Source organism: Sceloporus occidentalis, unplaced genomic scaffold (genome assembly GCF_023333645.1).
Source record: "Sceloporus occidentalis isolate IW3139 unplaced genomic scaffold, rSceOcc1.0.p SCAF_3, whole genome shotgun sequence".
Lineage (NCBI taxonomy): Eukaryota > Metazoa > Chordata > Lepidosauria > Squamata > Phrynosomatidae > Sceloporus > Sceloporus occidentalis.
Window position 1 is genome coordinate 13,175,682 of NW_028316983.1, and position 144,179 is coordinate 13,319,860.

Here is a 144,179-nt window from a genome sequence, read left to right on the forward strand (position 1 = left end):
GTAGGATGGAACCAGGAGAATTAAAGTGGTATCTCAAACTGATATTACTGTGGAGTGTGCATACATCAATAATATGTAATTGCCAGAAAATTGTGATGTAGAATTCCATGGCTGCTCCAGAACAGTTTGGCACCTCATTTTTGTTCAGTCAGCTCTACAGGAGCATAAGAATCTAGAATTTCAGAAGAAAAGCATGTGTTATCATTTTGATATTGCCAATAAGAAGTGAATGTGTTCCTTGATTAGTGAAATAATTCCAGTGTCTTGTGTTATCATCTCAGACAGAAACATTAGGCCAACTTTGAACTGGATCTGTTATAGGTGGACTAAGATATTTACATGCTATTGGTAAAGACATTCAAACAGCAGTGCACCCATGATATAAAAGTAAGTGAATCTTATGAATCTCCCTCATCTGAAATGCTTGGGACCAAAAATGTTTTGGATTTTGGATGTTTTTGCATCCAAACTGAAAGGAAGCCCAGCAACCAATTAGTTCCTTCTAATTTAGCACTGAATGTCGGGTTCAGTCTGAAGTTTCCCTACATGGACTTTTTCCAAGTGTATGTTTCAATGTGAGTCCTTTTAGATTTTTAATCTATTTTTTTAGAGAAAATATTTATACTGTAGACATTTTTGGAACGGGAGGTGGGATAGAACTGTTTAAATATATACTTCTAAACAGATATCCCTAAACTTTTCTATCTTGGGCTTTTATTTTGTGTGTGTGTGTGTGTGTGTGTGTATGGAATACCCATATTTGCATATAAGCACTTAATGAAATATCTTGGAGATGGTACTAAAGTTTAAACACAAAATTCATTTGAGTTTTACATACACCATATACACATAGACTGCAGGTACACTGAACCACCAGAAACGAAACAAAACAAAACAAAACAAACAAACAGCTTCATTTATATACCGCTTCATACTGAATTAAGAGTGTCTAAGCCAGTGGTTCCCAACCTTCCTAATGCTGCGACCCTTTAATACAGTTTGTCATGTTGTGGTGACCCAAACCCATGAAATTATTCTCATTGCTACTTCATAACTGTAATTAAATAGGTGTTTTCCAATGGCCTTAGGCGACCCCCATGACCCCCAAAGGAGTCTCAACCCACAGGTTGGGAACCACTGGTCTAAGCAGTTTACAACTGTAAGCTAATTGCCCCCAACAAGCTGGGTACTCACTATCTCAGCCATCCATTAAAAAGTTTTGATTTTTGCAGTATTTCGGATTTCAGGATTCTGGATAACAGAAACTCAGCCTGTAATGTCTTTGAATTATACTCCTAGATTTTCTACCTTAAATGGGCTGCCTATGCCTACCTATTGATATGGTCTGAACAAATTCTGCCCCCCTCCTATCTGTGATGGCTACCATTAATATCCATTAAGGAACTGGATACTATAGCTCTACGTTTGTACATATTTCAAGTTTCTTACATCTCTCTCTCTCTCTCTCTCTCTCTGGCTTTTCTTTGCAAACGAAGATTCAGGAAGGACTCATCCCATGCTTTCTACAAGCGTGTTGATGACTAAAAAGGTTGATCCAAGATAAACAAGTCCGGTTTCAGAAAGCACAGCAGAGAGTCTCCTTGGGTGATGTTTCCGAGTTGTGGTTCTTTCTGCATTGTCGTTTCTCTTCGAGACTCGTTCGGTGTGTGTTTTCGAAAAAGGTTGCAACATCGTAGATAGTGCGTCTCCATGCCTCACAATGCGAGGCCATGGCGGACCATTGTTGGTGATCGATTTGGCCAAGCCTGAGATGTTGTTTCAGGGGGTCCTTGTATCTCTTCTTTGGGGCACCCCTCTTACACTGACCCGTGGCGAGTTCACCACTTACATCTACTGTGTAGGTATATATGCAGTTTTTCTTCATGCAACTTCCTGGGTTGGCTCAGGTGATGGAGGTGATGTGTGTGTTGCTGTGGAGACTCAGGCCTGTGTCAGTGGATGTCATCATTGTTGTGGATGTTTCCACTCATGTCCCAGTGGATATGTTACTGTGTATGGGCTCCATTTACATGTTTTGTTGTGGGTACTTATGTTGGTGGTGATGTGGGACCTAATCTAATTCAGCCTGGGGAGTCTGCTACTTTCCTGCAAATTATCCAAGAAAAACTAAGAGGAGATGTGACTCTTAATAACTACGTGGGCTAATCACCTGGCTCCACCTGCACTGCAGAAATAATCTAGAAATAATTAACGCAATGCTATGGAGTTCTGGCAATTGTAGTTTGCTGTTGCACCAAAGCTCACTGTCAGAGAAAGTCAAAAGTCTCACAAAACTAAAGTTCCCAGAATTCCATCTCATGGAGCCATGGCAGGTAAAGCGGTGTCAAACTGCATTCTTTCTGCAGAGAGGATGCAGCCTTAGGTGCTTCTCCTGTTTGTGATCCTTCTCTTTTTGTTCCTGCACTGAGAAGCATATAATGGAAAGGAAAACTCTATACACCATGCGAATTGTTTGTACACTCGTCCCTCCACATTTGTGGCTTTGACATTTGCGACTCTGATTATTCGCTGATTTTATTGATATGTTGTCTCTAGGAATATCTACGTCCTCCAGTGCAACTCTATGGTCAACTTTAACCAAAAGTCACACTGAGGGACCTAGAGAGTTCTAGAGAGAACACTTCACTAGGCATTTGTAGCTACTCCAGGGTAATTCTATGGCCAATATCTGGCAGATGTTGACCACAGAGTTGCACTGGAGGACCTAGAGATTCCTAGAGAGGTGTTTTCTCAGGTAAAAATATAGTGTTTTTGTTATTTGTGGTTTTTCCACATTCATGGGGGTCCTGCATCCTTAACCCCAGTGAATGTGGAGGGACAAATGTATTTCACTATGGATAATTTTTAAAAAATGAAATACTGTAATATTCTTGCCCTATGTACATTTTTAAAGCAATTAATATTTGGGCCTGTTTTAAAAAACACTTTGTATTAAGTTTTTCAATCACTTTGTGATTTAACTTGTTTCATAATTAGAATAGTTTCTCTAAAGTGGCAACTGATCTTCCCACACATTTATTTAACTTTTGAAGCTTATTATAGTATAACTATTATAATCATAATATAATGGCAAACTCTAGCACTAGATGTTTCACACGGCACAACATATTGATCTGGAAAAATTGCTCACTGTTTCAATAGCAAAATTTTAAACAAAAAACAATTAATTATAATGTTTGATCAGCTGACCGTAATAAATCTATGAGGAATTAATTATTTTTAGAGAATGCCTAGCTAAAAGAATGGCTATTGAAACTATATATGGTTGATTTAAACAAATTAATAACAGTAATGAAATTAGACATTAGACAGACATGATGAGCACTGGAAAGAACTAATAAGTTTTGGGAGACATAGATGAGGCTGATTGTAAATACTATGCTGTGATCATATAAACACATGGCAGATTGAAAATGCTTAAGCTAGCATGGCATAGTGGTTTGAGTGTTAGACTATGACTCTGGAGACCAGGGTTGATTCCCAGCTTGGCCATGAAACCTACTTACATCGATCTGTCCACCAATTCTTCTCTTAAATTTAATGAGAAGAATTAAAATTCATTAAAATACAATTCCTGCCTCAAGAAAAAGAACCCTCCCTCTGTACCTACTGTCATCATCAGACCTGGGAGGAACGGAAAAAGATAGGCCCATTTCCATCAGGTCTAGTTGTAAATTCTGTGACTTACGTCACTGTCTTTCATTTTATTTTATTCTCTGTATTTTCATTGCTGTAATCCGCCCGGATTCCTTGTGATTGGGTGGGCTATAAATAATAATAATAATAATAATAATAATAATAATAATAATTATTATTATTATTATTAGGTGACGTTGGGCATGTCATACTTTTTCATCTCCATGGGAAGCAATAGCAAACTGCATCTGAACAAATCTCACTAAGAAAACCACATAATAGGTTCGCCCTAGGATCACCATTAGTTGGAAACAACTTGAAGGCACAAACAACATCACCATAAGTTGGAAACAACTTGAAAGCACACAAAAACAACAACAAACAGCAATTAGTTTTTTTAGTCTCCTAGTAATAATAATAATAATAAAAAATTTATTTCTATACCACCCTTCTATATAATCAGGGCGGTGTACAGCATTATAAAACATTCATACAAATGACATGGGTATACAATTAAAATTAAAATACAACAATACAACAAGAATTAAAACAATCTAACCAGCTTGCCACTGCTGGCATAGGGAGGGGAAGAGCTAATTGGGGCATGTGTCAGGGAATGCTGACCTAAACAGGAAGGTTTTAAGCCCCTTTTTAAACTGGGCCAGGGAGGTGGCCGAGTGAAGCTCAATGGGCAGAGAATTCCAGAGGGTTGGGGCCGAGATGGTGAAGGCTCTCCTAGATGTAGAGGCTAGCCTGGCCCCTGGGACCCTCAATAACTGCTGCCCAGATGTTCTGAGAGAGCGGGGCAGATTGTATGGGGAGAGGTGGTCCTCAAGGTATCCTGGGCCCAAGCCATTTAGGGCTTTATAGGTAATAACCAGCACCTTGTATTGCGCCCGGAAACGAATAGGCAGCCAGTGCAGGTCTTTGAGCACTGGTGTTATGTGGCTGGCTCTGGATATGCCAGTAACCAGCCTGGCTGCCATATTTTGCACTAATTGTAACTTCCGGGTATGGTACAAGGGCTGCCCCATGTAGAGCGCATTGCAGAAGTCCAAACGAGAGGTTACCAGAGCGTGTACTACCGTTTCAAGGTGCCTCCGGTCCAGGAAGGGACGCAGCTGGCGAATCAGCCGAAACTGATGACAGGTGATCCTGACCGTCGCGTCCACCTGAGCTGTAAGGTGGAGAGACGAGTCAAGGAGCACCTCCAGGTTGCGTACCGAGTCCTTCACGGGAAGCGTGATCCCGTTCAGGACAGGTGGAACCACCGCCATCCCTGGGCCGGGGGAACCTATCACGAGTACCTCCGTTTTCTCTGGATTCGGACTGAGTCGGTTTTCCCTCATCCAGCCCATTACCGACTCCAGACAGGCCACAAGAGGAGAGATGCCATCCTCAGTCACTGCAGCAGTCGGAGACATAGAGAAGACTATTTGGGTGTCATCAGCGTACTGATAACCCCGCGCCCCATGTCTCCGGATGATCTCTCCCAGCGGTTTCATGTAAATGTTAAAAAGCATGGGAGACAGAATGGCTCCTTGAGGGACCTCAGATGTAAGGGCCCTCTTATCGGAGCACACGTCTCCCAGCTGCCTAGTATAGTAAGATCTACTTCATTCTAGGTTTAACTGTCATCTTTCAGCCTGTGAGGGAGAGAATAGGCTGGCCCAGCTCCATCAGGGCTAGCCTGAAGAAGAAGAGACCTCCCTCCGGTCCATCTGCCTTGGTCCAGGCCTCAGAGGGAGAGAAGAATACTGGATCTGATCCCCCCTCCCTCACCATTCCCTTCTCCTTTTGTGTCGTGTCTTTTAGATTGTAAGCCTGAGGGCAGGGAACCGTCTATTATCCCCTCTGCTGTAAGCCGCCCAGTTTCCCAGTGACTGGGCGGAATATAAATAAATCCTATTATTATTATTATTATTATTATTATTATTTACTTCTTTTGATAATTTTTGATTGGACTGAAGTATTATTTTAAATTTATTTATTTAACTTCTGTTTTGCTCCTCCTTGCTCCCATTGGATTGGCCAGTTTGTTAATGTTTTTTAATAAATCCATTTTATTCTTGGTAACCTATTGCATTTGTTGTCATTTTGCCCCACAGGTTGTACAGTGGATCAAAGCTGATCACTTGTACAATTGTGCTGTCAATTTGTAGGAGGGCAACAAAAATAATGGTCAACAATGGCACTAGAGACTCATCCGTTGTAGGGTGCCTGCTCCTGACCAATCCGATTGGCTGCCTGGTCCATCACCCTGTCTCCACACCAGTGCACAATTTGCACACATGTGTGATTATTCACTCTTTCCAGCTTGGGCCACAGCCAAGCTGAGCTTTATTTTGCTACTATGTTAAGCCCCAGAACACAGGTTGAGTCCATTTTCCTCCCATTCTGAGCACGTGCATTGTCTGAACAGTTGAGTTCTGAAATCAGGCAGGGCTGTTTCTTTCAGCCTGCATGGACAATCAGTCTTGCAATCCTGTTTGGTAGACCTGGACTTCTGAAAAATAAAACAAGACAGTAAGATCAAGAATTAAAATATACGGGGAGCATACTGCTAGACATATGGAGTGCTGCATACTAGCTGTAATGAGGAAAGTACCTTAACATTCCTATTTAAGCACCGGACTTGGCTCTGTGTTATAGGCAATATATGTCCAAGTTGCCAACTTGGATGCTGAAATTCAAGTGATGGTGCTTTTCATTGTAGTCTGCTATGGGAGATGACATTAGTTCTCCATTCACCCGAATGATGGCTACAAATAGGAAGGATCTAGCTTTAGCCATAAAATATCTGGGTGACCCAGTTCATGTCTTGCACTGCAAAACCAGGTTTGATATATCTTCTGGAAATTGTATTTGACAATAACTGCGTGCCATCCTTATCAGTGGCTGGAATAAGTAGTGCTGGAAGCCATGGAGAATTACATGAGAAGTGTGGGGAGAAAATGATGAGGTCCATCTGCTCTGCAACCAAAAATTTGGCCTTGGGTAAGAGGAGACCAACTTTCATGTTGTTTGTTTCTTCCTGCCCTGAGAAGGGAAGTTGGAAGACCCAAATGCCTGGTGGATAGCTGGTGGAGAGGTTGTGATGCTTGGAATTAAGCTCAGAGTCTAGGATACCTAGGTCCAATTTTTTTTCTGTCTGTCAGTACTGGCAAGGGGATACTGTGTGTATGGTTTATTATATTCTTTTTCCCCCCTGTAGGTATCATGAGAGCCAGCATGGCATAGTGGTTTGAGTGTTGGACTATGACTCTGGAGACCAGGGTTTGAATCCTCCACTTAGCCATAGAAACCTGCTGGGCGACCTTCAGCAAAGTCACATTCTCAGTCAGCCTCAGACGAAAACAAAGTCAAACCCTCTCAAAACAAATCTTGCCAGGAAAACCTGCATGATATTTTTTATGGTCTTCATAAGTCAGAAATATCTTGAAGGCCACAACAGTAACAAGAGCAGCAGGGCACTACAGATCTCTGGAAGATAATTCTAAATACCACACACACACAAAGTATCAGCATTGCATAGAATGGATCAATGGCAGTTAAAGTGGTGTTAGAGTGCTATAATTCTGTAGTATGAAAATGAACCACACTGGGGTTGTGTGCATTGTGATTTTGCTTGTTTCCTTGAGGAAGTTACTGCTTTTGTCAGTTGTTTGCCACTTTCTATTTACAGAATTAGTAAGATTTTTTTAAAAAAACCTACAATCTAAAAAAATTATTTTACCTCCCACTGATCTGTTTTTTAAAGTTTTTTTTAAACTGAGTTTTAATCATAATTGTCATAAACCATCTTGGACAACTGTTTTGTAGAAAGTTTAAATATCAGTCCTTTATTCATTATATGGAAGTCAGTTGAAATAGTTTCCAGGAAGGGAATTTTGGTGAGCAAATAGATTAATGAGGATCAACCTGGAGCAGAAGGTGGGAGAAACTGGGGTCCAAAACACATTGCAGGAATAATCCAGTTTAAGATAGCTTTAACTGCCCTTGCTCAGTGCTAGTTTGCTGTAGCACCAGAACTCTCTGACAGAGAAGGCTGGATGTCTCGTAGAACACACCAGACTGAATTTGGTGTGATGCTGCGTTGTTTGGCACAAGTACCAGTTAGACGAACACCAAATCTGCCCTACTGACCCATCCCTGAGTTTGGAGCTGCCACTACTTCTTCATAGGCAGGATCTCATGTAAAGCCTGCATGCTCTTGCTTCTGCTGAGATCAGAAATAGGCATCTGGACATCTGGACACATCACATAGGTTTGATATGAAACCCCTTTCAGCCTAGCGATTACTTGGGGTAAACACTTGTGGCCAACTGTGAGCTGACACACTGGTTGTGTTCCTAAACTGGGGGAGGTTTGGACCTAACATAACTCAGTTCTACTCTGCCCTTTCAGCATCCATTTCCTACTCTTCTGTTGGTGGATCTCAGCCAGCAGGACAGTTCTGCCAGCAGGTTGTGCTTTAGTCAGAACTTATATTTCACCTGGCAGAAGGGATTGTACCACAAAAGAAAGAAAAAAACCTGTGAAGCCTCTGATTAGCTGTAGCACACAAGATGTTACAGATTTATAGACCCTATACCATCCAGCAATTAGGCAGCATACATAAATACACATAAATACATGTGGCAGACCAGCAACATCAGGGACTGCCTGAAGGAAGAGGCCCCTCCCTCCTCAACTGTCATCTCGGCCTCAGAGGGAGCCATCAGGCAGACCCAGCAACATCAGGGACTGTCTGAAGGAAGAGGCCCCTCCCTCCTCAACTGTCATCTCGGCCTCAGAGGGAGCCATCAGGCAGACCAGCAACATCTTGGACTGCCTGAAGGAAGAGGCCCCTCCCTCCTCAACTGTCATCTCGGCCTCAGAGGGAGTCATCAGGCAGACCCAGTAACATCAGGGACTGCCTGAAGGAAGAGGCCCCTCCCTCCTCAACTGTCATCTCGGCCTCAGAGGGAGTTATCAGGCAGACCCAGCAACATCAGGGACTGCCTGAAGGACGAGACTTCTCCCTCCTTTGTCACCTTGTATTTGTATTGCATTAAGATTTTTACTGTACACCGCTATGATCATTGCGGAATAGCGGTCTATAAATAAAACATATTATTATTATTATTATTATTATTATTATTATTATTATCTTATCAATTGACACTGTTCAGTATCAACAATTTCATACAACAAAGACTTGTGCCTAAGCTGCCATTGCTATTGTTATATAATAATATCAATCCTGCCATTGCTATTATCATATAGTAAAATTTCTACAGTACTAATAATACTTAGCATTTTAGAGGTGTTTTTGAGCATACATCTTGTGTTAGCTCATTTATTCTTACAGCAATCCCGAACCAATTTGGTATGCTTGTTCCCATTTTGCAGATAGGCATCAGACTAAGCATAGGTGTAGTTAGGTTCTGCCAGGTCAATATCACGCTATACTGTTATAGTACTGATATTACACTTTAACTGATATGGCTGCCTCCGGTGGAATTCTAGGATTTATAGTTTAGTGAGGCCTAAGAGCTCTCTAGCTGAGAATTTTAAGTGTTCCACAACAGTTAAAGTGGATTAATAGCACTATAATAACCTACTGTGCTTAGAAACTTTGTATTTAATAGGGGAAGGGGCAGCTGCATAGTTGTCAATATGCATTATTTTGCTTTCTTGAAATTATTTTTGCATTAATAGCTTGTCCATGGTTACCTACAACTGAATGACTACCAGTTTAGCTTAGTGCAATAGTATGTGAGCCTGTCTTTGAAGACTGCAGTTAATACAAAGCACAGCTGTTTTCCAGTACTGACAGTGAATGGTTATTGGAACCATTTCACCTATGTTAAAAGAACTTCACCTACTTTAAAATGATTGTGTCATCTCTGAAATTCTACAAACCTAATGGAGCATCTTCTTCCAGACCAATCTGCCTGTGTACTGCATTCTTCTTTGAAGGATTTTCTTAGGATATTAAACATCTGTGGAGATGAAAATGATATTTGACTAAGCAGAGGCTTAGAAGGTGGTCTTCCTCTAAAAAGATTCACATGTCACTTTCTTTGATATGTTTCTGACAAAAAATATTTTAGAAGGGAGGCAATAAATGGCCAAAGCAGATCATCCTTGAGGAGAAAGCAAGTGTGATTGAGAACTGAAAAAACATTTGTACCAGGACAACAAGGGGCCAAAGGGTGAAATGGATACAAAAGAAAAGCTGTTTCTATAACACTATTACAAATAGATTGTTCTTTTTCCTACTACAAAATCTGGAAATCGTATAGATTGTATTTTTAAATAGAAAGATTAATGTGGCAGTTGAGATTGAAAACAAAAGAGCGAGTGTGCATGATGCATGGGTGGAAATGGGCTGGAGCGCATGTGTATATGTGGGGCATTAACTGTTTTTTTTTAAAGATATTGAATGACAGTGATGTGTAATTATAATTACAGTTTCAGAAGGGCAGTGGATAATGACAGGCATTTTAGACATGATAATTATTGTGTTAGGCTTACCAGTGAGACAGCGTGTTTGAAGAGCAGCTTCGGAGGCGAGGCACCTGTATCATGGTTTAATCTACAAACACTGAACATGCACACCATGTGCTAATACTCCAGAATTGTGGGTTCTCATATAGTAATTGCACACAATTGTCCACTAGTGTAAGACTGTGCGCATATTATAAAATGTGGGTGTATGAGAGCAGAGATCTTAAATGGGACATTCTTGTTAATTCCAAATATTGTCTCCGTACAATCACAACTTCAGATCATGGGGATAATCTCCCACAAGTTAACAGGCAAAGCAGGTCCTGAATCTTTACAAAAAGACTGGTATGCAATTACCAGATGCTGTTCTAAGTTGTAGCTTAGGGAGGGAGTTCTTTGCTTTCTGATGAAGGATACATGATTGCTGTTCTAGCCTTCTGCATGGTGTTTTCTTGAGAAACTGATGCTGGAAAAAACAACAACCTCAGACCAAAATCTCAAAAACAAAACAATCTGAGAAGACATCGTCTGCCACAGAAAGAACTGGGGAGGATCAATTGTTTTTAAAAGGTAAAACAACAGAAGAATCTTCTCCATTTCTTCACCAATTATACCACTATTGCACCCAGAAGAGGCACTCCATTCAAACCCTACGAGGGTAGAAGAAAAGTTCTTGGATACCTGCTTGGTTGGCACTTTCTGAGTAAAATTGCTCAGATGTGTGCTTGTTGGGAGATTTTTGCATTCTCTTTCTCCCTCCTTAGATAGATAGGGATTTGCTGAACTTGCTATTGATAAGAGTTTGGATGGCGATGTTCAGAGCAGTTTTATGGGATCAGTTTCAGCTGAGGTGATCATAACTCTTGAAAGGCTTCAACTAACAACCTCTGCTTGACCTCATCTTGGCTAGATTACCTCAAAAAGTCCAAGATGGCACTGCTTCTTTGAAAGAGGTGATGATGCCACCAGCCTTGAAAGAGGCCATTATATGGCCTCTTATTTAAAAGCCTGCTTTGGACATGGTAGATTGTGGTGACATTTCCAACCCTTATTCCATCACTTTCCTCCCTCACCTCAGCCACCATGTGTGAAGACTTCTACAAATCTCACAGCTATCACCAAGAGCAAGGGCTTTTCCTTATACTAACCTCTGCCACCAATGTAGGAACCTCCTCCTGTTCCATTGTTGTGGCCACCAACTTTAGAGACCTATTAGACACTCTCAAGGTTCCTGTGTGGGATATTATGCAACTTCTAATCCCTCTCCTCAATGCTGCCTCCACAGACACAATGGCCTGCTACAGACAGCCAAAATAAAGCTGCTTCGAATCACAGTGGAGGTATGGTGTTTCAATGATGCATGCGTCCTAAGAGTCCAGAAGTCGCACCAAAGCCATGCTTCAGCCCTAAGGACTGGAGCGTGGCTTTGGTGTGGCTTCTGGACTCTTAGGACGCATGCATCATTGAAACACCATACCTCCAGTGTGACTCGAAGCAGCTTTATTTTGGCTGTCTGTAACAGGCCTATATGTGAAACCAGTCTCTCTCTTTTTCCCTCTCTTCACACAGACACACAGAGCTCAAGGTAGACCAAGCAATGATGCACAGCTATGAAGTCTCAGAGCAAACACACTCTTTTGGGAAGCTTGGCAGTAGATATTCTTATTGCCTATTAAATAACAAAATGTAAAAACCTAAATCTGATCACTTCCAAAATAAAAGGAAGTAACTGGGCCCCTGTTGGGTGGGTCCAAACAATTTTATCCACAAGAGACATCAAAACAATTTAGTTTTATTATCTTGCATCTTAAATGGCAAGGAGATTCCTCAGTAGTTAAAAGTATCTACCAATAAGGAGTGATGATTTGGTTATAACTGGACCTGAGGTTTGCAGGTTAGTTTGTAAACACTTTGAAAAAATCTCAGTATTGGAAATTTCTCTAGTAGCTAGTACAAATTTTGGAAAACCACAAATGGGAAGATGCTGTGTGTAAAATCTGCATATTTATTAGGTCTGGTGACACAGGGAGCAACACAGACAAAGAGTTCTATAGAAGAGATGGAAGGAATCCTGGATTGACAAGAGTCTTTGACATTCAAGACTAATTCTGCACAAAATTCACACATGGTTGTTTTGTGCAGGAAATAGCATTTTCTGTGCAGTAAACAGAAGTTGTGGCATTCTATTTAGTTCTGTATATATTCCTATTTGTTGTACATTTTGACTGTAAACATTATTCTTATTATATTATTTAATATTCTTATGTTTTTATTACAGTCATCTGTGGTTTATGCATCTGTGGATGAGACCCTGACCTTCTTGTATTTGGTTCAGGGTAAAGAAAAAGCCAGTTTTGCACAAAACAAGTTCTGAATTATAGTCTTCAAACAACACTCAGTTTTCAGAAACTTTCTTACAGAAGGAGGAAAATTGGTACACTTGTTTCCTTCAAGAAGAAATTTTGTAAAGAATTACCTTCCTATATTATAGATCCTCAGAAAGATCAGGTCTAATATGTATTTGAAAATCTGGTATAAAACATTTTTCTAACAAAGCCCTTTCTGTTTTGTTTAGGAATTATTTAACAGGATTCAGGAGTTAAAATATTAAATATCACTATATCACAATAATGACAAATATATGATTAAATATATATGAGAACCTAAATATACCATCTCCCCCATATCAAAAGCAGTAAGCATATCCACAGAAAATTCCAAATGAATATATTTTATGCAGAACAGTTTCCTCCCTCTATGTACCACTGAAGGAAGGCATTGCCTGAGTTTCAGAGCTTCTTGTTTAGTCTTCAGGGAAAAGGAGAGGAATCTTAGGACAAGAGCAGTGTCTTGAAAAGTATGCATTTGTGGGGATGTTTCCTCATTTATTAGTCTTGGGTTTTTCATATGAATGGAATACACTTTACAATTGTGGTTGATGCTTAATGTGTAACGCTTAAAGGGATGACAGTCTTCCCCTTGTGACATCACCCTCCTATCACCAGAGCCACACTCCTATAACACGAAAAGGGATAATCTCTGGGAAAGTCCTGACTTTGGCAACCCTGTCTGAGGAGACCAAGTTCACCAGATGTACAGATTTTCTAAAATGAATGTATAGCTAGTAGTTAAAATTGTACTCCATACAGCTGCTTGCCTTAAGATTCAAGGCAGCACATTTGGTGTGTGCAAACATTTTCCCCGCTTACAGTCTATCCTTATATGCACTGAAGAGCCTCATCAGTTGTTCCTATCCCAACAATCCCAAGCAGCAGGGAAGCAATAGTTCTGGCCCTATAAGCCTTAAAGTTCACTGGAACAAATTTTCCAACTTTGGTGTAGAAAAAGAAACCATAGCTTTAAGAACTGTAAAAGCAGAAAGCAACAGAGGAAAATTTGCTCTCCCGGTCCATTGGCAACTTTTATATCTTTTTCAAGTCTCAAACTGCAATGATAATTTTTAAAAAAGGTATCACACAATACAAATGAACTCTTTCATGCCACTGGGTAGTTGTTAAGGTTTGGCTATGATGGTTTCCCAAAGCCATCTGCCTCATGGCACAGGCCTAACTTGCTACATCCTTCTACCAGTGAGAGTGGAAAGGCAAAGAGATGTGATAGGATCCTGCAAGGGTCCCTGATTCTGCACACCAACTGGGTCTTGCTGGCGGAAAGGGACTAGACGTGTCATCCTTCAGCATCCCATTTGCTAGCAATGCAGAGCTCCTTTACTCAGTACATAGCTGCCTGGCTTTAAAGGTGCATTTTAGAGGATCAGATAGAGAGAGAGAGAGAGCAGTGACTACATCAAAGCTATAAGTCTCATGCAGGAATTTTGGCCATTAGCTTGAGATACATGACTCGCCATGACCAGTTTATTTGATATGGATTTTCCTAATTAAATAGAAATGAGAAACAATGTATAACTATCAGAGAGGCCTCATACATAGTCCCCCAACAAGTGGCCATCCAACAGTGATGTAAAAACAGGCTAACATGGCTATCACCTTGAAAAATGATGTGAAAAGAAAGCTCCAAGATAGGTTCACTTTATGGTCATCATAAGTTGGAAGCAATTTGAAGGCACACAACAACAACCAATTTACTACGAATAGTCCCCAGCCCTGTTAGTTTGCTATGTTGTGTCATAAAAAGTGACTTTCAATCTATAAAGGACACTAACACTGCATCTAAAAATCCTCCCCCAATTTTTCCCCTCATAGCTTCAATATTTTTGAAAATGTTATCAGTATTTTCAGACTGTTGAAGTAATTTAATTTTGCAAGAGCCAGCATGGTGTAGTGGTTTGCGTGTTGGACCATGACTGTGGAGACCAGAGTTTGAATCCCTGTTCAGCCATGGAAACACACTGGGTGACCTTGGGGAGTCACAGTCTTTCAGCCTTAGAGGAAGGCAATGACCAACCTCCTCTGAAGAAACTCACCTGGCCATGAATCCCATGGGAGACCTTGGGCAAGTACACTCTTTCAGCCTCAGAAGAAAGCAATGGCAAACCTCCTCTGAAGAAATATTGCCAAGAAAACCCCATGATAGATTCTCCTTAAGGTTGCCCATAAGTTAGAAATGACTTGGAGGAACACAACAACATTACACCTCACAAACCTACAGTTCCCAGAATCTCATGGTATAGCAAGATGTAGGCCTTCCGCCCAGAAGGGGCAGAGCTTCCAGCCAAAAGGGGTGGGACTTCCACCAGAAGACCCGTGTATGGCCCCTCCTTGTTTCGGATCAGTTGTCCATGGGAGAACTGGCCCACAGCAAGGAGCTGTGCCGGCTGCACACGGCTCCCCACCCCGGCCAAGACAAACCAAGCCGTGAAAAGGAACCAAGCCAAGCATGTGTGCCCTGTCCCTATTTGCTGTGATCACCATGTGCCCTCAAAGATGGTTTTGCATGCCAGAGAGCACACACATGCCACAGATTCGCCAACACGGGTTTAAGACATGGTGGTAACAGTGAGCTTATGTTGAAAAGTATGCTAGGTAAAATTGATCAAGGTATGGTGTTTGAATGCGTTCTGATAAAAATTACACAGTCAAGACTGAGGTTGTATTCACCAGGTCCAAGGAGGCATGCAATACTGACAATGGACAAAATTTGTTTCTAAAATAAAAATAGGAATTAAAATCCTAAGAATAAGACATATAAGAAATATAAGTACATAATGAAATTGTGCCTAAAACGAAGCATAACTATTATTTAATCCAGCCTTCTGCTGTCTAAGTAGTTGTGGCCTGCCTCTTGAGAACTTGGATGAAGAAGTCAGTGACTGGAGCCAGGGCCTTGTGATGAAAAGCAGGTCCTCTTGGCTATAAACTGTAGCCCTCCCATAAAGTGAGACTACTTCCATTTTGAAATTATTTTTTCTAAGGGAAACACTGAGAGAGCTTGCGGGTCTTCAACCAAAATTTACAAAAATTTAGATAACATGTAAAAACTAGAACCACTGACTAAAAAAAGCCCACACAAATACAAACATTTAGCCCTGCAATCTTGGAATGCCCTCCCTGAAGAACTCCGCTCAGCCCCCTCCCTGGAGTCGTTCAAGAAGAACCTGAAGACTCAGTTATTCCGTCAAGCTTTCTCCCACATGTCCTGACTGTTCCCCCTATGTGTACTGTTGTGTAGTATTGCTGTTCTGTATTGTTTGGATTTTTAACTCTTTAGTAATTTTGATTGATTCTATGTGGATTTTAATAGTTATGCTGGTTTTAATCGGGGTGTTTTATTGGGATGATTGTTTTTTTAATCTGTATTATATTATATTTGTACTGTCTGTAAACCGCCGTGATCGCAGGAATGGCGGTATAGAAATAATTTTTCAATCAATCAAATCAAAATATTGTCCTTGTCCAATAAAAACAATCAAAATGTAAAGCAGAGGACGTTGGACTGTGGCCAGCATACAAACTGGTCTTTTGTAGTTCTCAAATTTTGAAGACTAGTAAAAACAGATTGGAAACCATTAGAAAAGAATCATTTGTTCCCCCGATTTTACTAATAAGCAGTTTAAAAAATCATTATTTTTCTCCCTGGAAAATTCTGCTGTATGAGTTTGAATAACTCTAAATTTGAGACTCTGTTATTTTCAGCTTTTTTTTTAAAAAAAAAGGCCTGCCCCTAAGAGATGATCTTCAGAAAAAGGTGATAGGACTTTGAAATGTTATTATCTCAGTTGGGGAAATGCATTTTGTAAACAATTCCCCACTATAAAATCTCCCTTGAAAGTAGTAAATTGTACAACTGAGAAGATTAGCTTACTGTGTCCTTCATTTAGGGCCTTGTTGTGTAAGAAACCACTAATAAAATGTCTGCCATATGCACTCACAAATGGTACAGTATAAAAATCTACACGCTCTGACTGCATGAAGACATACAACTGCAACATTTCACAGATGAAAAACTGGGACACGTGGCCAAGCAACATTAGAATGTACTGTCGCCCTCCTAACCTGCGGATCTGAGATCCACGACCTCAACTATCCTTGGAGGGGCGACCTCTGCTATTTCTAATGGCGCGTGTGCCTGGGCCATGCGCACAGGGGTGCGCCCCATTCAAGCCTATGAGACTTGAATGCACGCAAGCCTTCGTTTTCGCGGGGGGGGGGGGACGACAGATCCCCTACACAAACGTGGGGCCAACTGTATTCTAAAGAGCAAGATTTATTAATGAACACATAAACTAGGAGAGGATGAAGGAGATTGCTTTTTACTGAGAAGAGCAAGCTTTCCCCCCTTCTCTTCTCCCTGCTGAGTTAACTGACTGCAAAGCAACTGTTTACTTTGAGCTCATTTGCAGCAAATCAAGTAAGATGAGGTCAAAGGGGGAAGCTGGAAGGAAAACAAACTGGAACATTTTAAAGCCATTGAAAAAGTGGAAAGATAGAAGACTGTGACTTTTGCTGATAAATCATGACAACTGGAGGGCATGTGACAAAACATACTCTGAGGCCTCAGTATGCTGTGAATATGGGACCTGCTAATACAGAACAGCTGTTTCCTGTGAAGCTGGACTAAGTCCTGAACTAGCTGGTTCCAGCATCACTGATCCAATAATTTGGAGCAAGAGTGAGAAAAACAACAGCTGGATTAATCCATATATTCAAGAATGTACAAATGCTACCTTGATCCATGGAAATATGCAAGATGTAGCATCTCCATGTTGTTAAAGTAACAAAAAGGGATGAGGTTTTAGGAACGATGTTGTCTATCACTGACCAAACAGTCAGAACTTGGAAATATTCCTGTTTGAGAGTCAAACACTTCAAGTCTGTAGCATTGGGTATGGAAAGTGCCATTGGAGCAATAAGAAAAAGCAACCATGTGCATTTGCAACATATTTACTTTTACAGCTCTAGATGGCTAATATGGAAAAAGAGCACAAAAGCAATGAACCTAGGCATATAATTTGTGGCCAACAAAAAGTTACTCCCCTGTACTCCCCTATGAATTAACCACTTGAAAGTGGTTTGTACTATTGTTATTAAAAATAATATTTAACAATGCTGCAGCAAATCTAGGTATCTAAATGGTGTGTACGTGCCTTCAGGATACCTGGTGACCCCATGAATTTCATAGGGGTCTTTAAGCAAAGAATACTCGGAAGTGGTTATGCCATTTCCTTTCTCTGAAATATAGCATAAAACACCAGGTATTGGTTGGCAGTCTCTCATCCAAGTATTAATCAGTGATGACCCTGCTTAGCTTCCAAGTTCAGGCAGGATTTGAGTATGTACAGCAGGTCCTGTCTAAATGAAACATGCTTGCAAACATGTTTACTGTATTCATTTTTAGGTAAAATGCCAGCTGAGCATCTCCTTGTGTGAAGCAACCCTTAAAACTGTGAGTTGAATATGACTTAAACAGCCTGCTCACACATTAAATAGCAAGTAGCAAGTGCTAAAGCAATTGCCTTGGAAGAAACCAGGGATGGGCTGACTTTGGCCATGCACTGATGCACTCTGTCTTTAAGGAACTAGAATACGCATGGTTCACCCATGTTTTTTTAATTTTACAAAGCAAGTGTACACACCCAGGAAGTGCCTTGCTTGATCAGGCCAAGGTCCATTTAATTGAGCAAAAACCGGAGCAACTAGCAAGCACTAAATAGTCTACCATAAATGGACTAGTGGACTATCTACCAATCATACTATACCTTGTACTCACCTTTGAATTAAGTCACCTTAAAAGTAGTTTGTACTATTGTGCAACAATTATAAACATACATACCAGCAAATACATGCTGTTGAAACCAGTGGAACTTCTTTGTAAATATGGCTGGGATTGGCTTGTTTGTGAAGTAGTCTACGTCATGTAAACGCTACATTTTTCTTGCCTTGAGGAAGTGTTTGAGATTTCAGGGCTATTTTACTTGTTCTCCAGATTATAGAAATAGCATGGCTTTTGCTCGGAGGTAATTACGCTCACTAGTCATTTTGCTGCAAGAGGAAGAAAGGACAAAGGTAAAAAGAAAAATTAGTAAGGAAGCTGAAGAACAACGACATAATAGGTTGAATGACTAATAATCTGTAACTATTGTTTCTTGTCAACCTGGACTTTGGTAAGTAGTATACAATCTCTTATCACAGATATTATGTTTCTGCCATAACTAAACTTTGTTCCTTTTATTTTATTCAATAGTACTGAACTGAGGTCTGCACTTCATGTTGTGAGGGCAACAGTTACTAATCAAAATGTCTAGTTATCCAAATTGCAAGGGGGATAGGGCAAGGTCGGATAAAGTGCAAAGTGGTCAGATTAAAAGGAACAACAGGTTAACAAAGGACATGAAATATATTAATATTATGAGATCTGAGCCAGAAAAAAAAGCTGGATGTTCAAAACATATTGTTTTTTGTTTTGGTATCTGAGTAAGGATACATATTGTAGCAACACCATTTCTTGTAGTGGCGCTCAAAATCAAAGACTCAGTAGAGGACTAATTATAAAGCAGGTTTTTAAAGACCTCTTTGCTTTTCCCTGAACAAAGTGCTAGAGCTTTTGATGGGACATGGAGAGTTAACATTTGCTTTGTTATGACAGTTCAAGGCATCCTCTTTTTACCTTTTGCTGCTGAATTTTGAAGAGCAGGACAGATTGAATAGTCATTTTCTACAATCTTTCTGTCTCCAAACTCTTTAGTATATAACACATGGACATGGCTTGATTATAGAATGGAACTGTTAGTGCAGGGATTTCTTTTCTATATCTAAATATAAAAATACCTGCAAAGAAGACAAGGCATAGTGCCTCAGTTAGTAGCTTCCTTATATGCCTTCATTTTGCTGTTTTCCTCAGGCAGTCCTTAATTGGGAACTAAACCAAGTTACCTGCTGCAAGAAGCACAGACTCCCCTCCAGCTGCTCAGAGAGCACTTGCAATCCCTACTGTGCATTGACACTGAAGCCAACAGGAAAGCTTAGTCTTAAAACTGCTTCTTAAAATTAGAAAACAGCATAATCTCTCCCTCTCCCTCTCTTAGAACTGGGATTCATCTCAGTTATTGAAGAGCCTGATACATCATAAGTTAAAAAGAAGCTCTTTATACTAGCTTTTTAATACTGAATTTGTTTTAAAAGGGGACACTTTCTTTCCTTCTAATTTTAACCACTTTTAAAGTCTCATCAGAAGTATAAATTATAGAATAAAGTAGCGCCACCCATCCTGAGCCCTCAGGATGAGGTGGGCTAAGCATAGGAATAATTAATAAAGGGCAACCGCAACATAAGGTAGCTCTGCAAGGGAGACAGTGACTACTACAGCCTGAAAGTGGACATTTTTCCAATTCATTATAAAAAGAGCAAGGAGATAGAGCTAACCACAATGAGAACAGCCCCTAATAAATATTAGGGTGTATAAATTGTTCAAATATTACAATATTTTATCTCATCCCATGACCTATGATCTCTAATATGTGGAGCCCCCTAAAGGGTAGGTTAATGCAAAAGCATCACTGATGAGCACCCTATTAAACAAGGATATACAACTTTCAACACTAACCATCTTTTAAGATTAACACCATTGTTGTCATTATTATTTATTATATTGTAATTATTTTGATTAGCCTTAATCCCTGTGTTACTCTCTCATTGGAAATGTAAAGATTTCATTGGATTTCACTGGAATTGTAAAGATTGGAAATGTAAAGATATATATGTTCATGTATGCATGTTTCAGTTAAAAAGCGGGGGGGGGGGGGGCAGGAAAAGTGTCAGGTAAGAATTAATCACTTGCCGGCAAAATAGATTAATTATGAACAAAAGTCTGAAAAACAGTACATGACTGGTGTGAAGTCCATATAGTTAACAATGACATCTGAGACACTGCCTCTTATGGAGGAAAGTGTGTTTTTGACAGTGGAACGCACTTCTTTGGAGTGCTGGAGTCTCCTTCTTTAGAGGTTTTTAAACAGAGGCTGGATGGCCATCTGTTGGAGATGCTTTGATTGTGAATTCCTGCATGGCAGAATGGGATTGGACTGGATGGCCCTTGGGGTCCCTTCCAACTTAATTACTCTATGATTTCTGTGGTTGGACAATTTCTGTGGTGCAAACATAAAAGGTCTTCAGAAACTGTGTGAAAACTAATTCTGTACACAAGTGACTTCAGGGGAGGTTGACAGAAGAAAGATGTAAACATAAATGACAGCATCTAAAATAGTAAAAAATTAAAATTTTAGGGAAAAAGGGTGTCTTATGTAGACATGAAGGTGCTTGGTGGGAAAGCCATATATTCCCTTCTCAGTGCTTTTAAATATGTTGTGTGTCTCCAAATCATTTCTGAATTATGGCAACCCTGTCATAGGGTTTTCTTGGCAAATTTCTTCAGGAGTTTGCCATTGCCATCTACTGACCTTTTCTTTTTGAAAAAGGAGTCCTTTTATCTTTACACAAAGGAGATGTATATTTTTAAAGGCCAACGTGAACTAGAAGATAGGACTACATGGCTCCAATAGGAATATTCAAGCTAATGGCAGGTGTTATGGAAAGTGTGTGTTGTACGTGTGTATATTGTTGCTTGCTCTTGTGTGCCTTCAAGTCTTTTCCAACTTATGGTGACCCTAAGGCAAACCTGTCCTGGGGTTTTCTTGCCAAGATTTGTTCAGGTTTTCTTGGCAAGATTTGCTATTTCCATCCTCTGAGGCTGAGAGTGTATGAATTGCCCAAGTCACCCAGTGGGTTTACATGGCAGAGCTGGGATTTGAAACCTGGTCTCCAGAGTCCTAGTCCAGTGCCCAAACCGCTACACCACACTGGCTCAGTATATGTGTGTATCTGTTTATCTATCTATATCTATGTTTTGCAGTGTTCAAAACAAGAGACCTCATAGCACACACTTTTCTATTTTTAGCGCTTGCCAGATTTCCTTCCAAGTCATTGATGATCTCTTATGTGTCAAAGTACCCTGTATACAGAGTGACCAGTTGTACTCCTTTTCCAGGACAGGTCTTACATTCTAGTCTTCTTTCCAGGAGGAATGTCAAATGTCCTCCATTTTGAGCAGGACTAAGAAGGATCAATTTATGTTTCTACGAATGTTTTCAGCTTTTATTTACATTTTTCTTGAATGTCCTGTATTTTACGATGCCTTGTCCTCCTTTGTGGTTATGACAATTGGTCACCTTGTGTGTGTGTAAGTACAGCATCATTCAAAATCCACAGGACAGTGATATCTTTATTTGACCAACCAAAATGTACATTATTCATATTGCAAGCTTTCAAAGCTGCACTGGCTTCTTCATCAGACAAAGGTGTTAAAAATGATACAGTTGGGGAGAAAATGTCAATGTTAGTCATAGCCCTGCATTTGGTCAAGATGTAATTATAGCCTTCAGCAAATAGAACTATGGTCCAAAACACACTGCAGAAATAATCCAGTTTGAGACTGCTTTAACTGCCCTGGCTCAGTGCTAGGGAATCCTGGGGATTGTAATGTATTGTGGCACCAGAGGTCTCTGCCAGAGAAGGTGAAATGTCTCACAAAACTAGTTTCCAGGATTCCCTAGCATTGAGCCAGGGCAGTTAAAGCCGTCTCAAACTGGATTATTTCTACAGAGTGTTTTGGACCATGGCCAATTCCCCCCCCCCCCCCCACATCATTTTTGACATCTTTACCCGAGGAAGAAGCTGATGGAGCTTCGAAATCTTGCAACATGTATGTGCCTTTTGATTATCCCAATAAAGGCATCACTATCTTGTGGATCTTGCATGGATATGTTACCTTTATAGTGAGTTCTAATCCTAGCTTCCTTGGAGAGAAATTTGGCAACTACAAGAGTGACATTCAGGCATGTTTCTTCCAGCAGGAATTTTACATAACAAAGGTCAGATCTTCCATTCATCTTACTTAATAAAGGGCAGATGTATAAGAGGACAGTTAAGAGTTAGATTTAGCAACTTCTGTGACCCTTGTATTATTGTGGGCAATTTTATTTTGAGGAACTCAGTGATATGTATATTTTGATTGTCTACATTTTGGGTCTATGGACTGTTATAAATTATGGCTGACTGAGTGATATGTTCTCTTTATATATATACATCTGTAGTATACATGAAGAAACTCCTCATACAGGGTGCTTCGACGCATGAGATTGTTGGCGACCTGGAACGAAAGCAGACGGCTGCTAGATAGAGAAAAGCATGTGCTGTCAGGACTTTTGTTTTCAACGCTCCAAAACCAGGTTTTATCTGGGAGCGTCTTCTTAATTTTTATTTTTGCTGAAGAGTGTATGTTTATGTGTACAGTGTTCCCTTTGTATACGTGGATATAAGGATGCTCAAGTCCCATTCAGTACAATGGGACAGAAAATATATAAAATGGCAACATGTTTTTAAAGTATTCTCAAACTGTGGATGCTTGAATCCATCGATAAGGAGGGATGACTATATGTATGAGTGTGTATATATACACACTTGTCTCTCCATATTTGCTAGGGTTAGGGGCACAAGACCCTCATGGATATGGAAAAACTGCAAATAACAAAAACATCATGGAGTTTATCAGAGAAGGGAAATTGGAAGTATAACTCAATGGCAACCTGAATGCAATCATGGGGTTTAACGTTATTGCGTGATAGACTACCACACGCAAATTAGGGCAATGGCAAGCTATTTTCAGGCAATGGGGAGCCAGTTCGAACGCAATTCGCATTCATGTGGATTAGCTGAATTAGTGAATTCACGTAAAAGCGTTCTGGCCCCTTTCTTTTCATTCGAAATTAAGAGAAATTCCTCACGTGTGATAAAGTCCCATGTTTTTACTTGAGAGGACACCTGTCTAGGAATCTCTAGGTCCTCCAGCGCATCTCTGAGGTCATCGTCCGACAGACACTGGCCATAGAACTGCACTGGAGGAGCTACAAAGGCCTAGTAGAGTGTTCTCTCTAGGAATCTCTAGGTCCTCCAGGGGAACTTTTAGTTCAGGTTGACCAGAGTTGCACTGGAGGACCTAGATATCCCTAGAGAGAACATATGAATCAAATCTGTGGATAATCAAATCTGCAAATATGGAGGGAGATATATATATATATATATAATGTATAATTTTTAGCTTAGAGGTAAAGCAAAAAAAAATATTATTCCTGCATGACCCCTGTGGTCTCTTCCAATTCTATTATTCTCTTTCTATATATATATATAAATATATAAGCAAAGTAAGCAAAAAATAAATAAATTAAAATTAAAAAGGTACTCCCAGAAATGAGGTCCTCATATTTATCTGAGTGCCTTTTTTAATATATTTATTAATATATGTAGTATTAATATATACATACACTATGTATATATATATATATATATACACACACACACACTCACACTCTCTCTCTCTCTACATACACATACCCCAAAGCAAATAAGTCCTGGACAAAACTTGGGTTTTTGGAGTGTTCAAGAGCCCTCACATCCATCTGTGTATGTATGTATGTGTGTGTGTGTGTGTATGTGTATATATATACACATACATACATACACACACACACACACACAGAGACATGTGTTTGTGTGTCAGGGGAGGGCAGTCAGGAGAAGGAAGACAGCCCTGAGGGGCAGCGTGGAAAAGGGGTTTTCTGAGGGAACCAGAAGCCCTTTCCTTCTTCTTCTTAAAGAGAGGGAGCTCCTCCTGACTCCCGAGGCGTCCCTTTTCGTCAAGGGCAAGGCGAGCAGCGCGGCGGGTGACCTTTTTTTCCCCTCTCGCCTCTGAGGGCTTTGACTCTTTATTCTGTCTCAAGGCTATGGAATTCTGGGAGTTCCAACTCCCAGAATCCCATAGCCTTGAGACAGAATAAAGAGTCAAAGCGGGTTATTTCTGCACCCAGAACATGCAGCCATTTTGGGCTCCCTCAGACAAAGAATTGCGGCTGCTGCTAAGCCTCTGAGGCGGAGGCCACTATCATCCGTCGCCCTGACTCCATAGCCTCAGCCCCGAAACCCCTTCAATCGTTAGTCCTCAATGCCGCCTCCCTGAGGGGGAAGAGAAGACTAGGCCGCAGCCTGCCCACCCGCCGCCCGTTCCCTGACTGAAGCCTCGCAGCCATTTGCCTCGGCTTTTATAGCTCCCCGGCAGCCAATCAGAAGGCGGCCTCTGTGTCTCTCCCGTGCGCATGCTCCTTGGGCCGGTGGCTCGGCGCATGCTCAGTCGGGGGCGCAAGAGGCCGAGGCGGGAGGGGAGAGCGTCGCCTATGTGTAAAATGAGTGAGTGAGGGAAAAAGGGGGCGGAGCCAAGGGACGCGAGGGAGAGGGAGGGGGAGGAGGAGGAGGGCGGGCGCCGCCGCCGCCGCCGCTCACAGGAACCCTCCAAAAAAAAGATGGCGGCGGGCTCGGATCTGCTGGATGAGGTTTTCCTGAACGCTGAGGTGGACGAGAAGGTGGTGAGCGACCTGGTCGGCTCCCTGGAGTCTCAGCTGGCGGCCTCGGGGCACCACCAACACCAGCACCACCCGCACCACCCGCTCCGGGGACAGGAGCCCCTCCGGGCCGCGGGCCCGACGCTGGGGAACCATGTTGTGAGCAGCGGCGGCGGCGGAGGCGGCAGCGGCAGCGGCAGCAACACCAGCAGCAGCAGCAGCCCCAGCCCCGGAGGAGGAGGAGGAGGAGGAGGAGGGATAGTAGTAGTGGGAGGCAATGCGAATAATGTCCAAACGGAGGGAGGAGGAGGAGGAGGAGGCAGCAACGCAACCTCCACAACCACAACCAACACCGGAGGAGGAGGAGGCAGCACGACTACCACCGCCTCCACCGCCAAGATGGGACTCAGTGGCCCAGAGGCCACCAAGCCAGGTAACCTGGCGAGGAACAAGGGAGGAGAGTGGGAAGGAAGGGAGGAAGGAAGGAAGGAAGGTGCACTGATGCTGCTTCCACTTCTTCCTCTTCCTCCTCTTCCTCAGGAACAGGGGCCTCCCCTTCCCCTCTCTTTGCCTCCCCCTTTCCCTCAACCATGACTCCTTGCCTCCCTCCTCCTCAGCCTCTCTTTTTAGGGCCTCCTTTACCCCCCTTTCTTCTCCCCCCTTCTAATATTCCTTTCCTCCCCCAATTGTCCTTGCTGTCTTGGTAAGGATTGGGCTCTGCCAGGGGATGATGGGATGGAGGTAAGGGAGGGAAGATAGGGAGCAAAGAGGCCTCCCTAAAATGCCAGACCTCTTTCTCACCCCCCCCCCAACACCCCAGGACACTCTTTTTGGCTGGGGCTATCTCCCTGCATGTAGAGTGCAAAGGGAAATAGGGGTTTTGTGTGTGTGTGTGTGTGTGTAGTTATTGTTGTGATCTGGGGGAGGCAGGTCAGTCCTGCTCCTTGGCTTAGCTCTGCTCCTGCTCACCTGAATATTTTGCTCCTGATTATGTCATTTTTGGAGCCTCCTGGTGTTACCTGGAGTGTTTGAGGCTAGGAAGGGAAGATCCTTATGATTTGACTTGTCTGCCTTCTTCCTCCCTCCTTCCCTCTCTCTCTCTCTCCGCCTCCTTCCCTTCCTTCTGGAGTGATGAGGAATTGTGTTGTTTACAGGAGAGATCTCTTCAGCCTTCCCCGGCATAATGCTTTTTCTGTAGCTGTCTGGGTTCTTCTTTCCCTTTCCCATTCGCTCTTGCAGAAGTGTGTGTCTGTGAGGGGATGTTATTAATGGTGACACTAGCTCTCTCCCCCCCCCCCCCCCCAAGAAGAGGAAGCGATGGGGGGACTTCGGGGTCAGGAGCCTGCTTTAAAAATATCTCTATGGAAATGCCGGTCCCTTTGGCTGCTTTTGTAGGCGTCATACCCAGTCTTTTGCTTTTCTTCTTCTGGCAAAGTAAACCAGGGCTTGCTATGTACAGAATTGGAGCATAACCCCCCCCCCCCTTTGTATGGGAGTGATGACAGCCCATCAGTGAACAGTCCCCCTCCTTATAACAAAAGAGACCTTTTTTTAGGAAACATTTTAAATTTGAGGGAGAACAACACAGTGTTTCTCTGCCCTTCCAATATGTGGCTTGTATACCCCCCCCCCCTTCACTTTCATGTTGCTGAAATAATACAAGGATGCTACTGCCTGTCATGACACAAGGTTAGCAAAGTGAGATCTTAAAGGAAGAAGCCTTTGCTGTCCCTGTTTTGTGTGACGCTGCCTTTCTGATTACAGCTTGCTATTTGTGTTTACTAAAAGCTGGGCCTGGAGATCCAGAGGAGGTGTAAGTCTTGGCTAGAAACAGCAGGTTTTCTGGGTGAGAAAGAAGCACCTTTGTTAGTATTTGTTTTCCTTTGTAGGAGCAGCAATAAGAGCAGCAGGGTTTAATGTGTGTGTGTTTAGGAGGGAGGATGAACTCCTCTAACACTGGCTTGCAACCTCATTCCTGGTATCATCAGTCTGACAGCACTGTTCCTCCCCACTTTTTCTTGTTCGTTTGGTCAGGAAACACAGAGCCACTAGATTTTGGTACAGCAGATAAGGGGATCAAGTGGAGGGGTTGGAGGCCTCCGGCTTTCTGATATTGACTTTGTTCAACCTGTTCCCCCCTCCCACCCCCATGCTATGAAGCTGCAAGACCAGGATCATAATGGGATGTTATCAAACACAGTGCTATAGCACTCAGAGAGAGGGAGAAAAAAACCTCTAAGAATTTATTTCTTGCTATATATTTGTGCCCCTTAAAAAACTGAGGAGATTTTTTTTTTGTGGGAAACTTTGGTAATTGAGTAGTTTATAGCTGTCAGTTGTCAGCAGGAAACAGCAGGATGAACCTCTAAATTTCTTTGTAGAGCTTAATGTTTTTTTTTTTACTTAATGTGTTGTTTCAACACAGAAACTGAGATAATTTGGAGCAAGAGAGAGGTAGTTTCTCCTTGTCTTGTTTAGCCACAAGACTTCTTTGTCTTACCTATAATTTGATAATGTTTTCGTTGTTTGACCCCATCTGTTTCATTTGCAGGAGCTGGTGGAGTGCAAGGGAGTGTTATCAATCATAATGCAAGGTCCCAGGGTTCCACTTTGGATGGAGCCACTACGACCAGCACCAGCACCACTACAAATGTCCAAGGTGGATCCGAAGCTTCTGTCACCCCAGGGACCCTCAACCAGGGCAAATCAGTAGTCATCAGCACCATGGCGACAGCTTTATCAACCAGGAATGGTAAAATTGGGTCCACGGCGGTGCAGACTTTGAATGGGAGCAATGTGGTGATGAATTCTCATACTTCTTTCTCGGCTACTCCTGTAACGGCGAACCCTGCCATTGTCCCGGCTGTCACCCCTCTTGTTAACAATGGACCTGGAAATGTGGGGAAAGTCAGTACTGTTAATGCCTTGTTGCCCTCTGCTTCAAATACTGTCATCCAGACTTCTTTCCTTGGCACTGGGGTGTCTTCAGTGTCTTCACCCTCACCTACAGTGATATCCTCACAACAACCCCCGGGCATTGGAACTGGAGGGCCGACAGTAACACTGGTGAGGCCACCCATTCATGCGGCAGGACCCTCGGTGGCTGCAGCCACCCAGAATGGGAGCAATACTGTGATCAATTCGACCATCAGTGTGGGGAGTTTTCCTGCTGCAGCTGTTGCTGCAGCCTCTGTGGGTTCTGGTGTTTCCCTCCAGACCTCTCTTGTGAACAGCCAGCCTGGTTCTGGTGTACCGACTGCACCCACCACACAAGTTATAAAGTCGGAGTCTCCTAAAACTATTGTGCAGACGGTAACCCAACAGCAGACCCTGGCTTCTGGTGGCCAACCCAGTACTACAGGGGGTAATATGATTATTGGGCAAACTATGCAAGCTGGCCTGCCCAATGTGGCCCCTAATCCTGGTGGAGTACCTCCTGCTCCAGGTACCCCCACAGGCCTGGCTAAGGGTGCTGCCAATACAGTTGCACAGAGTCTACCGAGGACTCCAGCAGCGACTACAAGTGGAATCAGAGCGACTTTGACTCCCACTGTTTTAGCTCCTCGTCAGCCTCCTCAGAATCCGACAAATATTCAGAACTTTCAGTTGCCACCAGGTAAGCAAAGACTAGAAGGAGTTCCTTTTTCTCTTAGCAGTATTGGTATCTGTTGCTTAAAGAGAGCCAAATCTGATGTAATCTTAAGATGGATAGCTTGTACTATGACAGCTTCTTTGACAATTGTGTAGGAGTTCTGCTTTCCCTATTTCAGTTGCTTGTAATTGATGTTAGGTAGATAAACATGTTTGGGGTACATCTGAAATTTATTTTAATAGTATTCTTCATCTGATTTTCAGTCCTCAGAGGTGAAAGATAAAAGTTGGATATCAAAAATGTTAGAGAAAGCTGGGCTGTGATGGATTGCTCCTTTCTTTTTCCCATTAAACCATTAATAATTTTCTTTTCACAGTTATCTTTGTGAACATGAGGGCTAGAAACACAGTTCAGTTAATGTGTTGCAAGCTAAGATTCTTGGGATTCCAGCAGAGGGCTTATGGACCACACAGCTGTAACTCGTATTTACCCTTTTCCCAGAGTGACATGCAGTAGCTCTGGTGTGTTTGGTGTTCATTGGAACCAAAGCATCTGTTGAAGACCCTTCTAAAAGAATGCGCTCCTAGATTGTTTTATTTTTGAATGTTAATTGAGCAGAACTGTAGAACAATAAAGTGCCATAATTGATAAATGAAGATTACTTTTCTAAAGGTGTTTCCTAGCATCTTCTGACTTCTCTGTTTCTTTCTGAAACTTGTTTTAGAAGTAGTATAAAGCAAATACCATTTGGGAGTAAATTTGCTTTTTCAAATACCTTTGATTAAACTGATACAGAGATACTATGCTATAGGCTTGATGTTTGACAATCAGCATGTGTGGAATAGTATTCTGATCTCATTCTGTCCTTACCTCACCATTTTATGTGTAGTGCTGCTGCACATGTATTCACTAATATAATGTTTTGGTATGGAATGTAACGTGGGTAGGAGCTTCTGTAGACCAAGACCTAATAGGGCTGGATTAACTTCATTCTGTTATTATTATTATTATTAACCTTTATTTATGAAGCACTGTAAATTTACACAGCGCTGTACATACAATCTTTTTAGTTAGACGGTTCCCTGCCCTCAGGCTTACGAGGAAGAAGGTTCCAGGAGTGAGGGGCAGCAAGTGAAAAGGGGCGAATTCGGGATGGGGTGCTATCTGTTCCTCTGTCATGCAAGTTATCTTAGGTGTCAGTATTTTCACTTTTTTAACCTTTAACTGAAGTGTTTTAATTGATAGTAACCATAGTGTGTCTAGCTTCTTGGTCTTACTAAGCATTGTATGGGCAACCCTGTTCCATTTAGACTTGTCATTCCTTTACGAGTGAAACACTACTAGCTTTCTGGTTATGTGTGTAGTTTGGAAAACATATGGCACTAATATGAATGACCTGTCTTGGGCCTTTATCATTGCTGATTCTACCAGGATCTCCCATACCTATAAGGATTTGTACCAGTAACTGACACTTAGTTGGATGTTACTATTCTCCCGAACCATTATAGCAAGGTGGCATTATCACTATACAGACCACATCCAATTAAATTTTATTATTACTACTAATGAAGTCAATGGGGTGCGTATGTTCTGTGTGCCTTATTTCAGTGGATCTTTTGAGTAGCAAAACTAATATCTCATTTGAAACATACTTGGCAGAATGCTTAGATTGATGTGTTCATTTTATAAGCAAGTCGGCAAGCCCTATTATATTGCTTTATAGTACTTTTCTAATACTCTAGGATTTTGTATACAGTAGCTCATGCATGATCTTGCTCAGTTCACTGAAGGCTGTCTTTCAGGTCATCTTTAAAGGTTGGCTAGGTATTCCATAAACTGGGAATTTTGATTGGACTGAAAATACTCAAGCTTAATTATGCTTGTGGTTCAAAGCAGTCTTGAACTACATCAGAAAGCTTTCTACACCATGTAATTGCTGCTCATTGTATTTTAAAATTAAAGACATGGGGAAAGGAGTGTTCATCCTGCTTCTCTAAAAGTACTCCCATAATCTTCTTTTGCAATATAAATGGTGTTTATGGAATATCGTGGCTAGTTGCTAATAAAGAATGCATATATTGGGTTGGGGTGGTGGTGAAATGAGAGGGAAGAAGAATAATTTCGACAACCCCATTATTTTAGACCATGTGTAATTATTTGTTAGGAGCTACCTTGTTTCTAGACTAACTCCATCTAAGACAAATAGTATCAGGCTTGGGTAGTTAAGGGATGGATAGTTAATGTATTGATTTTATTACTGCAAGATGGCTTTGAAAAAGAAAAAAAAAACTAATTACAGTAATGCAAGACACAGTAATGCAGGTGTGAGCATTGATAGCTAGGTGGCACCTATGTCTTCAGAAGAGGTATGCCTCTGAATATCCAGTTCTAGGGACAGGAAGACAGAGGATGACTTCATGACCTGTTTCTGGGCTCTTGAAAAGAGAAGATTGAACAAAATAGTCTCATGCACACCAAAGGTAAAAATTCTCTTACCTAGAAAGAGAATAAACTATATTGTCATCATTTTTGTAGTAAGGAGGAACACACATGTTGTGGCTGATGCTTTTAACACATAATCTTCTTTCTTCTGCCATTTAATACTGAGGGTAACTGGATGTTAAAAGTGTGGCTGAGAACTTTGCTGCTACTTATGTGTAAATCTTCCTTTACCTTATTACATATCCAAGTATGAAATAATGCCCCTCAGGTATTTCTCCTGAAAGAAAGAAAAAAGAATCTTTTATTAAAAACAAAAGCAAAAACCTACTGTTATACATCACCGTCAACATATTTTCTTAACATGAGTTTTGTGATTTTAAAGAGTGGTCAGCTGGCAAAAATATGTGCTTTACTCTTTAGAATAGTGCTTCTTAAACTATCTGATGTAGGAGACTGGCATGTTTTCCCAAGTGTGCCAGAGACTGGTGCCCAGTTGTTTGTTTCTTTCCTTCCTGGAAGCTCACCAGGGACTGGAAGAAATTGGTTTGTAGGCCAGCACTGGTTCACAGACTATCACTTTTGAATAGTCCTGCTCTAGAATAGTTGGAGATATGCATACAGCAAAATCTAAGAATTTTTTCTTGCTCTCATGTGATGAAAATTAAAGCTGCAGTCCTATTTGCTCTTATTTGAGAGTAAGTCCAGTTGTGCTTGGTTTGATTTATTCCTTCGTAAGTGTGAACAGAATCAGGCTTTACACTTCTCCTGTGTACAGGTTTCCCCGTATTTTGATGGCTTGCTTTCTGACAATTCACTCTTTCAACACTTGCAAATTACAGACAGGTTCCGTTAAGTTGACAAGGGATCCACTGTTTCTTCCTGTCTTAAGAGGCTCATTTGGGAGCGCTAGCATATGTGTGTGGCCCAAGGGTTTACCTATGGAAAGAGCATACCCCACCTTAAATTGATGGTACTTATCATGCAAGTGTGTGGAAATAGCAGAACATTATGAGTTCTTTTTCCTATGGAAACTCACTTTGGACTTTTTGCAAAGTGAGCCGAGAGGGCGAAAAGTTAAGAAGCCAGCTATGGAGGCTTGTTTGCGACTGAGGTCCAAAACATACTACAGAAATAATCCAGTTCAAGACTGCTCTAACTGCCCTGGCTCAGTGCTAGGGAATCCTGGGGATTTAGTTTATTGTGGCACCAGAGCTCTCTGACAGAGAAGCCTAAATATCTCACAAAACTACAATTCCCAGAATTCCCTAGTATTGAGCCAGGGCTGTTAAAGTGGTGTCAATCCAGATTTTTTCTGCTGTGTGGATGTAGCCTGAGTGAATGTTGCTTGGCACCTTTCCTCCATCCCCTGTCTCTGTGACTGTGCATCATCTTTGCTCCTTCAATCTCCTTTTAGTCTGTGGTGGTTCTGTGATTTAGGCCAGTGTGTCTCTTACACTATTACTATAGATTATTTATATATATAAATACATATATAAATAAACAATAACAGAGAGAGAGTGTGTGTGTTATATATACAATGTGATTATATAGTCGGCCCTCTCCTTACGCAGGGAATCCGTTCCAGATCCTGCCGCGTAAGGCGAATTCCGCCTATGCTCAAGCGCCATTGGAAACAATGGGGCTCATGCACGGTGGTGCGGCGGCGTGGTGCCCCTTCCGCCCCGTGCGCTCCCCGCGGCTTGAGCGCGTATGCTCAAGACTGCGTATAGCATGGGCGCGCTGTATATACAGAGCAGAGCAGGATATTAAAAGTGAGCTTTTGTTACTTTTACTTTATTTTTGTGTGTTTATATAGTGTGTTATTTAGCTTTTGCACATATTGTAAAATGTTATAATGTATAGTGTGTTTTTAAAGCTTTCCATGACCATTTCCAAGCTTAAGGAAAACCTGGATTCCACCAGTTCCACTTTCCGACAGTCCTCTGGTCCCCATCATGTCAAATAGATGAGGCCTTCCTGTGCTGTGTTCATAGTGGTATGGTGTGCTGGTCTATGACCATAAAAATAATTCCATTCTCTATCCTAAAGTCATATGATTTTATAATGGTGTGGGAAATCACTGCTTTACAAATTGTACAAGTACGCAATTTTATTTTACTACTTTATTATTTATAATATTTTATAATTACTCTTTTATAAATATATTGAAGGTGACCTACAGCCGAAGAGTATACTGTCATTTTAAGATTTTTTATTAAATCACATTTCAGATAATATAAATAAAACAGGAAAAATTGCGTAAACATTACCTTGGCCAGATGCTAGATCTAATTCATACCTTTTTTTATAGCGTCCAGGATAATTACCCCCCCCCCCCCAAGCTCTGCTCTGTTGAACAAGATGATCTCACAGTTTGGTGGAGGACCCATACTATATAGTGTTAGAGAATCTAGTTTTCATGCACAGGATCCCATGTTCTGTCCTTAGTAGCAACAGTTACAAGGTGGAAGGTTTGGGAATTGAGATAATGATGTCAGAATTGGGAATTTGGGGTTTTTGTGGAATACAAAGGGACATCCTGTTGTGCTTTAATGGCTAAAAAGAAATGCTTATTGAGAGAGGGAGAGAAAGTTTGAAGGAAGTTATAGTAGCAAGAAGCTGTTGCAAGTTTACCACCCCACCTCACCCATGCCCACATGTTGGAAGCTATTTCTTCTGGAAGCTTACTGTGCCTAAAAATCTTAAATGGAACTTCACTCTCAAGCATATTGCTATGCAAAGAGATGTAGTTTAATGAAAGCATGAGTTATTACCAGGTTCCATAATTTGGTGCACACACTCCATGGGAAGACACTGAAAGTCTTGCAGAGGGCAAAGACAAGCATGGAATTCAGATTGAAGTATTTTATGGCTGTTTTGCTTTAGTGGAACAGCAAACATGTTGGTTGATAGGGACATGGATGAATGTGGGTGATAATGGGTTCTATGGCTGATTCAAGCAGGATAGACTTGATTAAATTGCAAGGTAGTCTGGCAGGCGGCCTCCACCCCCCAATGGTGCAAGTATTTAAAAATGCAGACTAGATTATTGGCAGGGAAAGAATAAGAATTCTGGTAACATCAGTTTTGCAGAAAAGTAACATTTTGTATTGATTCATGGGTCCTGGAAATAAATGGAAGTTTAGAAAAGTAAAAGGACAGAGATTGGGTATGTAGTTGCAAAGAAGTATTAATAAATCTGAAATGCACATCAAAAGCTATTTCTATTGAGTAGAAGTTTTACAATCCTGCTGTGATCCCCTTGGAGTAGTGATATGCAAAAAGAACGTCATTATTTTCAAAATAAGAATTTGATTTTAAAGAATTTAATATGGTATTAACCATTGGCTTAGGAAGACCCTGTAAGCTTGTCATTGTGGCAGAAATACCCTCTTGGGGAGGGCTGGGAGTGAATTTTGCTTCCCATTGTACCTTAATTATCAGTGGAATAGAATTGCCAGAATTGATTGTGGGTGGGTGTGTATGTGTTTTGTATCTTTTCCTATACTATGGAGCTTTGTTGAATTTCTTGTACTGTATGTGTTTTGATTTCTTATAGTCTAGCATGAAGGTTTCATCCTTTCTCAGTGACATACTCTAAAATCTGAATGATTTAAATTAATGGCTATATATTCCATGTCAATAATCTGGAGTACTGTGGAAATCCATCTTGTTGGGACTGAACTGCCACGAGGATCTCATTACCTGAATGCATCCACTTGCAGTAGGAACACCTAAACAAATCATGAACCTTTGGTCTGTGGTTTGTATAGTGTAAAGTCTGAGCCCAGTGCCAAATGTTTTTAAGGGTTTTGTTTGTTTGTTCTAGAGTTCTTTCCCTTTCTTGATGATAGAAGGACAAGCCAGGGATCTCGTTGGTGATGGGGTTTAAACATCATGCTAAACGAGCCCTGAACCTAAAGTCTATCATTTGTGTAGCCCCTCCTGCTCCAAGGGGGAATGAGCATGCTTGTGGTCTGTGCTAAAGCATGATAAGCCAAGGTTATCATGATGTCTGAATGTGTCCAATGTGTTAGAAGGTTATTTTTTCCACAGATGAGCGAACATTTTACCTCTAGTAGAGGATTAGACAATGCTTCTTTGCATTTTTGTAAGTTAAAAAACCGTGCATTACACTTGAGAGAGATAAATGAAACCACAAATGTCAGGAATTAGCCCAGAATGCCTCAGACATGTAGCATATCGCATACATGATTACAAAGCTCCACTAAGGTTCTGTTATTAAAAGAGCTGTCATTCATTACTAGGGTCATGATTGTGTGCTTTTTCACATCTCCATTGTCTTTATAGAAGTCAGTAATTTTAGGGACTTATTATTATTAATTCCACAACTGACATTTGGATACGTTCCAAAACAGAAGACTCTCCAAAAAGTTAAAAAAAACCAACTTGAACTATTAGAATTAATGTAGGATAATGAAGTTAACAAAATGTTGTTAGCACTGAATGGAAATTCGTTTGTTTAGTGGTTCCTTCTTATCAGAGCTTCTACCTCTTAGAATAGTTACCCTGCACAACTGCTAGTAGGCCCTCAAGTGCTTCATCTTCTGTTATTTCTCACCGTACCCTTGCCTCTTCAATGTTGCCACTCACGGACCTAATTCAAGGATATTGCTATACATATAAGAAAGCCTTAACCATGAAATTGTCCTTGTGTGTAGTATTCACACGTAGTTATGATTCTTGCCTGGGTCATGGATTCTGCTTGTGCTAACAGTGCTTATAGGTAAGACGGCCCAACTCAAGTGATGTAATAGCTGCCCTACACTTTATAAAAGTTGTCTTAGTATCCTTGTTAAATCTGGGCTCAGTTGCTTCAAAGTCTCTTGCATTTTAAGCAGAACCATCCTTTCTCCCTAACTGCCTCCTTATGCTTAAATTCCTTTTGGAATGTCTTCAGGATGTCACCCTTTCCATCTCATTTCTGTCACCACATGACACCTATGTGAAGCTTTTGGCAACCCCTTAGTTTATAGACATTCCCACTGAAATAAAACCTAAATTAATGCAACAAATGTTGCATGTGTTTATTTCCTATTAACTTGTACTTTCCCTTCCCTCTTTTATTTCTCGGTGTCACTTCTTCAGTTGTAAGCTGTATAAAGATATCTTTTTTGTTATATTATTCTGTAAAACATCACACAAACATGGCACTGTGATGATGAGGATGACAAGCAGAAACTTATTTTTCCATATATGTTAGCTGTTTCCTCCAGAAGTGTGCTACTATTTTTTAAAATGATTTTTTTTCTGTGAAAGACAGATCTACAAAGAGAGAGGTGCCTGGCCTCTTGAGTTCCAAGCAGTTTTGTGGTGGGGCTTAGCAGTTTAAATGTTACCATCAACAACGAAAGATTGGCTTCTAAAAAAACAAGTAAAAATAGTAGCTTCTACTGCAGCTGTCTTTTAGTCCTGAATAAAGAATGACTGTGAATCTGATGTCTCTGGAGAATAAAACATTAAAAGAATTGTCATTTACACAAGGAACAAACTCATCTTTTTACCTTAAAGTTTAAATGCACACAAATATCTCATAAAATAGGGGTTACACTGGCAACACTCCTCTGAGAAAACCCTGAGAAATTCATGGGGTCACTATAAATTGGCAGGTGACAGGTGCATGCTTAAAACACACACATGAACATGCAAAACAAAAAGTTCAGTCATTCTGTGTCCCTGCGTACAGTGTGAATCGGATCCCTTTCCGCTTCACCAGGGTCACCACCTGTATCACCTGCCCCATCCCTCCTGAATACCAAATCAATTGCAAAACAAATATCTTTAGATTAAAAAAAAAGAATTTTCATCTGCATAGCATAGCAGGATAATACTAGAATATCCTGGATAGGCACCCTATATTTTGTTCCAACAAGAAAAACTAGAGCTACATCTCATTTGGGTATTACTAGTGCTTGTCTCATGTGGCACCTAAATTTGACTAAATTTCAAAAGAGAAGGACAGCTGCTATTATATAACCCTTTTCAGTGGGTTCTCTAATCTTGAAGACCCATTGCTTTATCCTCCCCCCCCCTCCGACCTATGGAATTTCTCTGAAAAATTAGGTGAATTATCTTAGCTGTCTGTGGCCGTTTAACACCTCTCTTAAGCAAGGAAAGTGTGACGTATGTTACGAAAGTGCCTAGCACTTCTAGAGAGTACCAATAATGACTCAAAGGTAATTTTGTACTTTTATATCTAAATTTGGAGAGTGTTCCAACATTAAATTCAATCCTTTAAACTGTTGTATTTCTCATGTTCCTCTACCTTCATGTTGCACCTGTCTCTGTCATTTCCATCTCATTCCCTGGTTACACTGACTGCATCTCCACTACAGGAATAAGTCTGGTTTGACACCACTTTAACTGCCATAGCTCAGTGCTATGGAATTCTGGGAACTGAAGAAAACAACATTGAGAAAAGAGTCAGATTTTACAAAAGCAGCTCTCCCATGAAATGACAGAAGAAATAGCCATGAAATTGAAATTTATGAAACAGAGATACTTCGAATTCTTGAATACTTTGAAATAAACCAGGAAAATGGCTGGCTTATAGACTGAGAAAAGAGAAGGAGAAGAAAATAATTCTAGAAATGCAAGAAACAAGGAAGTATGGGAACTGTAGTTTGTTGTGTTCTTGTGCCAAAGATCCAGCGTTGTCCGAGGCTGCTCTGGTGGTCATATGGCCAGCATGACTGCACTGAATGCTGTAACTTCCCACTGAGAAGTGGTACCTATCTATCTACACTTGTCCATCCATATTCGCTAGGGTTAGGGGCACAAAACCCCAGTAAGTATGGAAAAACCGCAAATAACAAAAACACCACATTTTTATCTGAGAGGACACCTCTCTAGGAATCTCTGGGTCCTCCATTGCAACTCTGAGGTCTACGTCCGACAGACACTGACCGTAGAACTGTGCTGGAGGAGCTACAATGGCTAATAGAGTATTCTCTGTAGGAATCTCTTGGTCCTCTACTGCAACTTTCAGGTTAAAGTTGACCACAGAGTTGCACTGGAGGACCTAGATATTCCTAGAGAGAACATATGAATCAAATACGTGAATCAAATCTGCATATATCAAAGCCGCAAATATGGAGGGATGAGTGTACTTGCATTTGTGTACTTTTGAACTGCTAGGTTGGCAGAAGCAGGGACTAGTGATAGGAGCTCAACCCATCATGCAGCACTCGGGCCTCAAACTGCCAACCTTCTGATCTCCTGATCATCAGAATTGGGTTCTTAACCACTAAGCCACCACATCCCTTACATCGAGTTAAAAACTGCATGGGTTTTGTGTTGTTGTTGAGTGTGTTTTCAAGTAATTTTCAATTTATGATGACCCTTAGGGATTCTGTATTGGTTTTTTTTTACTGAAATGTGAATAAGAGCAGCCATAGTGGAGGCAGCAGCCATGGTAATGCAAGAATGCTGAAGTGTTACAGAGATTCCTTGCCCACTTGTTTATTGAATACAGGAGATCTAACTCATATCAATGGTTGAGACAAATGAGAATTTACCAGCCCATAGCAGCCAGCGTCTAACTCACTGAGGGATAAGTAAAAATGCTCTGAGGCCAAATTAATGTATTCTGCTATGTTAAATAGTTTAAGCTATTGATGTAGATGGGTCTCTAGTAGAATTCCTTATATTCTGTCATATTGCTATGCCAGGTTTCTGAATGGTTTGATTCAAACATAAGTGTTTAGAGAGAAGTCTCCCTCTAGATGCTATATTGGATTATTTTATTTTGCAGCATTATAGATTGATTTCTATGATGATGAGGCATAATAATTTGTAAAGTGTACCTTATTGGGTTTCAAAATCATTCCTATGATGAATATTATTGAATCAGTTGTCTTGGATGGTAAGGGTGGTAAGCTTTCCAGTTGCATAGAACACTTTTACTGTATTCAGATGGGTAGGAGCGCTTGTTGCTCAACTTAGAAAAGTTTATTTCTCAATCAAATGACATTAAAGATGTTGGAACATTCTTCAGTTACATTTAAGGTGGTTAGTCTAGGATGGAGTAGGCATGAGTTCCTATACAGGGAGAAAGGTGGGATATAAATCAATCAGTCATCATCATCATGATCATTTTGCCATTACGCCAGGTAGCACACCCTGTGTGACTGTACTTCTTGATCTAACCGTATTTGATATGGTAAAGTAGGCAAAATATGAATGTTGCCTTGGGATCTTTAGAGAGAATATAGGATATCAATCATGTTAAGAAACAAACTTAAAAGTACTTTAAAAGGAATTTCAAAATTACTGTCCACCATAGAAATGTAAAATATAGGCTGCTGGCATGATGATCAGTTTAAATCCTGCCCGTGTATAAATAATAATAATAATAATAATCCTGCCTTTCTCCCAAAATTGGAACCCAAAGTGGCCTGCAAATTGAAAAAGAATAGTACAGCTAAAACAGGGGTAGGCAACCTGCGGCCTGCGGGCCGGATGCAGCCCGGCAAGGCCTTGGGACCAGCCCCCACCCGGTCCTGCTGCTGGTTGCCGCCGGAGCCTTTGGCCTCTCGCATGAGGGCATGGGGCCTTTGGCCTATCAGGAGGAGGCAGGCAAGGGGGGCGAGCGGTGGGCAAGGGGGGAAGCGGCGGGCAAGGGGGGCAATTGTCTATAGAAGCCTCCGGAACATGCATTTATATTAACATTTTTTAAAAAAAGCAGCAACTTTTTTTGCGTGTCCTCCAGTTTTTTTGAAAAGTGTCCTCCATTTGAAAATTTTGTCCTACATTTGTCCTGGTTTATTTATTTAATTAATTTTTTTTAAAAAAAATATTTAATCATTTAATTATTGGCTTCGGCCCCCCAGTTGTCTGAGGGACAGCAACCCAGCCCCTGGCTCAAAAAGCTTGCCTACCCCTGAGCTAAAACATATAAAAAGTGAAAATTAAAATAAAATTGAACTAATCACAGCATTATAACAATTCTGATCTTTGATTAAAACAATAAAATTGAAAAGATGAAAAGCTATTAAAAACGATTCAGTTAAAACAATACAGCACTCTTTTAAAAGCCTGTCAGAATAAAAAGTTTTTTACCTGCCAGTGCAAGGACAAGAAGGAGGGGGCTATTCTGGTCTTCTTTGGAAAGAAGGTCTGGAGTCTAGGGGAGCCACTGAGAAGACCCTATCTTGCATCCCTACCAATTGTACTTATGGTGGTGGAACTGAGAGAAGGTCCTGTCCTGAGGATCTCAAGGCCCAAGTAGGCTCATACAGGGAGATATGATCTGAGAGATCACCTGGACCTGAGCCATTGTGCTGGGAAACAGACTGGTGACCAGTTGTGAGCTGTTGTAACTTGTGTGATGATAGTGGTTTAAAATATACAGCTGTCCCTCCACATTTGTGGTTTTGAGCTTTGTGAATTTGATTATTTGAGGTTTTGATTAATATGTTCTCTCTAGGAATCTCTTAAGTCCTCTACCGCAATTCTGCTGGTAGTTGATCATAGATTTGTGGTGGAGGACCTAGAGGGCCCTAGAGAAAACATTTCTCTGGGCATTTGGAAGCCCTCCAGCATGGTTCTGTGATCAACTTCTGGCAGATGTTGACCATAGAGTTGCACTGGAGGACCTGGAGATTCATAGAGAGGTGTTCTCTTAGGTAAAAAGAATAGTGTTTTTTATTTGTAGTTTTTTCACATTTACGGGGGTCCTTCACCCTGACCCCAGCGAATGTGGAGGGACCTCTGTAGTTCCTGTAAACTGTCCAGGTTAACAGTGGCTGCAATGTGAATATGCACTCATTTGTTACGCAAAATGCATTTTTAAGACATGTCGTGTTAGGTCTCATTTTTGTAAATTTGCATAATATCCTTGAAAGTTCAGAAAATCTGTTTCCTATCATGTTTTTATAATGCTAGTGATTCTCTTAAATATCTGTGATACACACAACACTTTCCACAACGAATAGAGTTTAGTTGTAAGAGATTACTGTGTTATAGAGCCAGTCTTAGATAGCAGTTTCGCCGTGGGGATTGGCATTCTTGTGGCATGTTTCCCACCTGCTGTCTATGCCCAAAAGCAAAACTCTTAGCATTTGTTTCCCCACCTGTGATCTGTTCTGATAGTGATTACCAGGAGGAGCAGAAAAAAAAAATCTGAAATGTGAATTCTACTTTGTGATTCATCCTGTGGCAAGTTTCCCATCTCTGGGCTGTAACATGCTAACTGTCTGGCTTTTATACACTATCTTATACCAGAGGCAGGCAACTTTTTCAAGCATGTAGACTTGTCAGAGTTGTACCTTAAAATGAAAGGGCTGCAATTTGAATATTTGCCAGATGTAATTATAATGTAGAGCCAGTGTGGTGTCATGGTTTAAGCATTGGACTATGAGTCTGGAGATCATGGTTCAGTTCCCTGCTTGGCCATGGAAGCCACTGGGTGACCTTGGGTGAGTCACATACTCTCAGCCCCAGAAAACCCTGTGAAAGGTTTACCTTAGGGTCTCCATAAGTCAGAAGGAGATTCCACCTCAACCTTAGGAAGAACTTCCTGACAGTAAAAGCTGTTTGAAAATAAAACCCATCCGTTGGGGGTGCTTTGATTCTGTGTTCCTGCATGGCATATGGGGTTGGTCTGGATGGCTCTTGGGGTCTCTCCCAAGTCTATGATTCTGAAATGACTTCAAGGCACACAGCAACAACAAGGACAACAAAAACCCAGCAATTATATAATTTTAACATCCAGCTTACATATAAATTCTCATAATAGATGTTTCATGGCAGTGTATAGAATCATAGCTGGAAGAGACCCCAAAGGTCATCCAGTCCAACCTTGGCATGCAGGAACATAGAATTAAAGCATCCCTGACTGGATGGTTTGGTGCCATCCAGCATCTGTTTAAAGATCTCCAAAGAAGGAGACTCCACCACTCTCTGAGGGAGTGTGTTCCACTGTTGAACAGCTCTTACTATCAGGAAGTTCCTCCTAATGTTGAGGTGGAATCTCTTTTCCTGTAGCTTGAATCTATTGCTCTGTGTCCTAGTCTCTGAAGCAGCAGAAATCAAGCTTACTCCATCCTCAACATGACATCCCTTCAAATATTTAAAGAGGGCTGTCATATCACCTCTTAACCTTCTCTTCTCCAGGCTATACATACCTAGTTCCCTCAGTCACTCCTCATAGGGCATGGTTTCCAGACCTTTCACCACTTTGGTCTAGATGTTTAATATGGGTCCTGAATGAGACAGAGAGCGCTCTCTCTCTCTCTCTCTGGCCGGTTACAGACCGGCACTTTAGTGCGTGACGAGCACGCAGTAGGGTTACAAAAGGGCGGTGCTTCCGCACCGCCCTAACCCTAGTGCATGCTCGTCACACACTAAACAGCGGCGGCCCTTCCATACGGCCGCCGCCGTGAGGACGTCACGGCCGCGCCGCCTCTAGACGGGGCGGCGCGGACGTGATGTCCTTGCTCTGCCCCAGGGCGCTTAGTGCGCCCTGAACACGGAGCAGGAAGGAGCTCCATTTTGGAGCTCCTTCCTGGTTTAGTCCGCTGGGCGCAGCCTTCAGATGGCTGCGCCCAGCGGACTAAAAGAGAAAGGGGCCAAGCGGCCCCTTTCTCTTCTCTCTGCCGCCACGGGGTGTCCTTGGGGCTTGAAGCCCCAGGGACACCTCTTTTCAGGCTGCGGGGAAGCGGCGTTTTGCTGCTTCCCCGCAGCCTGAAAAGCGGCGGATCGGGGCCTCAGTGGCTGCCGTTCTAGCCACTGAGGCCCCGATACTCCGGGGAAAGGGGCGGGTCCAGACCGCCCCAAATGGGCGGTCTATAACCCGCCAATCTCTGTGTGTGTGTGTGTGGGGGGGGAATGGGAGACAGTGTGTCTCCCATCTACAACAAACGTCCTGTGTATTTGCGTAGAATGTCCTTTCACCTTACTTCAACCTAAACTGAATGCCGAATGCATATGGAAAGATTGGTACAGTGGGCCCTTGGTATCTGCTGTGGTTTGGTTCCAGGACCCCCTGTGGATACAAAAATGTTCAAGTTCCATTAAACACAATGGCATAGTAAAATGGTATAGCTTACACAAAATGGCAATCAAAGTTTACTTTTTGGAATTCATATTAAAAAAATAATAATTTTCAAGCCGTGGATGGTTGACTCCGCGGATAACGAATCAGTGGATATGGAGGGCCGACTGTAATGGCTTTGTTGTGGCAGGTGTAAATTGTACATTCTTCAGTGTAAATGCTGTTGTGTGCCTTCAGGTCATTGCTGACTTATAGTGACCCTAAGGTGAACTTATCACAGGGTTTTCTTGGCAAATTTATCCAGAGGGAATTTGCCTTTGACTTTTTCTGAAGCTGAATGAGTGTGACTTGCCCAAAACCACCTGGGGGATTTTCATGGCTGAGCAGGGATTAGGACCCTGTTTTGCAGAGGCATAGTCCAATACTCAAAGCACTATACTACACTGGCTCTTGCTGTAAGTATAAGCCTTGTAATTAAAAATTAAGAGAAATGTGGCCTATTTGCCTTCTCTATTTGATAATTTGTACATAGCCCAAAGAGGGATAGCATGATGTAGTGATTTAAGTGTGGACTGCAACTCCGGAGACCAGGGTTTAAATCCCCACTTGAAATCCACTGGTTGACCTTAGGCAAGTCACACTTTCTCAGCCTCAGAGGTAGACAAAGATAAATCCCCTTGAATACATCTTGCCAAAAAATCCTGTGAAAGGTTCACCTTAGGGTTTCCATAAGTTGGAAAAAAAAACCTTGGGGATGTTTGTATATGCATATGCACCCCCCTCCCCTTTAACATGAAGTAGTTATTGGCAAAAGGATTTGCAGGGTTTCATTGCGAAACTCCTGATTTTGCCTCATGGGGCAGAGGATTCTGCAATATCTACATAAGCATTGCTTACAAGTAGTCTGTGGCAAAGACATGCTAGAAGTACATAAATAAAGTGAAGGTTTGAACAGAAAAAAACATGGAGAGCCAGTGTGGTATAGTGGTTTGAGACTGGACTACAATCAGGAGACCAGGATTTGAATTCTGGCTAGGCCATGGAAACTGACTGAGTGATCCTGGGTAAGTCACACTTTTTCAGCCTCAGAGAATGGCAAGGGCAAATACGCTCTGAAGAAACTTGCTAAGAAAACCCCATAATAGGTTTCCCTTAGAGTGGCCAGAAGTTGAAAAATAACTTCAAGGCTCACAACAATAAATTAACAGAAAATACTCAGCAATTACTCCTGATAGATGCTGCAGAGTTGCCCAGGTTACTTCTGAAGGGGGAAGAAGACCATCAGCATTCTTTAAAGGTATTATCGAAAGGACCACAAAGGGGGAAAAGTTAGTTGCTAAATGTTAACAGGACAGTGCAACCCTGATAAGACTATTTAATTTCTGGCAGTTTATCTCAGTCATTGTGGTGTGTTACAGTAATACTGGTAACTGTTCTATAGTGTATTGGTTTTGCAGAGTATGCGAACTAGCCCAGAAGGTGAGATGTGGTATTAGTTGAAAGTAGTCAAGGGTTCCTGTCTCAGCCCAGGATTTCCTCTGCCCCATCCCGGATTCGCCCCTTTTCACTTGCTGCCCCTCACTCCTGGAACCTTCTTCCCCCACAAGCAAGAGTCATCACTTCTTTAATCAGCTTCAAAACAGAGTTGAAAACCATCCTGTTCAGAGAAGCCTTCCCAGACATCGCATAATTGTCGCTTACTATCTGATGTTCTGTTGTTGACTGTTTATTGATCCATTTCCTGTATTGCTATGTACTGTATATGTATTATCCTACTTGTGAGTATGTATTTTCCCTGGATAATGATTAACCTTCCATTTTGAAGCCAAGCCCTCCCTCCTGTCCATCTGCCTTGGTCCAGGCCTCGGAGGTTGAGAGGAACTGCTGGACCTCTTACCCTTTCCCGTCACCACTCCCTTCTCCTTCTGTGTCATGTCTTTTTAGATTGTAAGCCTGAGGGCAGGGAACCGTCTAACTAAAAAGATTGCATGTACAGCGCTGTGTAAATTTACAGCGCTTCATAAATAAAGGTTAATAATAATAAGAAGAATAAAAGAATGACTGTATAGCATTGTTAAGGGAGGTCAGCTGTTTTGAGGCAGGAAATGAAATTCAGTTTTACCTCATCATGGAGTCCTATCAAAAACTAGGCATCTTTTCTTGCTGAACTGTCCTGCATCTTCCTTTTGGATCATCTGCTACAAATTACTTTTTGAGAAAGAGAGGCAGACTAAGACCATCGCAGTGCAACTTCCAGCTAGATTGTCCTCTCCATCCACAGGGCTGTCTATTACCAACCATTTTAATTTTTTGCTTCAGTTCCAGTTCCTTTTTTGCTGCAACTGCTATTGTTCTTCTTGGTTCTAGTTCAGGTTTTGAAATATAGAGTAAATAGTTTGGTGCATTCAACCACATGGCCCAGTGTCTCTTATACTGACTTTTAAATTTCACACTCATGTGTCCATTCCTACCATGTTGTAACTTACATGTTAACCAAACCCGTCTCCCAAAAGGGGTGCAGGCCTTCATTCTAGTTCCTGGCTCCTTTCCTCAGAATACTTGTAGTTGAGTCCTCATAGACTCAAGTTCTCTTACATGGCTTTTTATTTTATGTATTAATTTTGGTTTCAGTGGATTTTTGTGGTTTGCTTGTTTGGTTGATCCATTCTGAAGTAGCAGCTTCACTCTCCTTCAGTTCAGATGTGGTATAACAGATTTTCTGATAGTGGAAATAAATAGTGGAACAGATTCAGTTCCAATTCAGGAAAAAATAAAGGGTTGTTCAGGGGTTTTGTTTGTGTGTGTCTTTGGTTCAGTATTCATGTGGTTCCCTGCTCTTTCAGAAAGAACCTGAAGGCTTATATTTTGATACTTTTATTCAAATTGTTATTTATTTTTAGTAGCATCCTTCAGTAGCATGTGTGAGTGCCTTGGAAGGATTTCTGTCCTGAAATGCAGATATAAATAATTGTAATAAATAATTGTCTGAATACAGAAAACTTTGGCTGTTCTTATTTGTGTTCACCGGAAACAAATGAAATCATAGTTTGTTGATCTGACTTCTTCTCACCAGCTATAGCTAACATTAACCATAGTGTAGTGCTTGGAGGACTTGCTAAACTCTAATCAGTTTAAAATCAAAGAAATAACTTTCAAATTGCTTCTGGCCATATAAAGTGGGGATGAGGCTAGGCTTGTTTTCTTAATTCTAAACTATCATTCGATACACTGTGAGAACACAACTAGTGAATAATAATAATAATAATAATAATAATATAGTTTATTTATACCTCCCGCCTCTCCCACAGATCGAGGCGGGATTGCAACCTTAAAAGACACTTAGTACAATTTACAATCAATACAACAATAAAATACTAACACATGGAGAAAGAAGATGATTTACTTCTTAAAGCCAGGTTAACACTTCATGTTTCTTTGTAAATATAATAAATACCGGAGTAGAAATAAGTTTTTTTATATATCTGCAACCAGTAAAGGATGGATTAAATCTGGACACTTTTGCTCTCAGAGCTTCAATAGCCAGCTCATGTGGAATTTCCAAGCATCCAGTTTAGATACAAAATCACCTTTGCAAATGTTGATGTTGAGCACATGGATGCTGGCGAAGATGCCAGCCACAGATGCTTGCGAAATGTCAGAAACAAACTCTTCTAGAACATGGCCACATAGCCCAAAAAACCTACAAAAAACTATGGATGCCGGCCATGAAAGGCTGACTTCAGATTGTGTAATGCATGCTGTGGTAGGGGCTGGGGCAATGCAGCATGGCTGTGTGCTTATATATTGAGGTACAGTAGTATTTTGAACATCCAGATAAAGCTACATGTCTTCATTATCGGTTATATCTTCATAGTTACTGGAAACTAAAAGGTGTGTGTGTTTCAGGTATATCTACCATTTTCTGGCTTTTCACTTTATTTATCCTTGGTAAAACTGTGCTCAAGTGCTTGAGTTCCATACCTCTAGGTTAAGTAAGACTTCTTTATATCAGTTTCAGGTCTGGCAGGATTTGCTTACAACATAGAAATTTTCCACTCTCTTGTTAAGCAAAAGCTTTAACATTTAGACAGATTTATGCCTGTCATCTCTGTTGCACATCTGAGGGTTTTCATAAAGGAAAAGGAAAAAATTTCCTCCAAGCTTAGATCACTGAGACTTCTGTTTAAAAGCAATTCTGAGTATCTGCTTTAACACATTCAGAATTAAGAGTAAAATGCCTAGTTGATACTCTTAAACATGAATCTGTTTTGTGTATTAAAAGCATCATATATCATATATCACATCATATCATATAGCTATTGCACAGCATAGGATACAAAATGGAACCCTGTGGCACCCCACAGCTTAGTGTCCATGGGGCTGAACAGAAATCCTCAGCGTGATTCTTTGTTACTGACCACACAGTGCCTCTTACTGCCATCTGACAGAGCCAGTCCAATAGGATACCACGATCAGTAGTATCAAAAACTACTGAGAGATCCAGGAAGATCAACAGGGTAGCACTCCTCTTGTTTTTTTTTAGAATTGGTAATCAGACACAGTGACTAAGGCCATTTCAGTGCCGTTTCCTGGCCTCAAACCAGGCTGAAATGGGTCCAAATAATTTTTTCCCTCCAAGAATGCCTAAAGTTCTTGTATTTGTATTCTTCCTTCCTTCCTGTATGTGTATTTTAGATTGCACAACTTTGGTAGGGCTGATTGTTTTTGTTTCACTTTGTAAATACCATCTATAGATTTGTTGTTGTTATCCACCCTCGAGTTTATCTCAACGCATGACTACTCTATAGATGAGACATCTCCAAGACTCCCTGTGCTCCACTGCTCTGCTCAGGTCCTGCAAATTCATACTCACGATCTTCTTAATGGTGTCTATCCATCTAGCATGTGGCCTTCCTCTCTTTCTGCTTCCCTTCACCTTTTCTAGCATTATTGTTTTTTTCCAGTGAGTTGTGCCATGATGTGGCCAAAGTATGACAGTCTCAGTCTAGTCATCTTGGCTTCCAGAGAGATTTCTGGTTTGATCTGCTCTAGGACCCATTTGTTTGACTTCTTGGCTGTCCATGGTAACTTCAGCACTCTTCGCCAGCACCACATCTCAAAAGATTTAATTCTCTTCCCATCTGCTTTCCTAACTGTCCAGCACATTCATACATGGTAATAGAGAATACAGTGGCTTGTATGATTCTAACTTTGGTTCTCAGTTGTATGTCTTTACATTTTAGGATCTTTTCTAGTTCTCTCATAGCTTCCCTCCCCATTCTTATTCTTTTTCCCCACTCTGATCAATATTTGAACCCAGGTATGAAAATTCTTTTACTGTTTCTATTTCCTCATTGTTTAGGTTGAATCTGTGTAAATTTTCTGTGGTCATTATTTTTGTTTTCTTTATGTTCAACAATAAGCCTGCCTTTACGCTTTCCTCCTTTATCTTGTTTAGTAATTGTTCCAAGTCTGTGATGTTTTCAGCTACTACTATATATAAGTAAATTATAATAATAAATAATAGATTGCTTTGCCATCACATGCTCAAGCAACTTGCTCCTAAAGGAGAAATGAACAATTGAGTAGGTCTTACGGGGAGGTCCTCTTTAGGAATAAGTGCACCACCACCTCCTGCAAAGCAGCAGGCATTTGCCTCATTATCAATTCACCATGCTAGATTTGATCAGCCAGGATAGTCAAGAACCAAGCTTACATGCGGTGTGTTGAAATTTGTTGTTATTGTTGTTGTGTACCGTCAAGTCATATCTGACTTATTGGGCTCTAAGGTGACTTTATTGTGGGGTTTTCTGGGCAGGTTTCTTGCCTTCCCATTCATTTCCAATTTAACTCTCTCAACGCAAGTACTGCCTCCCACGTGGGAGAAAGCAAAACCAATATATTTACTTGTCCAGGTAAAGGGCTGTGCCATAGCTTTCCTCTCAGGCAGAGGGAAAGTGTGCGAGAGAGTGTGACTTGCCCAGTGCCACTCAGCCACCTCGCTGATCAAGGCCTCATACTCTGGCCTCCCAGAGTCCTTACCCAACACTCAAACCGCTACACAATACTGTTTTTCTTTGATTTAAGGTATCCATTTTTTTGTAGTTAAGGACGATTACTTTTGCTCCATTGTTGTTATTGTTGTTGTTGTTATTGTGGTTGTGTGCTTTGAAGTCATTTCTGGTTTTGATGACCCGAAGGTGAAGCAATCATGTTTTTTTACAAGTTTCTTCAGAGGGGGTTTACCATGACCATCCTCTGAGGCTGAGTGAGTGTGACTTGCCTAAGGTCACCCAGTGGGTTTCAACAGCTGAGCCAGGATTCGACCTCTAGTCTGCAGCAATTTAGCCCCATGGTGAGACAGGTCTCTGCAAAGATTCTCAAATTTTGGATAGCCTCATAGGGGGAAGTGAACTTTCATATATTCTAGCACTGAGTCTTTTAGGGCTTTCTAGGTCAAAACCACCCCTTGAATTGAGCTCAGAAGAAATTGGAAGCCAGTGCCCTTCTTGTAAGACTGGTGTTATGTGGTTTCTAAAACATACACCTTGCAATTAGCTGTAGCTTTTGAACAAACCCTACATATAAGTGCATCACAATATTCTAACTGGGAGGTAATTAAGGCATGAACCACTGTGACAGATATGCCCTCCCTAGGAAAATATGCAGCTGGCACACCAACCCAAGCTGGGGGGAGTCATTCATGGGCACAACAGCTACCTGGCTTTATAGGTGCAGTGCTGGGTCCAAAAGCATTTCTCATTTGTGAAACTAATCTTTTTCGAGAGTGCAACCTCATTCTAGCCCCAGGTTAGCCTTCCTACTGACCAGCAAAGCTTGGTCTTCTCTGGATTGAGCCTCATTTTGTTCTCCCACATCCAGTCTTTCACCACATTCAGGACATCCACAGTGTGTGCTGGTATCGTCAGAGTTTATGTATTTCCAAATATTTTTGTTCTCTTTATGATTTTGAAAATCCTAAAGCAGTTGTCAATAAAAAGTTGCACTGAAATATAGCTGAAAAGGTTAACATGATAAAATAAGGAAAGAAGTAAAATCCATGAAATCATAATTAGTATGGAAATGTGGATGACATTGTTCAGTAAGTAATCTAGTTAATGTCACACAGAATATTTCTGAGTGAAGATGTACCTGTGGAAGTACTGATACTGTGGATATTGGTCTTACCTTGATAGGTGAAAATGAAATGAACAGACTGATGCAAGCCTTCTGTGTTGTCAGTGAATGTACAAATCTGTCCTAAAGATTCTTTAATGAAAGAGTAACAGGTATGATGGAGCGAGTATATTGACTGTGAAGAAGATTCACGTTGGACTTAGCTCTAAGGAATCATCTGCACAGGCCAGATGGCCCAGCATGCCATCATCTAGTTTAGATGACATAGGCCAAACCCTGTGGCAGGATTGGGCTTGATCCTGCCTGTGTAGATATGTATCTGGAGGATTCATCTGACCCCACAGTAAAGAACCTTTACCCCAGGGCAAAATATCCCTGTGTTTCTGCACAGGTTCTAGAAACTCTGTGGCCAAACTGGGCTGATCAGACAGCCCCCCGCCCCCCCCCCCCCCCCGCTTTACCTTTCTGGTGGGTGATCCATCTGAGAAGCCCCCCAGTCACCAATCTGATGTGGAAATGGGCACCTGGCTGCATCCTTTTCTTTGTCAAACAGGATGACTGGGGGGGGGGGGGGGCTCTCAGATGGATCACAAGCCAGAAAGGTAAGGAGCAGTCCTGGGCCAGTGTGGGATGGGTGTGTGAACACTTGCCAGTCCTTGTACCAACCCAGGGACTAACCTGGGTGAGCACTGTGGGCAGGAAAGCATGGGCTCAGCCTGTGTTATTCTGCCCCTTCTGCTTAGGTCCTAGGTCTTCCTTTCCTGAATGCTTTTGTGTTCAGAAGCTTTGCACTGTGCATCAGAGGAGCCTACAGGTCTTTTGTCATGATGTACTTTCACATTTTCATATGATTTTAATAGAAGCACAGGTGATGTGATTGCTCTTTCAAAGTTTTTAATTCCAGACACCTAACAGGAGTGACAGAACTCTTGATACTAGTGTTGAAAATGTGCTTTTGTTTACTATTGCACACTTCTTTTAAGCTCCTTTCCAGTTCACAAAGAGTGTGAAGGTCCTATTCATCCAAAGATCCAAGGGAGGATGAAGAAAGTACTTGTTGCTTCTCCGCTACTGAATGAGCTTTCTTTTCACAAACCTTACAGTTATATAGCTACTACTTATGTAAATAACACATAATCTATTTTTGATGATTTGCTTGCTCCATGTTTTGTTAATGACATTCTGGAAGATTGCCTAGTTATGTCTGAGATACAAGTAGAGTATTACATGTTTCTGAGGTATAAAAACATTGTTTCTGAGCTCAGCTTGCAAGCATGGCATGTAACAGAGACCCAACTTGTATATTCTGTGATGGAAGCAAGTCTGTACAACCCTTATGTAACCACAAAAGGTTACACCAACAGTTTTGAGAACTTGTAGGTAGTCTCTGAAACAGGTCTAATATTTATTAGAATCATAGAGTTGGAAGAAACTCCAAGGGCCATCCAGTCCAATCCTCTACCATGCAGGAACTCACAGTCAAAGCATCCCTGACAGATTACTATCCAACTTCTGTCTAAAAACCTCCAAAGAAGGAGACTCTACCACACTCTGAGGGAGTGTGTTCCACTGTCAAACAGTTCTTACTGTCAGGAATTTCTTCCTAAGGTTGAGATGAAATCTCATTTCCTGTACTTTGAATCCATTGTTCCGGTCCTAATCTCAGGAGCAACAGAAAACAAACTTGCTCCATCCTCAATATGACACCCCTTCAAATATTTAAACAGAGCTATCATATCACCTCTTAACCTTCTCTTCTCCAGGCTAAACATACCCAGTTCCCTAAGTCTCTCCTCATAGGGCATGGTTTTCAGACCTTTCACCATTTTGGTTGCCCTCCTTTGGACATACTCCAATTTGTCAACATCCTTTTTGAATTGTGGTGCCCAGAACTGGACACAATATTCCAGATGGGGCCTGAGCAAAGCAGAATAGAATGACACTATTACTTCCCTTGATCTAGACACTATGCTTCTATTGATGCAGCCTACAATTACAGTGGCCTTTTTAGCTGTCGCATCAGACTGTTAACTCATGTCCAACTTGTGGTCTAATAGAACTCCTAGATCCCTTTCACATGTAATCTTGTTAAGCCAGGCGTCCCCCATCCTATATTATGCATTTCATTTTTTCAGCCTAAGTGCAGTACCTTACATTTCTCCGTGCTGAAATTCATTTTGTTAGCTTTGGCCAGCTTTCTAATCTAATCAGGTCATTTTGAATTTTGATCCTCTTCTCTGGAGTATTAGCTGCTCCTCCTAATTTGGTGTCATTGGCAAATTAGATAAGCATGTTCCCTATTCTTTCATCTATGTAATTGATAAAGATGTTGAATAGCCCTGTGCCCAGGACAGAATAGCCCTGTGGCACCCCACTGATAACTTCTCTCCAGGATGAAGAGGAGCCATTGCTGAGCAACCTTTGGGTTCAGTTTGTCAACCAATTACAAATCTACCTACCAGTTGCATTGTTAGGGGAACTTCAGTGCCAGTAGACATGAAGCATACTGTTAGTACTCTGCTAATTGGTAGTTCATCAGAAATTCAGACAGAAAAGAAGGTGAAATGGAATATCCTGGAAGAAGGCAGGCTTGGCTGGAACACCAAACAGTGGCATTGTACACTGCTACGTTTTGGTGCTGCTCCCATTTCTTAGTGTTGAACCTATGCTAAATTTAGTGTTACTTTTAAAATGTGTTAACAACATAGTTGGCACATGGTCTGTCCCTCTTGGCTCTGAATATATGTGTTGTTGCCCAAGAAGTGTAATTTTTTTAATGTAGTAGAACCATACAGTAGCTGCTGTTGAAAGTTTTAGCCATTGACATATCTCTGAATGTGATGCAAGGAATATATATATTCATCTCTTGAGATGCAAATTCTTGCAAAATATTAAGAAGACATTACCTATTGAAATGGCTTTGTGTTTCTAATGTTTACCATCTTATAATTTCAGAATTTATTACAGTAATTGATTCTGCATCTGTGTACTCCTACTTGTTTCCCCTGTAAAATTACATTGTTCTTTAAAAGTGATTTGATTTAGGTCAAGCAACTATTGAAGGAGCTTGCTGTCCTCCTATTCAGTTATAAAATGTGTCCCTGGTATCAGTCCCTCAATATATCTCAACACTTGACATTATTAAAATAATTTTAAATCAATTAAAATGGTGGCAAAAGAAAGCCAAGGAATGAATTTCAGCCACGTGATACTGTTGGTTGAGCATACAGCACATGCCACAACCAAGGTGAGCTCAGCCATTAAGTTTATTGGGGTGATCTTGGGCTAATCATTCTTTCTTTCAAAGTTACCTCATCATTGTGGGAGGATAACATAGAACAATCTTTATGTGAGGTCCTGTTATAGCTGAGGTATATATCATAAATCACATTGTGAACATAGGAGTCTTGTGGCAGTTTATCATTAAAGTTAAATTAATGGTCTTGATCCACTTGACTCTTTGCTGCAACCACTTCACCTTGCCTCAAGCCTTTTCTCTACAAGCCATTTCTTTTGGCATTGAGTCCAACTACCTTTTTTTGGAACCAAGGAAATTGAAGAAGTACAGCTTCAATTCCAAAAGGGCTGATTCTTGTATTGATTCCACAACACATACAGGAGGACATGGGATGCTCACTGTAAGTGGCATAAAGTGATGTGACCTGAAGTCCTGACAACATTTAATAGCCCTTCATAATATCTGCTGACTTCAAGATGTCTGAACAGCTTAAAAAAAAATCAAAGACCTTTCCTCCTGGTTTCAGTTCTTCATAGAGTTGAACTTAGGAGTTTCTCCCCCTGACCTCACATTGTCCTGTTTGGATGACACAGGCTATTAGCCCTGTGACAGGATCCAGCAGAGCTGATGCGAATCCAGTAGATCTGGCCCAATCCTGGGTCAAGGGGGCCAAATGACTTGCTGTTTGCTGCAGAGTTTCGTGGACACTCAGTGGCAAACTTCAACAGAACAGACATTCCTGTGCATCCCTTACTTTACTGCAGCATTATCTCTAGTGAGAACTGACGGTTACCAACCCACAGTGATGAGGCTCTAGAATAAGATTTCATGGAGAATTTTATTATGAAGTAAAATATTTTGTCCTTCTGTTCATGAAAAGGGGAAAATTGTTATAAGTGATAGGGAATTGTATGTGTATAGGGAATTTCAAATATGAACAAATTGCAGAATATAGTACTATTGGACTTCCAAATGCTTTATATTTCACCTTCCAGAAATCCCAACCACTATTGCCAGTGATAAGACATTATGGGCATAGTAATGTGGAACATCTGGAGAGTCAAAGGTTCTCAACACTTGATGAAAATTAGTGTCCAAACTGTGTTTAAGAGTACATGTACTGCGGATTATACAGGTCCATGAGATAAATTGCAGAATCCATGTTGTAGCCATACTGTTTGAAGCCAGAAGTCAGAACGATCAAGTTAAAAGATTTTACAAAAAGCAAATGAGAAAAAGGTAGAGGATCATGATCTTAAAGCCACATGACCTGCATGTTATATTGGTTGTATTGTATGAGCATTGTGGTGATATACATTGGGCCATTGTTATCTGCTTAGGTTTGGTTCCAGGACCACCGTGGATACCAAAATCCATGGCTGCTCTAGTTCCATAGTGAGATGGTGCCACTTATATAAAATGGCAAAACAAGGTTTGCTTTTGGAATTTATATTATTTTTGAACATTTTCAATGCGTGGATGGTTGACTCCATAGATAAAATAATCCATGGATTCAGAGGGCTGACTGCATTATGGGTTTTCTGCAGACTCAAATTAGGCTCATCATCTTATACTTTGTGCATGTGGTAAGGCTACAATTGTATTTAGCAGTTGAAAAATGGAAATAATGTTGACCCGATCGCCTCTTGGGAAGATATTGCATAAATGAGGTTTCATCAGAAAAAGTCCTATCTCTTGTTACCATTGACTTAATCTTAGGAGTCATGCTGTCTGAAGATGGTCTTAAGCAAAGTGCAGGTTCATTTGCCAATGCATTTCAAGTAAGTTTGAGGCCCAAGCGTCGAATGATAGAGTAAATTCCTGTCACTAGTCCCAGCTTCTGCCAACGTAGCAGTTTGAAAGCATGTAAAAGTGCAAGTAGATAAATACAGCGGCTTTAACCTAATGCGGAAGGTTAAGCCACTGGGAATGAATGGCGTGCATGCTGCGCCAAACACAGGAATGCTTCCCCATTGAAATAATGGGGTTTGAGTGCAAACGTTTTCCCCCAGACGTGGGGGGTGAGTGGGTGTGGTCTGGAACGGATCCCCGTGTATGGGGAGGGTCCATGGTAGGAAGGTAACAGTGTTCTGTACAGTCATGCTGGCCACATGTTCATGGGATTGTCTTTGACAACCCTGGCTCTTTGATTTAATAACGGAGATGAGCACTGCTCCCGACAGTCGGACATAACTTGAAAACCATGCAAAAAGGAAAACCTTTACCTTTTTAAAGTATAAACTAATGTGGCAGTCCCACCCCCTTTTCATGTACCTGAATTGGTAGAGACTCTCTGGAAGATGGTATTGTATGCACCTCACTTAGTATACAGTGGCAGTAAAACATAAAAAATTAAACTCAGGGATTATTGGGCAAGATACTGAAAACAAAACTTTCATAGTCATAATGATCTCATATAAATTTACAGTTCACCTCCATTTGGAATATTATGTGCAATTTTGAATGCCCCGACTCAAGAAGGATAACACAGCATTGGAAAGACCAGTTGAGTGATTAGGGGGATCGATTCACCTTTCCTAGGAGAAAATATTAAAGTGTTAGGAATTTTTTAGTTTTTGAGAAAAGGCAACTGATTGGGGAGAAAATAATCACTTAGAGCATTATGAATTTTATTGAGAGATACACAGAAAGTTTCACCTTGTAAAACATGTATTATCAAATGAAAGCAATCTCCAGAGGGTTCAAGAAAGAACAAAGAAAACATTTAATTCAGTGCATAATTGATGTGTATGAAATTCACTTCCTCAGGATATAGTGATGGCCACTAGTTTAGATTATGTTAAAAGGTGTTCAAGCAGCTTCCCAGAGCCTGGTGCTCTCCAGATGTGTTTAATTAAAACTCCCATAATTCCCAATGAGCAAAGCCATTGCTAGCTGGAGCTGATGGGAGTTGTAATCAAACATATCTGGAAGGTACCTGGCTGCAGAAGAATGGGTAAGAACAGTTCATTCAAGACATAACTACCACTAGCTATTAGTAACCTTTTTCTTGGCTACAAGCATCCTGAAAACATTGCTGACCACCATTAAGAGAAGGATGTAGAACTAGGTGGAACTCAGTATAATCTATTCTAGAGGGATTTTTCACTGTAACCAATCAAACTAGTTAGCACACTAGTTTTATACTTACTGCAGCTCTATTTTTTTCTGAAAAGAAAAGACTTTGCTCCATCAAGACTTTTCTAGCAACATAAAACATTTGTCCACTTATCTAGGGCTGCAGTTCAGCAAAAGCAATTTCTTTAAAAAGTGGTTATTTTGAGGCAATAGATGCAATTTTATGTTTAAAAAAGCTGAAGGGGGAAGAAAAGAACTCAAGATTAGATTGAGACATCCAGAATGACTTAACTGTACTACAATCCAAGAGTAGATCATAAAGCAAAGAAAGAATGCAATATTAACAGACAATTTAAAAAGCTCATTTTGGTAAACTGAACTAATGACAACAATTCTGTATGAAGCATGTCAGCCTTTTGCAGCTTTCATTGAAAGAACCCTCACTCAATATTTCAGTGCTGGGCAGATAAAGGCAATTTCACCCCAGAGTGTTCTCTCTTATAAAGTCAAATTAAGTAAAATGTGAGATCAAATAGTGAGCCTCTGAACTGTAGAACCCTTTCACAATCTATAAGCAGAGAATCTGTTTGAGTAGGTGAGCAGTGTGGTTGGAGCCATGTCTGCAAAGGTGAAGTACCTGTGAACTGTTTTTGTGATCTCTGATGACCAAGATCTGTAATCCATAGAAAGAGAAGAAAAACACTCGTATGCATAGCAGATCACAGGAACCGAGCCATGTGAACATACAAAGCTCTTTATACAACATCAGAATGTTGATCCATCTAGATTCAGTGTGATTCTTTCCAGTGGCAGCAACTGTCCAAAGTCTGAGGAAGGGATCTTTCCTAGCCCTGCTATGGGAAGTGCTTTAAGCTGGTGACTGATCCTGGGACCTTCGACATGCAAAGGATACAGTACACCACTGTGTGTCCAGTGTAGAAGTACAGCTTGCTGGCAGTGGAAGGAAGGAGCACTCCTTCATTTCAGCAGTGTGTTGTGTTTTATGCTAGACATATGGGAGGGAGTGCTCTTCCTGTCTTTGTACTCAGTATGAAAATACTGTGGGCTGATGGCAACCTGTGTGCTTTCTGTTTGGGATAGGATGGTGACAAGGTATTATTATTATTATTATTATTATTATTATTATTATTATTATTATCCTTTATTTATAAAGCGCTGTAAATTTATACAGTGCTGTACATACAATATTTTTAATTGGACGGTTCCCTGCCCTCAGGCTTACAAGGTACTTGCTTTCACTCCCACCATACATATTCAGGCTGTTGGAAGAGGAGCCAAGTGCTCTGGTATTTTCCTGGGAACTCATTTACTCACCTGGTGAAATTCCTAATTTCATTCAGTGCCTAAGTAGATAGTTAAAAACAAGGCTGTTTTGCTTTGTTTTAAAAAACCAAAGCATTTCTTCCCATTCTTATCATGAATGGGATAGAGTTTTGGCATCTGCCCTCACCCCCATTAGTTGTTGACCACCTTTGGTCTTTTCTCTTTGCGCTGCTTAAATGAATAAAAACAACTGGCTTCATATTCAAATAGATGTTTTAAACAAAGATCTTAAAATTAGCATGATTTTTCCACCACCCTAAGTCCCCAAAGCCATTCAACAGAAATATCATTACAGAACTAAATGGAGCAGGATGAAATAAAACCCAAAACAGTGATTGAACAGTGAAATGTAATGTGTAATTCATTATCCCCTCATTGGCAAAAAGAAGAAGCTGTAGTAAATACTGCCATAAAAGAGAGTTTCACTTTTAGGTTTAACAAAGAACAGGGAAAGAAGAGAGGACTTTCATGTAGGCATATAGAGCAGATAGGAAGGGACAGAAAAATATGGGGGCTGAGGTGCTGGAGCTAAATAGGTTATATTAACAAAACATACCAAGTGTGAACAATATATTGAATTCTTTTTTGGAAATTTGCAGTAGGACAAAGTGTAGCCTTGATTAGGGAAGACAGTTGTCACTTAGCCTTGCATGGAACATGGTTTGAAAACCTACTCACAGAATGTGCTTTGAAACCTGTACAATTATATGTGCATAACTTCAATGTGTTATTTTATTTTATTTTTTATTTTCTACCTTTACCCCAATATGGTTCTCAAGGTAGCTTACATTATAGGTTAAAATGGAGGCATAATAAAAACAAATTAAAAAAGCAATTAAACAGTTAAAACATAATTGCATTGCTGGAAGGCCATCTGTTGGGGATGCTTTGATTGTGATGTCTTGCATGGCATGGGTTTGGACTGGATGGCCTTTGTGGTTTCTTCCAATTCTATGAATAGAGCACATCCCAGTTAACAGAACTTTTGCAATGGCCTGTTAACACTCAAAAGGCCTGTATAAATGGAAAATTCTTTGCCTGCTGACAGAAAAAGAGAAGAGAGGGGGGCAATCTAGCCTCACATGAGAGGGAATTCCATAGTGTGGATATTACCTGTACCTAGGTAGTTCTCTAATAGGATATTCACAATGAATAGTAATCATTTGCTGTCTATCTCCAGATGAGCAAGTCAGTCTACTATTTCATAGTGTTCCTGTGTAATTACTCATTTACCTGAATCCACTGTATTTGGAGCACTGGACTGTGATTGTAGTGTATAGTCCTGTGGAAGTTCATGGAATTGTTCTGTTCAGTCTTTAAATATTTGGCAAGTTCATTTGTTGTTTTTTTAGGACATAAAACAGCTCTCTTGGATTAAATCAAAAGTCCATCCCATATCCTTTTCTCCAGAGTGGCCAGGCAGATGCCCCCGAGAATCCCACAAATTGAAAAACCCCTACCTCCCCCCACAAGTAGTATTCAGTATTAATACCATAGTGCTCTTGAACACTGAGGTTCTATATAGACAATATTTGTAATAGCAATTGTCTTCTGCTACTAAATTTGTCTTCTGCTACTAAAATGCACGTTGTTGTTCATTTATATCTCTCCCCCCATTTCCAGGACTGGGGCTCAAGGATTTAGACTTCTGAATATTACAGTGAATAGATATGAAACCACATACTGTACAGACATATAAATACAGCATACAAAAAGTGATTGTTAAAATGAAATTAAATAATTCATAGACTTAAAATAGTTTAAAACAAATCTATTAAAAAGGCAAAAGAAACAGATAAAATTATTAAGACCTTGTTAATTCCTAAAAACTTGTTGGAAAAGATAGGCTTCTTCCACTAACTACATGAGGAGACCATTCTGTGTGTGTGTACAGGTGGCCCTTTGTATCCACAGATTTAACCCTCTAAGGCTTAGAAATATTCAAAATAAATATAAATTCCAAAAATCAATCTTTTATTTTTGCCATTTTAGATAAGGGACTCCTTTCTATTGTGCCATTGTATTTAATGGGACTTGAGCATCCACAGATTTTGGTATCAACAAGGCACCATGGGCCCACTGTATAATAAGATAGAGTGGACAGAGAAGATGTAGGTTCAAATTCCACTCACTTGTCCCTATATTTTAGTGGTGCTGTGGGCATAAAATGTGGAAAATGAGAGCCACTTATTCTGCACTGGATTTTTATTTATTTATTTTTAGAGGATTTATATTGTCCCGTTCTCTCAAAATGGGATGCAAGGTGGATTCTCTAGAGGAGGTCATCATAAAACTGTAATGCATGCATAAATGTTGACACTTAATTCCCCTCGCCAGGATTGGGATACCTCTCCAGTATTCCATACACAGTGGTGCAGAATGCTAACTTCTAACATATCTCTGTACTGGAGAAATAAAAAACAACTAAATTTTGCAGTTAGTAGTAGAAAAGGTTATGGTTTAAAGACTGTGGTATAAATATTACTGTTTACATAGAATAAACAAACACATTTAGTTATACCAATACAGGAAATCATATTATGTTTATGCATTAGCATTTGTATCCCTACTCACCCAACTTTTCTTCTCCTCTTGTTCATCATAACCAGCTGTGTATTGCAACACAGAATAATTTCACACTCATTAATCTTACTACTCTCTGGGAGCAGTATGGAAACACCTATGTGTAACAAACCACCATGAAAACTAATATTGTAAATGCACAAACCATTGGGATGAAAAGCGCATCCATTCAGAAGTGGAAAGGGTGGAAAAGGATTTATCTTTTTATTGGTAATGGCAGTAATTATTCTTTTCTAGCTTGAAACGTGATATAAATAATTATATTGGCCAGGAGCCAAACAATTGCACAACCAGTTCTGAGTGTTTGGGGATGGGAACTGAACAGCAGGCCTATTTTACCTTCTATGCTGTATTGCAGGCTACTTTAGGAACAGAGGGTACTTTTAAAAGCAGGCTGTGACCTGGAATTCAGGAGAGCTCTTCCAGGAAAAATTGGATTCGATTGGGCACATAAAAGCATGTGGATGTGCCTCAAGTAGCTCTCCAGTGCTTAGCACTTGGGTTGTCAGACTCTCATTGGAGGGGGATAGTACAACCTCCCCACCAAAGTGTTTAAGTCTTTGGTTGCTGAATATAAACATCCTTATAACATATTCCCCCCCCCCCCTTTAAGTCTCTTTTAAGAGCATGTAATCCTGAATCTTCTTCATGCTAGGTAATATTGAGCAATGCCAATTTAGTATTTTTTTCTGTTTGACGAGTGGAAGAGAAAGAGAGAGGGGAGAGATTACAGTACTGCAGAAAGATACTGTACACAATTTATATATGCAATTTGTCTTCTGTTATAGAAGATTTATAAGCAGAATCAGCCCTGGTTAGTACTTAGATGGGAGACCACCAGTGAGGGGCTGAAGGCTATATTTCAACAGAAGGAACTGGCAAAACCACCTTTGAGTATTCCTTATGTAGGAAACCCCCATTTAATACATGGGGTTGCCATAAATCAACAGGCAACATGAGGGCATAGACACATACAACTGTGCTATATTGTATTATTATCTATTGTCTCATATGTATTTTGTTATTAACCTGTGGAATGTACACCATTGGCAGTTTTCATTTTTATCGATTTTTTATTGTATGTACAGCACTGTGTAAATCCACAGCTCTATATAAATAAAGTTTAATAATAATAATAACAAAAATCTTCTAACCAAAGGTTGGTTTGTGTTTTTTTGGGGGACATTTTCTGTTTGTGTTTCAGTACTTCCCTTGAATATTAATACCAACTTAATATTCTGCTGTCTTGAGTCCCTGTATTGGGAGAAAGATGGGATATAAGAAAAGAAAATAATAATAACTATTCTTGTTGTTTTGTGCCTTCAAGTCGTTTCTGATGTATGGAGACCCCAATACCCCATGATCAATTTTCTTGGCAAGTTTTGTTCAGAGGGGTTTTGTCATTGCCATCTTCTGAGGCTGAGAGACTGTGATGTGCCCAGGGTCATCCCGTGAGTTTATATGTCTGAGCCAGGATTCGCACCCTAGTTTCTCAGAGATAATAGATTTGTGTCTGTCACATACATTTCATACTGTGGATAGCTGCTTAGATAATAAAATGGTCTTGTTCAGTGGTTCTCAAATGGTGGGGTGGGACCCTCGGGGGTGGTGATGTGAGAGTTGCTCAAGGGCAGGGTGAAACTTGCAGGCCCTGATCCCCCCCTCTGCCTCCTCCTCTTCCCCTTACCAAACTTTTTTATGTGTAAAATTTACATGTGTTGAGTTAAATAATGAATTTACTTAAATACAACTGTTCTAACTTGAACAATATTTTAATTTCTTATAAAATGTTAAAATATGAATATATATGAATGTGCAAATGAAAATATGCACACTAAATAAACAAAATATGTTTATTCATTTACTACATGGGGTGAGGTGATGTCTGCTTGTAGATGTAAAGGGGGTGGGGTTCTCAAGGGTAAAAAGTTTGAGTCCTACTGGTCTTGTCCATTGGAACAACTTGTTACCCACAAGTTTTTCTATTAACTGATCATAGATTTTTTTATTGGTGTCCCTTTGTGGGGGTCTTTATAGAGGAGAATCTAGACATGCAAGTCCTAATCTGCAATCTGAAGTGATACAACACATATCAGTGGGAACCAAACTACAGAGAAAAATAGAATAGGGTATATTATTATGTCAGGGTATTAAGTCTGTACTTCAGGTTTAAAATATAGCATGATTTCCCCTTTTGTTTTCATAGCAGTCAAGAAAGAGCTTACTAGCAAATCATTCTTTGGTTCACTCAAAACTGATTTTTTTTAAATGAATGAAGAAAGAGAACAGTTGGGAAACAGAATAATTCTGCCTGATTGGGCAACAGGGTCAAAATAACTCAGTTAAAAGATGAGATGATGTCAGGTATAAATTTTCAGAAATTCTGAAGCCGTGAAAAAGCCACCCCCCTCTTCGTTTATTTGCAAAAAATTGAATTTTTTGGAAATTGTTTTTAAAAAGTAACACTGGCAGGTTGAAAGTCACTTTTTTACTTTAAGAACATGTAATTTATTATGTATAATTTGGTCTAGCATTAAATTATGTTTGGTAAAAGTGCAATTTATGTAAGAAGCAAACTAGTTTAAGTTCCTTAAGAAGCAGAGTCATGGTTGAGGCCTCGGAGGAAGAGAAGACCTGATCCCCTTCCCCACTACCATTCCCTTCTCCTTTTGTGTCGTGTCTTTTTAGATTGTAAGCCTGAGGGCAGGGAACCGTCTAATTAATAATAATAATAATAATAATAATAATTGTAAGCCGCTCTGATAGCTTTTAGGGCTGAAGAGCGGGGTATAAATACAACAACAACAACAACAACAGTTTACAATCATAATTCTAAATCTTGCCCAATTCAGAAGCTAAGTGAATGGATCATCTGTTGGAGACCATTGATTTGATGGGTCTGTTGCTGCTGTTAATCACCTTTGAGTCAATCCTGATTCATGGCAACCCTGTGGATGAGACATCTCCAAGACCCCCTAAGGATGAGACATCTCTACTTCTCTGCTTAGATCCTGCAAATTCATACCTGTGACCTCCTTAATAGAGTTGATCCATCTAGCATGTGTTCTTCCTCTCTTTCTACATCCCTCCACCTTTCCTAGCATTATTGTCTTTTCCAATGCGTAATTCTTGCTCATGACATGACCAAAGTATGACAGCCTCAATTTTATCATCTTGGCTTCCAGGGAGATTGTTCCCTCTAATACTTTTAGGCTCGGGACATACTTTTGTCCCTACATTACTAAAATACCTAGGGTGAAGCATGAGATCAGTGAAGTGCATTGGGGGGGGGGGGGGGGAGAGAATGTAGCAATTAGTGACTTAAATTACCTCCATAAAGACTGGGTGAATGTAAGCCACTTTAAGTCCCATTTGGGGGAAAAGTGGGATATAAATCAAGCAAGCAAATAAAAATACTTTTCCAAATGAAGAGGTATCTGGAGCATACTTTTAAGTAAAAGACTAAGAGGTAAGGCCCTTTTATATACTAGTAAACTGATTTTAAAAAAACAAGAGGACAGAGTAAGAATAAATTGTTCATTCTTTCAATGGAGGATTGTAAACATTTGTTCGTTCTTTCAATGGAGGGCAGGCAGTGTATTGGAGAGTGTTGTTTAAGTTGTTCATAAATTAGTAAGGGGCTTATCATGTTCACAAATTAGCCTGGAGAAAAGAAGGTTAAGAGGTGATACAATAGCCCTGTTTAAATACTTAAAGGGATGTCATATTGAGGAGGGAGCAAGCTTGTTTTCTGCTGCTCCAGAGACTAGTACCCAGAACAATGGATGCAAGCTACAGGAAAAGAGATTCCGCCTCAACATTTGGAGGAACTTCCTGACAGTAAGGGCTGTTCAGCAGTGGAACACACTCACTCGGAGAGTGGTGGAGTCTCCTTCCTTGGAGGTCTTCAAACGGAGGCTGGATGGCCATCTGTCGGGTGTGCTTTGATTGAGATTTCCTACATGGCAGGGGGATGGACTGGATGGCCCTTGCGGTCTCTTCCAACTCGATGATACTATGATTCAATGTTTATACATCAGAGAAATCAGGAGTTGTAGATTCAAACTGAGAGGCTGGCAAAGCCAGCCATTATTTTGGAAAACAGACATTGGTAGATTCATCCCCACCCCCAACACCTTTTATTGGAAGGGTGGGCAATTTTTAATGCACCAGGAGCCATTGGCCCCATACAGACAGGCCAAAATAAAGCTGCTTCACATCACTTTGGAGGTATGCTGTTTAAATGATGAATGTGCCCTAAGAGTCCGGAAGCCATGCCAAAGCCGTGCTCCAGTCCTAAGGACTGGAGTGGGGCTTTGGTGTGGCTTCCGGACTGTTAGGACACATGCATTATTTAAACAGCATACCTCCAAAGTGACCCAAAGAAGCTCAATTTTGGCCTGTCTGTATGGGCCTATTATTAGGAATGTAGTTTGTGCTTTAGGTGTAATTTTTCCCTTTGAGCCTTTTTTCTGGGCTTAAATTTTTTATTTTTAAGCAGGGATTGTCAGTGATGGGTGCAGAGGTCTGTGAGATCCTGGGGGATACTTTGCATGCTGCCCATGGACTATGCTTTTATTTACCTGTCCTTTACTGATGATATAAAATAATACAACATGTGTACATTATTTGTATAGTGCTTTAGCATGTTGCTTACTACAGCGGGATATAAATAATTAAATTGCTTCTTAAGCTATCTGATGTGGGGGACTGACAATATTTTTCCAGTGTGCCAGGAACCAGTACCATATTTGTGCACATTAGCTACGATTATTTCTTACTTTTCTGGAAACTCTGTAGGGACTGGAAGCTGATGGCAACATGGATCAGCACTGATCTGTGAATCACTATTTCAAGTAACACTTACTGAAGTTATTTTTCTATCAGCGTCTTTAAAGTAGTTTGACATAGTAATGTATGTTAAGTATTCACTAAAGAATGGACACATATCCCTTCACCTACCCGTCTGTGGTGAATAAAAAATATCCCTAAGATGGCAGGAGGGAACTTTCTACAAACTAGGAAAAAGTTATTTTTGCTAATTGTGCCAAAAATGAGTTACTGTGGTGTGTGCTGCTCCTTCAACTTAGTACACATCTTTGTGAGGTAGTAACTGTTACTAGCATATTTAGAAGGCTGCTCTGTAGACAGAGGAAATGAAATAATTTATTATCACAAAGCATTGATATTGCCTGTAGCAATCTAACATGGGTAATTAGCTCTGTCTTTAAGTCTGAAGAGCACATGGAAAATTCAACCTCGTATCTTCATTCATAGAATTAGATGTTTAGTTCTTGCCATTTTATAAACATATGTGTTTATCTGTATAATAAGTTGATATTTAGATCTTGCAAGTGAGTTCATTTTTTTTACAATTTAGTTTGATTTGGTTTTGTTCTGTTTCTTTCCAGCTCTGTATTAAACCTTGGTTTTCTTGTTATCAGGAAACTGTTATTGTGTTAAAAGTTGAAATAATTTTTAAAATAACTGAAAGCCCTACCTAGTGTGTGCATGTTCCTTCAAGTTGCCTGTTCACTTTGGGCAACCCTATGAATTTCATAGGATTTTTTAGGGTTTTGCCAGTTCCTTCCTCTCAAATATTACCTATAGAACTTGGTGTTTGTTGGCAGCCTCCCAGCCAAGTATTAACCAGGGCTGACCTTCTTAGCTTCCAAGATCTGGAATTGAGCTGCTGGTGCAGTGGTTAAATGCCTGTACTACAGCCACTCACTCATAAACCACAAGGTTGTGAGTTCAATACCAGCCAGGGGCTCAGGGTCAAAGTTGTTAAAATGAGCACCCAGCTTTCTGGAGGCAGTTAGCTTACACATTGTAAACCACTTAGGGAGTGCTTAAATGCACTGAAAAGTGGTATAGAAATGTACTTGCTATTGCTATTGCTATCAGTCAGGATCTGGTGCCTTCAGGGAAAGAATCCCTCAATTTCCCTCCAGAAATTTTTTTTTGTGGTTTAAAAACAAGAATTATGGAATATTTACTTCTAAATGTTTTATTCATCGTTCTAAGACATGGTGTTCATATATTTAAGACAATGTCCAATATTAGATCATTATACTATAATTTCTGGTCTTGGTTTTCTTTTTGCAGTTCTTTTTATGGAAATTATTGTGTTATGTCTGCTTGATGCTGTGGATAACTAGTGGAGACAAAATGACATGCTTCACAAATGGACTTTTGGCTGTTCTTGTGTGCCATACGTTAACCTTGCCTCTATTCTATTTACATGAACAGCTTCAGTGCCAAAGAGTGCAGTTTGTGAGCCTTTCTCAGTAAGGATATAGGGTACAGGATTGGTAGTGTTCCTCTGTAGCTAAGGGAAAAGGGGCTTGAGTGACATAAATAATAATAATAGTAATAATAATATTTATTTGTATCCTGCCTCTCCCTGTATTGGATCGAGGTGGGTAACAACAAACAAAAGAACAATGAAAATACAACACAACAAGCCACAATTAAACACATAGCAAGACATATCAAATCCTAATTCCCTATCTCCCTCCCACCCTAAAACAGCATTAAAATAACAATTCCCAATAAAATACTCCCAATAAAATAGTCAGTAAAATCAATGACAAAGGCCAACCAGTTGTTGGTTGTTGTTGTGTGCCTTCAGGTTGTTTCTGACTTATGATGGCCCTAAGGCAAACCCATCATGGTGTTTTCTTGACAAGATTTGTTCAGAAGAGGTTTCTCTTTGCCTTCCCCCCAAGGCTGGGAGAGTATGACTTGCCCAAGGTCACTCAGTGGGTTTCATGGCTGAGTGAGGAATCCAAATCCAGAGGAATCCAGAGTCATAGTCCAAAACTTAAATCGCTGCACCGTGCTGGTTGTACCATTTAATAAAATTGTAGAAGGCAAAGAGTACATGGAGAGGACACTTTCCGATGGGATGTTAGAGGTTGAGAAGAATAGCTCAAGCTGTAGTGATGGAGGCGAGATGACATCTGGGGAAATGGTGGTGCTAGTAAAAGGATTTTTGCAGGTAAGATATGGCAAAATGGTATTTTTAGAACTAGAGTGTCATCCCACTCTCTCTTGAATCCTGATTATGGTTTGTCTGTGTATGTGTAAGAGAGAGAGAGAGAGAGAGAGAGAGAGAGGAAACTAATTGATGTTGTCCTTCTACAGATACTTATAAGTGGTTTTACCTTACTAAGTATTTGAATTCAGTTTCTCTGTGGTGCATGCTGCGGTATGATACTTCTGATAACTACTGGGGTTAATACTATTACTTCCCTTATCACTTTCACCAGAGTAGTTACCAAGTGTCCTTGTTGGTCACTTTAGACATTTATCTTCTAGTTTGCTTATTCTTTTAATAATAATAATAAATAATAATAAATTTTATTTGTATACCGTTCTTCCTAGATCAAAACGGTTTACAGACTATAAAACTATTACAAACATTTCATAAAAATAGATAAAAACAAGTAATTCAATTATACAAACACAATCATTCATAAGGTAAGGCAGAGAATCGATGGCATCAAGAGTGCTCAACTTCATTCCTTGGGGGGGAAGGTTTGGCAAAAAAGGAAGGTTTTAAGCCTCTTTTAAAATGTTTCGAGGGGGGTCATGAGACGGAGCTCCTCGGGGAGACTGTTCCAAATCCGCGGGGCCACCACTGAAAAGGCCGTCTGGGATGTGGAGACATATTTGGAAGATGGAATCTCCAACAGATTCTTCCTGGATGTTCTGAGTGTGCGGGGCGGATTGTGTGGGGAGATGTGGTCCCTCAAGTAACTTGGGCCCAAGCCATGTAGGGCTTTATAGGTAATAACCAACACCTTGTATTGTGCTCAGAAGCGAATGGGCAGCCAGTGAAGATTTTTCAGAATAGGTGTTATGTGGTCAAACCTGGATGCGCCGGTGACCAGTCTGGCTGCCATGTTTTGTACTAACTGAAGCTTCCGGGCTTGGTATTTTTTCTCAAGGCTGTTGAGGCATTCATGGTATCAGTTGGGTTGAATCATTGCTGCTCTCACATTTGCATCTTGGGTTTTCTCCCCTAGTTGACCTACTTTTTAATTATACTTTCTGTACTTCAGGAAGGTTCATTTTTTCATCAGCTGTCCTTCAATACTCTTGCTGGGTAATTGTGTGTGCTAGTGGTATAGGCCTGTGTGATCTTGCTTATGGAATTATTATAGCATGGACTCCATTTGGGTGTCAGCATTTGTAAACTATGTACCATATGGGTTAGCTTGATGGCGTGGAGCATGCCAGTATCATATTGCATTTTCCTCATTGTTGCTGGTGCTAATGTGAAGATTCAAGAACACATGATCAATCCACATGACTACAAATTCAGATAGTTATTTCTCCAGTCTCTGTACCATGGAGCTTTCATAAAGAATAAATATTTTAAAGATCATAGAATCATAGAATCATAGAATCGTAGAGTTGGAAGAGACCACTAGGCCATCCAGTCCAACCCCCTGCCATGCAGGAAATCCAAATCAAAGCATCCCTGACAGATGGCCATCCAGCCTCTGTTTAAAGACCTCCAAGGAAGGAGACTCTATCACCCTCCGAGGGAGTGCATTCCACTGTCGAACAGCCCTTACTGTCAGGAAGTTCCTCCTAATGTTCAGGTGGAATCTCTTTTCCTGTAGCTTGCATCCATTGTTGCGGGTCCTATTATCTGAAGCAGCAGAAAACAAGCTTGCTCTCTCCTCAATATGACATCCCTTCAAATATTTAAACAGTGCTATCATATCACCTCTTAACCTTCTTTTCTCCAGGCTAAACATCCCCAGCTCCCTAAGTCGTTCCTCATAGGACATGGTTTCCAGACCCTTCACCATTTTTGTCGCCCTCCTTTGGACACGCTCCAGTTTCTCAATGTCCTTTTTGAATTGTGGCGCCCAGAACTGGACACAATATTCTAGGTGGGGCCTGACCAAAGCAGAATACAGTGGCACTATTACTTCTCTTTATCTAGACACTATACTTTTATTGATGCAGCCTAAAATTGCATTGGCCTTTTTAGCTGCCGCATCACACTGTTGACTCATGTTCAACTTGTGGTCTACTTGGACTCCTAGATCCCTTTCACACGTAGTTTCATTCAGCCAAAGATGCTACATGTGAGAGGGATATGTGTCATATATTTAAATTTGTCTTTCATGTTGCTTGCTAATGGATTATGTAGTGAATTCTGATTAATGTAAATCCGCTTGGATAACAAAGGCAGAATAGATGTCTGCCTTGTACATATCTTCTACTAAAATGCATCAGGAAATAACTTTTATTAGCGTGTCAGGAAATAACTTTGTTAGAGCATCACCACATTCACCATTACTCCCATTCTGAAAAAAGAAATGGAATATGTCTTTCACATCTCTTATCTTCTTGATAAACTGGTGGGAACCATCCCATAAAATCTAAATCCCAAAATCCCACTCCCATAACATATATTGTAAGAAGCAACAATCTTTCTTTAGAGAGCCCTATGTATGAGGTTTGGAAGAACCAGATGTTTGAATTTAAAATATGCTTATAATCCTTTACTTCTCTTCTTATTTTACTCTTTGTATTGTAGTGTTTTGAGGAAATGATGAATGGAAGTGTTTGAGACAATGTCACAAATGGCCTTCAGCACGGACTATATAAGTGTTGTCAGGTATAAAAAAGTAATATCTGTAATTAATATGAAGGCTGTCCTTGGCCAGTTTGTGTGTGTGTGTGTGTATGAAATGATAACAAATTAGTGTGCTACAGACAAAAGAAGTAGGTTGTGTTCTTTTATTTTAATGAAAATAATCAATTTGATAACTAATTAAAACACTTCTTTAATCCTGCTTTAAAAGGAAACTATAAAAGTACATTAGTGCTCTTATTTTTAATTTAGCAAATAAATTTTCTGACATGTATGGGTGATACCTGAGGCTGTTTAAATATGTTGTATTTTAAATAATTACTGAGTAGTACAGTGTTCAGCTGCATCTGTTTCTTGAGAAGTCAGACCTAGCTATGGTAAAAGAAGCCTTGATTGCATCCTGTTTGGAGTACTGTAACATGTCTAAATGCCCTAAAGGGACCAGATCCCATCTGATCTTGGAAGCTAAGCACGGTCAGTCCTTCTTTCTACTTGGATAGGAGACAAATACCAGGCTCTGTAAGCGATATTTTAAGAGCGGTGATTCCCATACTTTGGTCCTCCAGCTGTTTTGGACTTTAGCTCCCAGAATTCCTGACCCTTGTTCAGGCTGGCTGGGGTTTCTGGGAGATGAAGTCCAAAACAGCTGGAAGACCAAAGTTTGGGGACCACTGTTTTAGAGGAAGAAACTGCCAAAACCACCTGTGAGTTTGCCTTGCCTAAGAAAACCCTATGATATTCATGGGTTAGCCATAAATTGAGAGATGACTTGAAGGCACATGCACACACGCGCGCGCGCGCACACACACACACACACACAAAATGCTCTACATGAGGTTGTTTTTTGGGAACTTTAGCAGGTCCAAAATACTATAGCCAGAATGCAGATGGGAACCAGTTACAGAAGCATATAGCTCTTGTTGAAACAGTTTAACTGGTGAGGGTAGAATGGTGAGTGTTCAGATTCAGTTTTTCACCTTCCATGACATTTAGTCCTATATATTTTATAGTGCTGTACTGGTAATTTGATGTTGAAATCTGTATGTGACCTATCTATGGTGATTAAGTCTTTTGCAAGACTTTAGTCTACAAAAACTCATGCTGTCAACTTCTTTCTTTCAGTTATTCTCAAAGGTGCTACAAGATCCCTCTACGTAATAAACTTCTATACAAGATGAAAAACTTTTGTAAATTTTGACTTGATGTGTCCAGTACTGTATATATCCTTCTTGTTGCTTGTTGCTTTTGGAGCTTCTCTGTAGATCTTTTTACAAGGAGTGGGAGGAAAGAGGATTGTATCACCGTTCACTGCAGACCAGGGAAGCATGACTTGGGACTCAGAAATATCAGGAGGGTATTTTATGTCCCTTGCTCAGGGAGCTCATGGTGAATGACAAAGCATAAATACACATAAGAATAGTCTCTGAAGTGTGTTCAGTCTAAGTCACAGGTAAATGAAGAGGAAGTTATGTTTCCAAAATGCAGGCCCTCTGTCTGTTTTGCTCATAGGACTTGAGGCCAGTACTTGAAAAGTTGGGTTATTTTTGCAGTGCTGTCCTCACTATACCCATTACACCAAGTTAAGAGTGTAGATATGTGTGACTGAGCAGGGAATAGCTGCCTTATTTGCCTTCATTTTATTTTGCTTTGGGGATATAATTTAGTGCTGCACCATCTGTTACAGATGCACTGGAGGCCAGTTATGGTTTTTATAAGCACTTTTGTGCCTAACTCTGTTATGGAAAATTAATTTAGAAGTTAGATAATTTGTGTTCTCATTTCTGATGAAACATGTGTTTAATTCGTTGGTGGTTTTTAGGGCTGGTTGAATGGACTATCAGCTTGATAGACCCCCCCCCCCCTCAAAAGTAACGTGGAAAGCTGGGTGATTTTTCAAGATAAGTAAATCTATAACAGTGTGAAAGCAGGCAGCATAGTGAGCAAAAATGTAAACCTGGATTGCGGAGAACTGCATTGAAATTCTCCAAAACCCCCTCTGAGATTTTTTTTTTTAAAAATAGAATTTTATTGAATATTAAAAACAAACATTCACCTTAAAACAGTCTTGCCATCTTACAATCAAACTCCTTGAATACATCAAAACTGAGTTGAGTATCATCAAACTAATACAGAAATGGAAATAATAACAAATAAGGTTTTCTTTTTTTTAAACTAAAAATATGAAAGTTGAAGAAGAGAATGAGTTAGTATTAAAATCAGGAATTAAAGTGAGAGAAAAAGCAAGGTATTTAGGAATTTGGCTAACAAATAAGAATATTGATTTGTTTGAGAATAATTATAAGTCGGTATGAAATCAAATAATGAAAGATTTGCATAAATGGAATAAATTTGATTTGTCTCTGTTGGGTAGAGTAGTGGTCTTAAAAATGAATGTATTGCCAAGGCTTATGTTTTTATATCAAAACTTACCCATTATTACAAATGAAAAAGTATTCACAGAGTGGAATAAAGAAATTAACAAATTCCTTTGGAAAGGAAAAAAAGCTAGGATTAAGAACCAGATTCTAAAAAAAATAAAAAAAAAATAAAGGAGGAAGTGCATTACCAGATGTGATATTATATTTTTGGGCATGTGGATTATTATGGTTGCAGGACTGGGTTAAGGTGGAAAATACAAATTTGTTGACTATAGAATCATCAAATAAAAGATTTGGATGGCATGCATATATATGGTATCAAAAACAATTGATGAATAAGAATTTCATAAATCATTCTATTTGTAGTTTTGTATTTTGTAACAGCAGCCAGGATACTACAGTACTAGCAAAAAAATTGAAAAACCAAAAAGATACCGGAAACAGATATTGGAATTAAGAGAGATGGATAAGTTAACTATGTTATTACAAAACAAAGAAAATTGGAAACCATTTGAAGAATATGTGAAGATGTATTGGAAATTAAAAACGTAAAAAAATAATGGAATAAACAATAGAACCACAAATAATAAGTAGGGAAAATTGAAAAGTAAAAAATGGAAATGAAAATGCAATAATAAGATCGCAAGTAGTATATGTGAGATATGAAGAGTAATATTACAGAAGGAGAATAATATTTAACTTCAAGAACATGTAAGTTATGATGGAAAAGAGGCAAGGGAGTTTATGTTTGCGTTTATATTTTTGTAATTGTAGTCAGATATCAAAGGACAAGATGTAAATAGAAAATATAGAAGATACATGATGTTACTTTTTTAAAATGAACAGATGTAAATTTATGTGTATTGATTTTAATTAATAAAAATATTTAAAAAACAAATAAGGTTTTCATAGAAGGTACACTTGGATTGTTAATACATAGCAATAATATATATCACATTACATTCTGCTTCCATTTCATCTTATGTACATCCTATACAGATGTAGCTCATTTTCTAAACCGGTAAGTAAGTTTCTACTTCTTGTGCTATTATTAACCTCATAATAATATGGAAACTTTAAAATTGAGTTCGAATATCATCATCTTCTTGTGTATTCTTTCTTCCTTCTGTATGTACTTCATTCCTAAATTCTCTCTAATCATATTATTGTACTCAACCTCTTTCCTTTACCTTTCTCATCTCTATCCTCTCTCCTTATCCTTCTCTTCTCTTCATCTTCTTTTTTCTCAATCGTTTACTTCACCCTCATTCTCTCACCTGTTTTCTCTTTCCCTGCCATTCTACCCTTTCTTTCTTTCTTTCTTTCTTTCTTTCTTTCTTTCTTCCACTTCCTTACCCTTCTACTTTCATTCAACTTACTCTCACCTTCTTCTACGTACTTTGCCCTTCTCATAATTGCTTTACCTACTTCCATTTTGTCTTCCATACTCTCCTCATTCTTCTTTTCCATTTCTCCCCTTACCATTCATTCTTGACTTCTTCCCTATTATGCTGGGTTAATTTGTATTTTTACAGGCCTTTTTAATATCTTCATATGTACTTTAGCCTATATTTATAACATATTTGTATTTCTGTATATTGTAATTTGAGCTCATCACTATGCATACTGTTAGCTTTCAATTTTCTGTTCATATGTGTTAAACATATCCTATTTTCAATTTCTATTACAAAGAATATATTTAACCATGTTCATCTGAGATTTTATAAACCTTTGTTCTCTTTTATCTATTAGTCTTGTATAATTTTGTATTCTGTATTGTTTCATCTTGTGTCACTTTTCTCATGTCTCTTCCTTCTATCTTTTCTCTATTTGTATCGTATTTGCAACATTTATTTACTCTTATAACCAATGCTAGTTGTAACTGATTGTAGCTATTTTACCCCATTCTTTGTCCAAACAATTTAAAATCTTGTTCCATCCGTTTTTCCCTTCCTTTTTTGTCTTATTTCTAAGGAGGGTTGTTAATTTGTACGTTTCTATTGCATCGTATATTTTAATTAACCAATCTTTTATACTCAGGGGACCTTTGGCTTTTCATTTCTGAGTCAGTGTTAGTCTTGCTGTTGTGATTAAGTAATAAAGAAATTTACCATATTCTTTTTCTAAATCTTCTTCCCACATATTTAACAAAAATGTTTCTGGTCTAAGTTACATTTTTCTGTGAGATGTTTTGAGCTATTAATGAGTCTAAATTATTTCACTTGGTTGAGAGCTTAAAGTATACTGCTTTGAGTTTCTTGGAGGAAGGGTGGAATACTAACTAACATGATATGCAGCAAAAAACAAACAAAAACAAAAAACCAACCCTGAAGATACACATAAATAATATTTGTGTATGACACTGCTACTACATGAAACTTCATGGTCCTTCCTTCAGATTCCTTTCTGTGCCTTGGAAAGTGGGAGGGAGGACAGGCTGGGCTGACATTTGCACTGTGAGTAGCTTTCAAATTTCCCAGCTTTGGTCCTGCCCTTATAACAAGTTACCATTATTTCAAAATGCAAGATCAGTAGTCATCTGTTGCCATTCCTGCTCTCTTCCTCTGCTTACAGTGGCATTGTTGTGAGCCCTACAGTGTAAGGGGATAAGCAAAGCCTGTTGAGAGGCCCTTACCATATACCACATAATCTAATTTAGCGTGAGAGAGAGACACTAATGCAGAGGGCTGTTAGGGACTTCCACTGGATTATGAGACTAGTGTGTGGAATAACCGGCACTGGTCTGTGGAATAATAAGATGACAAAATGTCATCTTGACAAATTGATAATTGCCTCACTGAAGAAATCTTCTCTTCTGCTATTGCATGATTTGTCCAACAGAATTGTTCAATGTGGTCTTGGGGGTGAATTTTAATATGGCATTGTGTGTTTAAGTGTGACTGCACCTTACTTCCATGTTAATGAATTCTATATGCTTGAATTCCCCTGTTACCTATTCAGAGTCTTCAAAATGTGGCAGATTGACTTTTAAAAATCCAAGTAGCACTTGCTTCTTAAAATGCAGTGTAGGGAAAAAGGATTGATAGGTTTAGAACTTGTTGTTGTTGTTGTTGTTGTTGTTGTTGTTGTGTGCCTTGTTTTCAAATTGTGGTGACCCTATCATGGGATTTTCCTGGTAAGTTTCTTCAGAGGGGGTTTGCCATTGCCATCCTATGAGGCTGAGAGAGTGTGACTTGCCCAAGGTCACCAAGTGGGTTTATGGCTGAGTTGGGATTTGAACCCTGATCTCCAGAGTCGTAGTCTCAACGCTCAAATCACTACACCACCCTGGCTCCCTTTAGAACTATAGGTACTAGAAATAGTTTTCGCCCTTGCGTCAAATAAATAAAGCTCTTATTTTATAAGAGATTGCTTTATAATGAATCAGACTCATCTCTACTTCACCTGAAGTGGCTCTTCAAAGGCTACTAGTGGTGCTGGGACTGGATTTAGACCCAACTTCTTGCAAGCCATGTGCTTTGCCATTGAGCTGTGGTGTTTGTTCAACTTAGTAACTGAACCAATGTTCAGTTACTTTATCAATATATTAGTATTCAGAGACAGCTGTGTTAGTCTATTTCAGCATAAAAAGGTATAAAGGAATCCTGAAAAACCCTTGAGTCCAGCTGAGAAGAAAATACATTTCTAACAAGCTTCCATGAACTCCATTACACTTCCTCAGTTGCAAGCATTGTGGAATCCACAAAAAGTTTATGCTAGAAATCTCCTTTTTCTGAGTTTATTTTCAGTGGTGCTAGAGGATTCCATTATAGCCCTTTATCATTATAACATAAACTATTTTCACTGAATGACCTGAGTCACATCTTCATTGCTTTAATACCTGGAATAACTTTCCATTTTTCTTTGTGGTCTCTGACTCACACAAATGGGTTATCCTGTGCCTGCACAGTGCATCACTCTGAACTTTCTGGAGCCTTGTGGATGTATTTTGGCCAAATCCTGATGCCGATACTTTATTTCTTCCATTTTAGGCATGGTCCTTGTACGAAGTGAAAATGGCCAGTTACTGATGATCCCTCAACATGCTTTGGCACAGATGCAGGCCCAAGCACATGCACAGTCCCAGTCTCAAACAACCATGACTCCTCGCCCTGCCACACCTACCAGTGCTTCTCCAGTCCAGCTCTCGACTGTGCAGGTCAGTTCACTGAGAAATGTAAGTAGAATACAGTCTTAAATTTTCTTACATTTAAGGGTATCCAGAGGCTCAAGTCTCCTAGGAGCTTTATTTTCGTGATGTGCCTGCCAGTGTATTCTGAATGTCCACCAAACATTTTTATGTTCTGATGATATTATGGTAGAATTCTCAAGCTGCTGCCCTCTGTTCTTTCAGGTTTCTGGTACTATACTTTTACCAGTCCATAAGTTTTCATTGCTCAAAAGAAGGAGCTCATTGCCTGGACCTATATCAGGGTGTGTTGATGATACTTATATGTAGAACCTCAGTCACTCTGCTGAAAATGCTCCAAATTTCTATAGCAAAAACAACTTCAGTTTTATAGCTGAAATAAATGGCTCAAATCTGCAAGTTTGCAAATATTTATGTACTTTGCCTAAATAACATCTGCATAGTTGAGGAGAACTTTCAGTTTTTCATACTGTCAGGAACTGCAAAGGAAAGGGAAAATAAGAGAGAGAGAGAGAGAGAGAGAGAGAGAGAGAGAGAGAGAATATTGGGAAAGAGACACACATTGGGGGTCTGTGCTTGGGATAAGGAACCAATAGTCTATAGAATTTCTTTAGCTTTTGTCTCAGATTGGCACGTCTGGGCCAAAAAATGGTTTCCCAATCTGATCTCAGTGGAGAAATTGATAGCTATGTTGGGACCACTCAGTCCTTAGCCACTACAATTCCTATTTAGAGCTGTAGGTCGGCTATAGACTGGAACTGCATCTGCACTGCAGAAATAAGGCTGTTGGATACAACTACCATGGCTCAGTGGCATGGAATTCTGGGATTTGTAGTTTTGTAAGCTAATTGATTTTTCTCTGTCAGAGTGCTCTGGTGCCATGATAAACTGCAAATCCCAGAATTTCGTAGAAGTTAAAGCAGTGTCAAACTGCATTATTTCTGCAGGGCATATGCAGGCTTAGTTATGTGTAGAGAAGAACTATTGAAAACATTGGGACAACTTTGGGCCGAAACAGACGCCTGAAAAAGCCCTTTTCTGGATGTCATTGGAGTGTGGCATTTACATGCCACATGCTCCTATGATGCTTGGAAGCTGGGCGGCCGCCGAGATGTGGGCAGCTTCAAAAGGTTTACATGCTGCTGGAATGTCTTGAAGCTGCTCTGGGGCTGCAGCGGGGCTGGGAAAGCCAGCTCATTCTCAGCCCAAATAGGAGTGGATTTTTTCAGCTCCTGTGTGTGTGTGTGTGTGTGGGGGGGGGGGGTTCAAGGCGGATTTGGGCTGCGGCATGTATTTCCTAAGACCCCTATCTGTCTTCGCCAGGGGGCAGCTTCAAGCTGCCCCTTCTTGCCGGTCTATTTTAGCCCTTAGTAAGGGCCCCATACAGATAGGCCAAAATAAAGCTGCTTCGGGTCACTTTGGATATATGCTGTTTAAATGTTGAATGCATCCTAAGAGTCTGGAAGCCACACCAAAGCCATGATCCAATCTTAAGGACTGGAGCGCATCTTTGGCGCAGCTTCTGGACTCTTAGGATGCATACATCATTTAAACAGCATACCTCCAAAGTGACCCGAAGCAGCTTTATTTTGGCCTATCTGTATGGGGCCAAAGCCTACCTAATTGTGGTTGTTCTGAGTACCACTGTCTCTTATATAGCTTTATGAATATGATAAATAATCCCAACACATGTTCACATTTAGAACTATAGGTACTTGAAATTTTGCTTTTCCTTTTTCTCTTTTTTTCTTTTAAAATTAGAATAGAGGCGCACTGCCAACTCTTACTTGGATCTTAACCCCGTTCTTCAGTGATTACATGGAGGTCAAATTTATGTTAACATTGCTGTTTCAGCACCAGTCTCTAAAACAAATGTAATAGAGGAAAAGATAAAACCAGGGAAATTAACATGACTCTAATGAGCAATTGTGGCTCCAGAAAGGGACAACCTCAACAGCAAATTTCAGGACTCTTGACTATGAGCCAGACTAGATGTTATGTAGGTGACACATGTAAAATTTTATCAATGTGGTTTCCCCCCAGTGTTGTTTGTATTTTGATAAAAAGCTAGTCAGGAGTGAATGAAGAATTGAGTGACGGAGGAGTTGGTACATCGTCTTCTCTCCGGCAGGACTACCATTCAGGCTACTTTTCTATGTGTATAGGAAATAATATTCCTTTGGTGAAAAAGTTTAAAAAGCACTTTGGGATGAATGGTTTTTAGTACAAAAATGCCATGCAGGGAATATCTGGGCTCAGACCTGCTTGTTTTCCTATCCATTTAATGTTGATAACCTTTATAAGGTTTAACTGTCTCTTAAGCTACTCTTTTTTTTAATTGATTAGAAATTTATCTTGCATTTCACTGTTGTTCTCTTGCTAATTGTTCAGATGTTTTATGGTATTTTGTGTTCTTATTGTTTGCAAGCTCCTCGGAGAAGCCAAGTAGCCAGGAAAGAGCAGTGTACAAGTTCCACAACAGAATAAATGCAGCTGCCTTGTTGCTCTTCTGATTATATTCTCCCATGGCAGCTTTTCAATACAAGCAAATTAATAAATAAAAATAGTAAACCAGTTGGTAACCTCCTGTTAATAGCTCCTTTGTTTATAGACTACTGGATTTTGTACTGAGTGCCATGTAGAATATTTGGAGATAAATTTTAATTAAGTAATTTTAGAGTACCTGCCTTGCCCTGTAACTCCTTCTTGGTACTTAGATCTTTATGTCTCTTCTTGTTTCTGTTTTTAAAAATCCAGATTCCGTGCTTATCAAATTTCCAGAGTTTTTTCACCTTAGGGTCATAATTAAGTCAGAAACAGCTTGAAGGCGCTCAGCAGCAACAACAACAACATTTTAAAAGTATAAAGCCTGAGTCCAAGAATTTCAAAGTGATAGACATCAACAAAACACAAAACGCAATGCAAAAATACCAAAACAAAAATTAATATACAGTTTATGATTTCCATGATGGACTAATCAGGGAAGGATTTCTTAAATAAGTCTGTTTTTAAGATGTGTTTAAAGGGATCTTGTAGCACTTTTGAGATAAACTCAAAGAAAGTAGCTGGTAGCATGAGCTTTCATAAACTTGAGCCTGCTTCTTCAGATGCATTGAGTCTACAAGATCCCTTTGTGTATTGATTTCCTAGACTAACGCGTCTGTGTCTTTGAATTCTTTAACACGTGTTGAAAACTAATATGAGAACATCACATGTAGTAAGTGCCAGTACACTAAATGCTCTCCTTTGCCTGAATTGTAATTGCAAAAACCTGCCTGTATATTTCCCCCAATTCTTAAACTCTGTTCCATCTGGATTTAATGCTTTGGTAGGTAATGGGACATTTGGCCAATATAAAGAAACCAGGAACTGAGGCAGGGGTGATGAGAAGCTAGGACGGGTTACTTTTAAAAGTTAGCTGAAAACCTTAATTATTCATTTGTTATGCTTTCTTTTTGTGCTGTAGCAATTTTCACAGGAAATACTATAAACATAGTGATTTATTAATACAGTGTAACTGTCAGAACATGTTAGGTTACTACAACTCTCCCCAAACTGATGATGGTTGCAGCTCAGAAACTCTTGAGGCTCTTAATTCAGGGAACTCTGATTTAGTATTAGAGCCATAAAAATGATTGCAGCCCATACATTTTTAACAGTACTAAATGTTTTCTTTTTTAAAAAAAATAAAATTGATAGTCTTTTGCTGCAAATATTAAAGTTAAGAGAACATTTGAATAAATAAATAAATAAATTTCAGAGATTTGGATAGGGACTCATATTTGACATTACTTTCAAGGTTTGATACATAGTTGTACAGTAAGGTTAAATATTGTTTTTTAATAATAATGGCAGTTACCAGATCTGGAGCCTTCTCAGCTTATATCCAGTATTTGATTCATTTTGATGTACTACCTTCCAAAGATCTAATATGTTTTATTAATTTTGCAAACAAGCCCTATGACTTTACAATGAAATTTGTAAGCCTGCTGCAAAATATTTTTCTGGCTCTTACATCCTTGCCATTTCTGCTCTTTTTTTTTTTTTTTAGTTTAGTTTTTTGGTTCCTCTGTAACTTTTCCACATAGCTTTCTCTCTTTCTGCCTCCTGTTGTTGTGTGCCTTCAGGCATTTTGAACTTATGTCGACCCTAAGGTTTAACTACGTGTTGAGTCACCAACATGTGATTCCATGGGTCTCTAGTTAGGACTAACCAGCAGAATGCCAGCCAATGTTTCTAAGATCTATCCTGTCTCCTCTTTATTTAAGCACTTCTTGATAGCCTTCTTGTCTCTTGACAGCACTGAGCTCATACATGCCAGGTGCTCCATCATCCTTCTTGGCACCCCTCAGTACTTTCCCTTTCCCTTGCTTTACCAAGGTCTTCTCCATGCTGGTCATCTTTAGATGTGTTAAGGTAGTGGCTGTTTTTGTTAGGAGATGATGGAAATAATTCGGCACCAGGATCGGAATGACTGTAATTTGCCTCCTTCAAAGCTATACAGGATGCCAATGTCTCCACCATCTAAGTGCTGCAATTTCTGTTAACATTTTAAGCTATATGTTTTCAATGTTCTGCATGTTTTTGCATGTTTTTAATGTTCTGAGTGATTTTTCAAGTTTATGTGAAAAAAAGACCAGATTTGAGGCTGTGAGATGTGCCTGTTAAGCAGTGCAAGCTAGTAACTGTGCTAATCAGGTTGTAGGCTTGCTTTGTAGGAGAAAGTGAAGACAGCACAGAAAATTTAAACTGAGTTTTATGAGATAATGATTTTACCTGTAGATTATTTCAGACATAGAGGTGTTTTTTAAACGACTGTTCTGTAGAGATGGACCACTTTATTTATATGTAGCTGCTTCTCTGTTAATGTACCTGGGATTCTTTTTGCAGGCTCCTGGAACGCCTATAATTGCACGTCAGATGGCCCCAACCACTATAATTAAGCAAGTGTCTCAGGCACAGACAACCGTACAGTCCACAACAACGTTACAGAGGCCGCCTGTAGTTCAGGTAAATTTGTCAGGATTGGTACTTATATCTTCTAATCCTGAAGTGAGCAATTAACTATATATCAAGGAATAGGATTAGGCTTTCCAGTCCTGTCTATCATGCAAATTGATAGTGCACTCTAGGCCACTGCTTTTCAAATTGTCAGCTCTGGCTGACAAGATATATTTTTTAACCAATATTTGTGCCAGATTATTATCATATTCACGTAGTTCCCTGGAAAACATCTGGTGGCACTGAACCACCTAACTCCATTTTGGGTAGCACTATCGTAGACCATACTCAGTGTACATAGGCATTACCCATGACAGTTGTGCGGCATATACAGGCTTTTGCTTTGTATGTGGACATTGTCTTTGACATTGTGTGGAAAGCATTCCCTGTAGGCAGGGACTTGAAAAATCATCAGAATGTAGCTCTGAATAATATTTAATTTGGCCTCCCCCCATCTCACCTAATTCTGATAGTTAGTTCCATCTAGAATAAACCCATGAATCAAAGAATTGATATAAATGTTGAATTACCAACTTCCCATTGATTCACTGGGTCTGCTTTAATTGGGGCTAAGAATTGGATTTAAGCTGTGAGCATTTTGTTGATTTGTCCTCAACTGCAGTTCACCTATGTGCACACACCCTCCATCTGTGCACCCTTTTCGTATGTGTCATGCATCTCATGTTGCTGATGATTCACAGTGGGTTTTGTGAATTGGTCCTTACAGCTGCTTTAGCCTTTGTGTAGTGAGTGGTCTAGTGAACAGGATTTTTTCCTGTTCTGCACTCTTGTAGAACAGGATGTCTACACGCTTGACTAAAATATTAGTGATTTCTCTTTGAATGATACTTTTTGACAGTTCTAAACACATTGGTTATTTCAGGACATTTCCATTGAGACTTTCTTATTTGATGTGGGTTCATTGTCTGATAGTCTCCTATGCTACTGATGTAATATTTATGCAGGAGTTTTTAGGATTCAGCTCCCATGCCTGTTCTATTTGTGTACACAGCACCTTTGAAATAATTACAGTTGATTTGCAAGCAGAAGTGAAACAGGTGCATGTGATTGTCCCTATGTATATCTATGCATAGTGCTCTACTGCCTTCTATCTGTTAAGCAAAACACATGCTGTCTTTAATCAACTTCCAGAGTTTCCAGATTTGAACGAGTAGCACTTGTGCCACCTGGTGGCCAATTCGTAAACTGAATCAGATGAGTACAGTCAACCCTCCAAGTCTGCAGATTTGAAATTGGCAGACTTGACGATCCATGGAGGGACGACCCGCCATTGGGGTGAATGGGGCATGCTCCCGCACAGAAGCGCACCCCATTCATTTCAATGGGGCTTAATTATCTGCGAGTCTCCTAACTTGTGGGAGAGAGGGTCCGGAATGGATCCCTCCTGAGTTAGGAGGGGTGACTGTAGTTGAGAAGGTCTCTCATTATTTGGATTTTAATACTGTTGTGATACACATTTTGATCATGATTAAGTCTCCATTTGTTCATGACCTCGCTGTATAATTGACTAATGCCTGTGTTATGTTGCAGCCTCAGATTGTTCTGGGTAGTCCCGCACAAACAACAGCATTAGGAACAGCAACTGCTGTGCAGACTGGAACTCCTCAGAGGACGGTGCAAGGAGCTGCAGCGACCTCAACTGTGGCCACAGTAAGATTCTGATAACTGTTTATTCCAAGCCAAAGGCCAGCTCCTGCTAGCTGTCTAAGAAAAGAATCCATTACTTGCTATGTTCTGTATGGGGCATACTAATTATTGCACTGACACAGTAAATGGTCCATGATATACTTTGTGAGGGTGAAACGTCTTAAGTGAGTTGGCACAAAACACAAAATGTTTTGCAACAATGATGGTGAAGATTACTAGAATGGCTCTGATAAACCAGAATAAAAATGCAGTACCCAAATAACATTAATTTCTATAATAATCAGCTAAGTAACCAACAAAAGATGAATTTGTTAAACTGCACTTTTTGTATTTTACATAGTGCATTCTACTCTTAGTCTTGCTGAGGGGGCAAATAATAGTTCAGGGCTGAGATGTTGCTCCTCCCTCCCCAGCTACTGGAAAGATTATTCAGATTGCTCATTTTGGATCTATATGGTAATAAGGACTAGAAATTATTTCATTTAAAAAAAGGTAAATGCTGAAATTTTAGGAAGCAAGTTTTCTTTGTTTTTTTACTGCTTATGCAAGGAGTATCCATAGCACTGGCTCAGAATATTTTGGAATGTTATTGCTGCTAAATAATAATAATAATAATAATAATAATAATAATAATAAAGTTTATTTCTATCAAAGCGGTGTACAGAACAAAAGAATACAACAATACAGCAGTACAGAATAAAAATACAATATATACATAACGATAAAACTGTATAAAAATTACAAATACAATTTAAAAACTATTAAACCAAATCAAAGCCAGCTGAGCTGATGAGCCATGATGCAAAATACATATAGGGGAGGAACCACATGATATCAGAGCACATGGGGGAAAGCTTGATGGAAAAAAAAAGGTCTTAAGTTTCTTTTTAAAGAGATCCAGGGAGGTGATGGAGCGGAGCTCATCGGGAAGGGTGTTCCAAATTTTTGGGGCCGTGATAGAAAAGGCCCTTTGCGAAGTCGACGCATATTTCGCAGTTGGAACCCTCAATAGGTTCTTCCTGGCTGACCTGAGTGTGCGGGGCAGATTATATGGGGAGAGGCGGTCCTCCAAGTAACCTGGGACTTGATCTGGGCTTGATCTGGGCTCTAGACAGCTCAGGTGGCATTTTTAAAGTTTCTCCCCCTTTTACTTTGCTTCTCCATCTTTCCCTCCAGGAAACCATGGAAAATGTGAAGAAATGCAAGAATTTCCTCTCTACGTTAATAAAACTGGCCTCTTCTGGAAAGCAGTCTACAGAAACTGCAGCTAATGTGAAAGAACTAGTTCAGAACCTGCTGGTAAGACAGATACTGATAGGTACATACAGTCACCTAAATCATAGTTTGGGTAATTTGGAATAACCTGTGGTAATCCCCTCCCCTAGCCTCTTCTTGTGAGAGGACAGTAAAAGTTTCCACTTTGCTTAAGAAGATCCAACTTAGGTCCAAACTCAAGAAAACAACAGTTTGTTTGGACTGAAGTTAGTTAACAATTATTTAAGACCACAGTTTAAATATGGTTTGTTGGTAACTAGTTCCCTATGAACAGACTACTAGTTCACAAATAATCCCACAAATAATATGAACATATCTACAAATAATATGAAACTGTAGCTTCCTCTAAGAAAAGTAACAGTTTGATTCTCTTTCACCCTTTGATGTAGAGAGAAGGAGAAATATGGGGAAATTTTTATAAAAGAGGACTTGCAGTCCATAACATCATGCATTATTATTATGTATACTGTTAAACAAAATTAGCATTTGTGACTAAATGGTTTGGAATAGGTAATCTAATTGTACCAGAACAAAACTATTTGGGGAAAGACTACAGGATTACAGTGAATTAATATTATATATGCATAGAATATGAATCTCAGTATTTAAGTATTTTTACCAGTTCTGCAGTCATTAAGGAATGTAGTTGTATGAGCATGACCAGATTAATATTAATGTGTGTTTAATTTTTTTAATGATTGAACTGTAACATTCTTTTTTTTAACCAACATTGTCATGGTCTTCGGCTAGTACAATAAATATTAACTTGACTTAACCTTAAATATATTTTAGTGTTCTAACAGATTCAGTAAAGTGTTCTAACATTCTCAGTAAAGTTCCATGTTAAGCGATCTTCTTGTGGTATGTTAAAACTAGAAGGTACCTCTAGATGTTGCATGACTGTCTCTCACCATTGGCTGCGCTGACTAAAGTTGATGGAATCTTCAGTCCAGCAATATATGGAGGGGCCACACATTCTGCATTCTTTGTTTAGATGGATAAGAGCTTAATATCCATATTCATTATCTGGATCTGATTGTGAAATTTGTCTTACAGGATGGAAAAATTGAAGCAGAAGATTTCACCAGCAGGTTATACCGGGAACTTAATTCTTCACCTCAACCTTACCTTGTGCCTTTCTTGAAGGTAATAATAGCTCTTTCTTCCTTGTGGTATCTCTTGTAGTGATAGACTCAGCCCTTCTCAATAATGAAATCACAGTCAAGAGATGATATTAAAAATGATATTGTATTTGAGATATTCATATTACTGCAATATACATTCTTCTCTTTTGTAAGATTTCATAGAATCGTAGGAACATTTTGTGATATAATAACTGATCATGGAGTTAAGCCATAATAGTGACTCCTATGTAAATTTTGTATGTAGAGTATTGATTCTAGGAGTCAATTCAGACAGTTTCTATTTGGAATGCTGTTTATCAGCTTAGATAGTGGGATCTATGTTGTGGATGATGCAGTTTGTAATGTAAGTAGGATATACCTAAATCTACTCACTCCCCACAGTCTCTCCCCCTTTAAAAATGCAAGTATTAGAGAACTTTAGAACATGCACATTTGCCATGCCAGATGTTAACATGCAAGCATGTAGAAGCTTGATTGTATCCCACCAAGATGGCTGTTTGTGGATAAGGACTGGCTTCCAGGTGGTCTTTCTGTGAACCAGTTCTTGGCCTTAATTATAATAGCTTTGTACTGTTGGATCTGACTGGAGTGCAGATGTATACATTTATGATTTTATTTGATTCTAGCTGCAAATGTGTTAAAGTTTGCAGTATTTCTGGACTGTCCTGAGAGTTCCACAGTGAAATGCCAAAGCTTATACTCACAAGGCACTCCTCCTCAGAAGTCAGTGTCTTGAGCATTCCTGTCAAATCTGTGCAGTCAAGGTTTACAGACTGTGGATTTCACCTCTCTCTCCTCACCTATGAGGATGGGCTTAGTTTGAGGCAGTTTCCCAAGTACTGTTTGCAGTTTGGAAATGTTAAAGAGGTATATAAAACTCAAATTTGACTTTGACATTTTAGCAGTGTAATATAAATATAGATTAGCAGTACAGAGAATAGAAATTTAGTGCAGTAGATGAGAGCTGTGCAATGAAGCATGGAATTGCCATAATGCCCCTTTATATCCTCAGATGTGCATTATTTTAAAGAGGAGGTAATTTAAACAGTGGCTGGAGTGTGTGCATGGCTGCTGTGAAAGCAAACTGTGATGGGAATAATGTGTTTGTCAGTCTGCAGTGAAACAGTGTATTCTGTTTTAGTAGCCAGACCTTTTATTAATCTACCGTATTTTCCGGCATATAAGACGACTGGGCATATAAGACGACCCCCAACTTTTCCAGTTAAAATATAGAGTTTGGGATATACTCGCCATATAAGACTACCCCTCTTCCAACGCACACCAAATAAATTTTTTTAAAAAATCAGATTTGATTTCAATATGGTAATTTTAATTAAAATGCTTATGACATGCAGGTACTTAGCAGGAAAACTTCTTGTATGCAAAGCCTGCTTGGATTGGTCAGCTCTCCCTGCCTGCCCAGCCCTCCCTGTCTCCAAGATTTTATTCTACCGTACTTGTGCAGTGCATCCCTTCCTGCTTTCATATGGTCGCCACATATGGAGGGGATGTGGCTGCGGCCATTTTTAGCTCCCCCCACAATATGTGGCGACCGCAGATTCTCCAGTCCAGCTCGGAAGTTTCAGCACCCGCCCTATAAGACGACACCCGGCGTATAAGACGACCACCAACTTTTGAGAAGATTTTCCTAGGTTAAAAAGTAGTCTTATACGCCAGAAAATACAGTAATCACATACCACATCATACACTTGTATCTGTCGTATTAACATGCACAGGATATGGGGAGAATCCAGTCACTGTAAGAATTTTGGATAAATTAATGGATCTTGAAATAATATACATGACACACTGATTTTCTGAAAAACTCTTGATGTGACTTTATATAGTTGGTTTTCTGTTCTCTGTGATGATGATTATGGACGTGTTACTTGGGGTTGGCCTGGTTGGTTCTTGCGGTCTCTTCCGACTCTATACCTCTATGATACTATGAGATGACAAAATGATTCTTGACAGTGCGACAAACCATTTGTCCCCTGTATAACAGTAAAGTATGTTACATGGATGTCCCATTAACATGGGGGTACACTTTTTGAGCAGTTGTATGTTTTGGATGTGCCTAGTCTTATTGGGATGGCTGAAACTTGATGCTTGCATCTTTTGTAATTAATAATATCTAATTAATAATTTGTAAGCTGCTCTGATAGCCTGACTGAAGAGCGAGGTATAAGTAATTATTATTATTATTACTACTACTACTACTACTATTATTATTGGGCAAGTATTTGAATGTTAGCATTCACTACACTGTTGCATTTCATGTTTCCCTTCTGGTCTTATAGAGGAGTTTGCCTGCCTTGAGACAGCTGACTCCAGATTCAGCAGCTTTTATTCAGCAAAGCCAGCATCAGCAGCCCACGACGCAGCCCACGACTGCTCTAACAGCCGTGATGCTGAGCAGCTCCGTTCAGCGTACAGCGGGGAAGACCACTGCCACCGTAACGAGTACCTTGCAACAACCGGTCATCAGTTTAACACAGCCAACGCAAGTTGGGGTTGGCAAGCAAGGGCAGCCCACGCAAGTGGTGTGTAAACCAAAACTAATTTATACTACCAATAGTGTCCAAAAATTGGACCTTTTTCCTTCTTAGAGCTAGCCAGCAATGTCTGTTAATATATGTAAAACCTTGCTAGTGTTTTGTCTGTATTCAGGAACAAATAAGAGTAAGTTACACATCTGTTAGATTTTACAAATATGTGAAAGTCATTTCTTCCCAAGGAGAAGCATCTCTGGGAGAGCATCATGCGAAGCTAAGGACAAACGTGCACATATATGCTAAATCCTCTCCATACCTGCTGTGTTTTTGATCCAGACTGCCCTTAGCTGAGTTTTAGAAGCATAATTACAAGGGAAAAGTAATAGAGGAGGATACAACAGAACAGTATTTGAAGACAGAGCTGTGGAGCCTCATAACATTTCTCTGCTCCTCTGCCTGTGCCTGCTTTCTTGAGGGGGTGAGGAAATCAGGGTTACTTTATACATGTTTGTATAAAGTGTATTGCAGCTACTTGACAAAACTTGTATTATTCTTGCAATAAGGCTGTGATGTGATGCTCATTCTTTTGTGTAGCATTACCTTCTACAGCCTCTGAAGATTAAATTTATTGGAAATAGACAAATAACAAATGAAAGGAAGAAGTGCTTCATATAGTACAAAATCAACTTTCTGGATTTATTGTCATGAGATGATCACCAGCTTAAATGGCTTTTCAGAAAATGGAGCCTATGTCAACAAGTGTATAAGAAAATTAAACATAGAGACTCCATGTTAGGATGCAGTATTACTTATTAACAAATGCTAGAATCAGGCAGGAAGCAATTCCCACCCCGTAATATCTTGTTTGTGAGTTTTCAGCTTGTGGCTGTCTATTTGTGGAAACAGAATTCTGGACTAAATTAATTGAAATACACTAATGTGTGTAAATTAGTAATGCTTTCTTCTACCCTCTTTAATGTGATGTTAAAGGTTCTTAAATCTGAAATGTGATACCTTCTTGACTATTACCCATGCCTGTCACATTCCTGTTTTTCATTATTTGAGAAGTGAATGTATTTCCCTTCATGTATTGAACCAAGGCTCTTTTCCCACAGTGACCCTTGTGGCCATCACTGGCCTTCAGAAGGAGCAGCCTCTCCTGGGCTCCAGAGAACAGGGACACTCAGTTTGCCATTTGTAGGCTGACCCTGTTTTCTTGCACTCTGTTGCCCATTAATTTTGAATTTTCTGCCTCCAACAATGTTCATTGGACATTGTTGCATGTTTAGCGATTCCTAAAAGCAAAACAAATTGAAACAAGCAACCAGCCTTCAAGGAAGATGGAGTGACTGCTTAATTACTAGATCCTTTAAGAACTTTTTTGCCCTATCCTATGTCCAAAACATACTGCAGAAATAATCCCATTTGAGGCTGTTTTAACTGCCCTGGCTTAATGCTAGGGAATTCTGGGAACTGTAGATTTGTGAGATATTTAGCTTTCTCTGTCAGAGAGCTCTGGTGTCACAATAAACTACAATTTCTAGGATTCCCCAGCACTGAGCCAAGGCAGTTAAAACAGTCTCAAACTGGATTATTTCTATTTGGACCCTATTTTACTAAAATGAGTGTTGTCTCTCTAAATAATTCACAGGTTATCCAGCAGTCTCAGAAACCAGGCACGTTGATTAGGCCTCCGCAGGTGACATTGACACAGACCCCCATGGTGGCGTTGAGGCCGCCACACAACCGTATTATGCTTACTGCTCCTCAGCAAATACAGCTGAACCCACTTCAGACAGGTAAGAGGAAAGAATTTTCATTATGATCAGAGTTTGGAAATATTACTTTAAAAGCTAATGCAGTAATTTGTTTTTCTTACCAATTATCGAATGACTAAAAGTAATGTGTTGTATTTCTAAGGCATTACTTAGAAATTATTTTTAAAAATCCATTTTAAAAATTAAAAAAGAAATAGCTAAGCATGCCTTAAAGTAACAGTCCAGTTTTTAAAATTTATTTATTAACTGGATTTATATTGCATCTTTCTCCCAAAATTGGAGTCTCCCAAAATAATGACCTACTTGCCAATTAAAAAATGGACAGTGTTGACATTATTGTTTTTATAATCCTTAATAATAATAATAATAATATGTTTTATTTATAGACCGCTATTCCGCGATGATCATAGCGGTGTACAGTAAAATCGTAATACAATAAAAATACAGTTAAAGGAGGGAGAAGTCTCGTCCTTCAGGCAGTCCCTGATGTTGCTGGGTCTGCCTGATGGCTCCCTCTGAGGCCGAGATGACAGTTGAGGAGGGAGGGGCCTCTTCCTTCAGGCAGTCCCCGATGTTGCTGGTCTGCCTGATGGCTCCCTCTGAGGCCGAGATGACAGTTGAGGAGGGAGGGGCCTCTTCCTTCAGGCAGTCCCCGATGTTGCTGGTCTGCCTGATGGCTCCCTCTGAGGCCGAGATGACAGTTGAGGAGGGAGGGGCCTCTTCCTTCAGGCAGTCCCCGATGTTGCTGGGTCTGCCTGATGGCTCCCTCTGAGGCCGAGATGACAGTTGAGGAGGGAGGGGCCTCTTCCTTCAGGCAGTCCCTGATGTTGCTGGGTCTGCCTGATGGCTCCCTCTGAGGCCGAGATGACAGTTGAGGAGGGAGGGGCCTCTTCCTTCAGGCAGTCCAAGATGTTGCTGGGTCTGCCTGATGGCTCCCTCTGAGGCCGAGATGTCAGTTGAGGAGGGAGGGGCCTCTTCCTTCAGGCAGTCCAAGATGTTGCTGGGTCTGCCTGATGGCTCCCTCTGAGGCCGAGATGACAGTTGAGGAGGGAGGGGCCTCTTCCTTCAGGCAGTCCAAGATGTTGCTGGGTCTGCCTGATGGCTCCCTCTGAGGCCGAGATGACAGTTGAGGAGGGAGGGGCCTCTTCCTTCAGGCTGTCCAAGATGTTGCTGGGTCTGCCTGATGGCTCCCTCTGAGGCCTTAAAGATAACTGTGTTGTCATTTGCTGATCAAACAAAGATAATTAGTAAATAATAATAATAATAATAATAATAATAATTATTATTATTATTAACCTTTAATTATAAAGCACTGTAAATTTACACAGCGCTGTACATACAATCATTTTAATTGGACGGTTCCCTGCCCTCAGGCTTACAATCTAAAAAGACACGACACAAAGGGAGTGGTGGTGGGGAAAGGGCCTCTCTAGAAGGATAATACATATAAAATACATAGCAATACAGGAAATGATTCAATAAAACAGACGACAAAAGAACATCAATTAGCAAGTGACAATTATGCAATGCCTGGGAATGCTGCCCTGAACAGGATGGTCTTCAACTCCGTTTTGAAGTTGGTTAAAGAAGTGATGGCTCTTGCTCGTGGAGGAAGAAGGTTCCAGGAGTGAGGGGCAGCGAGTGAAAAGGTGCGAATCCGAGATGGAGCAGAGGAAATCCTGGGACATCAGATTTTGGAATATTTGCATATACATAGTGTGATAGCTAGGAGATGGGACCAAAGTCTAAACATGAAATTCATTTATGTTTTGTATAAACCTTATAAATATAGTCTTATGGTAATTTTATACATAAAGTTTTTATAATTTTGTGCACGAAACAAAGTTTGTGTAGACTAAACCATCAAAAAGCAAAGGTGTCACTATCTGAGACCCACATATGGACAATTTTAGATTTTGGAGTATTTCAGAATTCTGGATAAGTGTTACTCAACCTATAATGTTATACATTGCTTCCAAGCCCTGTTTAGCATGATGGATTTTAAAAAGTACGAAAGCTCCATCTGCTGTCCTTCCATAAAATTGCAGTAGTTAGACTTGATGGTCTATGATTTGGAGGACTGATATTTTGGGCTAGATTCTTAACAGATAAATTTGGCACAGCTCAGGTTAGCAACAAGAAGTCCATATTCACCAGAATCTTTTGGAGCAAGCATTTCAAGTAGCAGATAACTAGTACAGTCAGCCCTTCACATTTGTGGCTTTGACTTTTGTGGATTTGATTATTCATGGATTTGATTAATATGTTCTCTCTAGGAATATCTGGTGGAAGTTGACTGTACAATCACTCTGGAGGACCTAGAGATTCCTAGAAAAAACATTTCTCAAGGCATTCGTAGGTTTCTACAGCTCAGTTCTATGGTTAACTTCTGCTGGATGTTGATCATAGAGTTGTGCTGGAGGATCTAGAGCTTCCTTGAGAAGTATTCTCTCAGGAAAAAATAAAGTATTTTTCATTGGTGGTTTTTCCACTTTCCTGGGGGTCCTGTGCCCCTAACCCCAGTGTATGTGAAGGGCCCACTGTAATTGTACCTTAAACAGGATTATGTGCTATCTCTGGTTAGCTTCCATTCCTCTTAATTCAATTCCAAGTTAAGTTTGATTGTATGAGTTATGTAAATTGTGTCCTAGTGAACAAATTTATTTAACTACCCCCTGTTTGTGTTGGGCTAATATTGCATGTAGAGCATCAATCTTGATTTCTTTTTTTACAGTCCCTGTGGTAAAACAGACAGTATTACCTGGAACCAAAGCTCTTTCTACACTTTCAACCCAAGCAGCTGCTGCTCAGAAAAATAAACTCAAAGAACCTGGGGGAGGTTCTTTTAGGTAAGTAATCGTATGCATATGTATGTTTGTGAGGGGAGGGGGGAATCCCCAAAACTTACCAGGGCATACTAGAGATGACACCTCTGTCTACAATATTATATGCTTGTTTTTTGTCCCCTTTGCGTTGTATTTTGACAACATAAGGATGCTAATTATTTATTTATGACATTTGTTTATCATCTCTCAGCATTCCAGGGCTCCCAAGTGGAATGAAGAAATTTAAACCACCAACAAATAGAAAAGGACCTTTAAAAAAAGGGTCTGTTTTAACAGATAATTAACAACAACAAAAAAAAAAAAAAACAGTTGAAAACAGTCAGAGAGGCACTCCTAATTTTAGGATCTAAGGCCAATCAAAATATATTTTTATTTATAGATTTTATATTCTCCCTTTATCCCAATGATGGGTCTCAATGCAGATAACAACATATTTAAAACAATACAAGTTAACAACCACACAAAAGTCAAATGTATAAGATTAAAAAAACAATGAAACAAAATATGATTAAAACAGTAAATCTTAAAATTTTTAAAACACATTAAAAACACCACATTAAAAGCCCAAACTTCGTCAGTTTGTAAAATCCCAATGGCATAAAACTGTTTTGATTTGCTGCTGGAAGGAAAGAATGGGGTCAGCCTAGCCTCTCTGGGGAGAGAGTTCCAAAGTCTGGGAACAGCCACCAAAAAGGCCCTCTGCCTTGTTCTACCAAAGGAGCGTGAGAATGTGGTGGGCCAGAGAGAAGGACTTCTCCAGATGATCTTAGCACTCTAATTGTCAAATACAGGGAGATGTGGTCCTTCAAATAACCTGGACGCAAGCCATTTAGGGCTTTATAGGTTAAAACCACCACTTTGAATTGTGCCTGGAAACAGACTGGTAGCCAATAGAACTGTTGCAATGAGGGAGTTGTGTGCTCCCTCTGGCCAGCCCCATTTAACAACCTGGCGGAAGCTCTTTGGACCAACTGGAGCTTTCAGCACTTTTCAAAGGCAGACTCATGTAGAGCATGTTACAGTAATCCAAACGGGTGAAACCAAAGCAGGTCCTACTGTGGTCAGATTTGATGTCTCCAGGAATGGGCACAGTAATGCACTAGATTTGTAACTGTGCGAAAGCTCTTCTTGGTCACTGCTGAAACCTGGGCCTCCAGGCTCAGAAATGAATCTAGGAGTACTCTCAAACTGCAAACCTCCATTTTTAGGGGAGTGTTACCCCATCTAAGACTGACTGGATTCCTGTTCCCAGATTTGTCATTTGATTGAGCAGGAGCTCCTTTGTCTTCTTGTCTGAATTTTTGTATAAGAGTTCCGCCTTCTGGTGCCCATGGTTAGAAAACCCTCAGTTGGACCTGTTTTGCTTCTCAAAACTGACTGCTGAGCTTTGCTGTGTAGTGGTCATACTGCCTGCACAGTGTTCTTTTCTCAACTTTACTGAACACTTTTCTGAACAGAGAAACAGTGGAAGTGATGGACGAAAGCAACAGGCCAGAGAAGCCTTTCAGGAAATTATTTTTTATATGAATGATTAATAGTACGATAAAAAAGTCTCTTAAATAATATTCATTGCTGAAACAGACAGCCATATAGAGGCAGTTTGATGCCACCCCAGATTGGGCCTCAGCAACTGCACACCACAGCCCTGATCTGGTTACTTTGTGTTGGAAAAAGGGCGCCCATTCTGCCGCCACTGCAGTTTTCCTGCAGCGTGCAGTATCTAAACGCCACACTGCCGGATGGCGTGTGTGCGTTGTGTGTACTCCAAGCTGCCGGGAAGCCATTGTATTTTACCAGTCTGTTCTGGCCCTGAGTTTCCTTTAGTTGAAAACTCAAAAAATGTTTATTTTTTCACTCATTTGCAACCATGCCCAGATTAGCTCTGGAAAGAATTTCTGTTTGGAATACCACTCCCAGAATCCTGCAGCCAGCCTGGCCATAAGGAGATGTGGTCCAAAATAATAATTTTTCCAATGTCTGGTCTTGCTCTACCTACCTAAGGTGGCTGGAGGATCATACTGTCAGATGGGCACTGCATGCTGTGCTCCTAAGCATAGGTGGAGGATGTACCTTTCCAGTATTGGGCTGCAATTCCTATTAATCCTAGCCAGTATAACCAGCAGTGAAAATGATGGGCATGGCAGTCCAGTGTTTTGGGAAGGGGCACACATTCTTCATTCTTTTCCCAAAAAGGGAATTTAACAAACCCAGCTAGAATCCCACTGATCAGTCATTTAAGAGGGGAAAGGGGAAGACAGAATTCAGCCCATCTTTCTCCCACTTCTTAATGGTTGCATCTGCACAACAGAAGTAATCTAAGTTGACATGACTTTAACAGCCATGGCTCAATGCTATACAATCCGGGGACAGCCCCTGTTGTGTCCAGTGACAGTGCGTGCACGTGGCCACACTGCCATTAGGGGTAACAAGAAACAGCAGCACTTGTTGACTTGGTTGGCTTGAATCTGCTTTTCTTCTTGTCTTATATCCTCAGTATTTTTCTATTAAATTTAATTCCCTTGAATTTAACCCAGATGTTTACTATATTGTTATTTACTTTACTTTTACTTTGGTTTTGCTTATTATCCTATATAGTTGGCCTTCAATATCCATGGGGGATCTGTTCCAGACCCCCCTTGGATTCCAAAACCCATAGATGCCCAATGGCAGTGTGTGTGTGCTGCCATTAGGGGCAACAGGACTTCAATGGTGGCACATGCATGCAGCCATACCGCCATTAGGGACAGCCCCTGTTGTCTCCAGTGGCAGTGCTTGCACGTGGCCATGCCGCTATTAGAGATAATGGGATTTGTTCATAATGGCGGCACAGCTGCTTTCATGTGCCACTACTGGAGAAAATGGGGGCTGTCCCAAATGGTGCTGCGGCCATGTGCACGTGCCACCATTGGGGATGATATGAGCAAGTCCACCGATACTGTAATCTTGAGAGCCAACTGTAATCTGTTAAGATGCCCATTGAATGTAGTTTCATAGGAATAGGCCACTGTTTTAGTTTGAACTTGCAGAACAGTTTTCTGAAATCTGGCTTCTTTTTATTCCAAATGGCAAAAAATTTATTTGATTGTAATGTTTTCTGTTTCTGAAGGGATGATGACGATATTAACGACGTTGCCTCGATGGCAGGAGTTAACTTATCAGAAGAGAGTGCACGCATATTGGCCACAAATTCTGAATTGGTGGGCACGTTAACAAGGTCGTGTAAGGACGAAACCTTCCTTCTCCCAACGCCTTTGCAAAGAAGGATATTAGAAATAGGTGGGTTATTGCTATAAGTCTCCCTTGACATATATGCAAACTATATCAATCACAGTATTTGCAGAAGGTAATTGAAACCCAATATAAATTGCCTGCTTTTAGGGCTGTTCTGCACATTACATGTTAGCAATCCTAGACTTGCCAGCAAATCTCTGCCTGCACTCAGTCTTTGCTCTCTTTTATGTGTATTTGCACAATAGTATTACCAAACATGTTTTTTATACAGTGGGCGTTTCCCTTACGTGGGGGATTCATTCCGAACCCTGCTGCGTAAGGGAAATCCAGCGTATACTGGAGCCCCATTAGAAATAATGGGGCTCGTGCCCGTGACTGAAAGCCATGTATGTTGCGCCCGCGTATGACATGGGTGCACTGTATCTCATTCTCACACTTGATTTTTACATGTACAGTTGAAAAATCTTAGAACATCTAAAAATATTATATGTGAAATAGCAGTAAAACCACAGGGCAGACCAACAGTAGCTCTGCTGAAATAATCCCATTTTTGTTCTGTTCTTGTGTTCAGATCTGTAGCTCTGAGCCTCTGAGATGCCATACCAGCTCATATACTGATAATTTTGAGCGAGGGAATTTTTTTGTCAGTGTAGTGGTCTGATTGGTGGTTTGCCTTAATCCAAGGCATGATCTTGTGTGGCACATGACAATACTACTCTGCCAGCAACTGTGACCATTATTGGATGCAGGTTAGAGGTGACATGTGAAGCTGTTCTATGAAGCAGAAATGAACTAAAATTGGAATAAACTCTACTGGGGTTGAGAAGAGAGAAGATTTATCTATATAACACACTAAAGGCCTTTCAGCCCCTGCAAGAGCCACACACACTTCTTTTATTTCAGTAATGCAGAGACACTTTTTACTTTTTAGCATATGACCATATTCTATGTGCTAGCACAACTTTTTCAAAACTCACATTTTCAAAAGCTTGGGCAGTATTGATGCAAGCTATCAGTCACTCTAGATTGATTACAACTTGCTATGGAACATCTTCCTATCTGCATAGGAAGAAAAAAAAATCTTCTCTAGTGTAATATGTGGACTGAGCCTTACAATACAATTAGAATACATATGTTGCACAGCAAAGTTACAACACAGTAACACAGCTACAATAGAGATGTGAAACCGCAAAGTTACACTACAGTACAGCACATACAGTATACTTACATTACACAACAAAGCAAGATAGTTTTATCCATAAATTTACACCAGCATCTCCACTGAATGCTACTTAATTTACATCAGTGCATTATTACAGTCATGTGTCAGTCAGCCATTATATGTTTTGTATGTGCATGTTGACTTAAGGCTTCTCTGACAAATTACTACTGGGGTCTATCTTTTGTGTCTGTCTCTAACAAAAGTAATTGTTTGTTATAAGCAAATGACAAATGCTGCACCTGCATCCAAGTTGTCATCCAGTGACTAGAGTTGAAGTGTACCTGGGTAGCATCTAGATTTAAATGCTGGCATTTATTTCCCTGACATGACTCAAGTACATTACCATAGCTGCCCCAAGTCTAAAATGGAATTTGTAAGATCTGTTCCACCTGACTGTTTTGGAAAAAGAATGCAATGAAGATCATAAAGCATTTTATCTAGCTAGTTTTTTAGTTGTAGTTTTTTGTAGTACTGACTGCCAGAATGATTCAGAACAATGCGGATGAAGAATATCTGGTGACAAGAGACTGTCAGTTATAAATTAACAAAGTCCTCCATCTTAAGTCATTTTTGTCTCAACTGTTACAGTTCTTTATTATTGTAAATGGTAATGGGTATAGCAATGGATAACTTCATTAAATTATATTCAGTTAAATTCTGAATGGTATGCCTAACTTTTTTATTGGTCTCTTGAATGACTGATTATGGTCTTTAGCTGAGTAGCAAAGATTTGAAGATAAAGCATTTTGCACAGAAAAAGAGAAATAAATTGTATCTAAAACAACATGACTGGCAAGAAGCCCACATCTATCAGCAGGTGTACAGTCAAGACTGGAATCATTGAATATTAGGTGTGTTGTTGCCTGGCATATTAGAAACTCAGCTATCTTAAAGCAAAATGTAAGCTACGTAAGATGTGGTCATGGTGTGAACATTGCAATTCTGCAACATATTTCTAGGGCCTTTTCTCCATGTGAGTTCACTACCTTGATGACTTTTATCAACTGGAGATAGACATCTATAGACCATCCTTATGCCAAATACCACAGATGTTACAATGCTTTAAACATAGTGCTTTTCAAGTCAATTCCACAAATCAAATAATGAGAAATCAGGTCATGCAGTTAGCTACATTACCCTGGTGCTAAATTAGCAAAGGTTGCTGGTATTTGTTAAGAAATCTGTTTGTTTTTCTTGAAAACATAGGTAAAAAGCACGGAATAACGGAAATTCATCCTGATGTAGTTAGCTATGTATCACACGCAACGCAACAAAGGTTACAAAACCTGGTTGAGAAGGTATCAGAAACTGCCCAGCAAAAGAATATTTCTTATAAGGTAACTGTTTTCTCTATCGTGAAATTGTTCAGGAATATGTGTTCATTCAAGCTCCATTTAAATGAGTGTAAATGCAATCCCAGGTATTCTTCCCTTGGGAAATGGTTAGCAATTTTTGCAATCCCCCCGTAAGAGACCTTGTACTGATGAGCAAGGTGTCTTGTCTAAGGGGGGAGTAACATGTGTTTTGCAGACACAATCATTGCTATGACTGCCAATAAACACTAAGAAAAAAATTAAACAGCATTTTTTTTTTTTTTAAGAAAATTGCTTGAGGAACAAGAGTGTTTTTAATTTAGAAATTGTTCCAGGGCTTTTTTTCAAATGTAAAATGTGCAGATCATTTTAGTGGTCAAAAGCCAGAACTTCCTATATTGGTTACCAACTTAACTTTTTAGTGTCTTTAGAAGGGTGTGACTCTTTTATTACAACTAAAAAATCCATGCGTTTGCAAACAATAAGAATAGATTTAAACATACACTGACTGGATTTAGTCTCTGTGTGGATCATTTTTGGCAGTTTCTTATGTTTCAGAATAAAACTATCTTCTGGCAGGTATGCTAATAAACCAGATACACCTGTATTTATTTAAAGTATCAAGAAAATATTCATTGCAGAAAAGTGGGATAGACTGGTTACAGTGTGAATTTTCCTCTGCTTCATACTTTAGGGGAGATACAATTTCATGTCATGGTATGAGAGCAAACTGTATTTTCCTGCATTCAGCCAAAATGGCAAGCTGAAAGCAGAAGTTTCTAATTTTCTCCCTTTGTATGTGAGCAAAGGGAGAAAGAGAGGAGAGGAACACACAGTTTGGAGATACAGCACCATTCACTCTCATGATGAGAAAATCATGGTTGGCTGTTATATCTGGGTCAAGCCAGTGATCTGCTGTGTGGATCCTCTCCTAACAGACCAACCAAAAGCCAAATGCAATGGGTTCATGTGAAAATTCCCACTGATGGATGAATTTGGACAGGTGAGTTCATTAAGCAAACTTCTTTAAATTCCCACAGAAGGCAGCCATTGCAGGGGATCATATGGGGCCATTTTTGAAATGTGATTACTCTTTGAAATATGGTGCATAGACTGAATAGAATGGATACATTGTGGTCACTGCTACATATATTATAATCAACCAGGCATCATAGAATATAATATATATATTCAAGCATAGTTCTTCTTCCAGTTCTTCTTATTCTCCATCTATGGAAGAGTCATTTTAAATATGGCTTCCCTTATTATCTCATAGTATGTCATACATCTTTGCCTAGTGAAGAAGGGCTTAGATATGAGATTATATTTTGTAGGCAAAAGTGTTACCCATCAGAGTGAATGTGTCTTAACATAATCCCTTCCCATTCAAAACACACATCAGGATACAGTAGAATAATTTCTTCCCACTCCCCCACCCCTAAATACATTCAGACTGCATTGCAAAACTCCCAAGAGTGCCTTAGCTGTGGATTCCTGCATGCCAAAGGATTGAAATACAGGGGCTTTGTGGTCCATTCTAGCTCTGTGATTCTAACTCATTCTAGTTGGAATTACTTTTGTCTAGGAGCTTCAGAACAGGGTCCATGAAAAAGATTTGCCTAAATTAGATTGGAATATGAATAGCACATACTGGGATGGTCAAGATAGGATTTAGAGAATCACTAAACTTAAAAGCTTTTTGACCTGGAAATGACAGGAAATTAGGAGACTCTTCTTTTAATACCCTGTGCCATTATATTCTTTCTTGAGAACATATCTCTGGCTTTTGTCAGGCACAAAAGAGAGGATTTGATGAACAAAGTCTAACCTAGTGTGTTCATTTGTTTATTCCCTAACACCATCTCTGGATGTAAGATAAAGGGGAAGAATAAACATTGGATATACTTAAGTTGACTTGACAGAATCCCATGCCTGAAAGACCTGTGCTTCAAAAATGTTTTTGAAAAAAGGGAGTTGGTTGAAAATATTTCTTAAATGTTGTATTCTGATGGGATCATAGAAGAGGATGTGGAATGTTTAAAAATTATTTAGTGACTATATGAGTTTAAAGATTAATTTGCTGTTTGAAGATGATTAAGTGAACATTTTGAGCATATTTTGCTCCTTCTTAAGGTATATAGTTCAAGTGAGCAGCTTTGTAATTCCTCCCTTTTCTGATTTCTAATGAAAAGTATTTTATTACATTTTTCAGGATGATGAAAGATATGAGCAAGCAAGTGATGTTCGGGCACAGCTCAAGTTCTTTGAACAACTTGATCAAATAGAAAAACAGCGGAAAGATGAACAAGAAAGAGAAATTTTAATGCGCGCAGCAAAGGCAAGTGCTTTGGGGTGTTGGCCTTAATAGATTGACAAAGTGCCCTATTTCACGTTGAAAGAATAGTGGTTCTGGTGTTCTGGAAGACATGGAATGAGGCAGGAGGTTCTGTCCCTAACCTTAGAACCAACACAATATGATCTTTCTTCTTTTTGATGCTAACAACAATTCAGTGCCATTAAAAGCTGACAGGTGTGTTGCATACACACGGTTTCAGCATCCCCATTCTTAGTTATGAAACAGTGTTCTTTACCACTCAGACGCCACTCTCAGAACTTTGGGAATTGCCTTCTACTGCATAAAAACTGTGCACATGGTTTTCTATGTCTGAGGCTTCATTTGCACTGCAGAAATGATGCAGTTTGACACTGCTTTAACTGCCATGGCCCAATGCTATGAAATTCTGTGGTTTGTTGTTTTGTGAGGTATTTAGCCTTCTCGGTCAGAGAACTCTGGTACCACAATAAACTACAAATCCCAGGATTCCATAGCATCAAGCCATGGCAATTAATGTGTTGTCAAACTGCATTATTTCTTCAGTGAAGATGCAATCTAAGGGAGCACTATGGATACCACTCCATAAACGTATACCATGGCATAGGTGTAACCTTGTATAAGAACATCCCTCCGTGCTTTCTGAATCCATTTCATCTCTTGCTAAGTTAAATTTCAGTAGATAATCTTTTTTTATTCTCTTTGATTGAGAGACTGGATTATATAGCATATCACATTCTACTGCTTCTGGATTGTAAGTGAAACTGCTCTCCTGCCACAAGAGAAGGAGAAAGAGTAGCAAAAAACTTTGCAAGCAGAGGCCAAGCTTGATTTTTGAGGTACAAACATATAAATAAATAAATAAATAAATAAAAACTTTATTTATATACCGCCCTTCGAAACATCAGGGCGGTTTACAGCAATAAAACTACATTCAATACAATACAATTTACAATTTAAAAACAATACAATTAAAACAATAAAAGAACTTGTGCCAAATCGTAAGTTGCTAACAGAGGGAGGAGGGCTCTCCGGGGAAGTATCAGGGGTAAGCCTGTTTAAAAAAGAACGTTTTCAGCCCCTCCTTAAATTGGGCCAGGGAGGTTGCTGAACGGAGCTCGATGGGCAGCGAGTTCCAGAGAGTAGGGGCCGAGGTGGAAAAGGCCCTTCTGGTGGTGTTGACTAATCTGGTCTCTGGAACTCTTAGCAGATGCTGCCCAGTAGATCTGAGTGTGCAGGGCGGATTGTACGGAGAGAGGCGGTCCTTTAAGTACTCTGGACCCAAGCCATTTAGGGCTTTATAGGTTATGACCAATATAGCTCCTCCAGTGATTCCAGTACAAGCATAATCCCCCACATGTGATTCCTTCTAAGCACATGTTCTCATAAACCATGAAATATTTATTTTTAACATTTGAAATAACATTTTCCATATTCCTGAAATTATACATTGGTCCATACCAGGTGTGGTGGTTTGGGCATTGGGCTATGACCCTGGAGAGCAGGGTTCAGATGTCTGCTCAACCATGGAAACTCTGTGAGTGACCTTGGGTAAGTCACACTCTCTCAGCCTCAGAGGATGGCAATGGCAAAGTGCCTCTGAAGAAACATGACAAGAAAAATTCATGGTAGGTTTATCTTAGGATCACCATAAGTCAGAAATTACTTGAAGCCATACAACAACAACTCCTTCCAGTAACACAGTCCTTGGGATTAATGTTGCTGATTATTGTGGTGCTTTGTTCCTCTCCTGTTTGTAATGATGTTTTAGTTTTTGAGAGAGAATGTGATTCAAAATGGAGCCAGTGTAGTGTAGTGGCTTGAATATGGACTAGGACTCTGGGAAACCGGGTTCCAATCCCTGTTCAACCTTAGAAACCCAGAGCATGACCATGGCATGTTGCACTCTGTCAGTCAAAGAGGAAGGCAATGGCAAACCCCTTCTGAATAAATGTTGCCAAGAGAAAATCCTGTGCTACAATTGCCATAAGTCAAAATTGTCTTGAAGGTGGTAACAACAGCAGCAAATGTCATACAGAGAAGCACAATTCTTTCCTCATCTCTCTCAAAATGTATGTTTATGGGCATGATCATACTCCTTGTTCCTAAGAAGAGTCTGGGTGAGTGATTCACTATTTAGAATGTTGCTTGTTTGACTGTGATTGACTTCAGAAAACCCTGTGAGAGCTAGATAGTAAGTAAACTGACAGACAATGGAAAATAGGTTCCAGTGGCCTAAAGTCAACGTGAGACTGAGCATGATCATCTGGCACAAAAAATCTGTTCTGGAGCGTTTTTCTACCTTCCAGAACAGCGTTTTAGGGTCTGTGAGAGGCTACAAGGAGGAGAGAGTGCCCAGTCCCTTGCAGAGGCTGCCCCCATGAGTGCAATGATAGCATTAGACATCCAGTAAATCTCTAAATATGACCTAAAATTTAGCCTCATTTTTTTCCTTATAATAATGGGGCTGCAGGCTGGAGTGGGATCCCCTGGATCTCTAGGTCTCACAAAAGTCTATCTCCATACCTATCCTTATGTATGTGGGTTGTGCTTGCTAGGTGTAAATGTGTTTTGTAGTGCCACACACAGAACTGGCAGTTTTTAACCTCCAGTCTTCACCATGTAAAGGTACAAAATCCTTTTAAAACAAATGTTAATTTTGCCACTGGATTTTAATCTCCATTCAGACACAGAGTTATTGTTCTGTCTCAGGCTAATGAATCCCATCCAGATGGAAGCTCAGTCTGGGCAACAAACTGCTGTTTCTCTTTTCTCTTACTGATAGTCATATATATGAGGGTATTTCAACTGACCTATGGCTTAAAGGCAGGAGAGCTGTTGCATTGGAGCTCACTCCAGAGTAGACTGGCATAGAATTGAGTTACGCTTTGCATTCTTGGGGAGATGTCCAGATTTGTAAGAACATTGTCTGGCTCACCCAGACCTACTTTGACTTTGTCTGTCCTTCCTTTGGCCCTGCCCTGAGATCCTTCTTAAAGTGGAACTCATTTCTGAGGGCAAAATAGGTTTCCCAACCCTGTTAAATGTACAAAGGAGAGGACTGGAGTTTGTCATGGCTTTGAATCGTGAGACTGATTTCAGGTTTCATTGAGTTCCAATATTTGGGAAGACTTCTTACTTTTATATAGTAGATGTGAAGCAATTTGGATGTAAGGGGAAAAAAGTGAATTATCAAACTTGTTCAGAGTTTTTTCTTTCTTAAATAGAATTAGGCCAGAACTTGGCTGGGGATCTGGTTGGATCAGGTCTCTTCCTTCTCCCCATTGTCAGTGATGTAATTGATTTTAAATGTATAACAATTTCTGTATCTGTTCTTGAAACTCATGGTATTTGACAATAATGATAAGAGAATGTGCTGTGTTGAATTCTCTTAAAATATAGAATTTCTAAACACATTTTTTAAAAAAAGTTCTGCTTTATTAGTCTCTGATTTCTTCTTTGTTCTCTCCCCCCCCACTGTTTTTTAACCAATACAGTCTCGATCTAGACAAGAAGATCCAGAGCAGCTAAGGTTGAAACAGAAGGCCAAGGAGGTATTTTTTTAAATACATGTTTTCTACTTACAGTTACCATTTTAATACAATATTATATTTTGAACTTTGCAATAATAACTGAATTTCAAAAATCATAAGAGATCATGAAAACTTAAAAGGAATTATAAATTTCTATTTTGCCAAACACAGATGCAGCAACAGGAATTAGCACAAATGAGACAGAGGGATGCCAACTTAACTGCACTGGCTGCAATAGGACCCAGAAAGAAGAGGAAAGTGGATTCTCCAGGCGCTGGATCAGGGACAGAGGTACACAACTATATCTTCATTTGCATAAATAGGCACTGTTGTAATCCAGACTTCTGATACCTTTGGTATATGCCTTCTGCCCTGAATTTAAAGTGGAAGTACACTTTACTTTTGCCCCAAACAGGCTTCATTTGTTGAGAGCTTGAGAGTTAGAATGACCCCACTCCATATTCACTGAAATGCTCTGCCATATGTTACTGATCTAGGAATTCAGCCTACTGGTTGTAAAGTTTAGCGTCCCTCAAGTGGCTATTTGCCATGCCCCTTTTGTCTTTGAGCATGAGAATAGCAGTTCAAGAATGCTCTCTAAAATAAAATTATTATGAGGTAGAGGTTTTAGTGAAAGGCAGAAATTCAACAGATTTTTCTTGTCTTGAAGTTAGTGGTTGTTAGTGAGATATGTTGAACATTACTTGTTGACGATATAAAACTTCCAACATAATTTGACAAACTAATTTAGAAATGACTCAGCAAATGCTCTTCAGTAGCAAATGTAAGCTTGGGTAACCGAAGTATGATTGTATCATTATTGATAAATATCTTATAAATCTGGTGTATGAATCTGTGTAGTAGCAACCTAGATTGTTTAACATCACTTGAGTTAAAACAAATTCCTTTCAAAAGGGGTTAATATTGAAATCTCAGAGCTTTGCCTTTGACTTCATGAAGACAATGAAATTGGATTAAGATGGGGATTTTTTCTAAATTTACTTCATAAAAGTAATAGTTGCATTTTCAGAAACAGCAGCACCCACATTGATCTACAGAAGTAACAATTAGAATGACATCAATAAAAATATAATTGACTTCAAACTGGAACAGTGATTAAAAAAAAAAGATTCATGGGACTCATTGATATGTAGAGCATGGCTATGCAGAAATAAGCCCCCTTGTTTTCACTGAAGCATCCTCCCTAGTAAACGTGTCTGAGATTGCAGCATAAAATAATGTGGTTCCAAACTTTATAGATAAAAATAAATTCTTACAACCCAATTGTCCAATTAAGAATGGCTTTGAAAAACTGTATGCCACCTAGAAATATATTTACTGCTGAAAAAGTGAGATGCCTTGAACTATAATAGGTGGTGAGTGTGATTATACTGACCATATTCCCTCCTGCTTTAACATACCTGTTAACATACGGAAGCAGGATTGTCAGCCTGAAAACTGGAGAGGGCTCCTCTACCTTTAATGGTTGTCTAGAAGAGTTGATTTCAGCAGGTGTTGCTTGTTACCTGGTTACACGAGAAGCAACACCTGCTGAAATTCTTCATCACCAGTACAGAAGCCCTCCAGTTTTCAGAATGACAACCCTATATAGAAGGAAGACCACTTGCTGAATGGCCATTTGCCCCCCTCCTTGTATTTTAAAGAAATACGGCTGTTGTACTTTTCTCTAAGGAAGAGAGAAATGGTGTTGGGATTCCTTTCCTTTCCGACTTTGAGTAAATGTGTATTCTTCCACATTAAAGGGGCAATAGCAACCTTCTTTGCCAGGAAATCTGCCAGGGATCAGTGGTTCAACTTCCGTCTGTCCTAAAGACAAGGGCCTCTGAATGATCTTGGGGATTTGTGCCCCTATACTTCATGTTGTCAGTACATAGTGTCTTTGTTAGACAAACTTTTTCTCTCCACCCCCCACCCCACATCTTACGACAAGGCTACATCATCAGTGTTATTCTCCAGTGGTGGTTCATTGACCATTAAGTGAGCCCACATTGCTCTTGTTCCTTGCATAATGACCGAAAGCAGTGTTCATTTAAATAGAACGTTGTTGCATATTTAATCAAGCTTCACTTAAACTACTCTATGAACTGTTACAATTGCTGCTCTGGGGGTGTTTTGTGTGTGCCTTTGCATGCATACACACCTTTCCACGCACATTTTAGGTTGACACTACCTTTAATATATGGAATCTGTTTCATTTTCTTCAGAAAATCTTGTTTGCACAACAGCAAACTTTGATTAATTTAGTTACCTTAGATTAACCAGTTACTGGATAGCCAAATCAACTGCAGGCTTCCTGAATCGAAGCTTTTGTTTGCTTAATTAAGAGCCAGCTGCTCTGGATCTGATTGACTGAACAGCTGTGTGATTGCTGTTCCAGTTGACATTTTTAAACCGAGCTTTCCTTGTCTGTGTTTGTGTGTGTATGTATGTGTTTTATTTTTGTAGTTAAAGCTCACTACCAAAAAGGTTTGTTTAAACTAGCATGTTAATGTCTGAGGAGTGTGAGATCCTAAGAATATGTAAAGGTCACCTTTGAGCAAAACAGTTTAGTATGTGTTTAGCTACTAAACTGAATGTTGACAGTAACAAAAAAGAATAAACAACACCCAAACATATAATTCATTTAGTGCATAATGTTAAATATCAGAGGAAACTTCAAACACCAGGTTTCTAATTTTGGGAAATACAGTAATTTTTTTGTTCTTATTGGTTGTTCAGGCATATTTGGGAAGCTTAAATATATTGTGGCAAGATTTCCTGACTAGATTGTGTGCGCGCATGTGTGTTCAAGTTACCTGGCGACTTATGGCAATCCCATGTACTTCATAGGGTTTTATTAGGCAAAGATTGCATTCTAGGCTAGGGTGACTCCATGAGTGACTGAGAGGTCTTATACTGTTGCATCTTTTTTCAGTATTCTTCCCATTCTCTACACAATACCTATTTGGTGATTTCTTCTTTCTTTGCATATACTGTAGTGATTTTTGAAATCCTTCCTTATATCTGAACAATCTGTCAACCTAACACCACACATTTGACTCATCATGTGAGCCTGCATGCATCTTTGGGTGCAGTTTTATATATGCTGTGCATACCATGTGGAAAGAACTGTGGATGGGGTATTGCTCTGATGCTGGAGGACAGAAGAAGACATCTGACTCTCCTTAAGCCATGCAGAGGGAAGCCTCCTTCTAATAAAGGAGAGAGGTTGCAAAAAATGGTGCATTTGACATAGATTTCTGTCCCTCCCTGAAACTTGATACCCATTCCATGGCCTATTCCACAGTTTAAGAACTGCAGGTGCGGAGTCAAGAGCCTTGTGTAATGTTCAGGTGTACAGGAATGGTACATGTCAGTAGAGAGTTATTTGACTAGAAGCAGTAGCACAGCTAACAGCAGGTAAAAGGATGAGTGAAGATGGAAAAAGAATGACTGGAAACAATCATTTTAGATGTTTTAGTCTAAGTAACTTTTTAATATGGATTTTTTTTTTATCTAGGATACTATCAAAAAGTTTGGTTCAATCAAAATCTGCCCTTCTGTAACTTAAAACTGTTAGACCAGGTTCTACCCTCTGGAGCAGCAGAGAACAAGCCTGTATCCTCTCTGTGTGAGAGCCCTTGAGGTTTTTAAAGAGTGCAATCATGTTATTCCTCAGTCTTCTCTTCTTCTTTATGCTCTCTGACTCTCACAAAATGTTCCTATGCAGTGCGATTTCTGGAGCTTCTAAAGCTGTAGATCTGGTGTTTTGGCATCATCAAGCTGCCTATGCCCAGCTCCTTCAACCTTTCCTCATATATTTTGTTTTCAGTATCGTCTTTGTTGCCCTTTTCTGAACCAGCTTAAACTTGCCTATATCCTTCTTAAAATGAGGTGGCTAGAATGGAATGCAGTACTATAGATGAGGCCTAACCAGTACAGAATATAGAGTGACTATTACTTCCCTTGACTTGGAAACTATGGTTCTATTTATGCAGGCTAAAATAGTATTTTCTTTCTTTGCTGCAGCATCACAGTGCTGTGTCATTTTCAGTTTAATGATAAATAATAATCCCAAGTTCCTTTTCACATATAGTACTGCCCAGTATCCCCCATCCTTTACTTGTGGATTTGGTTTTTGTGTCCTAGAGCTATAATTTTCCATTTGTCTTTGTTAAATTTCATCTTATTTAATTTCCACCATGTTTTCTAGTTTATCAAGATCCTTTTAAATTCTGTTCCTGTCTTCCAATCATTAGCTACCCATCCCAGTTTTGTATCATCTACAATCTTGATAAATATTCCACCTGCCTCATCATCTGTCAGTTGATAAAAAAAATGTTGAAAAGCAATGATCCTGGGACAGAACCATGTGGCACTCCACTTGAGACTTCCCTCCAGTTTGAAGTTCAGCCCTTGGCAATGAATCTTTGATTGCAGTTTGACAATCAGTTATGCATCCATCTGACAGTGTTTCCATCTATTTAATCAGGTTGCTAATCAACATATTTTGGTGGACCTTATTAAATGCTTTGTTGAAATCCATGTAGAGTTGGCCCTCCACATTTGTGGATTTTGCAGATTTGAGTATTTATGGATTTGATTAATATGTGCTCTCTAGGAATGTCAAGGTCCTCCAGCACAACTTTATAGTTAATGTCCATCAGAAATTGCACCGGAAGACCCAGAGATTCCTAGACAGGATGCTTCTCTAGGCATTTGTAGGACCTTCACCACAATTCTATGGTCAATGTCCATCAGATACTGACCATAGAGTTGCACCAAAGGACCTAGAGATTTCTAGAGAGGTATTCTCTCAGGTTTAAAAGAAGTGTTTTTTTAATTTGCAGTTTTTCACTTTCACAGGGGTCCTGTGCTCCTAACCCCAGCAAATGAGGAGGGCCCACTGTAATTGTTCCTTAAGCAGGACTGTGTGCCATCTCTGGTTAGTTTGCTCTCCTCTCAATTCCTGCCCCAAGTTAAATTTGGTTCTTTTAAGTATTCTGATTAAGCATTCCTACCATCTACTAAACCAGTGACCCAATCAAAAAAGATATAAGGTTTGTTTGTCAGTGTTTGTTCCTCACAAACTCATGCTGACTCCTACTAATCACTGTATTGTCATCAAGATATTTTTACAGACCTATATAATATTTTTCCAGGTATTTAGGTTGGGCTGACTGACCTGTAGTTGGTTCCTTGGATGTTATTTTTTGTCCTTTTTTGAGGAGATGACTGCTGAAACAAATGTTACTGAAGTAGTGATGTTCACTTGTCTAAATGTGTAGCTTCAGTTTGCACACCAGTTAGTGATCTTTCAAGAGAAAGTGATTTGCAGAGAGCTTTATCGCACTTTGAAAATCCAAACAGATGCGTTATCCAGTCTGTCTATGCCACCTGCTGGTTGCAGTTTATTATTGCTTCTCCCTATGCTTTCCTAGAGAATGAGGAGATGCTGCAAAACTGCTGTCACTTCGGATGCAACTGATATTTTTGTTATTTTTAAAACATGAAATTGATAGTTTAATTGACTCATCGTTTTATATAACAAAGGCCGTGGGTTGCTTCTGTAGTTTAATAAAAGAAATAATGCCTTCTGCATTGACTGTACTTGAGTATAAGATATGACTCCAGTGATTGTACCATTGTGGAACACACCTCTCTTAAATCTGACTTTGGTTAGATATCTTACTGTGAAACAAATCCGTGATCTATTTTATACTAGGCCAGCACATATGGCACTACGTCTCACATGAATTTTTCATTGAGGTTTGAACCCTCAAACTAGAAAGGTCTGTACTATGTGTTTTTTCAAAGACAGCATGCTTTGCACATGTCTGAATAGTTGCCTAGACCCAAACCTAGCTGGATCCAGTATTCTAACTTAAGGGGTTTGATAGAAGCATTGAATCTTAATGTTTGCTTTTGGAAATGGTATATAGTTTTAGGACCCTTCTTGTTTTCCTTCTGGCGGTAGGCGAAGACCTTTTTATTTGAACAAATATTTAGTAGCCATGTGGCTGTGCAGAATGGTCTTACATGGGCTGTGTGTTCATGTGTGTTATTTATTGTCATGTTTTTAAACTATTTCTGTTTTAAAGTATTGAAATTTTATGTGGTAATTTATTTAATTTTTAAATATCATGATAATGTTTTGTTCATGTACTTTGTTTTAATTTAAATTTGAGTCACCTTGGGTTCCATTTGGGGGAAAGGCATGATGTATATTTAAATAAAGAAAGGAGGTGGGCTATCCCATTCTTTACACCACACAGTTATAGTGCTATATTTAGCTTTACATCCTATGGAATCCTGGGATTTGCAGTTTAAGGAGGGGTACTGTGGGCCTGCCACATCAGATGGTTAGTGGTCCATGGATTCGACTGGTCACAGATCACTATGCCACATATTATTCAGTGGTGGCACTTGCACATGGATGCACTGACCTGAACACATGCATATCACCATACGTTGAATAATATGGGACATGATTGTCCGTGTTTTTCACCATCTACGGGGCCCCTCAGAACTGAACCCCTGTGGTTGGGCAGGGTCCACTGTATTTAGAATTCACAGTCAGGGAATTCTAGTGCCCCACCAGACTACAAACCTCAGGATTCTCTAAGACAGTGATAGCGAGCCTTTTACAGACCGAGTGCCCAAACTGCAACCCAAAACCCACTTATTTATCACAAAGCCACATTCCTCTGGCTTTCTAGTAACAAACTCTGGCAAACTCTGTGGTGAGGTGACAGAGCATGTGCCCACAGAGAGGGCTCTGAGTGCCACCTCTGGCACGCGTGCCATAGGTTCTCCACCACTGCTCTAGGACGTACCTATTGTTGTAAGCCTTCAAGTTATTTCCCACCTATGGCAACCCTAACAAGTAAATAATAATAAATAAAACTTTAATTTCTACCCTGCTTTTTGTGAAAACAATCACAGCGGCTTACAGTGTTAAAAGAATACACCATATATACAAAACATCCTCCCCTTAAAAAAGAATCAAATAGTTTAAGGTTAAAATTACATGAACAATTAAAACAATAACGGTGGGCAGAGTCATAATTGCAAAATCGCAAACAAAATCGCAAAGAAACCTATTGTAGGGTTTTCTTGGCATATTTCTTCAGAGGAGTTTTGCCATTGCCATCCTCTGAGGCTGAAAGTGTGTGACTTGCACAAGGTCTCCCAGTGGGTTTCATGGCCATGCCAGGATTCAGATCCTGGTTTCCAGAGTCACAGTCCAACACTCATAGAATCGTAGAGTTGGAAGAGACCACAAGGGCCATCCAGTCCAACCCCTTGCCATTCAGGAACTCTCAATCAAAGCATCCCTGACAGATGGCCATCCAGCCTCTGCTTAAAGACCTCCAAAGAAGGAGACTCCACCACACTCTGAGGGAGTGTGTTCCACTGTTGAACAGCCCTTACTGTCAGGAAGTACCTCCTAATGTTGAGGTGGAATCTCTTTTCCTGCAGCTTGCATCCATTGCTCCGGGTCCTGTTCTCTGGAGCAGCAGAAAATCATATCACCTCTGAACCTTCTTTTCTCTAGGCTAAACATCCCCAGCTCCCTAAGTTGTTCCTCATAGGACATGGTTTCCAGACCCTTCACCATTTTAATCGCCCTCCTTTGGACACGCTCCAGGTTCTCAATGTCCTTTTTGAATTGTTGTGCCCAATTCAACTCAAACCACTATACCATGATGGGTCTCATACATAACACAGTTAGTGTTAGAATTGCAATATGTAGTAGTATGAAACAGCTCTATTTCAACAAATGAATAGAAGAGGGTAGATTGAATCTTAGTGTTTCACAGAGTACAAATCTGCTCTGCGGGCATTCTGCATCTCAAAGGTAAATGGAGATTCCATCTGACCACAGCATACTTAAAAACTATAGACTAGGGTAGAGACCACAGGGAGACAAAATGACAATTGAGACTCAGTAGAGTCCTAGTGGCATTCAACACTGTCCATCAGTACAAGAGTTTGAGAGAGACATGATGATGACATAGTTTACCTAGGTGAAGTAAAAGTGTCTGAGTCACCTCTGGGCTTCCCAGCTTTCTTGGAAAGAAAATTGTGAGCAGGGTGGCAGTGGTTGGTGGAAGCCCGAAACTGACAAAACTCTTTGTGCTTTTATAAGCATTCATATAAGCCTCAGGCTTGCTGGTATCGTACAGAGTAAATTTAGTGTTGTCTTTACTTTTAACACATTCAGTGTACCAATATGTAGTGATAACAGAATGTTATCCCATTATTATTATTATTATTATTATTATTATTATTATTAGTTCCTGGGACTTATCCAACTAGGGTACTTATTTTATTTTAATCCCACTGTTCCAATATTGGAATTTAAGGAACCACACAATGGGATTAAAAACAAAATAGGTTACAATATATATTTTTTTTAAAAAAAGATTAAATGGATTATCTTGTTAAAACAACTAAATTGAAAACAATTTAAAAGAGCACCAGGGAGAGAAGAAAATGTATACTAACCTACCCTTACCACCATTAAAACCCCTTTCCTCTGCAGCCATTTAGCACTCTGCTAAAATTTCCCAGTCTTGGGTTTTTGTTGTTACTGCATTCTGTTGATGTTACTAGACTAGAATACCCAGAATCCCTGTCTACTGGTTATTCTATTTGGGCTTCTGGGAATTCAAGTCCAACAACATATAGGGATCCATGTGTGATAATTTCTTACTCCATTGTTTAATCTTAAATTAAATTATCTTTGAGGTGCGAAACTAGGGCTTTCATGATGGGTTTAGATAGCTTCTATCCTTTTAAAAATTCGTAGGAGGCTTATTGTCATGTGATAACACGGTGAAGCATTTTCACTGCTAGGAAAAACAAAATAATTCAGCAGTTGCAGAAATCATTTGAAAATGCTACCTTCTCCTATAGACATGGGAATTGATAATGTACCACCATTTATCTTGTAGTGCTTGCAAACGTAAAATGCTCAGTGCATGTTAAAAGCACATCCCTTTATGCCCTTTATGTCTGCTGGACATAAGTTCCAGAATCTCCAAATTGGGCTTCATGGTCCAACAAATCTGGAGGGCACCAGGTTGGCAGAGTCCACCCAAGATATGCCTTAAAGTTTAAGATTTAAAGATCTCTCAACACCTGTGTGAAGATTACTGTTCCTTTGATGCTTTTTCTGCTTGGAGATGAAATGGATAGTACTGATCCCATTTATGTAGCTCTGTAACTACTTATGAAGCAGTTATCATCAATCAGCACCCTATGGAGCCCTTTTTATTGCAGCAGGCCTGCAATCTTCTAGGGTTTTAAAACATTGTTTCAGCTTTTTGTAAAAATGTATTAGCTTTCCCACTGATGCCTGAATTCTTCATTTGAAACTATTTTATTGGATATAAGCTGCAGTCCTGTACACACTTCCTTGGGAGTTAGTCCCATTGAACTCAGTGAAATTTTAATTCCCAGGAGAAGAACATTTAGTTGCAATGCACATACTCCATTACTTCATAAGTTGCTTTGTATTTTCCCTTTGAAACAGAAAGTGTAGGATTACAAATTTTCTTAATAAATAAGTTATAAATTATGGTAATGAATAATCAAGTCAGCCTTGGATGCCCCTGGGTCCATCTTTGTCACTGAAAGCCCATCAAGCTTTAATAGCTTGGCATGCCTTTTGCCAGATTTGACTGGAACACCAGTTGCATCCATTCTTGGACAGGGATAGCTTGACTACAGTAGTTCAGGAACTGGTAACTTCAAGGCTGGAAAGAGCTGTATGTAGGGCTGCTCTTATGGCAGCTCCAGAAGCTGCAGCTGGCGAAGAAGGCCTCAGATGGGCCAATGAGAGAGCCGAACTCCTGGCAATACCTAACATCTCAAATGAAAAAAAATCATACTGCTTGATACCAGGCCAGGTTTTTGTTGTTTTGTTGTAAAGTCCTAAACAGCTTGGGATTTGGTAAGATGGGAGTCCACCTCCTCCTTTATAGGCCCATTTGGTCTTTGAGGTCATCTGGAGAGGCCCTCTTGGTAGTGACACATACTCCTAAAGTCCATTCTGCGGTCCTTCAGAGCAGGGGAATGCCACTCTCTCTGAAATTCAGCATATTTCAACAATTCTAAATTTAAAATATTAAAAATATTCCCATTTAATCGTCCAACCTAATGTCTGTTTCATGGGCCACATAACTATTATCTTTTAATTGGCATACTGCACATATTGTATACTTTATTTTTTATTATTGTTCTGCACTGCAATGATGTTTTTGAATGTAAGCAGTTTATAAATACTTGTAAATAAAGTGAGCTGGAACGAGACCAAGTCCCTCATAAGATCCTTTGATTTGAGCTGCTGTCGTGCAAGTTATGCAGTGACCATCATTCTGTTCTATTTGTAAGATAAACAATAGTTTTTTGTGGGTTTTTTGGGCTATGTGGCCATGTTCTAGAAGAGTTTATTCCTGATGTTTCACCAGCATCTGTTGTTGTCTCAAAACTGGTGAATATGATTTTCTCTCAGTTTGTTTATTTTGGTAACCCCATTTTTTTTCTAAAGGTTGAAAATTCTTGGTGTTGTTAGGAAGTCCAATCTCTGTGCCTCAATGTAGTTTGTTCCTAGAATATATAAACAAAGATAGTAGTTTCTAAAGTACAATTTCCTATTATAAATGGTCCAGGTGTTTGTGGATTTCAATGGCTTCCCTGTGCATCCTGACATGGTAGTTGCACAGGGAAGCCATTGAAATCCACAAACACCTGGACCATTTCAACAGGAAAGAGGAAACCCTTAAAGTAAACAAGGTTTGGCTACTAGTCCTGAAAAATAGCAAGATGAAGACTCAACAAATGCAAATGAGAAATCTCCCAGTGTCAGGGGTTTCCCAGCAGACAATGAGTACTAATCAAGCAGGCACTCATCCTCTTTTGCAGACCTTTCACCCTGAGGCCTGCCATTAGCAACAGAACAATACACATGATGCAAATCACTCCTGTCTTCCCAGGTCACACTGTGTGTGTGTGTGTGTGTGTGTGTGTGTGTGTGTGTATTGATGCCAGCCATGAAAGCCTTTGACTTCACATAGTTGACAATGTTTGTGAAGCTTGGGAGTAGAATATATAATAGTAAAGTACTTGGACTTGAGTTAGAACATCCAGTCAGAGATACTTAGTTGATACCTTAGAAATATCCCTTAGCTGGGTTATTACAGTCTTAGGGTGTTATATACACAGTTACCAGTGCCACAGATAGAAATGAGTGTATGTGGGGCAACCATGCATGCCTTGAGTTTTCAGACTACTGCAAACTGAGGGTCGGTAGGAGCGTGTCAAAGCAGAATGATTTTGATCCAGGTTATGTTTATTGAACTTGATTCCCACTGTCATTAATGGGACTTAAAAGTTGCAACCCACTTCTCATTTTCATGTTAGTGAAACCAAGGGTGACCAGATTAGACTTACATGTACAGTGTTGTATGCACTCCTCACATGACTGCGCAACAACTTACTGTCAGCACAAGGATGTGGCTGCTAGGCTCAGAAAATCATGCAGAGACACCCACCCTGGCCTCACTGGATTATTGCAAAGATAAATGAGATAAGAAAGAAAAAATGCTGAGAAAAAGTTGCAAGAACAACAAATAGCAATCTTGAATGCACAATTATTGTAGGTGGGAGAAGTGGAACCTTTCCCAGCACTGTGATTTCATGGACAATAAATAAATATGTTGGAGCTATCGCTGCCATGGTAGTGGCCGCATTTAGAAACATCAGTGGTCCAACTTCTTCCAGATATAGGAAGCAGTTATTACTGAAAAGCAAGAGGAGTAGTAGCAAAGAACAACTTTGTGGAAACATGGTACCTATTTATGTCTCATATTTTGGACTTAACAATGGGCCAAGGCCCACCATTGACATATATGACGTTTTGGTGCAGTATCTTCTAAAATAAAAAAAGTATTGAACATAAGGACTGCCATAAAGTAATTTGTCAAAATGAAAAAGTTTTGCAACTCTCTGAAGTTGTAAAATAGTTTCTTATTTAATAATAGCAATTAAAAAAAAATCTTAGATGAATGGCTGAGTTTCTCATGTATAAAATTCCACATGGAAACACTGGAAAAATGGCATTCAAAAGATCTTGGGTAACAAGGTTAGAAAAACTTTTACCTGAGATGCTGGAGAGCTAGTTGAAGTAGGTTATCTTGACCCAACGTGATGTCCTTCTGATATTTTAGACTCCAGTTCTCATCACCCTTGAATATGGGACACATTGACTTGGATTGCTTATACACTTATCCCTCCACATTTACTAGGTTTAGAGGCACAGGACTCCCGTGAATGTGGAAAAAATGCAAATAACAAAAAATACTCTTTTTTTTTACCTGAGAGAACATCTCTCTAGGAATCTCTGTGGTCAACATCTGCCAGACATTGACCATAGAATTGTGCTGGAGGAACTACAGATACCCAGTGGAGTGTTCTTTCTAGGAATCTCTAGGTCCTTCAATGTGACTTTTGGTTAAAATTGACCATAGAGTTGTGCTGGAGCACCTAGATATTCCCAGAGAGAACATATTAATCAAATCCGAGAATAATCAAATCTACAAAAGTCAAAGCCACAAATGTGGAGGGACAGATGTTCTTCAGAATATCCAGAGGACATCAGTTTGAAAACAATCAGAGTGCACAAAACTAGTCTTGTGTGCCTTCAAGTGATTTATGGCAATCCTATCATGGGGTTTTCTTGGCAGAATTTGTTTAGAGAAGGTTTAATTTTGCCTTCCTCTGAGGCTGAGAGAGCATGACTTGGCCTGTGTCACCCACTGGGTTTCCATGACTGAGTGTGGATTCCAGAGTCCTAGTCCACCACTCAAAGCACTGAACCACTCTCAAAACTAGGCTTCGATGCATTTATTTAGTATAAAATAGCTTCATATATTCACAGGAAGAAACCTAAGAAGTACTGTGTTCCTTATTCAATCATCTAGAAGACTTTCTGAGTTATCCAGTTCAACACAGCTCGATACTCCACACAGTGTATGTTGTCATTGTGAAAAATTCTCTCTGTGGGCCTAAAAACATGATTTCTTCTATTTCTGTTCACAGGGGTCCAGTACAAGTGTAGCAGTTCCAGGCAGCTCTGGAGTTGGAACAACCAGGCAGTTTACAAGGCAAAGGATAACGCGGGTGAACCTCAGGGACCTCATATTTTGTTTAGAAAATGAGCGAGAGACAAGCCATTCACTGCTGCTATACAAAGCATTCCTTAAGTAAAAGTGGAGAAGATCAAGGTATTTTTGGCGGAAGAAGACACCTGGGGACACTTTTTTAATATATATTTGCAGATTGCGCCTTTTTGTAATGAGCATATGGGATATTGTTTTCAAAAACACACACCCTGTCAAGAGCAACCACCACCACCACTTTGAGACAACCACCTCTTTAAATGGAAATGTTTTCTATTCCCATTTATTATAAACTCTTTGGTGTAAGAGAGATCCCTTTCTGTGACAGTAAGGAGACTTGCAAAGGCCTGAGGAGACAGTAAGAGGACAATTTAAAGTTTAACTCATCTCTTTGATTGCGTGGCCTTCTTGCCAAACAAGCCATATTATAGAGACTGATGGAACCGTTTAGCAAATAACCAGCTACTCTGTGTCAGATCCTGTAGCAATTTCAACATTAATTGTGCATTTTAGTTCAGTTTTACGTAACTAAATCAATATAAGTATATGTCTACAGCAGATGACCTCATTTTATTTTAGCTTTTAAAAGGAGTCAGTTAGCAAAGCAAACTGATTTTTTAAAAATATATATTTATCTTTTCCTGCCCCAAATTGTTCAAATTCTAGATTACACTTAATTTTAAGCGTAACCTCAATTCTCTTAATTATTATCGCTTATTAGAGGCACCCCACCCAACTCTGAAGGCCCGCAAAGGAGGGTTACTTCTGAATGTTTTATCAGCATCTGTAAAAAAGAAAAAAAGAAAAAAAAGAAATGCATTTTATTTGCTATAGTTTGTAAAGCTGTAAAGTTTAAAACAGAAAAAAAGAAAAAAGAAAAAAAGAAATCTTTTCAGCATAATTATATTTTACTTGCACTGTGTTTTTTAGCGAAAGTGAAAGCTTAGATTAAATAAAAATCAAAGTTAAGAGGAATCATCAAAAAGACAGTTTCTCAGTGTGAAATCAAGTGTTGAAAAATGGTTGGTGTATTTTGTCAGTAATTGTACATAATTTTTGGCACATAACATTAAAGAAATGGCTATGTAAACTATAATTATTTTGCTAAAAGACTGTATGCAAGCTATGGGCTTTACTTTAAAGACGTCCAGAGCAAAATCCCCCTCTTTGTACCTATTTTTTTATTACAAATATACTAATTGGTTCTTTATATTTTCAGAGGTTATTGTATTAAATTGTCTATTGATAGTACTTTTATGAGTGTAAATATGTCGGCTTTCTTTGTGTGAACTCTCTCATGTTAGATTTTAAGGGCATGAACCACCGTGAACGTTTCCTGTGCAAATCCTATTGAAATGAAGGGAGCTGTGCTTGGACTTGGCATTGATTTCAACGGAGCCTTGTGCAAGAAGCGTTTCTGGTGGATTGCACCTTAACTCTTTTTGTGTGTAAACTGAATGCTGATCAGTATTTTTATCAACACCCAACAAACTGTTACACCTTTTTATTTTGTCTTTTAGGGAAAAAAAGAAATCCTGTCTTTCCATTTTTTTTTCATGTAAATTTTGCACAGTTCCTTGTTCATATGTAAATATTTTACTTTCAAAAATGAAGTTTTTAATTGCTATTGTTTTATATAGGATTGAAAGAAAATTAACTCCTTTATTAAAAACAAATTTATCTGTATCTGTGTATGTATTTTTGCTCTATAAAAATATATACTTCTCTGGATTTATTTAATCCTCCCCCTTTCTCTTGCACTGCAGTCAAAGCAAACTTCTAAGGAAGCCTCGCTTGATTTTTTTTTTTATAAAGCAGTGTTAAGAAAATACAATTAGCCAGGGTGCTCTGTGCCTAAATTAAAACTGAAATAAGAATTGTGCATCAGAAAAAAACAAACAGCTTCTGCACTTGGAATAAATTATGCCAGTTATGGAAACCTGCAAACATGTGCTTTGCCTAATTAATTCTGCACCTAAGTGTGAAGTAGTGATTAGAATATTGGACTTTAAGGTAAATGTGGAAATGAGGGCCCGCCTAGGTCTTGTTGAACTGCAACTCCTTTCATCCCTGACCAGCATGGCTGAGGAATAATGGGAGCTGCTTTTTAACAATATCTGGATCCATCTTTTGTCTAGTACAGTGATTTTGAAACTTTGGTTTTCCAGATGTTTTGGATCTTGGCTCCCAAGAATCCCTGACTGTTGGCCAAGTTGCCTTGGGGCTTCTGGCAGCTGAGGTCCAAAACACCTGGAGGACCAAACTTTGCAAATCACTGGTCTATATAGACTGAGGGCAGGATCCAGTGGTGGACATCCAAAGGGAAATGACAGAATCCAGGGGACCTGGGAGAGAACCTGTTTTCTCTTTCTACTGTAGTTCCTATCCCCTGTCATTTGATAAAAAACAGCTCTGGAGGAACAAGAAAAGCCCTGGAGCTGTTTTTGGCCAGTAAAGGAGGGCTGCATGGGGTAGGGAAGAAAGATCTGCAAGCAGAGTGCTAGATTAATCCCATAGATTTAAATCCCAATTCAGATAGAAAAATTAACTGGCAATTTAAGCCAGTCATTCTTTCTTAGTTTAATGTACCTCATGTGATTATCGAGACTACAAAATGAGGAGAGTAAAATACCTTGACCTGCTATCTTGATCTCCTACTGGGGTGGGGGAGAGGTGGAAGGGAATGTAAGGGGCAACTTCTCTAAAAAGTGTGGATTTCCCCCCCTTATCGCAGAAAGGTTGTTGAAAAGAGGAGGGAAATGTGAAGGGGAAAATGTGGTTGGAAAACAGCCATCTGTCCTGTACAAAGGTGGTGTTAGGGGGATGTTGAGAATTTTGCAATTAAAATTTTGAATGTTGAGACTAATGTCAATTATACAAGGCAAATATTTTATATTTGCAAAATTAATTCTACTAATAGAATTAGTAAAGAAAAGAAAAATCCTATTTTCCATGATGCTGAATCTTGCCTGACACCTATTTTTGTGCTTGTATCAGTATTGGGGAATATACCACAGGCCAAAGGTGAACAGCATGGCTGCTAATGGAAACAGCAGTTACTAAGAGGTTGGTGAGTTACTGTCAATGATGCCTTTAAGCAAAATATAGAGAGATCTTGTAGCACCTTTGAGACTACCTGAAAGAAAGAAGTTGGCAGCATGAGCTTCCGCAGACTTCAGTCTGAGAAAGTTGATTCAAAGGTGCTACAAGATCTCTGTACATACTGATTCCACAGACTTACATGGCTATCTTTGAATTTAAGCAAAATCAAGACTGATTGCTAGTCTGGTTCCAGGGATAATTCAAAATGCTGGTGACCTACAAAGGTATATGCAACTCAGCTCTAGGTGATCTGAAAGACCTATCTCCCTATATGAACCTGTCTGTATCTTGAGAGTTTCGGGGGAGACCCTTCTCTCTATGCTACCACACTCAAAAATACGTCTGGTGGGAGCATGGGAGAGGACCTTCTTGGTTGATTCTCCCAGGCTTTGGATCTCCATTTCTAGAGAGGTTAGACTGATGTTCTCAAAGTTCACACTGGAATCCTTTCATAGGCAGGTGAAGACCTTTTTGTTTCATCAGACCTTTTGAGGGCTAACTGCTCAGGGCTTTTATATGTGTTACACTTTTAAAGTAATGGTTTAAACTGCTTGTAATGTTGAGAGTTTAATTGTATTTTTAACTTTTGCACAATGTAATCAAGATTAAATATTTCATAAGTGGAACTATGCTATGCCTCTCCTCTTAACCCATCCGTCATTCAGTGTTTCCCAAACTTTGGTACTCTAGATGTTTTGGATGTCAACTCCCAGAAGCCCTAGCCAGTTTGGCCAACAATCAAGAATTCTCAGAGCTGAAGTCCAAAACATCTGGAGGGCCAAAGTGAGGAAACCACTGATTTAGCTGCTTCAGTCCTCCTCCTCCTCCATTCAGTGGTTGGTAGAGAATGGGATGGGGATTGGAGAATTTATTATTTATTTATGTATTGCATTTATATGCAGCCTTTCTCCCAAAATGGGATCCAATTTTGGAGAAGTATCTGGCTATGTCCCTGTAGCCTGTTGCAGACTGATGATGTCTGCTGAGATTCACCAATCATAGCACTGTTATTTTCCCTGAACTGCCATGGCGACATCCCATGTAACCCTGGGAATTTAGTATCCGCTGCCATTGAACTCTAGAGAACTTTCTACACAGCAACCTCAGGATACCATAAGATGGAGCCATGGCAATTAAGGTGGTATCATAGTGCTATAAGTGTTTAGTGTGGTTGGTGGTGGTGAAGGACTTCAATTTTACATAGGTGCCAAGAACTAATAAAAGGAGGGCCTCTCACGATCATGTCTGAACTTGCAGAAGATAAGAAGGTAAGTGACAGTGAACAGCTCACTTGTAAACAATCTGTTAAGATATATTTTGAAAAATATTTATTTTTAAGCATCATGGAAGCAACTACCTCAAATGCTATAGCAAGGATCTTATATTACTAATGATAACACTATGATTCTACTTTAACTGCCATGGCAATATTCTATGGAATCCTAGGATTTGCAGTTTTGTTGTGTGCCTTCAATTCATTTCTGACTTATGGAAACCCTGAGACAAACCTATCACAGAGTTTTCCTGGCAAGTTTCTTCAGACAGGAGTTGCCATTGCCATCCTGTGAGGCTGAGAGTGTGTGACTTGTCCAAGGTCATCCAGTGGATTTACATGGCTGAACTGGGATTCGAACCGTGGTTTCCAAATTTATAGGTCAACACTCAAACCATTACACACTTACTATTTGTTGTTTAGAATTCTCAGCCAGAGAGTGGCTGCTGCTTCTTTATATTCCTTCAAGTTGATTCAGACTTATGGGAACTCTTATCATTGGGTTTTATCAGCCAGAAGCAGGGAATCAAAATGTTTTCCAAAGTCCTAACCCCAAATTCAATCCATTACACCATGTTGGCACCCCAGAACCCCAAATTCAATCCATTATATGTTGGCATCCAAGAAGCAACTCTAGTTCACTAGTGCCCAACCAAACTACAAACCCAAGGATCCCATGGGATGTTGCCATGGTAGTTAAAGTGGCATCATAGTTCTATATCTGGGTAGTGTGAAAGGGTGTTATATCCTCTCTCACTAGAAAAGAGATTTGGTCTTCATTATATGATCACCTGTATCATTTTTAACACCTTTGAGGAAGAAGCCAGTGGAGCTTCGAAAGCTTGCAACATGTATAATGTGCATTTTGGTAGGCCCAAGAAAGGTATCACTATGTGACCATGTTCTATAAGAGTTTATTCCTGACTTTTTGGCAGCATCTGTGGCTGGCATCTTCAGAGAAGATGCCAGCCACAGTTGCTGCCAAAACGTCAGGAATAAACTCTTATAAAACATGGCCACATAGCCCAAAAAACCCACAAAAAACTATGGATACCGGCCATGAAAGCCTTCGACTTCACAAAGGTATCACTGTTTTGTGGATTTTGGATGATAATGTACTTTGGTATGGCCAACTCCTGGATATATAATCACCTCCTAGCATTTCTTCTTTGGGGCAGCAGATGGCACTCTTAGTCCACACATTCAGAAATGAATGTGCTGGGCAATGAACTTTTATTTTCTCATTCCCTATTTGCTAAAGAACATAGGTTATTGAAAAGGGAAAGGAAGTCAAACCTAACAAGTAATGTATGTATGTATGTATATATTCCTCCACAGTTGTAGGGAATTGTTGACCCCTGCTGATATTTTGGATGCTAAATCCTACCATTTTGAACTGTTGTCATTTCCTTTATAAGGGAAAGACTTCAACTAGAATGTCATAGAATCATAGAGTTGGAAGAGAGCTCATTGGAGGAAGGATGCAATGTCATGACCTTTTTTTGGAAAATGTTTTATGGGTAATCAGGTAAAGAGCTATTGGGAGGGGACAGGAATTTTGGAAGTATGTGGTGACTGGTGGAATTTCTGAGCAGATAAGGCCAATGAAAGCCATTATAGTGGTTTGAGCATTGGGCTCTGGCTCTGGAGAACAGGGTTCAAATTCTGACTCATCCATGGAAACCCACTGGATGACCTTGGGCAAGTTACACTCTCTCAGCCTCATTGGAAACAAAGGCAAACTGGCTCTCAACAAATGTTGCCAAGACAGCCCCCTTTAGGTTCACCCTAAGTTGGAGACACCTTGAAAGCACACAGGTAAGTGACAGAGCTGGTATAGCAAGAGTGTTGTGGTGTGGTGAAGTGCGTGAACAAATGAGTAATTGGGCTGAGAGAGTCAGTCAGGTTTAGGAATTTTCTAAATGGTGTTTAAGAGTCTCAGCTACCTAGGTGCGATGTGAATAAGGGTAAAATATTTGTTTTAAAAGTATTAAATTATTAATCTGTTTTGTTATGTTAATCTTCTGTTAATAAACTTATTTTTGTATCATATGGAAATGCTAGATATATAAAGGTTGGGTTCAGACATAGTGTCTGTGGTGGCAGTAGAGGAAAGAGAGACTTAGTGCCCAGTGGGAATAGAAGTTACATAATACCTTGCACAGGAATCTTGAGGGCATCTAGCAGGTCTCCAATGCTGGTGTTCCTACATTGGTGGCAGAGGTTAGAATAAGTAAGTAAGTAAGTAAAAGTTTATTTATATACCGCCTTTATAAGACCAAGGCGGTTTCCAACATACATACAACAATACAGCAATATAAAAACATCAAAACATAGCATTAAAAACCTTTTACAATAAAACAATAAGCACCACAATTCGTGTCAGCTTGGCATGCTGACAAAGGGGGCGAGGAGAGAATACTTTAGGGGTCAGGGAGTCAGGGGTAAGCTTGCTCAAACAAGAATGTTTTTAACCCCTACCTGAACTGGGTAAGGGAGGCGGCTGAGCGGAGCTCAAAGGGCAGCACGTTTCAGAGGCTGGGGGCCGAGATGGAGAAGGCCCTCTTAGTGGTGGCAACTAATCTGGCCTCTGGAACCCTTAACAATTGCTGCCCAGTTGATCTGAGTGTGCGGGGCGGATTGTATGGGGAGAGGCGGTCCTCTAAGTACCCTGGGCCCAAGCCATTTAGGGCTTTATAGGTAACAACCAACACCTTGTATTGCGCCCGGAAGCGAATAGGCAGCCAATGGAGGTCTTTTAAGACTGGTGTTATATGGCTGGTTCTAGGTGTATTAGTAACCAGCCTTGCTGCCATGTTCTATACTAATTGTAGCTTCCAGGTATGGTACAAGGGTTGCCCCATGTAGAGCGCATTGCAGAAGTCCAAGCGAGAGGTTACCAGAGCATGTACCACCGTTTCTAGGTCAGCCCGGCCCAGGTAGGGACGCAGTTGGCGTATCAGCCGAAGCTGATAACAGGTGCTCCTGACCGTCGCACTCACCTGAGATGTAAGGTGAAGCGACAAGTCAAGGAGCACCCCCAAACTGCGTATCGAGTCCTTCACAGGAAGCGTGATCCCGTTTAGGACAGGTGGAGCCACCGCCATTCCCGGACCGGGGGAACCTATCACGAGTACTTCCGTTTTCTCTGGATTCAAGCTGAGTCTGTTTTCCCTCATCCAGCCCATTACCGACTCCAGACAGGCCACGAGAGGAGAGATACCATCCCCGGTCACTGCATCAGTCGGAGACATAGAGAAGACTATTTGGGTGTCATCAGCGTACTGATAACCCCGCGCCCCATGTCTCCGGATGATCTCTCCCAGCGGTTTCATGTAAATGTTGAAAAGCATGGGAGACAGAATGGCTCCTTGAGGGACCCCAGATGTAAGGGCCCTCCTGTCGGAGCACACGTCCCCCAGCTGCACCATCTGGAACCTCCCAGAGAGGTAGGATCAGAACCACTGGAGCGCAGTGCCCCCAATTCCCAACTCTGCCAGGCGCTCCAGAAGGATACCATGGTCAATGGTATCGAAAGCCGCTGAGATGTCTAAGAGCACTAACAGGGACACGCTCCCCCTGTCCATGCCCAGACGGAGATCATCGACCAAGGCGACCATAGCAGTCTCAACCCCGTAACCCGCCCGAAAGCTGGTTTGAAATGGGTCTAGATAATCCGTTTCATCCAAGATCGATTGAAGCTGGATTGCAACCGCCCTCTCGATCTCCTTTCCTAAAAATGGCAATAGCGAAACCAGCCGATAATTGTTATGCATCAGGGGTTCAAGGGACGGCTTTTTGAGCAGAGGTTTTACTGTGGCCAATTTTAAGCTCGATGGAAATTGCCCATCCCTCAGAGATGTATTAATAATCCGGTGTAACATTTGAGTTACTACCGGTCAGGGAAAGCCTCCACTCTTGGTGGTTGCAGTGGAAGTCTTCACATACAATAGCAGTGGAAATTTCGGGAGAACCTTAGATCTGGTGGGGAAAATGGTGGAACAAGGGGCAGAAGCCTCTCTGAGGGCACCTAGAAGAGATTTTGTGCAAGAATGTACTTTAACATAATTTTATTTTAAAAATTAAACAACCAGACTATCTGCATGCAGCACAGGGAGATAGGAAGCAAGGCTGTTACATCATCTTTGCTGAAAGAACAGCCCCATGGATTCCTTATCCTCCACCTATTTCCAGCCCATCAGTACACGAATTACTATTTCAGAACAGGCACCTCTCTTTGGATGTTTTTCTCTTCTGTCTAGAGATGGTAAGAATATTGAAAAATTCACTTATTCTTCCATTTTTGCGGCTTTGATATTTGTGAATTTGATTATTCACAGATTTGATCAATATGTTCTCTCTAGGAATATCTAGGTCCTCCAGTGCAACTCTATGGTCAACTTTAACTAAAAGTTGCACTGAAAGACCTAGAGATTCCTAGAGAAAATACTCTACTAGGCATTGTAGCTCCTCCAGTGCAGTTCTATGGTCAGCATAGTTTTTTGTGGGTTTTTCGGGCTATGTGGCCATGTTCTAGCAGAGTCGCCATGTTCAGCGTCTGTTGGATGTTGACCACAGAGTTGTGCTTGAGGTCCTAGAGATTCCTGGAAAGGTCTCCTCTCAGGTAATAACATGGGTTTTTTTGTTTTGTTTCGTTATTTGCGGTTTTCCCATATTCACGGGGGTCTTGTGCCCCTAACCCTAGCAAATATGGAGGACAAGTATAGTTGGAAAAATGCTCAAAAATGTGTTTCTCAAGTATTGTGAAACCCCATCAGAAAGAGAATCCTTGACTGAGAATCTTCACAATTTTGACTTTTTCTGCACAGAATTTACACATGAGTTTGATGAGCAGAACATTTTCTTTTCAAAGTTTTTTTTGTGCAATTTGTGTGCAAATATTAATGTTAACTGTTTTAAGTTTGAGTGAGTCTGAGACTTCATTGGGGGAGGATAGCCATTAGCTCTCTATATAGCTTTAGCTCCAGTCCCTGGAACCTAGCAAACAGGAGCTTGGCAAACAGACAAGGCCAACAGGCATTTTTTTGCATGGGCATTTTGAGAGGGAGGCCTGGAGTTTTGTTTCAGTGGGGACTTAAGATTAGTGATTATGAATGATGAAGGAGATGCTGCAATCACCTGCAAAAATTGTGATATGTTTGTGTTCTTTTCTGGAGGATGTGCATAGATATCCTGGTTGTATCTGTTGGAGGAGAAGCTCCAGTAACCTGAGATCCACGTTATCTACTTTTCAGCTTATTACCATTATGCGATATTGGGGGTCTACTACAGACCGGCAAGCCAGACTGAGGACTTGGATGATGCCTTCTTGGAACAGATGACCAAATAATCAGAACAGAGAGATGCAGTTGTAATGGGAGATTGCAAGTATTCTGATATTTGATTGAAGTCAAACTCTGGACACAGTATTCAAGGTGAGGTCTGACCAAAGCAGAATACAGTGGTACTATTTTATGTTCCTTGATCTAGACTCTACACTCCTGTTGGTTCAGCCTAGGATCATATTGGCTTTTTAGCTGCTACATCACACTGCTGACTCACATGGTGTGCTAAGACTCCAAGTCCCCTTTTCATGTACTGTTGTCAGGCCAGTTGTCACCCATTATATATCTCAGCCTTTAATTTTTTCCCCTGCCTAAGTGTAGTGCCTTACATTTTCCCTTATTGAAATTAATTTTGTTAGTTTTGGCCCAGCTCCCTAATCGGTTACAGTCATTTCAAATTCTGATCATGTTCTCTGGGATATGATATGATAACTATGTCCTCTGGTCCATCATCCATGTCACTGATAACAACGTTGAATAGCACTGGGTCCAAGGTAGAACCTAATAGCACAGCACTAGTCATTTCTCTCCAGGATAAAAAGGAGTAAAAGATTTGGAAACTATGCCCTTAATAAGGAGTGACTTAGGGAGCTGGGTATCTTTAGCCAGGAGAAGATAAGGTTAAGAGGAGACATGATGATAGTGATGTTTAAATATCTGAAAGGATATCCTATTGATGGAGCAAGATTGCTTTTTGCTGCTCCAGAGACTAGGACTAGCAAGGGATTCAAAGTACAGGAAAAGAGATTCCACCTAAACACTATGAAGAACTTCTTGATGGCAATTGCTGTTCAGCAGTTCAGCAGAGGCTGGATAGCCATCTGTCTGGGGTGCTTTGATAGTATATTCCTACTTGGCAGAGGACTGCACTGGATGGCTCTTGTGGTTTCTTCCAGCTCTAGAATTCTATGTAGAAAACAGCATTTTTAAAGGTAGAAAATGGTATTCCCAGAACATGCTGTTTGCCACATAGACAATATTGTTTATGTATGGGGGAGAAAAAGAGGGTGAATTTTGCACAGAAGTTTCAAACTGTGACTAGTTTTTGAAAACAGTGGTGTTTTCAAGGAGTTTCTTACAGTGGGAAGAAAATGGCTAAAATTACTCATCGCTTCCTTCAAAAACAAAATTAGCAAAGGATTGCACCGATGCTTTCCTTCCTACAATTTTTATTTCTTTTTTGCATTTTAGACTCTAAAATTGTAGGCAGGTTGTCTTGCCTTTATTGATCATATTCAAACCACTCTGGAAGCTTGTTTTCCTAAATGATTTTTTGTTTACAGATGTTAAATAAATTCTATAAAAATGTGCAGTTTACTTATATCAAAGAGTTTCCCACCAGTTACAGAATTGCATGCTCTTAGTGACATATGTATTAGTGACATATGCATAAGTTTCCCTTATACCTGCATATGTAATTCTGGGGGACACTCCAGAGGTCATGATTACCACAGTGCCCAAAGCCACCCCTGCACTTACTCTACAGTGTTTGACCCCTGCTCCCCACAGATGGCCATCTTGTGCCTTGTGGGAAGTGGGCAGAATCGGAGAAGTATCTGCATGTCTCCAGATGAAAAACAATTATGACAGCCGTGTGAGCTGTGGAGGAACTTGGTGGATTTCAGTGCTGATGTAGTAATTCTGCATCTGCTTACAGGGAGATAGCCAGATGTTTCTCTGCTCCTGTCCATTTCAGAGTCTGTATGGTAAGTCTGCATGGTGTAGTGGCTTGCATTTTGGACTGTGACTCTGGAGACCAGGGTTCAAATCCCCCTCGGCTGTGAAAATCTATTGGGTGACCTTGGGCAAGTCACAGTCTCTCAGCCTCAGAAGATAGCAATAACAAACCTCCTCTGAAGAAACTCGCCAAGAAAACCCTGTGATAAGTTCACCTTATCAGAAACAACTTGAAGGCAAACAACATACCAGACATGGTAAGTCTGTGGGTGGGGTGGGGGATTGTTAGTGGCTCTTCCTAATGTAGGTCCACATGTAGGACTATTATGCTAGGCTGAGCCATATGGAATTGAACCCACAGTGAGAAAAAACAGGCTTTCTTCTTTGCCATAGAGGGTGATAGAGTATACTTCAGGTTATTTGGGACAGAACCACTAGCATTTAAATTGTTGTTGTGTGTCCTCAAGTAGCTTCCAACTTATGGTGCTTGCCATCAGGGGTCCTAATCCGGGAGTGGAGGTGTGTCAACCAGTTCTGGATGGGGTTACACTCCCCCTGAAGGACTGTGTTCACAACTTGGGAGTGTTCCTGGATCTGTCTCTCGAAATGTCAGCCCAGGTAGATGTGATGGCCAGGAGTGCTTAATATCAGCTTTGGATGATACGCCAGCTGCGCCCCTTCCTAGATTTGGAGAACCTAAAGATAGTAGTGCACACACACATGAAAATACAGTGGGCTTTCCACATTTGCTGCATAGAGCCCCTGTGAAAGTGGAAAAATCGCAAATAAAAACTGCTCTTTTTTCACCTGAGAGAACACTTCTCTAGGAATCTCTAAGTCCTCCATAGCAGCTCTATGGCCAACATCTGGCAGAAGCTGACCATAGAATTGCACTGGAGGACCTACAAATGACTAGAGAAGTGTTTTCTCTAGGCATCTCCAGGTCCTCCCGTGTGACTTTATAGTCAACCTCTGGTAGAGTCATGCTGGAGGATCTAGAGATTCCTAGAGATAACATATTAATCAAATCCATGAATAATCAAATCCTCAAAAATCAAAGCTGCAAATGTGGAGGGCCAAGTGTAGTTTAGTGAAGGCACTGATAAACAGAATCATGAGCATGGTTGGAATTCAGTAACTGTTATCTCCCTCTCATTTTCAGAGCTTGGAAAAGTTATTTTAAAATTCAGAATCCCTAGCCGTGACGTAGCCATTGTCTTTTGCGCATTATGTCTCCAAAAGTATTTTTCCTCCTCTAACCATGCTGATTTTGTCCTGCAAGTGACTCCTGCCCCTTCCTTTCCACTATCTCAGCAAACTTTTATTTTTAGATCTTTGGCCATCTTTTTAAATTTTTAATTTTCAAAGAAATCACAGTGGCTTACACTGAAACATGAAAACAGCAGTGTATGGTAAGCTCACAGGAAAATTAATAGGCAGTAAAAGGAGCTATAACCTAATTATCACTACAATGTGATAATATTATAGCATCCAAAATAAAACAGAGGAAGTTGCAAAAAAGTTTTGATAAATAATGATTTAGCAGGTTCAGTTACTTGTGAAAGCAATGAGAGACTTTAAAGGAAATAATGAGGTCACATGTTTGGTGAAGCAAAGTCAGTGAAGAAAACATATAAAGCCGTTGTGCTGAAAAAAAGTGAAAATATCCAAGAGAAATGAATGATTATGATGATAAACATTGTTGCCAAAAAAATCCAAGTAACTTCAGGATCAATCAAGGGCCTTCCAACTACAGAACATGTCTCTTGATCAGTTCAATAATGCTGTCATTGTCATGACTCCATTCTAAGGAATCCTGGGATTTGTAGTTTATGTAGGTACTTAGAATTTTCTGCTACAGTGTTGTGGTTTGCTATAGATACTAAGGTACTCTGAGGTAATCCTCAGTCTCTTTTCTCGGCTTACAAGCCCCAGGTTTTCTTAAGATGTAATCATGAGAGCAGAAGTGATATCAAACTGATAGAAAGTAGGAGTATTCAATAGGTTTGGCTGAATGTTTGTCCCCTAGATGCTCAAAAACCACACAATCCACTACAAAAACATGGAGGTTTGGGCTGCCTTGTCCCCTACAACCTCACCCCATCCTCTGAAAAAATGCAAAAATAATCAATCGTGGGGTTTTCTTAGCAAGATTTGTTCAGAGTGGGTTTGCCTTTGCTTTCCTCTGAGACTGAGAGAGAGTGGCTGCATCCACACAACAGAAATAATCCAGTTTGACACCACTTTAAATGCCACGGCTCAGTGCTGTGGAATTCTGGGAGTTGTAGTGTGTTGTGGCTTTGCTCTGGTGCCACAGCAAATTTCAGTTCTCAGAATTCCATAGCACTGAGCTGTGGTAGTTAAAGTGGTGTCAAACTGCATTATTTCTGTCTTATGAATATAGCCAGTAACTTGCCCAAGGTCACCTCGTGGGTTTCCATGCCTGAGCACAGATTTGAATGCTCAAACCAGTATACCACACTGGGTCTCTGAAAAGCATTATGAGGACCAGCCAGGCCAGCCCAGCACTAGAAAAAGATCTACCCAAAGTGTTAAAGGTAATTTTAGGGTAGCATTCAGCACCTTGGATAGTCCCTTTAAACACTATAGCATAAATTGGATTTTCCATCTCCAAGACACAGAAGCCATCAGTTGTCCTGACTGTTGTATGATGCAGACCAATTACCAAGACTGTCTAGACCAGTCTTTCTTAAGCTATCTGATGTGGTGGATCAGCATTTTCTTCCCCGTTTGCCAGAAACCTGTATCATATTTGTGCCCGCTTTGTATCTTTCTTTCTGGAAAATCTTGAGGGATTGGCAGTTAATGGCTTGTGGGTCACCACTTTGAGTGGCACTGGTCTAGGCCAAATTCACAATAAACAATATCTTTGTTTCAAAACAAAGTTTTGTTTAATTTTCCAGGTTATTAAATCCTTCCTACTTTTTTTCCTGGGTTAATTCACAGAGCACACCATTTTTGAATACAGTGGGCCCTTGGTATCCACTGGGGGTTAGTTACAGAACCCCCCCATGGATACCAAAATCTGTGTACACACACACACACACACACAGAGTGCGTCCATGCCATGGAAGCCACTTGGGGAAGATAACAATGGTGTGTGCTAATCCGCCAAATATATATTTGGTGTATTTTCAAGCTGTGGATAAAGAATCTGTGGATATGAAGGGCCGACTGTATTGTATTTTCCCCATGCTATTGTTTCATCACTTACTGGAAAATACAGGCACCATGATCCCATCAGCACAGCTGAGTGAGTGCAGAGGAGTCTTTAAAAGCTGGAGAGTGGTAGACTGTCAAGGCAGCTCTTAAAGGCCGGTCTACAACTCTCCAGCACAGCTGAGTGGGTGCAGAGCAGCCTTTAACACCTGGCTGTTAGCTCCAAGGATGCTGAGCCTGCCCTTCCCTTCATACTGAGCCTTTCTTCCACCTGGGCAAGAGACAGTGGCAGCAGAGGAGTCGGGAGGCTGCTTTCTCCCTTATTTTATGTGGGACTCAAGAGGGGAGATATGTCATCTGGGCAGCGATTGGGTGAGAGGAGGATGATAAGGAAAAATAGCCACGTCCGCCCTTACTATAGCTGTCCTATTTCATTTTATTTGTTTAAATTGATTTAATGGTTTAACTATTGTAACTGTTATTGTGTTTTATTATTATGTAATGGTGGGGGTTGTAAGGGGACAGTATAATGTGACTATTGCTTATATTTTGTATTTTTTATTCTATGTTGTAATATTGTTACTTGTTTTATTATCATTTCTGTTGTAATCTGCCTTGATTCCTCTGGGACAAGGCAGAATATAAATATATTATTATTATTATTATTATTATTATTATTATTATTATTATTATTATTAGCCTAGGAAATGCAAATATACCATCTTAGGGACAGTCATTATCACACAGCTCTTATTAAAAAAAAACCCAAACAAAAAAACATCCTACTTGAGAATATCAAGGAGGAGAGGGGCAGAGGAGCACAACCATGCCCACTTGCACCATGTGCACATCGGACCTGCTGCAGGAGGAACTAATCACACTCAATACTGAAAAGGCAGTGGATGGACTACAGACCAGCTACTGGACAGACACAGCATTCTGTGATACGGTACTGTCATAGACCTGGCTATCCCTGTTCTAATTCCACATTTCAAGCCTGGTATGATAAAGTCTTATCTAAACTGATTGGGTCTAGTCTTTTCCTTTTTCTTGGAAGAAAAAGAAAGTGGCCAGAGCACACGTACGCCCCCCCCCCCCCACACACACACAGAGTGAGATTCACCTTCCTCTTGTCATACCCTCATTTAAAGAGTTCTGTTGAAAGCTAATCTTATTTGTAATATAATCAGTCTGTTTACTGGTTGGGGAAATATCATCAAGCATTACTTTAAGACACTTAGGAGATGTGACATACTCCAAAATAGAAGCCACCCTTTGGAATGTAAAGGTATTAGCTGACTGGATTTGCTAATAGAAAAAAAAACAGCTATGGTTTTATCAAGTCTGACAGTGGGAGAGAGGTTTATTAAGCTGGCTGATCACATCCACTGTTTCAGAGAGGAAGGGTATTAGAGGGAGAAGGAACATCATTAGCAGTAAGTGGAGATGCATTGCCATCTGCATACATAAATCACTCCCAGCAAACATGGAACATGATATTTCCTTCTCTTGGGAGTAAGACGAGGAAGCACGGGTGGAACTGGTGCCAGGAGGCAGGTGGGCAGGGGAGTAAGGGGGCAACTTAAAACTGCCAGTGAGAATGTTACAGATTCAGTGAGTCAACAACCTCTCACACCTTGCTGAAGTCCTGGGCTGAATTTTTAAGTAAGGGAATATTTTGATAGTTACCAATAGTAGCTCAAGATGTTACGATGCTATTTCCAAGCAGAGTTGACAGGGACTGATTTCCAGCCTCACCTAGAAGGACATTACAAGGATTATATTGCATTGGAAATCCAATAAAAAATCCAACAAACAGTGATACCTTTATCAGCCAACTAAAATGCACAATATACATGTTGTAAGTTTTCGAAGCTCCACTGGCTTCCTCATCAGGTAAGGCGTTGAAAACCATACAGGAGGGGGGTGGTGGATGAAGATATTAGTCATAGGCCTGTATTTTGCTGTTTCTGTTCTCAGTTCATATGGTATGGAGGGGTATTACTTGCAGGCTTGCACCTCCTCCTTTTGCCTTATTCATTCCTTATCTTTCCCCGCAAAGCTGGGACTCAAGATATGTTACATGATAAGAAGAAGTAAAAACACACGTAGACAAAAATATACAGGAATGGCATTAAAACTTTCTATAGAGTGGGTAAAAACCCTCCATTTAAAAATAAAGGATAAAAGAAGTACTGTACAGCATAGTAAGAAAACACACCTTCTTGTAAAATAGTTAGTTCCACCTACCAATGGAAGGCAAACAACAAGAGAGTCAGTTCCTAATTCTCTTCTTAGGAAGAGAGTTCTTGAGTTCAGGGGCAGCCACTGGAAGGTCCTCTCCAGTGTTCCCACCAAATGTGCTTTAGAGGGTTTCAGGACAGAAAGAAGAGCCTCTCCTGAAGATCTGAGAATTTGGACAGATAGTCTGAATCAAGCACTTTGGATTAGTGCTTGGAAACAGACGGAGTCATGGAATCAAAGAATCTTAGAGTTGGAAGGGACCACAAGGGCTATCTTGTCCAACCCCCTGCCATGCATGAGTACATAATTACAGCACTCCCCATAGATAAAGAGTCAATGGGAACCGTCTAATCAAAAGATTATATGTACAGTGCTGTGTAAATTTACAGCGCTATATAAATAAAGCTTAATAATAATAATAATAATAATGAAGCTCTTGTAAAAAGCGGATCATATGCTACCTATAGCCTGGTCCTTTTAACAATCTAGCTGCAGATCTTTGGACCAACCGAACATTCAAGCACATGAAAACAATCTAAATGGGATGTAGAGCAATTCCCCTTTTTTACTTTCCTTCCTAACCCAAGAGCATAAGAAGAGCAGTGCTAATCAATTCCAGTATATTTTTTTCCTAAGGCTGGTCTAGGGAAACCCACAACCAGAACTTGAATGCAATAGAACCTCCTTTATGCCTCTCCTGGTAAATCTAATGTAGATAGGTAACCACTACTAGCCTTATTCTCCATGAATTTCTTTCCTTCCTTTCTAAAGCTGTCCACCATGGTTGCCATCCCATTACTACATCTTGGCCATGACAAATACATGATTTAATTATGCACAGTATGGAGAAGTACTTCCTTTAATACATCTGGAATCTCTCACCTTCCAGCTTCATGGGATGACTCTGGGTTCTAGTAGTATGAGAGAGGGAGAAAAATTATCCTCCTCCACTTTCTCCACTCCATATGTAATTTTATGTATCTCTACATGTCTTGCTGGTGACAGCCAATATGGTATAGTGGTTTGAGCATTGGACTAAGATGCTGGGAGAACAGGGTTCAAATCCCCACTCGGCCATAGAAACGCACTAGGAGACCTTGGGGAAGTCATACTCTCTCACCTTCAGAAGAAGGTAAGAGCAAACTCCCTCTGAACAAATCATCCCAAGAAAACCCTAGGATTGTGTCACCAGAAGTCAGAGTTGACGGTACATAACAAGAACAAACATGTCTACTCTAGAAATGATAAATCATAGGGAGAAAAACTTATATAAAAATTAACCAAGTAATCTTGAAAAGTAAGGAAGTTTCGGTTTGAAAGGTGTTAATTTTTAATGTTTAGAATAGAAATTATATGTTAGTTAGGTGTGTGTATTGTTTTGTTGAATGTGTGAAATGGATGTTTGAGATTTTATACTTAATAATAATAATAATAATAATAGAATAAACATGTCTTGTCTTTTATCATTTTGGTTCAACCAAATTGTCCCCAGTATTGGGGTGGTTCCAATATTTTGTTCATTTTGGTTTCCCTTTCCTGTACATGTAACAACCAGAACTATGCAAAGAGTTCCAAGAGTAGGCATACCATGATGTTAGCAGTTTTATTTTTATTATTAGATTGACAGTTTTATTTTTCTTCTTTTCATAATGACATTTTCCAAGCAGGCACACACTGAATTTCTCAGGGGCTAGATACTATGTCTTTAAGTGGCACCAAAGAGTGGTGGATAGGTCTGGATTTGCCGCAGACCAGTGCTCAGAAAAAAATGAACTGAAACACCCAGAATCCCTGAGGCAGCGTGGCCAGTGGGCATATGACTGGCAGATTTTGGGAACTGTAGTCTGAAAAATACCTCTCCTAAGCTGGGTGTCAGATCCCTTTGTTTATATGAAGATATACAGACAGAGCATAAGTGAATCATAAACTGGGGAACAAACCCAAGACCGCAGTCCTGAAAGCTCTTCCTTGAAATTTAAAACCAGTAATAAACCAACTGATTTTTATAAAATCCAGACTCATCAGTAAATGCTTTCATGCTTCTGTGTCCTGCTGATACAGAGACTAACCGTGTCCACTTTGTGGGAAGGTCAAATTCTGAACAACAGATCTAGTTTCAGGATGAATTCCATTTGATCTGCTTTCCAGCCTGTTCCATCAAGCTTGGTGGAACTTTTGTCATTATTCTAACTTTGGTATTAAAAAATAAGTTCTGGTAGATTTTCCACACATAACATTTCAGGCAGAGCTTGGAGAAGTTCCTTTTTGGGATGACAACTAATAAATAATAAATAATATTTTTTTAATTTCTATCTCACTTTTTGCTGCTTTTTGCCAGGAAATCAAAGAGGTGTACAACAAGTTAAAATACATTCATATATACATAGTGTCCCCCCCTTAAAACAAGATTAAACAGTATAAACTCTCAGCATACCCCAAGCAACACTCCCTAGCCAACATGTAGTAGCTTTTCCAAGCTCTGATTTCAGGGAAACCATTACAGTTGGCTCTCTGTATCCATGGATCCTGTATCCATGGTTCCAATCAAAATATCCAGTAAATGAAGAAATAAATCCCAAAAGCAAACCTTGCTTTTGCTATTTTATATACTGTAAGGGATGCTATTTTACTATGCCACTGCATATAATGGGATGAGCAGCTATGGATTTTGATATCTATGGGAATTGTAGAACCAAACCTCAGTGCATACCAAGGACCCATTGTATTTGGCTAGATGTGATAGCCCCTTTGGCCAAACATGTCTTCTTGAAAAAAAAATGGGAAAGCAAGACTGCACATGAGGTAAAAGGAATTCCAAATTAGTATGCAGAATAAGAACAAATCAGATCCCACCTCTGCCAACAATGAAAAATGTTATCAGGCTTTTCAAAAGTTTAATGCCATGCTGAGATATGCATCTTGATATAAGAGTCAAAGAAATCCAGACTGAAGAAATCTATACAATTTTAAATCACCATTTCCCCTTTAAAGGTAAAAGCCATAAGTGTAATTGTTTAGGTACTGGATAGAATTTATTTATTTATGGGTTCACCCTTAATGGGTATTTGTATCTGAAGTTTTGGAGGAGTAATACAGATTATCCAAATGAATTAAAGCAGATTCCCCGATGTCATATAGATAAAGCGAGGCATGACAAATGTCCATTTCCTTAATGTTTAATCCTGAATATTTTAAGTTGAAAATGAGGTCAAACCCCAGTGTTTGAATCTCAAGGAAAAGCCTGGGAGCAGGGGCAGCCTTTTAATTTTTAATCTGTGATAATAACTGAGCTTGGAAAAAAAATTGTATGAGAATCTGCTAGCCAGCATGGTCACCAAATTCTGGGAGTTGTAGAAAAAAAAGTAACTTTTCCTAGTTCTAAGAACCTCTTAGGTATTCTTTCAGTAAGTTTCAGTAAGCTATTAGTGACATCTAGACTAGGGGACTGCAATGCACTATGTGTAGGGCTGCTTTTAAAAAAAGGTTCAGAAATGTGAACTGGTATCAAACCTAGATCCTTGCTGTACCCAGGAAGACAGAGCATGCTACAGAGGTACTATGGCAGTTTAACTGCATTTCTGGGTTCAGTTTAAATCAATGACACTGATCTTTAATATCCTAAATGACTGTGCCCCAGTTTATTGGAAGGACTGCCTGTGCTTATATGGACCTACCCAGAGCTGTTACTAGGGAGGTGCATGGGATGTGGATAATACTGGGTGACACCCCAGAGCAGGGGTATACACCCGGTGTGGCGGTACACCTGAAGGGGCTGGCATGGCTACTGAGTGAGTGAGAAAGGGCATTGCCTCCTTTTCGTGCTCACCCAGCAGCTGCATCAGACCCCAAATGGGCTCTCTGGAGTCCCAGCACTGCCCCTCTGAGCATCGGTTGCTGCTGGGGGTGGTGGTGCCTTCCGTTCAAAGTCTGGCATGGCTACTGGGTGAGTAGCTGCACTGGATCCTGAACAGGCTCTCCAGAGGCTGTAGTGCTGTCTCCCTCAGCAGTGGCTGCTACTGAGGGAGACGGTGCCTTCAGGAGAAGAGAGGAAGTGTCAGAATCTTGTTCCTTCCAACAGATGCAAGCAAAAGGAAATTGCCACAGCCTTTCCTAATTTGCATGTTCTTCCTCCTTCACAACTGGCCATCTTGACCATACTCTGACGTTGCTTGGTCACACATGTCCTGGTTTTCATGTGTGAAATGTTGGAGGGTATGCAACATCCCTATTAAAAATCATTTTTTGCAACAACTTGTTAACAACCAAAAGCCTGTCTGAATCAAATAGCCTTTTTATTATTAATAATGGCCTAAATAAAATAGCCAAATGGCTGGTGGAAAGAGAGTAGAGAGAGGGTCAGCCTTGCTGCATGTGGGAGGAAGTTCCACAGCATGGGAGCAGCCACCAAGAAGGCCCTCTACTGTGTCCTCATCAAACATGCCTGTGATGGTGGTGGGACTAAGAGAAAACCTTTCCCCGAGGATCTCCAAACTGAAGAGGGTTCTTTGATGAAACGGAACTTCTTAAAGGAAGGAATATGAGAAGAAACCATACTCAGCATAGGAGGGTGTTCTAGCATTTTTCTGCATTATAGAGAGCCATCACAGTTGCTAATGAATTTCACCCCTACTTTATATAGAATAGGTGAAATGAGCTGAAACCTGCTGTCCACATCCATGCAGCTGTGAGATCTGTTTCAGGTTTAGGCATCAGAACTGGTGTGAGTGGTTGTGTTATGGGCCAGGATCTGGGTCTAGATGAAGAGGCTAAAGAAGGGACTCAGGCAAGTCACCCAGTCTCAGACAGAAGAGGGACAAAGGCAGGACTCAGCTGGCCCCCAAGTCTGAGAACCCAGCACATTAAGAACAGAACAAAGATGTTAAATCAGGCTCCTTGCCAAGCAGCAATGGAGAGGCTTTCAGTAGAATTAGCTGGTGTCAGCCTATTTAAGAGCTGAGTTTGCCTATGGATAGTTCTGGAAGCAACTTATCCACTTCCAGAACAGCATTCCTGCCTTGAGATTCCTACAATTCAGATCTTTGATGTCTTGGCCTCTTTGACTTTATGTCGACCTCACTGTTTGTTTCCCTGAACTGGACTGGCTTGACAAACCCATTTCTCTGGATGTACTCCCACAGGCAAGGATACTTTCTGGATGCTGCTGATTTATTGCCATTGCCTTGCACTATCAGCTATTTTTTCCCCTCCCAGGTAGCCTGTTTATGTATTAGCTGGATCAGGACAGGTGAGGATAGCCGTGTCTACCTATGTACTTCCTCCTGGATCCTTAGAATACCTTGGTGGTATGTGTGTTGGACTAGGACCCATGGTATAACTAGGGGGGTGCTGGGGGGTAGGGGCTGCACCAGGTGACACCCGGCTGAGTGCACCCCCTTTCCCTGCCCATATGAATAAAATGTTGCCCGGTAGGGCATGAGAGTGCACAGAGCACCCCTTCCCCCCAGCCTCAAACCATTTTTCTCATGAATAAACGGTGCCTGGTAGCAAGGTAAGGGAGAGTGTTCTTTTGGCTCTACTCTCTGCACCAACTGACACCCTGGTCAGCAACGTCACTGACTATGGGAGATCAGCATTTGAATCCCTGATCAGGCATGGAAGACAAAGGCAAAGGTAAACCTCTTGTGAATAAATCTTACTAAGAAAGTACTATACGGTCACATTAAATACTCTGAAGGCATTAGATTGCTTCTGATCTTAGATACTGAGTACTGTCAGATCTGGTTCCTATTTGAACAGGGGACCACCAAGGAATACTAGGTGTTATATTTTAGGGACTGCAATACAAAACTCCTCTAAATACAGCACGGCACCCTTATCTGTGAGATCACTGTGGTTTTACTTATCTGCTATCCAGATGTGGGTTGAAATGCAGCAAATTCATGTTCAGGTGACTGGGCTTGGAGATAGCTTGACTACCACTCCCACTGGAGCAACACTGGCAATTGCATGGGTGCAACATCAGCCTTCTCAGATCCCTCCATGTCTCCCCCTCTTGCTCCTTCTCTCACTGCCATCTCTTGCACTCTTCTCTCTCAGCAGCTTCTCCACATCACCACACCAAGAAAGAAGCAGTGGCAATGGCATCACAGTTGCCAGGCTCCAGGTGGAAAAAGAGAAAGATAGAGTGGGTGATCAGCCAGAGGGGACATAGTGGCAATGGCGCTCACCAGTCTGTCCCTTCTCACTGTGCAATAACATGAAAGCTAGATGCTTTCAGAAGGCACCAATCCATAAGGATGCCCTCTGGAAGGCTTTCTGCAGCCACCTCACCAAATAAGTAAGGAGCTGCTTTGGTGTACCTTTAGTTTAAAAATGGCTCTTTTCTACCTTCCACCCGCAGTAAGGATGCTCATACCCACCTAAGAATAGAAAGAGGGGAGAATACTGTAGTCTAAATATAAGGTTTACTTCTATCTGTCTTTTTCATTATCTGCTGAAAGTCTTGGAAAGTATCCCCCATGGATATACTACCTTAGTGTATTCCTTGGCTAAGAAAACCCTATGAAATTAATGGGATTGCCATAAATTTACATACAAGCAATTTGGCAACATGTGCTAGTGTAAATCTCCCCTGCTATATTTAACATGATGGTTGCACAAAACCATCCTTCTGCTGAATACTGACATTGGCAAATTACCAATGTGGATCCTTATTGACTCAGAAGGGAATGCACAGTGACTGTTGAAAACACTGACAAACAGTTATGCACCATTCAAGAATGCACAGCTTCATCGCTGTTGGCTAATCCCAACTGAAATAGACCTATTGGATCATCTCTTGAATGCTGAGGCGATACCATTGATTTGATGGGTCTGTTGTTGCTGTTAATCACCTTTGAGTCAATCCTGATTCATGGCAACCCTGTGGATGAGACATCTCCCCTATTCTCCACTTCTCTGCTTAGATCTTGCAAATTCATACTTGTGACCTCCTTAATAGAGTCCATCCATATAGCATGTAATCTTCCTTCTTTTCTCATCTCCCTTCCACCTTTCCTAGCATTATTGTATTTTCCAGTGACTCATGCCTTGTCATGATGAGGCCAAAGTACGACAGCCTCAGCTTAATCATCTTGGCCTCAAGGGAGAGTTCCAACTTGTGTAGCTATAGGTCTCTTTAGGGGAATTTTAATTAGCTCAACAATTAATTAATGGGCTGTGTTACAAGCACCCCCCTTTTGAAATTGTTCCCCATTTTTATACAGAGGTTTCTGGAATAGAGTAATGCAGAGGCAGAATTCTCTCTATGAATTGTATTTTATTAAAGGGAAAAACACACAGCACTGCAATCACATACACACACACATACACACACACACACGAACTATGGAATAGGAAAGGGGGATAATTACCAAAGACTTGGTTGCTCCTTAAGATGCGGACTCATGGCAAAATGTAGGATTCAGCTACTTTGAGTGCTGGAATCAATGTTTAATACAAGTACGGAAACTATTTTATCTTTTGAATTTCCTCATTGTCTAGGCTGATTTGATGTAGATTCTCTGTGGTCATTATTTTTGTTTTCTTTATGTTCAGCAGTAAGACTGCCTTTGCACTTTCTTCCTTGATCTTCCTTAGTAGTTGTTCCAAATCTGTGATATTTTTTACTGGTAGTATGGTGTTGTCTGCATATCTTAGATATTACTACTTTTAGATATTACTCCAGTCAAAACTTAAAACAAAATTTGGCCCATGAGCAATAGCTAGCCTTGTGGAATTCCACTTACTGAGTCAAACTGAATATGTCCATTGCACAGCACCAAAAAAAGTACAACCACATGGGTAAGAGAACTTAAATATATGTATGATATCAACAGCATTCTGACTGATATGCCATTAAAGCAGTAGCTTCAGGTGAAAATCCTTTAATTCATTTAACAGCAGAAGGTTGCAAACTGGGAAAATAAAAAATGGTATTCATTGTCCAAAATTGTTCTGCTCATAGATAGGGAGAAGCTTGTTAGAGTAGAGCCCAACTGAACTCAAGTTAGAGAGTAAAGGGGAGGTAAAACTGGATGACTGAACCTCTTGGATGATGGACATTGTCTTTCTGTGAGCTAAAGAGAACAGGTGACTAAGGTTGGATGGCACAAGAAGGGCAGACCACCAAGATGACAGGAGCATTTTGAAAAGAGAAACCTGCCTTTTGAAGGGAAATTGCCCCTTCAGGGAAAAGATAGCTTTGAATGAATAGTTCCCAAAGTACACTTTCACATTTCATATTGTGGAATTTTCAGAGCATTCTTTAAGGGCACAGAGAAAAGACTGCAGATGAACATTTTCCAGAGATGGGGAAATTGTTGGTTTGAGGTGCATTTAGAAGAAATCCCTGCTGTATGCTTAAGGCTGCAGAAAATGGAAAGTTTCCTGGGGCTTGAGAAGTTATCAATTATATTACAGTCTGGGAGGCGGGAGCGTGCAAAAATAATGGGTGAAGGGGTTTTCACTGTGGGTGGGGGGAAGCCCTTGTTGTGAATGGTCAAGTAGCAGCGACATGAGAAATTGCCAAGAACTGGAAGAGTGAGCAGCTAAATTTCTTTGCAACAATAGAAAGTAAAACTATGGTTGATAGCATAGATGGAAAAATTGACAAATCAGCTGGAAAAAAAGAGCATGTCATCCTCAAGGACACAAGTCACAATTTACGCCAAATGGTTAAAATTTATAGTAAGGATTAATTGGAACAGAGACATCCTGTTTCCCCCTCAGTCTCATGAAAACCAGTGGAAAAACCTAGCAGGAATCAGTGGTGGCTTGTGGCTTCCTTGCCAGTGAGGAAGTGAATCTGCTCTGGGTTTGAGTCCAACTTTAAAGAAGCTAACCAAGGCTTGATCCAGACCGGTACTTTGTGCCAGCCTGGACACCTACTCTGTTAGTGATGGCGAACCTATGCCACACGTGCCAGAGATGGCACTCAGAGCCCTCTCTGTGGGCATATGTGCCATTGCCCCAGCACAGGTCTGTTACTAGAAAGCCAGAGAGACATGGCACTTTGCAATAAATAAGTGGGTTTTGGGTTGCAGTTTGGGCACTTGGCCTCTAAAAGGTTCACCATCACTGTACTATGTGGTGGCAGCATAACAATGGTGGTGCCTTGTGTACACGGGCACCACCATTGTGATGTAAGCATGGCGTGGCATCCGCACGGCACCCTGCGTTGCTTATGCCATGGGTGCACCAATGGCACACTTTCAGCATCACTGTGGCATCGCACAAAGAATCCGGAAATTCTGGGTTCTTTTTGCTCCACAGTGGTGGTGTGCTGTTTGGGGGCTGTGCCATCCCTGAAGAGCAAAAACGGGTGCCGGAAGACCGCCATTTCTTGGTGGTCTGTCCTGCGCCCAAGTCTCTGAACTCATTTTTGGAGACTAGGTTTTAGCATGTTGGATAGCTCATTTAAAGTTTTGACTAAAACCCAGAGCAGATTCACTACCCCAGTAGTATGAAAATCAGCAGCAGCCAGGGCTAAGAGTGTTGGAAAGCTGGTCTGGCTATCAAGGGCCGTTCCTATCATAAGGGAGAGGGTTGGTGGCTACTAGAGGAGAAAGATTCTGGAAAGGAATGGCAAGAGGCTAGAGGATAGAAGTGTGGGTCTTACATGGCCTGCCTTCCTCCTCTAAAATACAGCCTCTTACCCTCAGATTTGGTGAAGGATACTGCCAGGTTGCCAAGCTTGGTTCAGTTATCAGTCTGGATGCATGTTGTATATGAGATGA

The 144,179-nt window shown here is 40.2% G+C and overlaps 1 protein-coding gene and 1 long non-coding RNA gene across 3 annotated transcripts; one reads left to right on the plus strand and one right to left on the minus strand.

Annotated features, from left to right (window-relative positions):
• Positions 1-5,584: 5,584 nt before the first annotated feature.
• Positions 5,585-18,607, minus strand: LOC149315573 (uncharacterized). Its single transcript, XR_016280377.1, has 3 exons — positions 18,403-18,607; positions 9,565-9,644; positions 5,585-6,163 (listed from the first exon to the last, which is right to left on the minus strand). It is a non-coding gene; the product is annotated as an uncharacterized LOC149315573 (long non-coding RNA).
• A 6,352-nt stretch (positions 18,608-24,959) lies between these two features.
• Positions 24,960-119,524, plus strand: TAF4 (TATA-box binding protein associated factor 4). Of its 2 annotated transcripts, none has more exons than XM_089513683.1 (16): positions 24,960-25,448; positions 27,567-28,631; positions 76,438-76,622; positions 81,486-81,605; positions 83,148-83,267; positions 84,441-84,563; positions 85,596-85,685; positions 87,985-88,227; positions 89,831-89,978; positions 92,692-92,806; positions 95,910-96,079; positions 98,463-98,593; positions 100,782-100,907; positions 104,399-104,455; positions 104,606-104,725; positions 117,542-119,524. In XM_089513683.1, the coding sequence occupies exons 1-16, from the start codon at positions 24,977-24,979 to the stop codon at positions 117,707-117,709; spliced, it is 3,453 nt and encodes a 1,150-aa protein (XP_089369809.1). In that variant the 5' UTR covers positions 24,960-24,976; the 3' UTR covers positions 117,710-119,524. The 2 variants fall into 2 exon arrangements, with proteins under 2 accessions (XP_089369809.1, XP_089369810.1); XM_089513684.1 differs by having other exon boundaries at positions 76,438-76,604.
• The last annotated feature ends 24,655 nt before the right edge of the window (positions 119,525-144,179 follow it).

What these genes read in the sequence shown, in the direction of transcription:
- TAF4 (XM_089513683.1), top strand. Translation starts at nt 24,977, where the DNA reads ATGGCGGCGGGCTCGGATCTGCTGGATGAGGTTTTCCTGAACGCTGAG. An exon ending in CCCAGAGGCCACCAAGCCAG is followed by an intron (nt 25,449 to 27,566) that starts GTAACCTGGCGA and finishes TTTCATTTGCAG; the next exon opens with GAGCTGGTGGAGTGCAAGGG. An exon ending in AAAAGAATATTTCTTATAAG is followed by an intron (nt 98,594 to 100,781) that starts GTAACTGTTTTC and finishes TACATTTTTCAG; the next exon opens with GATGATGAAAGATATGAGCA.